The 144179-nt window shown below is 35.6% G+C and overlaps 4 protein-coding genes across 6 annotated transcripts; 1 reads left to right on the top strand and 3 right to left on the bottom strand.

Annotated features, from left to right (window-relative positions):
- Nucleotides 1–33648: 33648 nt before the first annotated feature.
- LOC126969656 (uncharacterized) lies at nt 33649–34547 on the bottom strand. The gene is made up of 2 exons (XM_050815225.1): nt 34454–34547; nt 33649–34101 (listed from the first exon to the last, which is right to left on the bottom strand). The coding sequence occupies exons 1-2, from the start codon at nt 34545–34547 to the stop codon at nt 33971–33973; spliced, it is 225 nt and encodes a 74-aa protein (XP_050671182.1). The 3' UTR covers nt 33649–33970.
- A 7087-nt stretch (nt 34548–41634) lies between these two features.
- LOC126969647 (inositol monophosphatase 1) lies at nt 41635–43134 on the bottom strand. The gene has a single exon (XM_050815215.1). It carries the CDS (start codon nt 42933–42935, stop codon nt 42114–42116), a length of 822 nt encoding a protein of 273 aa, XP_050671172.1. The 5' UTR covers nt 42936–43134; the 3' UTR covers nt 41635–42113.
- A 7004-nt stretch (nt 43135–50138) lies between these two features.
- LOC126969618 (myosin heavy chain, non-muscle) lies at nt 50139–122873 on the bottom strand. 2 transcript variants are annotated; one of them, XM_050815165.1, is made up of 29 exons: nt 122111–122873; nt 80806–80962; nt 75946–76067; nt 73952–73975; nt 72898–72990; nt 72392–72821; nt 70958–72297; nt 70687–70857; nt 70213–70380; nt 69872–70018; nt 68711–68839; nt 67828–67948; nt 67068–67301; nt 66546–66716; nt 63457–63619; nt 62476–62614; nt 61174–61305; nt 60736–60901; nt 60442–60545; nt 60190–60318; nt 59855–60103; nt 59273–59443; nt 57449–57703; nt 56738–56857; nt 56415–56564; nt 56145–56327; nt 55885–56048; nt 54887–54938; nt 52199–52385 (listed from the first exon to the last, which is right to left on the bottom strand). In XM_050815165.1, exons 1-28 carry the CDS (start codon nt 122453–122455, stop codon nt 54911–54913), a joined length of 5805 nt encoding a protein of 1934 aa, XP_050671122.1. In that variant the 5' UTR covers nt 122456–122873; the 3' UTR covers nt 52199–52385; nt 54887–54910. The 2 variants fall into 2 exon arrangements, with proteins under 2 accessions (XP_050671121.1, XP_050671122.1); XM_050815164.1 differs by lacking the exon at nt 54887–54938 and having other exon boundaries at nt 50139–52385.
- Nucleotides 122874–123807: 934 nt separating this feature from the next.
- LOC126969639 (uncharacterized) lies at nt 123808–137654 on the top strand. Of its 2 annotated transcripts, XM_050815203.1 has the most exons (8): nt 123808–123857; nt 123968–124612; nt 125267–125341; nt 127362–127528; nt 128353–128573; nt 132187–132323; nt 133134–133282; nt 134579–137654. In XM_050815203.1, exons 2-8 carry the CDS (start codon nt 124408–124410, stop codon nt 134750–134752), a joined length of 1128 nt encoding a protein of 375 aa, XP_050671160.1. In that variant the 5' UTR covers nt 123808–123857; nt 123968–124407; the 3' UTR covers nt 134753–137654. The 2 variants fall into 2 exon arrangements, with proteins under 2 accessions (XP_050671160.1, XP_050671159.1); XM_050815202.1 differs by having other exon boundaries at nt 123845–124612.
- Nucleotides 137655–144179: the final 6525 nt, after the last annotated feature.

The raw sequence follows: 144179 nt of genomic DNA, 5'->3' as shown, positions 1-144179 counted from the left end.
TATAATTAAGTAGTAATGTAAATCTTTAAAAAGGCTTTTATGAATTTTTAGTTAGCCGTGGGGCCACTCAGAATTTTTGGATTTTTCAAGAATCTTTAGCGGCAATGCATCGTAATGGGTAGGGCGTATCAATCACCTTCAGCTGATCGTCCTGCTCGTCTTGTCACTTATTGTCATAAAAAAAACTGTCAAACTGTTGTCTTTCGAAGCTATTTGAATGAAATAATTTTGACTATTATCTTGTTATTAGTCAGGTCAGTGTAATAATGTAAAGGACAAAACAGTAACCGCAAGTGATAACAAAATAAAACAAAGGAGCTTCCCAGCAACGACATTGACATCGGCGGCCGTGTGTTGAGTTTTAATTCAGTTAGTTTCATTGCCGATTACGAAACATGACATTGTGGTAAACAAACTTAATACCCATCATTGTACTGTGTTGCATGTAAATATACACACTTAAGTAGGTAATTATTATTAATATCGCATCACATTATCTCATACGCACCATGATGAATCAATGAAAACCCACATCACGGAAGATTGATACTCTGTGACTATTTAGGCAAAATTAGGTTATTCTAAAATCTAGCATCAACAGAGGGTAAATACACAGAGACGCGATATGCATTCCCACTGAAGTAATAATATGTAAGGAAATAAATTGAAGTAGGCGTTACTTTGCGGAAATCCATAATTATCCAAATGATTTGAGTTTTCTTTAGTGTTAATTCCGCCAATATTTGTCTTTAAACAATTCGACACGTGTTTCGTGCCAAAATCAGGCACGAGACAACACGTCCTGAGGATGCCTCGAGTAGAGGCGAAACACGTGTCGAATTGTTTAAATACAAATATTGGCGGAATTAACACTAAAGAAAACTCAAATCATTTGTGTAATAATATGTTGAAAATATGAAGAAGACTATGTTTATCTCCTTGGGACCAAGACCATTCACCAATGATTCATCGACAAAATTTGTCCTGTGTAAAGAAAAAATAGATAAAAGTACCACAATTACACCGATAATTAGGGTTCAATAGCGGCCTAGGGTTCTGCCGATCTTGACCAGATCATCGGTACATAAAAATAAACTAAAAACAGCATTTGTCACAAAACTTTTGAGTATTTTAATTACTTTGTATGAAGCCTTATTTTGAAGCCTTCGCCTAGCGCTTTCATTTATTAAATACTGAAATCCTAACTTGCATAATATTTGTCAGCTAATAAAATTTAACTTTGATCAAACAACCTCGAAAACTTCGTGTAATATTGGAAACATTGATGCATAAAGGATATAGACGGAGTGTCATTTAAAAACATATATTATAAATATAATACAATAAATATAAGCTCTTTTGAATCGTCAATTAATCTTCTGTGATAATGATTTAAACATAATTAACAATAAATATATTATATTATGGATTCTTGTTTTACAGATTTGTCTTCACTTATTTCCCTCTAAGTTTTATCAGATAAATCTCTTCTTTGTATAACCATACCTCCATTTGCAGCATGAATCAATTTATTTCTATTGTCTAATATTTGTAAATACACTAATCGAATATTAAGGCGACACTAAATGCCAGCGACCTTGAGCGATATGAGTTCACGGCTGCCGGCCCGCCATCTATGTAACAAAGCCAATATTTTCAAAATTCTTGGGTGGAAAACAGTTTATATGCTTACAATCCTCGTAATTCACTACTAATCTGAATAAATGGACCTACACAAAAAATTACAAGCTATAAGAATAACTTTTCTGAGAGAAGTACCAAAAATATGCGTCACGCCATGCCAAAAAACTTGTTTAACTTCAAAGAAAAGTGGTAGTTCAAAAAGGCTCGGCAGTGTTAACTATAACCAACAGCAAGCATTAGCAACCTACAAATAAGACTTAAAGGTATAGGTAACAGGATTAAGTAGTGTTCATAGCTTGAAATGCTATACTTTCTCCATAAAACTTGTCTAAAAACACCATGTTTGCGTGTTTTTTGCTTACTGTTCGCCTTAAATAGAAATATCACTCTTGTGTTGTCACCAGAACAAAGTCTAGGGTACCAGTCGACTTGCAAGGCGACAAATATACTATAACTCTACTTTTACTATTAATCTGTTTTTACTACTAAATAGTTTAACTCGAATTTATAGTACTGTATTTCGTATTCAATCTTTTTCGTATCAGTTAGGTAGTCATTTAATCATTAAGAGGACATCAACTAGGTTTTAACGAAAGCAGGACTAAATAAATAATAGCCAGAGTTATAATAATAACTATACAGAAAGATAATCAATGAACGCATCAATTATTTCACAGTTACATAGCGCTGCATGACGTCACGACCTTTAGTACCTAATGCACCGCCGCATATACTACCCAACCAAGCAACCAAGCAACTCGTCACAATAGATTAAAAAATTAAAGGATCAATCAATAACAACCTCAATAAAAAACAATAAATACTACTAAATAATACGGCAGCAATAAGTTTTCAACAATTATGCTTAAACATTTATGCTCATATTTAAAAAAAACCTAGAAAATACGACTATTTTGGTAATTGTATAATTGAGTAAAGAATTGTATTTTATATAAAAAGAATATCATAATACAAGCAATCCTATAAAACTTGACATGTAAAGTTTTAACAACAAAACATAATAGGTAAAAATTTATGAATTTCATCAGGCTCCGTCTGTTGCATATAATGCATTTGATCTTTGCATTCAGTTTTGCTTCTACTTTCACGAGGGAAAGCTTTCACGCAACGGAAGGAAACAATATATAATTGAAGACACGGCGCAGACACCGTGATGTGATATTACACGAGCCACTTGATTCTATTGTCTATGATTAAATACTACCTGCAATCCTTGTCTGACGGTCTGAGTTTAATATGTTACCCATTTCCTGCTTTAGGTTTTTCATTTTGTTACCAAACTCTGTAACTTCATTTTTCAATACATCTATGCATGACTTTTTGGTATTTCTATTAATGTGAAAATAATCATTTTGGTCGTTTTTGCATTGAAAATTAAGATTTATATTAAATAAAAATACAGATTCACTATCGCTATCGATTTACGGATGACATATAATCTGGATACTAAATAAAAGATCATCAAATGTGTAAAGCACCTCTAGCAAACATAGAAGCCTCAAATTTAGAATAGAATTAGTGTTTAGTCTATAAATAGTTCAAGGGAAAACTAAAATGTTTGCAATTTCGTTCCAGTTTTCTAGATATCTTACTGCACAAATAAGCTCGAAAATATATTATATATGAGATTACAACGCTTACATCAATGAATCTATTTGGCTGATTGTTTTTTTTTATGATAGTGAGGGACAAGACGAGCAGGAGATTTAGCTGATGGTATGATGATACGCCCTGTCCCTAACAATGCAATGCCGCTCAGGATTCTTGAAAAACCCAAAAATTCTGAGCGGTTCTACAATTGCGCTCGTCACCTGGACACATAAGTTGCTAAGTCTCATTTGCCCAGTAATTTCACTAGCTACGGCGCCCTTCAGATCGAAACACAGTAATGCTTAAACATTACTGCTTTACGGCGGAAATAGGCGCCGTTGTGGTACCCATAATCTAGCCGGCATCCTGTGAAAAGGAGCCTCCCACTGGTAAAATTTATAACCCTAAATACACATTCAGTTAAATATGAAGATGGAAACAGAAGTAAAAGTTTTCTTGCACATTATTGGAATTTGACTTTTTTGTTAAAATCACCGATATCTAGTATTGCATTTAAATAACCCAAAGCGAAACGGTTAAAGTCGTGTCCCCCCTGTGGGGTATGGGCCCTACGTTGGGAAACACTGAATTTTAAAGTATTTTACAAATGGGACTTAACATCTTATGTCTCAAGGTGACGAGCACAGTTTGTAGTGCCGGTCAGAATTTTTGGGGTTTTTCAAGAATCCTGAGCGGCGCTGCATTGTAATGGGCAGGACGTATCAATTACCATGAGCTGAACGTCCTGCTCGTCTCATCCCTTATTTTCATTAACAAAAATAATTAACTGGTAATAAAATTGACTCGATATAACACAAGTGGAGACTTGAGATTAAAACCAAGAAAATTGGAACCTAATACAAAATATCTGTGCTGCAAGGATCAAGCGCATAGATCGCAGTAAATGAGTTGAATTTCAGTTTTTCTTTATATGTTTTGAAATTTTACTTACGATATTTGATAACAATTTTATAGTGATTAATCTTCCTAAAACTATTTTTAAAGGTTAAAAATTATGTTTGGGGGGCATTAAATTTTTGTAAATGTTAAGGTAGGGTATAACCTAAAAAACATTGGGAAAAACAGCTTAAATCCTAATTTGAAGAAAAAACGTTTGGTTTACAATATTAAAAAGCAACGCATATAACTATCAAATCATTTATTGTTGTGAGTTACCTATTAGTTATTAATAGCGGACAAAGACGCAAACAAAAGCCAGTATTATATAAATGATTTGAGTTTTCTTTAGTGTTAATTCCGCCAATATTTGTCGCCAAAATCTGGCACGAGACAACACGTCCTGAGGTTGCCTCGTGTAGATGCGAAACACGTGTCGAATTGTTTAAAGACAAATATTGGCGGAATTAACACTAAATAAAACTCAAATCATTGATATAGTTATGGATTTCCGCAAAGTAACGCCAACTCAATAAATTTTCTAAAAGCCAATATTTAAATATATAGATATATAGGCAGCTAAGAAAGAGCAAAATATTATATAAAATAATAACATTTGGATGTGGCATTAATTTCCATTGTGACCCAACAGGTTGACAAAGACATCAACAAACTTGTGGAACCAGTTGGCTTCTATAGGCTTTCTATACTTTCAATTCTGCACGCTTAAGACTTTTCATAATAAACAGCTTTCTTGGAAAGTTAATCTATGTTATCTGTAGCAGGTTCTTATGATTAAAGAACCGGTCTCACTCTATGGTACAAATATGTGTAAGTATATTAAAAAAATAATAGGTACCGCTTAGATTAAGGATTGGTCTCCGCTGCTCTCCAACCGGATACCACAGGCGTAGTCGCCAAGTGCGGCAACTTTTACTACCCTCTTAAGGGCATACTCCAGCCAGTCTCGAACAATGTGTGACGTTGACGTGCCACATTTTCTGTCAGCCATTGATAACATATTATCTATAATTACTTTGTATTTTATTAATTTCAATGTAAAATAACACGATGCGTATGTTACAAAATTTGAAAGATGCCATTGAGTGTCAAGATGCCACGCTCACAAGCATCTAATAGTTGCCGCAATACGAGAAAAGAAGCTATTATTCCTAGGTGGAATTCCTATTCATCAGTGGGAGGCTCCTTTGCACAGGATGCCGGCTAGGTTATGGGTACCACAACGGCGCCTATTTCTGCCGTGAAGCAGTAATGTGTAAACATTACTGTGTTTCGGTATGAAGGGCGCCGTAGCTAGTGAAATTACTGAGCAAATGGGACTTAACATCTTACGTCTCAAGGTGACGAGCGCAATTGTTGTGCCGCTCAGAATTTTTGGGTTTTTCAAGAATCATGAGTGGTACTACATTGTAATGGGCAGGGCGTATCAATTTCCATCAGCTGAACGTTATGCTCGTCTCGTCCCTTTTTTCATTAAAAAAAAGGTAGTGTGGTATCTAGTTGTAGCGCCGCGGAGACCAAACATTAATCTAAGAGGTACTGTAACGTGTGGATCATATTACCACATTTGAGATCTTAGAAAAAAAACATAAAATCAAATTCAAATATTTTTATTCAAAATTCACACTCGGAAATTTAAGACTCGGACCTGAAAAGAAACTCAGTGAGCTGTATAATTTAAATAACCTGAGGGCGGTCGCTCCATTCCAAATCTGTGGTATCATTAAAAAAGCAATTTATGTTATAGTAACATTTACCGCATTAATGTCTTAAAAATTCTTTTGAGTTTCGTAATACATTTGTTTTGAATATTTTCTTCATACATCGCCCCTCAAAATACTTACTAACTCGAATTAACCGAATAGTAGGCATAACAAGTTTAAGTTTGTGCCTGTTGTCAACATTATGATTAGCACAATTCGCTTATGTGCGTACTTACATAAAATTATCAAGGATATATGAGAGTACAGTCAAAATGTTGATTTCTTTCAATTTTGCTCTCAATGATTCTTAAGTTGTAAATATTCTCTTAATAAGTCTTCCTTCTTCTATATATTTACTAGCTGACCCAGCAAACCTCGTTTTGCCATATAACATATTAAAACAATCAAATATTAAAATTTTGATGCAACCGATTCTGAAACCTACCAAACATATTGTACTACAACTATTGTATTCGATTGCCATCTTGCAACCCTATATCGGTTTGGTGGATGCAACAGAATAATATAAAAATCGTGATACAAAAATAGTTGTAGATCGTAGAAGTACGAAAATTTAAATTTGTATGTATTTTCCAATGCTGAATCATAATAAAAAAAAAAAAACAAAAAATTCAAAAACGAATTTGGGGTGGACTACCCTTAAAATGTAGGGGGATGAAAAACAGTTAGTAGCTGATTCTCAGACCTACTTAATATGTATATAAAATTTGGTAAAAATATATAAATATAAACTAACATTGTGACACGAGAATTTTATATATTAGATTTAAATCATTATTATATATTACTTATTCTAAATTATTTTATTAAATATTAGACTCAAAGCCGACCATTCTCGCTTCATTATCTGCCTCGATTGTTAGTTTATCGCGTCATCTAAGTTTTGAATTTTAATTAAATTATTTTCTACCCTTGCGGCCAACCGTGTAACAAAGAGGTCTTATTTGCTTATGAGAATAATATTATAGTTCATAATCTATTCAAATATCAGACGTTAAGTATTATGTGTATATATTTTTTTAATTTTCTTAGAACACATACGTTCAAGCATAAAGTGTACGTTATATAATAAAAAATCAAATGTTATATACAAAGACCTCAAGGTCATATAAAGTAGGTGGTTATATCTATTTATAGCAAGCAAGGATACACATAGGTTACTATTAGTATCTGAGATATTATCTTGTTAATAAATTCTCCTGCAGCATATTATTATTTAAAAGATTTGGTCCTGTTTCGCCCCAAGTTTTAGTCCCACATTCCTGTTTCGTCCCACGTTTATTTTTATTCCTGTTTCGGGTCACTTCATAAAATGTTATTTTTGTACAGCCGGAAAAAAATGTGAATTACAACAACATTCTAAATATGCAGGATGTCCCAAAGTTATGGGACATGAAGGGAAAGTACCTTAAATATCAAAGATAGGCTGTTTTACTGATAGAAGACTTTATGTTATTTTTAAAAGTTAGTAATTCTGCATTCGAAGATATTCTAAAAATTACTTGCCTCGTCTGGGAATCAAACCGACTTAAATGTAAAAACAACACCCCTACTCTTATGATGCCAATCGAAAGAATGGCCAAAAACTAATATCCTATCCCAGCCTATCTTCGATATTTAAGGTACTTTCCCTTCATGTCCCGTAACTTTGGGACATCCTGTATACTATATATAAACTACGTGCCTCGACCCGTCCGCGTCGGAAATAACGTGTGATGGAAACTAAAGCATAAAACAATAATAATGAGACTTATCATCTTATGTCTCAAGGAGACGAGTGCAATTATAGTCCCGCTCAGAAGTTTCGGGTTTTTCAGGATAGCGGCAAGAAGTTTCGCTTTTTTCAAGAATCCTGAGTGGCACTACATTGTAATGGGCAGGGCGTATCAATTATCATCAGTTGAACGTCCTGATTGTCTCGTTCCTTACTGTCATAATTATGTATAATGTTCATTATTACAACAAATTAAATTCAAATAGTTTTTTAAGGGTACAAAATATGATATGAACAATACTTATAAAAAACTGTTATTTTTCGATTCAGTGTCGGGTCTTCCACAATTATGGAAAGATTAAAAACTCTAGTCAATACCATCATTTCATTTAAATATACTGCTTTTAAGACTCTCTATATAAATATTAAAAGCGTTGTTTTAGCTTTTGACCCTTAGAATACTTACAGCGAAACAACTTTCGAGACGGCTTTCGGCTGCGGAGATATCAACTTGTCTTTGGTTATATTTTGATATCGTCTACGATATCAAAATAGCGATGTCCACCTGATTATAGGTGATAACTCTCGTTCATCACATCAATAATAATTCGTCACCTGTCTTATATTTTTTGATAGAAATGTAATTAAATGAAGTTCTTGGTATAAATACTTACATGTAACGGCACGAGTTTCTCAGTGTCACATGTGGATTTAACAGTAAAGTAACTATAGACGACCCATATAGTTCAGTGGTTAGTGAACCTGTTTACTAAGCTAGAGGTCCCGGGTTCGAATCCCGGTAGGTTCACAGATTTATATGATGAATATGGATGTTTGAATGGTTGATTGGTGAATCCATTTTATGTAGATGATTATCTTTTTCAAAATATATTTTCTTAAGTAGACAGAAAACTTTGTAGGCACAAAAAGTTTGGCGATATACGCATTTAAGAATTTGAAAATGTGCACAAATCAAATGTAGTTTAGTTCTAGATTTTATACAAAGCAATTTAGTTGTCAAGAATGGAAAATATAAAAATATCAACTCTTATTTAATTCCTTGAACAATTCACCAGTGGGAGGCTCTTTTGCACAGGATGCCGGCTAGATTATTGGTACCAACGGCGCCTATTTCTGCCGTGAAGCAGTAATGTGTAAGTGCTTCGGTCGGAAGGGCGCCATAGCTAGTGAAATTACTGGGCAAATGAGACGTAACATCTTATGTCTCAAGGTGACGAGCGCAGTTGTAGTACTGCTCAAAATTTTTGTGTTTTTCAATAATTCTGAGCGGCACTGCATTGTAATGGGCAGGGCGTACCAATTACCATCAGCTGTAAGTCCTGCTCGTCTCGCCCCTTATTTACATAAAAAAATGTTTAGTTTCAACGGCACGAGCCTAAATAATGTACAGAATACATATGTAGGTATATCTGAATAAAATAAATCTATATCCAAGTTAAAGTATTTGAAAAATATAAGCACTACTTAATGAACATTACCAAATCAAATCAAATCAAATCAAAATCAGTTTATTCACGTAGGTCACGGAAATGACACTTATGAATGTCAAAAAAATAAATTATTTTTCTTATTGAATCTACTGCTACTCCGTAAAGGGTTGAGCTAATGAGAAGAAGTAGCAAGAAACTCATTGCCATTCTTTTATATCAAGATTTACAGATCATTTCAATTACAATATAATATGTAAAATGATGCAACAAATGATTTCGAAATCCAACATTAAATTAAAAAATTAATATAAATTGGATTAATTATAAAAGAAACACTTCCAAGTCCGCATATATATGTACATAGCGATGGAGAATTATGAAATTGGTTTCATAGCTTTGTGGGCATTTGCTTGACTCGACATACACTTGGATAAAATAAATTTGTGATTGTAGATATTATTTATATTTAAGAAGAATTCATTTAAAAACATCTCAAATCATTATGACTAGATTTTGTATAATCTAGATGATGTAGCTGGTAACAAGGCAAACAAAACCTAAATAATTACTACAAATTATATGACAGTAGATATCCATTAAGCTTACTACATAGTGCTTTCAATAAGTATGAATATGTTAATATTACCAGACAAAGTATCATAAGTATCTTTTATCATAAGTGTCATTTCCGTGACCTACGTGAATAAACTGATTTTGATTTGATTTGATTTGGTAATGTTCATTAAGTAGTGCTTATATTTTTCAAATACTTTAACTTGGATATAGATTTATTTTATTCAGAAATACCTACATATGTATTCTGTACATTATTAGGCTTCGTTTAGATAGTACATGTTTTAAATCACAATAACGATAACGACACAATAACGATATCACTACAAAAAATAGTAATATAGATATTTTTCATGCGACTAATATCAATAAATTTAATACCGACTGCATTAAAATATTAAGATCTTAATTATGTAAGTTAAATATAAGAAGTAAATTATTGTATTGTTGTATAGTTATAAATTTTATAAATCTCTTTTTTTAAAGTAGAAATGTATTTAAGTCATTTAATATCATCATTTTTGTTTAACTCTTCATTTGTTTCATTTTGTTATGTTTAATTGTTCAACTTTTTTATTCTTTTAGCAACGTAAATGTTGTTTACACCTGTTAAGACATGTCATATTGTACTATCCCTTGTGTAGTTGCTAAAATTTTAATTGTAAAATGATTTGTTGTTGGTGTAACTATCTAAATAAATCACAAAAATATAAATAACAATAAAACACTCCCCAACAAAACACCTGATATGATGCATCAGGCGTGATGGCAATGGCCAATAGTAATGGCAAGGGGAGTATGTATGCATCACATATATCATCACACCTTGCCTAGAGATGCCCAAGTATTTCGCCAGTATGTTCTTAACAGTCACCAACGATAATTCATATCATGCTTGGGTTACGTAAGCGTTATGATGGATACGTCACCGGTGTTTGCTAGTATCGGTATCGTTAAAATGGAAAGTGTTTGGGTGCTGGTGACGGTAGGGGGGGAGGGGGAGGGTGGCGGTGAAAGCGAACCTTGCACTTGGTGGAGAAAGTGCGACTGTATCGCTTCGCTGTTCAATGATTGCGCTTCCGCTATTGTCGGGGCGATTATATTAAACACGTACACATATCACTGATATACGTATAGGCTTCGGTATAGGAATATATATTTATTTACCATAAGGTCTAACAGTGGCGCCTATTTCTGCCGTGAACCAGTAATATGTACACATTACTGTGTTTCGTTCTGAAGGGCGCTGATCCTAGCTAGTTGAATTACTGGACAAATGAAAAACATCTTATGTCTCAAGGTGATGAGCGCAATTGTGGCGCTGTTCAGAAGTTTTGGGTTTTTCAAGAATCCTGAGCGGCACTGTTATGGTAAGGGCGTATCAATTACCATCAGCTGGATGTCCTGCTAGTCTCTTCCCTTATTATTATTAAAAAAAACAATACTATAACATATAACATCAACACGTGGTAAACGTCATGAAGCTACTTCAGTAAGTAAAAGGGCTTTGAGATAGATAGCATACAACAAAGAGAGGCTCGAACCATTTACGATCAAGTCATCTCCGATCGGCTTGATTATTTGTTGCCACAGATGAGGATATTATCTTACCCAAGATCTGGATGTGTGGCAGTCCTCCACAGTGCGGTTTTTAAGAATCTTTGTTCCACGTACAACAAAGCTATGGAATGAGCTATGTATGCGCTGTTTCCGGGACGATACGAAATCACTACCTTCAAAAAAAGCGCGTACACCTTCCTCAAAGTCTGGCAATGCTCCAACAAATTTCCTAAAATGTTACACTCAACTACCAACGTTATTGAGTCGCTTGACCCTCCAATATTGTAGTATAACAAAAAACTACTTTTCTTGGATTGTAGACCTATGGTAAGTAATATTTTGGATTGCATGTGTTCACTATATAAATCTTAATAGCCGTATGGCTTTGATAATTTGAAGTTTGTTCTTTAAAGCCTTGACTGATCGAGTAATATAATAATAATAAATTCTTTATTGCCATACAAATCAAAAATGAACAATTAGGATACGCGATGAAACAAAAGGCAAAAGAAAAGGCTCAGCTTCACCTGACATGGAATCATGGATTTACGTTTCCATGCAGCGCTGTTTTTCAGGCATTCTTTCCTCCCTAATGTATTGTGGCTCCCCGATTACCTACTTAAGCTATCTTTTTTTATAAAATGTAATATTAGAAAAAAAAATGTGTTCTGATTACCCTTGCAAGTGTATGAAAGTGTGTGTGTGTATGTGTGTTTGCGTATGTGCGTGAGTGTGAGCGTGTATTTATGTCCGTATACAGAAATAATCTTTTAGAGACAGATATTTCCAGTGGAAGTCGTTCAATTTCTCCGCAGCAAGTTGCTTTTTAGTAGAGAAAAAAGGTATTTTTTTTAAATGACTCGATACTCATGTATGTTTGTTACGCTAATCTCAGAAATAACTGATTTGAATGTAGTGGGGTGTTGTGGCCAAGTTTCACAAACAAAAAACGTTACGTCAACTGAAATATTAATTAAACGCCAGCCTCGGTCTTGTTATAAGTTTTCCTAATATATAAAAAAATGTATTCAAAATACATTGTAAGGTCCCAGCGATATATCAATAAAGCTCGCATCAAAAATTAACTCTCCCCATTGTGTTCAGAACAATGCGTCTTGTAACTCATCTCCGTGTCACATACCATTCATTGTTAATCTTCTGAAATTATCTATCTTCCTATGGAGAAAATATTGCAAATTAATATAAAATGTCTATAATTAATTAAATATATTGAATACAGTGCATGCACCCTTGGACGAGTTAACTACTGCACTTATAGCCCAAACACATGGTCGGGTTTGGTTCGGCCGGACCATCGGACGGTCCGGTGGGTGCCTCGCATCATTTTGTACTCGGTACGATCTGAACGGTATAATAATTTTGTTGGATGGACAATACGACACACCATTGAGTATGGTCCGCTACCACACCGCGTGCAATGGTTTGGCCGTACCAAATCCGATCATGTGTTTTTTTTATGGAATAGAAGGACAAACGAGCGTACGGGTCACCTGGTGTTAAGTGATCACCGCCGCCCACAATCTCTTGCAACACCAGAGGAATCACAGGAGCGTTGCCGGCCTTTAAGGAAGGAGTTTGCGCTTTTTTTAAGGTACCCATGTCGTATCGTCGTGGAAACACCGCATAAGGAAGCTCATTCCACAGCTTTGTAGTACGTGGAAGAAAGCTCCTTCAAAACCGCACTGTGGAGGACCGCCACACATCCAGATGGTGGGGATGATATCCTAACTTGTCGCTATTATAAGAGGTCCATATTCGCCTTTACCCCTCTAGCCACTTACTGAGCCTAATAGTCTCAGTAAGGGCGTTGTCAGTGTGATACCGGATCTCGAAGTGAAACAACATTATAACAATATACAGACTTTCGAAGTTATGGAGAGCTAACATGCACATATTATATGGTACAAGGAACTTAAAAACCACGTTTCTCAGTGCACAGTTTCCTCACACTGATCTGACAATATGTCACACAATGAATTAGACAAAAACCGTACAACCCGGTTATTGTGCGTGATTACATTACAATGGTGAGAGATTGAAATCGCAATGAACAGACAGAAAGTGTTCACATTATTATGTAGATACACTTTTTATTCGGTTAGTTGGAATCGAGGAATAGTTTCTTAGAAAGGGACACAATGAACGGATCATCTTCCGTAAAAGATGTTTCAAATTTAAGTGCATCTACACAACATGAGTTCTTTCAGAAACAGGGATTCATTTGATGCTGGATGATATTCAAATTCAAATATTTTTATTCGAAATATGATTCAACACACTTATTGAACGTCAACAACTACCACCCATTCAAAATCGACTGCCTCAGACCTGATAAGTACGGGCGCAAGAAACTCAGTGGACTCATCCATATTTTTTATATAAAAATATTGATCTTCTACACACTTTCTAGCAAATTCCTCAATGTGCTTAGGAACATATAGAACATTAACAAGAGTATATTGAGAAGCGACATTCAAAATGTTTATTTCTTTAAATTTTTCTCCTCATGATTTTGTAGAACCTGGGTTACAAATAGCCCGAAAAGCCCTCTTCTGCAGCACAAAGATGGTATTAACTTGGATATTCCCAGAAATAAATGGGCTTCTATAACAATTACATATTTTCCTCTCTTCTTGATTTACACGCTTCTTAAAAATTTAAGGACTACGAGTATAAATATATAGTATAGTATATACCCTCCGATAAGGGATTTTGCTGACACAGTTTCTAAATGTAAGTAAATTTTCCATTGGTTTTTGCGTTAAGAATTACATATTTCATTGCTGTGTAAGCGGGGTCTTATTGCTTTCCGGTATGCCTAACTGGGCTTAACTTCGTGAGACCACCATCAAGTGGTCCATTTGCTTGTTATATTATTCCAACAAAACTATATTTGAAGAGTAATATTTTGTTATTGCTCCAATTTTCGTGTTCATCGGTCTTGTTATATCCATCACTCATTTTGTTCAAAATACCCAAAAGACACTTTCCTCACTGTTGTTATAATAACTTATTTATTCACAACTAAATAATGTTTTTAACTAACATATATTTAAGTGTTATTAAGTTGTTATTGTGAATTATTACTTGAAGTAAAAACTTAACTACGAGGAAGTGTACCAAGTATCACCTTTTTGCTCTTAATAGTGATTTTCATAACTATAACACTAGAAATAAGGGATTGGTTGTAACTAATTCTAGTAGGCTTCATAAGATACATAATAGCTTTAAGGGTAAATGTATACACTTCTATAATAAAGTCCCAGCCACTGTTCAGGCATTATCTATAAATAAATTTAAATGTGTTATAAAAAAATGGCTCCGTCGTAAACCCTATTACTCCACTCCTGAACATCTAAATGATCGGACATCCTGGGACTAGATTGTGATAGCGATAGAAATGACTGTACAATATTGTATATTTTTATTGAAAAGAGCGCAAAAAAAGAATGCTGGGAGAGTTTCTTGCGCCTCTTCTTCTCTCCCAGAGCGTCATTTGTTTACGAAGCGGTAGTAGTATCTAGTAGTTTTTAGAAATGACATAAAAAGAATTCTAAAGGAATCAATTTTGAGAAAATAAATGCCTTTTATGCCTGCCTTGCCTTTTAAGAATATTGGCAGCGCTTCTGTGTAGGATATCTAGGCTGGTTCATTAGCCGAAATAGCTGCCAGCGCTTGGGTTTACAGTAGCCTTATTAGGACGCGTAGTATATATTATGTTATTATTGAAGTAAATATCGAAACCCTACCTTATGTTTATTATATTATCGAATAGATTAACTTTTACCCTAATTATATCTAGTCTGCAGTAGCTACTTATCTGTGCGCGTAATCTAAGTGAAAACAGTAATCAATCATGGTGTCTTCACAGTGCGGTTATGACAGAGGTCAGATGACGTCACATGGTATTACATCATAATGAACTTACTCGTCTGTGGCGAACATTGACTGACAGAAAATGCGTTCCTCTCAGCAGGTACCTTAATTACTTATGAAAGATTTACCGCCTTATTCATAATAGTCTGCTAACTTAAGACATTTCTAATTCTTACTCAGTCTTCTTTTATTGACCTAAGTCAGAATGAGAAAAAACACTCCTTAGCGGCTGTTTTAAGTTAGCGGACCATTATGAATAAGGGGATTAGAGTTTAGTCCATAGACTTACAATATACTAGCGGATACACAAACAGAACGTGCGAGAGAGAAGAACATGTCTACAGATGATACATCAAGATAGAAAAGGAAATCGAATCTATCGTTACTGTAACTGATTTTGATTGAGAAGACGTAAACATGGTATTTTGAATATTAAATCAAAATCGGTCACGCTTTATCGTATTGTCAAGTCGTCTTTACGGCACTATAGTCTATGATTTAGAGTTTAGACTAACGACACCTATTTTTACTCTACAGGTGAGTAGAATATTTATGGTTATACCTACTTAAGTAGCTGCTATCAGCCAACAACAGACAAGATTGGCGAAAAAAAAATATGAAAATAATAATAATGGGGATATAATAATTGTGATTAGTGGTTTAAGCGTTTGGGGCGTATTCCTAGAGGCGTGGAGGGCGCCGCATCGTCCTATAATTAAGGTACATAAAGTATATATAAATATAGATATACCTATATGTATGTATATATTATATATGTACTATAGGGGTAGAAACATGTTAACACTGCTATTCTATGTGCTGTCTGTGTCTATTTTATAATATACTAGCTGACCCGGCAAACGTTGTTTTGCCATATAAAGTATAATTCACGCGATAGTTTTAAAAGTAATTAAATATTGCCTATATTATATATAGCCTGTACATCATTTTGTTCTGTTGTCAATAGGTTTTCAATTTTACACCTTGTGTTACAAAATAGCAATTTTATTACGGATCCCTAATTTTTTAAAAATGGACTACCCAACACTGAAAGAATCATTCAAATCGGACCAGTAGTACCAGAGATTAGCGCGTTCAAACAAACAAACAAACAAACAAACACTGCAGCTTTATAATATTAGTATAGATTAATACTAAATAATAATGTTGCATGCCAGAAATGGCCGATTACACTGATACTTTAAAAATTGTTTACACCCATTGTTACATAATTAATGGCAAAATAAAGGATTTATGATTTACGAAGCAGTAAAAGTGTAAAGTAAATACTAGTTAAAAAACTAAAAAACAGGTTTTTTTAGGGAAAACCAAACTAAAAATAGAAAATTTATTTTGAAATTTAAAAATAACATCAATTCCTTATAGAAGATAGATGAACATTGTAAAAAAAATATTAAATAAATAAATAATAAATAAATTCTTTATTTTGCTAGAAAACATGTAACAATGGGTGTAAATAGTTTTAATGTATCAATGTTATCGGCCATTTCTGGCATGCAAAATTATTATTAACAAAATTCTAGTTATTATTATAATTGTTTAACAAACTCTATATTTTAAGCACTTAGGTTAATTTAAATTATAATTATTATTTTTAAATGTCATTATTTAAAGACTAGAATTCATATATATTTTAAAGTCAATTTAATTTAACCTAATGTGTCAACGTTTCATTTATGGAATAAAAACATTTATCTATAAGCCATGTAAAAAGATCCTTTTTAAATCGTTGGACGGGTAATACGCGTAAGCTTGGAGGGAGTTTATTAAATATTTTTATACACATGACATAGCTACATTTTCCGTAGGATGCATTATGATATTTGTGTGCAATCACCAGTCTGTCACCGTTTCTTGTAAAGGGTGTCCAGCGGGAATTTTTCAACTTTAAATAAACTTTACTCATTTGTTAGCGGGGTTAGGGCTGCGGAGGGGGTGACGTTAGAAGCGACGTTTCTGCGGATTTGTCAGTCGCCATGAGTCATTGGTCGGGCGCGCACCGCGCGTATGCGGTGGAACAATATTTGTTGAACGGCAATTCGCCTATTCGAGCGCGTCGTGCTTTTTGTTTGCATTACAACATTCGGCGATTAAGCGATGGTCCGAGTACGCAGCTTATCAGAACGTGGGTGCAAAGATTTCGAGAAGAAGGGACAATGATCAATAGGCCGCCACCAGGACCGTCTACGTCGGCAGCAACACCAGAACGAGTGGCACAGGTGCGTCAAGAAATTCTTAGAAATCCAAGGAAATCAGTAAGAAAGATTGCCGCCTCTACAGGCATTAAGAAGTCAACTGTGCATACGATTTTGAAAAAAAAACTAAAGCTTCATCCCTATAAAATGCAAATTGTCCAAAAATTGAATGAGAACGATTATGTTTCAAGAGAAAGGTACGCCAGAACGGCTTTGCAACGATTTCGAACCCCCAGAACACTTGGAAACATATTGTTCAGCGATGAGGCACATTTTCACATCGGGGGTTACGTAAACAAGCAAAATATGCGTTACTGGAATCCCAACAACCCAAGAGAACGTCATCAGAAAAGTTTGCACTGCCCGAAAACCACAGTATGGTGCGCCATCTCAGCTCAAGGAATAATCGGACCGTATTTTTTTAATCAGGGGGAAACTGTGGATACCTCTGTATACTGCCGCATGATTGATGAGTTTTTAGTGCCGCAATTGCAAGTTTTTCCAGGACGCAACAATAGGACACATTTCCAGCAAGATGGGGCAACCCCGCACACTTCCAGGGTGTCCATGTCGAAGTTAAGGGACATTTTCCCTGGAAAATTAATAAGCAAGTACGGAGACATAGCCTGGCCACCACGATCGCCTGACTTGACGCCCTGTGATTTTTTCTTGTGGGGATACCTCAAGTCCAAAGTTTACTGTAATAATCCCCGCACCATATCTGCCCTACAAGAAAATATCCGGCGTGAAATTGATGCAATCCCCCAAGCACTGTGTTCGCGCGTATTCGCCAATATGAGGGTTCGCTTACAAGAGTGTGTTACGCGAAATGGACGTCACTTGGAGGACATTATTTTTAAAAAATAAAATCCGCAGAAACGTGCTTTGTTTTAAAAATATAATAAATATTTTGAGTTTAATAATATGTTTTTTATTTAAGTTTAAAAAACAAAATTTTCCGCTGGACACCCTTTATTTCTCGGATAAATATCTCTTGCTTTTGTAAATAAAAAATATTATGTAAATTGAATGTTGTATTGTCATCGGTCCTCGATAAATCTACGAAGTCTGAACGAAATCTGGCCGTTTAAAGTGGGTCAAAATGGCGCCCAAATGAGTTGGTTACAAACAATTATACATACAGGTGAAGCCAATAAAAAGCGTGTAAAAAGTGACATCAAGAAGTATTATCTCTGTATACAAGCCCTGGACTTGGACCACTTGGTGCCCTGTTCAGTATGATCCCGATTTCACCCCGTTTTGACCTTTCTCTAGCCATTATTTGGGAAATAAATTGTAGAAACCTTCTTTAACAGAGTGATACACAAAATACAAACAAGCCTTAAATTCCAGATCTTTGGTAGATTATTTCAATAAGTGATACAATATTCAGTTTGGTAAGGATTTATTTAAGTATCTTAAACTCCAGTTTCAGTTTTCCAAAACAAATTGTCTTTAAAACCCCTTATAAATAGTCTTTAATGAATAGTGAAAGGAGACGCAAATCTAGACGAAATAAAAAGTACTAAGTAGAAAGTTACGACGAGAATCTTAAGTTTAGTTTTCGCTTCGTTAAGAGCCTAATCACATAATATGTGTTCTTCAGATTTATATGTATTTTAGTTTAGACATATCATTGCATTCAGTGGCCACTGTCCACACCCACGCAACAGGTTTTCTCGTGGGATGTGATTTATGTATTAGAAAGCAATCTTGGTTTTGTATTAAAGCCTTTTTCTTTTAGAGGAGTGCAGAGACCAGTCTTGTTCAGTATGGTAAATCGACAGGGAGCAGCCCTTATAGTTAGAATTCCCAACCTTCATTTCAGTATTTTCTGATTTTTATATGGAAGAGGGCGAACGAACATACGCACTGGGTAACTATTGCTCTATCGAGTGTCGACGCTGTTTTGGTTTCTGCATATTAGATTAAAGAAAATTTATCCATTCACATGGAATCTAAGACCATAAAACCAAGCCAGACATAGTAAAGTACGTTTTCAACAGGGAAAGGAGCTTCTTCCAAGGGCTGACTAAGTGTATATCACAGCGGGGCCTTTATCTATGTTGTTGTGAATTTACTGGACTTATAAAACATTTAAATAAAGAAGTTTTTTAAGGATTCAAATTCGTGTAAAAACAGCGCCTATTTTAGCCGTGAAGCAGTAATGTATTAGCATTGCTGTGTTTCGGTCTGAAGGGCGCCGTACCTAGTGAAATTATTGGGCAAATGAGACTTGACATCTTATGTCTCAAGGTGACGAGCGCAATTATAGTGCCACTCAGAATTTTTGGGTTTTTCTAGAATCCTGAGCGGCACCACCTGAACCTAATGCTCGTCTCGTCCCTTATCGTCATAAAAAAATTGTAACTGCACCTTTTACATAAGGTATTTACGTAAAAGTTTTTTTCAATATATTTTGTTTAATTAACTCGATGTTTCGTGACCTTTGACGTGCTCCTGGCAATTTTTCAGGGGGACTGCGGTTGATAGGAGTCAAGATGAGTCTTATACGATTTAACATCTTATGTATCCAAATGACGGGCGAAAATTACCATGCCGTTCTGAATTTTGGGTTTTTTACCATCGTGTGAAGTCTTACTCATCCCGTCACTTTTACTCATATCCAACATCCACGACCTTAAATTATTTATTTTAACTGTATTGGATTTTGTTTTAAATTTCTTTATTGAAGCCTCTCATTAAATAAGAAGTAAATTTCTTTTCATGAGGAGAAAATGAAGGTTATGTGTGGCCGTATGTTAAGGTCAGTAAACTTTGTACATGCGTGCATCGTGCGTTCACATGTTCTTCAGTGACGTAGACAATCGAAAGTTGGGGCTAACTGCCGTGAAATATATGGTAATTGTGGATAAATATATGGTAATTGTGGATAAATATATGGTAATTGTTGATCATATTATGATTGTTGTGGCTGTTTTTATCTTATAAAAATTTACATATAATTTACTTCTACTATTTGAGTTCGTGACAGTCTTTGTTATTCTGCATCCAAATGATGACCAACCAAATAAAGATCATACCATTAGGAGGCTCCTTTGCACAGGATGCCGGCTATTTATGGGTACCACAACGGTGCCTATTTCTGCCGTGAAGCAGTATTGTATAAACATTTCTGTGTTTCTCTCTGAAGGGCGCCGTAGCTAGTGAAATTACTGGGCAAATGAGACTTAACATCTTATGTCTCAAGGTGACAAGCGCAAATGTAGTGCCGCTCAGAATTTTTGAGTTTTTTAAGAATCGTGAGCGGCACAGCATTGTAATGGGCAGGGCGTATCAATTAACATCAGCTGAACGTCCTGCTTGTCTTGTACCTTATTATCATATTAAAAAAAAAAGATCCCCATGAGTCTTTGAATTACTACTAAATGAAGTTCATCTTAAGATCCTTATGATCAATGCGAAAGAGAAAGCAATGCTCTCTCATGATTAAGAACACAATCTAGTTTGTGTGACCACTCTTTTTTGGCTCCCGAAATAGAGAGATGCATGACCATGTTATTTTATTAATTATTTATTTAGCAAGTAATAATTCTTAATGACAATAAATTAAATTATATATATATATATATGATCAAGATTATCTGCGGCACAATTTCAGCATCAAAAATTCAAAATGGTTGCCGTAACTGTCTTCCTCTAATTCAATTCTTACTATATTCCTAGTCTGTGTTTTCACACTCTTTTACTTTTTGCGGATTGTTGCAGATTATATAATATTTGAACAATTTTGCCTTAAGCCTGGATTTTTGAACAACACCTGAGACAACTCAATAGAATTTTTGTACATTTCATTTTTCGGTCAATATGAATGACATTTATGTGACAATGGCTGAATGTACGAGTATTATATACACACACAAGTATACTTTGAAGTTGAGCATTAGTTTTTAATATTTTTTAACATTCTTCAACAGCTTAGAAATGTTGAATATCCAAAATTCATATCATAACCGCCGATAATATGTTCACATCCTTTCTGACTGTTTGGTAGCAGATAGAGCTTCTGTGGTACCCAACTAGCTAACACCTCAGCAATTTATATTCCCGTTGGAGAATGAAAATAAGATTATACTTATTATATTTATACCATTAGTTTTCCTCTTCTTTTCATAATCAGTTAGTTTTTAGGTCGTCGTTTTCAGAATATTGCAGATTTTTTTTATGAAAATAAGGGACGAGACGAGCAGGTCGTTCATCTAATTGTAATTGATACGCCTTGCCCTTGCCTTACAATGCAGTGCCGCTCAGGATTCTTGAAAAACTCAAAAATTCTGAGCGGCACTTCAATTGCGCTCGACACCTTGAGACATAAGATGTTAAGTCTCAATTTCCCAGTAATTTCACTAGCTACGGCTCCCTTCAGACCGAAACACAGTAATGTTAACACATTACTTTTAGTTAGTGGTAGAAATATTTTTATAAGTAGTTCGTAACTTCGCCCTCTAACAAAACTATCGGGCTTAGACTCTACAATCGACCCTCCTTAAGTACATATCTAATATTTAACTTTACAAAACTTTATCAATCTTAACCTCTGTTCTGTGTCTTCTCATCTTCGGTAAACTTGAGTTTTACTTTGGCTTTGGTATCGAGTACATAATTATTTCAAACACATATAAACGTTATATTATGGGATAAACAAAACATTAAATTATAACTAATTAATTGGCCAGTAAAGTACCAGAATATTCTTTCTCTATCTTCAATAAAATTATTAAAGTTAGTTCTGATATAACTATAACTTGGATTTATTTGTGGTTATGTCTGTTGGCATGACAATAGAAAACAATAAACAAATTTCATAATATTCGTCATCCACTGCAAATATTACCAGTAAGTATTACGTCTGTCGCTCCTGTAGTGTTGCCAACCAATTACGTTTACGTAAATCAATATAAATTGAACTTTATGGAAAACAGTTGTGTCATTGGTTCATTTTGTAGATGATGATTTGGATACCGGATACTGCGCTTAACTACCGTTGAATATTAACTTTACAACAAGTCATGAATAGAACAAGGAATTTTGTATTTTTTTTTATTCATAAACAAACCCTTAAACTTTATGCCTTTACGATAATTATTTATGTTTTGGTCGTTTTCATTTAGTTGATAATATTAATATAGATATAAGTATTACTTTGTTTTTGTATATTGGATGCAACGTCGTATGAACAACGAACCGCCTTTCTCAAATCTACAGAATGAAATGCATACTACTTTTTTTTATGTAACTTGGCGGCAGGAATCAGGTCAAACGGCTCTTCGAATCACTCCCCATGATAGTTGCGGTAGACACACAATGAAGCAACGCCAAGTACTCCAGCCGTTCACAGAGCACTGGATCCCCGACAATTCGAGCTGCGCTGCGTCCTTCAATTTTTCAATTGATTAAGCAACTTTGTAACTCAAGCAAAGACAATTGCCAATGAAACCATTCTAATATTGTAATAATGTTAATAATTTCGTAAATTCCGTGACCACTCGAGCGTCTTTCAACTTCTTGTTTTGTTTGCTTTGCCAATCCTGAGAGGCTTTGAGCATCTGACAATCATAACAATTATTGCGTCCTCTGTTTCTATTAAATGATTTAAACAATTCTTGAAATAGGGCTATAAGGCTATTCCATAATCGTTCAATAAATTAATTTCAAAAACCATATTGAACACAAAATTTGTTTTAAAGCAACCATTTTTTAATTAATTTAATGCTGTGTTTCCTCTGGTGTTGCAAGAAAATGTGGGCGGCGGTGATCACTTAACATCAGATGACCCGAACGATCCAATGTCCTCCTCTTACATAAAAAAAAACATGCTGATGGGAGGAAGCTGGTTACGTGGGTACCACAGCAGAGCTTTTTACTGTCATGAAACAGAAATGGTCAATCATTACCGTGTTTCACTCTGGAAGGCGCTGTAGCTTAAGTTACTGGGCTAATGACACTTAACGTCTTTTCTCAAAGTGACGAGCGCAATAGCGATATACCACTCAGATATTGAGTTCAATAAATAATCATGAGCGGCGTTGTAATTGGCAGATTGTATCACCTACCATCAAGTGAACCTCTTGCTAGTATCGTAATTATTACTCATAAAAAAGCCTCAATATTATTTAAACTGTAAACTTTAGCGAATAAACAGAAGCAAAATTAAACACTACTGAAGTAAATTGACCATACGAAAATAATTAGAAACGGAAATTATAAATTACAAAATTACAATTATCCTCGGATGGATTTAGAACAAAAAACAATCAATGAAATATCAAGGGAGCATCTATTCATTGAAAATTAATTGGTTCCACGAGCTGCAAATCTCGTTATTTGTCAACGCTTACGAAAGAGGCAGAGGAAGTGGCACTATATGAACGCAATAGTGGTTTCCCGCGCTCGCAGTACTGCGCGCCTGTCATGGCGGTGTCACGTGCGAAAGCGCGGGAAATTCTGCGCTATCTAGTCAAATCCGAGACTGAACTATGACTGACTTTACGGTCAACTATGACTGTTTGACTTTGATGCGTTTATGACAAACATTTACTGTGACTGTGATAAATTACGTATTACTTTGACACAACTTTGACTTGACTTTTATTGGATTTTAACCGACAGTATTTTAAGATGGAGCGTGGATTATGGTAAGAATTTATTAATTTTAATATTAAATTAAGCTAAGTCGTTAAAATCTTTTAGAAAATTGCTAAAGAGGATTTTTGTAAACACAAATAAGTAATTTAATTCTATAGTTTCATAAAATATACAAGATATTTTAATCTCTCAGCAGGTAGTCGAAATAAAATTAATGTAGTATTTTTGTTCTTTTAGAACATTTTCCTCACATAAACACTTAAGTTTCATGAGGATGACTTAAATTGTTTAGTAGTTTGTTTCTTGAATATTTTGAACAAAAAAAAAAGAATTATTAATTGTTAGTAAATTCGTCAATATTAGTCGAGAATGCGTGGAAAAAATCCAAATTATATCGCCAAACATCTTTGAAATTATTTACACACATAAATTTTAACTTACTAATGTTTTCGAAGTGAAAACTTCTTTTGCGGCGTTGAGTACTTTTCTTCCGACGGGTATAAAATGTTAGTCTTGCGTCAGGACACGTGGCCTGATCGAAAATTCGTAAGACAATCGTTGAAATTATAGATAAAAGTTGATTTTTCTGAGAGATAAACTTTTTAATGTAAAATAATTGTAATAGTTCTGAAGGGTTTAATTTTGTATGTAATATAAAATGTAAATTTTTGTGCGATAGCGCATAAAATTACCTGTTGTAAGTTGTATTTTTGTTACTCGCATCAAAGGTTAATTAAAAAAACACCGACACATACAATACTGCTTTTAATCCTAAAACATGAATTAATATAGTAAATATATAATAATAATTTTCTGCTTTATAAGGCGTGTCTTTTAAACTATTACTTTTTTCCTTTATGAAGACGCAACAGCACGCAGTTGGCGCCGCGAGTCGGTGTAATCTGCCGGCGAAAGTAATTTCACTTTCAGAACGGGTCAAGCACACGGTTGCACATTGTTTTTCTGTATTCTGTGGTTTTACATTATGAACATATTACTAATAGTTTGATTTGAATGAACCTAATGTCATATTAACACTCAATAGTTTTATTATTTCCTGATTTCTCGAAGTTACGGAAAACAATTTGAAGATATTTGTTCCAATTCATCATTTTGTTGGAAGAGCGGAATGTATGTGTAGATTTCGGTGAAAACAAACTGAACAGAAATTGAATTTATCAATTTCATGATTTGTTTTGTGTAACTAACTTAAAAGTGACACACAAGTAGGTTAAAAATTAATAAAAAAATATACACAACTTAAGTACCTAGTGTAAATGCACTATTTTACAATGCTATCTATACTAAATTATTACTAAGAAGTACACTAATAATGGAGTATACATAGCTTTGTCTGGCCATAAATACTGTTACAATTAAAAATAAACAAAATATTACATTTGAATTTGGAATCTGTCATTTTTATATGATTGTTCGTTGAGTTTTCTCTTTTTGGCGCCAATACATTGTACAATCCCCACTCCATTTTAATATCGGAAATGTATCAATCTGTTGATACCGAATCGCTGTGATTGCATTACACAAAGTAGGTATGGAGCCAAATGCAATTTTTAAAACTCTCCATATGCCTGGAATTAGTAAAATGTTTATTAATAGGTACAATGAGACCTCCTCTGTTTGTGACAGAAAAAGATCTGGCCGTCCACATAGTGTTAGTACGCATAAGTCATTTCTTAACTGATAATTTAAAAAAAATAGAGTTGTAAAATCGAAACAACTACTGAAGCGGTACGCGAAGGGAGGTCAAAGAAAAAATTGTGTACGGATGAGAAAATTTATGCAATTGTTCAACAGTTTAACAAACGAAATAACCGTATTTATGCTCAAAGCTCTAAGAAAGCTTCCAAATTAGTTGACAGAGTGCAACGTGGGCACTATCCGACTTCAGTGATGGTTTGGTTGGGTATTAGCTATGTAGGAGTGACTGAGAAATTCTTTTGTGAAAAAGGTATCAAAACATCGGCACAAGTGTATCAAGATACCATTCTTGAGAAGGTAGTGAAGCCCATTAACAACACCATGTTGAATAGCCAAGAATGGTCCTACTCTTGGTTGGAAACGAGTGTTTCGGAGAGCTGAGACTGGCCGTCGTCTAGTCCCCATCTTAATCTGCTGGAATATGATTTATGGTCAGTTTTAGAGAGTACGGCTTGCTCGAACGCCATGATAATTTGGAGTCACTAAAACAATCGGTACGATAGGCAGTGAAGAATTTTCCCATGGAAATCTATTGATAACTGGCCTCAACGTTTAAAGGACTGTATGCAATACAGTCCAATGGAGACCACTTCGAATAATATTTTTATATTTTAAATTGTTTTATAATAATTTATTAAAATTGTCAAAGTAATAATTAATGTTATTTGCAATACAACTTTTTTTTCTTTCATTTTATATAGCTAGACTAGGTTTTTGTGTGTGTTGTCAAAATGACAGCTTTTTATTAAATGCATAATAAGAATGGTCATAATATATACTTGAAAATCAATGTTTATTCATATGTTTGTTCTGATTAATCTTGGCGTAATGGTTGGGCGGATTTTGACAGGGATTTTCACGGTCATCTATAAGGACGCAACGTAAGTACGTTTTAGAGAGTACGGCTTGCTCGAACGCCATGATAATTTGGAGTCACTAAAACAATCGGTACGATAGGCAGTGAAGAATTTTCCCATGGAAATCTATTGATAACTGGCCTCAACGTTTAAAGGACTGTATTGCACACAGTCCTTTAAACGTTGAGGCCAATGGAGACCACTTCGAATAATATTTTTATATTTTAAATTGTTTTATAATAATGTATTAAAATTGTCAAAGTAATAATTAATGTTATTTGCAATACAACTTTTTTTTCTTTCATTTTATATAGCTAGACTAGGTTTTTGTGTGTGTTGTCAAAATGACAGCTTTTTATTAAATGCATAATAAGAATGGTCATAATATATACTTGAAAATCAATGTTTATTCATATGTTTGTTCTGATTAATCTTGGCGTAATGGTTGGGCGGATTTTGACAGGGATTTTCACTGTCATCTATAAGGACGCAACGTAAAAAAAGGTTCTAATAATAGTATTAAAACACCAATTATAATATAATTTTCTACTTTATAATAATATATTCTCTTTCTTTAACGATAAACGCTATTCAAATGAAGTTATTTTTGAAACAGACATTCAAAACTTACTTTAAAGCGTTTATGAATGACAAAATAATGTTATTTTTATTAGTTTGTAAAGACATGTTTACTATCCATTTACCTACAGAAGGAAAGTTAGATCGAATGTGGCGCCCAAATATGGAAAGTGACGCAATCTGCTTACTCTGTGCAAGTGTCGTAATTAGCAAATATAACACCCAACTATGATGTGTTACATAACACAGAAAGTCGACAAAAGTCATATATTGATGGTAATTTGTTTATCTAAATTCTAATGTAATAATTATATCTAATTACGTCAATATTTAGAATTAATTAGATTGTTTCGCTTCGTACAATTTCGTATTAATATACATTATATAATTAAAACGACATGAATAAATTTAATAGTGAGTTTGTCTCGCATCTTGTTATATCAATGTATGATAATTAAATTTTGCGAATTTACTAGAGTCAAATATGTAGAGTCAGTCATCTATTGAAATGCGAATTTTAATACGATTTCATTAGGTTTTTACTAATTACGATTTATTAATTCATTAGAAGAGAGAATTTTAAAAAATGTATTTATTGACTGCAGACATTTTCATCTGTGCAATAAGGACGGCCGCCGCTCCGTCTAAAAATCATGAGTTAAACTCAATCAGAATTTCGTTTTCGGCAATTTTCTCCTCCAAAACTTAAGAAATCGTTAAGTTTAGTAAAATTAACGAAATTGTGGAAACTGAATGAGAAGAGTTCTATTTTTTTTTTAATGAAAATAAGGGACGAGACCAGCTCAGTTTCAGCTTTTTAGCATGTAGCCTGATAACATTTCCAGAATTGATAGTTATAAATATCAATGATTTGTTGGCCGTCTCCAATATACATTGCTATGCTGATGACATTACTGAAGTACTAGAGATGCCGTATACACTGGCCATGCAGGTCTCTCTCGAAAAATCGTTGACCAGTTCCGGAAGAAACTTGGGTCTTACTATCGAGACCTCTCTTGAAAAGCGATGGTAAATGGGTAAAATGAACATTATCCAGTTTAACCCCCATTAGACTCAATTTTGCGCGTTTACCATAAAAAATACAAGTGTCGTATCACCGCTCTTCGGCAACATAACAGCCGGAATACTAGGTCTCGAAATCTCGAGCGACTGCCAATTCCGCGGTCATCTGGATAGCAAAGCCCAAATTGGCTTCGAAGAAACTGGGTGCTTGAAGTATTGTCGTGCTATATTTATATAGAGCACGGCAATACTTCAAGCCGGCTCACATTCTAGCGCTGCACTGTACAAAGCACAGGTCCGGCCACACATGGAGTATTGCTGTCATTTCTGGTCTGGCGCACGCAGTACCTACTGCTCGAATTGTCGGGGACCTAGTGCTCCACTAAAAAATGTGTTCCAAAGCTACCGCATATATACAATACCATAATATACAATACCGCATATATATATATAAGGTTCAAAAGATAAAATCACAGCCACCAGAGCCACATATCTGGTACTAACGTAACTATGTTTGTCGCAGTGGTCATAGTGTGACAGTTTCATTTCAATTGGGCTAACGGTTGTTGAGTTTTAGGTGAACATACACACTACATATTAGGTATAGTTAAATTATATATTGGAGTTACATTTCTAGTTCTATTTTTAGGCGAATCGTCACATTAACTATATATGTACACGGGTTTTCTGAACCTAGTTTAATACTTCTGGTTGTGTAGTGTGAGTATTGAAACTACATTCATTGTTCCAGAATCAGCGATGTGTTGGAGAGTAGAGTGGAACAGGAGAAGCGAACAGCCAGCGCGTTGCGCCAGTCTCCGCTGCTGGAGCAGTGTCCGCTGCGTGGACCACCCAAGTGTCCACCTGCTTCCAAAAGGTATTATAAGCTTCGCCAGGCTCGCTTACATTCCATTGCTTGTGGCAGCGTCGTGTGGCGGGTCCTTCCCTAATATATGGTCGAGGGAGGCGGTCATGCTCGTGACCGGGCGCTACTCGTGGTTGGTGGATGTTCGTCTTGATGGAAACTCTATGATATGTTATGCTTCATATTAAAGTTTAAGTTACTAATCTAATATATTAAATTCTCGTGTCATGGTGTAAAACTTTGAACTCCTCCGAAACGGCTTGACCGATTCTCATGAAATTTTGAGTACATATTGGGTAGGTCTGAGAATCGGACAACATCTATTTTTCATCCCCCTAAATGTTAAGGGATTTTTTTTTTTAATTTTTTTGAAATTTTTTTTTAATTTGTTTGAGTATGAGTCAGCATTAAAAAATACATGCAACTTCAAATTTTCATCCATTTACTATCAACAGTTACGTTTATCGTAGAGGATTTGTATCGCGATTTTAATATGGGCAATACAACGTTTGCTGGGTCAGCTAGTATATTTATAAATTACTAGATGACCCAGCAAACGTTGTATTGCTATATAAAGTAATAAAAAAAATTTTGGGGTGTAAAAAGTAGATGCAACCGATTCTCAGACCTACCAAATTTATCGTACTACAATTATTGTAAGAATTGGTTCATTGCCGTCTTGCAACCCTATAGCGGATTTGTGGATGGAACAGAATAATATAAAAATAATGATACAAAAATAGGGGTTGATCGTAGAGGGTTGAAAATTTAGGGTTGTAGGTATTTTTAATGCTGTATCATAAAAAAATTACGTCCAAAAAATGGTGGTATACTTTACCACCAGTTCTTATTTTATTGAATAAAAATAAGGGCCAAGACGAGCAGGACGTTCAGCTGATGGTAATTGATACGCCCTACCCATTACAATGCAGTGTTAGTACCCAAAAGTTCTGAGCGGCACTACAATTGCGCTCGTCACCTTGAGACATAAGATGTAAAGTCTAATTTGCCCAGTAATTTCACTAGCTACGGCGCCCTTCAGACCGAAACACAGTAATGTTTACACATTACTACTTCAAGGCAGAAATAGGCGCCGTTGTGGTACCCATAATCTAGCCGGCTTCCTGTAAAAAGGGGCCTCCCACTGGTAATTGCTCCCCTTTTTTCTCACCCTCCTTAATGTTGTTAGTTTGGTCAATACCTTCACTAAATAAAGAGAAATCACAAATATGTCAATTTTTTCCAGATACCGAACTCATGATGGTACGTGCAATAACCTAAACCGACCCAAATGGGGCTCCACCATGACGCCGGTGCAACGGTTCCAGCCTCCCTTCTACTCCGACGGCATCCAAGCCCCACGACGGTCTGTCTTTGGATCCCTGCTTCCATCGGCTAGAGAAGTAAGCGCTCTGGTGCACGAGGATCAAAACCTGGAGAACCCTGGGATTACTCATTTGCTAATGCAGTGGGGCCAGTTTGTGGATCACGATATTGTTTCATCTTCGCAGTCCAGAGGGTTCAACGGATCTGTGCCTAGATGCTGCAAGGACGGTGGAAGGGATTTCATACCTCCGGAGTTTTTGGTAAGCTTTCTATACACATTTGAGTAGATACTTTTTACTTTGGAACTTAAAGTAATTCTCTATAAAATATAAAAAAAATCTTCACAGAAGCAAAACTATATAACGACAAAGGTTTGTGTATAACATAATATGTTTCATATGCTTTATTTTTATTTCATACCCTGCATACTGAGCTAGAAGTCCCGGGTTCGGATCCCGGTAGGTGCAATCATTTATATGATGAATTTGAATATATCGTTATCTTGCACCCATTTTACAGGCTATGCCCAGTTTGGGGCAAGATAATTTGTGTAAGACTGTGTCAATATTATATTATTATATTTGCGATGTAAACAAAAAGTTTATATTAATCAAATACTTTTATTAGCTGTCCACACCCAAATATTTTTATTAGCTGTCCATTCCCCACAGCATCCAGAATGCCTGCCTATCGCTGTGCCCATCAATGATCCGTTCTATGGACCGCGCGGCGTGCGGTGCCTGGATTTCATCAGGTCATCTCCGGCGCCGCAGGAAGACTGCAGGATCGGGTGGCGAGAGCAGATCAACCAGGTTTCCGCGTACATCGACGCTTCGCCTTTGTATGCTAGCTCGGCCAGGCAGTCTGATAAACTGAGGCTGTTCAGGAATGGTACGAAATTAGATACTTTTGAGTAGGTACATGATTTTTAACTAAAACCAAAAATTATTTCTGGGTCGTATAGTCATCATCCTTCCTCGAGCTCGTAAGAGAGCCAACGCGGTCGAAGGTCACTTAACATTAACTGTCCTCGTCTTATTATTCCCACTTGACTCTCATACTCGTATGCTTTCCATAGGCATGTTACAGTACGGGCGCGTCCAACAGCGCCGCCCTCTTCTCCCGACCGACCAGAAAGACGAGCTCTGCAGAGGCGGCGCCGTCTCCACCGACTGCTTCAAGTCTGGAGACGGCAGAGTCAACGAGCATCCCGGACTGGTTGCGGCGCATATCATATGGCTGAGGCAACATAACAGGTAAACAACGGCAGATCACCTACAATGTATAGGAAACGGAGATGAATATAATCTAAATCTAAAAGGGAAGATTTCTTTTAAATATATTAATAACACTTTGCATGCGAAACTTACTCATTTAATACATAATAATTACGTTAAGTCGATCATGTAACTACTTCATGTATTTTATTAAAATTTAAAAGTAGTAAGGCCTCTCCTAAATCTTTCCAAACATTTCTTTCCCGTGCCGTCCGTATACAACGGGATCCACGTTGAAGATGTTACTCCATCTATGTTCGTCTCCCTTTTATGTTAGAAAATTTATGAGATTATGATTAAAATTTATAAATATCACTGCACTTTTGATAACCTTAGCGACACAAACATATCGCTATTTGAATTATAAACAGATGTTGTTTGTTGAATGATATTATACAGTTGATATACCTGCTATTTAACTCGACATTCTTACAATGTTAATGCGGTTCGGCGTAACGTGCAAGAAACTCAACATAGATCATCTTATAACTACAAATCGCATTAGGTTTATTTCATTTGTTTTCCGCAGGATGGCGACAGAACTGTCCCACTTGAACCCGCACTGGAGTGACGAGAAGATCTACCAGGAGACACGCAAGATCGTGGGCGCCATGATACAGCACATCACTTACAAAGAGTTCCTGCCGATTGTGCTGGGTGAGAGATTGACTAATTTACTGATCGTTTTGCGAACAAGAAAACAGAGAACTACGGCAATTGTAGTCAGCTTGCTATTACAATTTTACAGCCTACTATGTAAAAAAAAATAAAACTGTATTCATCTATATTCGCGCGTTTAACGGTGATGTATTAATACTTCATTTATTTATTTGGATATTTTAAAAAGCAAGTACCTAATTTTGTTACACATTCTCTATCAGTAGATACGAGTTGAACTCTAAAGCCATTATTTAGGTTTACTATAACATTAGTTAGATAAACTTTCTTAGTTATTCTTGTTTTAATATATTAGACTACTTAAGCCAGAATATATGATAAAAATTTACTGTATATATTATTATTTATTATAATATGTTTACTTCCCTCAGGTTCAGAAGTAATGCGTCTATTCGAGCTGGAGCCACAGACGAAAGGCTACTACCGCGGGTACAACCCCAAGACAAATCCGAGCCCTGCCAGCAGCTTCGGTGCCGCGGCCTTCCGCTTTGGTCACAGCTTGGTGCAGTCTTCCATGCTTCGCTTCGACCACTTCCATAGGCCCATGGCAAATAGTAAGTTCTTACAGAGCTTGACAAAAAGGCTTGGCTTTAGATCCACAAACAGAGCATAGTGTAACTTACTAACTAAAAATGATTATTATTGAACACCATGCCCGACGAATTAAGTTTTGTCCAAACAGAAACATTTGATGATGTCATAAATTTGTTGTAAAGTTGAAATGTACCAACCAAGGCATTAAGAAAGTAAAATACCTCGTTAATCAGACAAAATTGCAAACAACGATATAAATTCCAATAGGTAATGCATCAGTATTACATAAACAGAAACAATACTTATAAGATTAAATATAAATAAAATTACAAGCAATATAGTAAACTTCATAAGAAATGCATATATAATGCCAAAACTAATAGTAGCGAACGTATTAATCAAATTAGAATAAAATAAAGCCAGGGTACCTCAGGGCAGTGTACTTGGACCATTATTATTATTACTACATATCGACGACCTACCAAATATTACAGAAAATAAGTGTGTATTATATGCTGATGACATTAGAATAATTATCGCTGACACAAATTCAAGAAGACCATACGTTTCGGTCATAAATTATGAAATCATTATAGTCGGCGAATGGTTAGAAAGTAATAATTTAAATATTATTATAATAAAATAAAACTTATACAATTTAATAATTATAGTACCATTTACCCAGCACTTACAAACATAACATACAATGATATTAAAATGGATTAGGTTGAAAATACCAAATTCTTAGGCATAATAATTGTAATTGGAAAACTCACGTTTAATCATTATGCAAACGCCTTAATATATTTGTTTTTGCAATAAGAAGAATAAAGAAAACTACACTTACGTGGAATCTATAATTAAGTATGGTATCATAATATCGGGTAACTCAACAGTAATAAATAGTGGTTTAATAGCTCAAAAAAAAAAAATAGTGGAAAAGGGCCCCTTGAAAGCTGACGTACATATATAACATAGATTACGTTCATTCATTTATTTTTCCATCAGATGTATCGCTCCACGCTGAATTGACAAATCCCTCTAATATCTGGAGCATGGGTGCCGTGGATCGTCTCCTGTTGGGGATGGTGAACCAGCCCATACAGAATCGTGACGAATTTATCACAGAAGAACTAACGAATCATTTGTTCCAAACTCCCCATTTTGATTTCGGGATGGATCTCGCAGCTATTAACATTCAGAGGGGAAGGGACCACGGCGTACCTCCGTACACATCCTGGAGGGAACCATGTGGGCTGTCTGCTATAAAGGAGTTTGATGACTTGATGAGGGTTATGCCAGCCAGAGTTGCTCGGAAGTTAAAGGCTGTTTACAGGTTCGTTCTGGAGTTTTCCTTTATTTAATATTCTTACTGAGGTGTATATTCACAAATGTTTGCGGTAGATATGGTAGTCTATAAAAACTGCTACTGTACTGTTGAGAATCAACTTGAGATACCAGACGATTGCTGCTTTCGTTATAGATAATTATTGTAAATGCTTCTTTGAAAATAGGCACGTACTGTTGAACAGAACGAATTGTCGTTGGCCACTTATAAGATAGACTCCGTGTGCCATTTTTTATGCATATAGATGCATAAAAAATGGCACATAATTTATCTCTGAATAGTCAGAGATAAATTTTTAATGCAAGCCATTGCGTCAGTAAATATTATTCTGATATTGTAGACACGTGGACGACATCGATCTGTTCACGGGCGGAATATCGGAGCGGCCCGTAGTGGGTGGACTTGTCGGCCCAACATTTGCTTGCATCATAGCACAGCAGTTCTCCAATTTAAGAAAAGGAGATCGATTTTGGTAATTATAACATATTATCTGCATATTTTATATTTAATTTCCTATTGAATATTATTCGCTTAAAGTTACATTTAAATATTTGCAAATAAATTTCATAATTAATCAATGATGACAGCTGTGAAGATTTTACATTTGCTAAAATAATACAATTGTTTTATAAAATTTTATAATTTAAAATGTAGAAATAATATTTTTATTCTGTAAAATTAGTTACTAGGTTTTATATAGGTAATTAGCAATTCCTTTGCATGCTTTGGGTTAAATTTTACAATAAATAACCCAAAACTGATACTGATTGTTAATAAATAAATTTAAATCATTTAGATAATAGACGTACGCATGTCGAAGGCTTATTACTAATAATCTATTTAAATTTATGTCAATAAAGTATTTTTACTTTTTCTACAGGTACGAAAATGGAGGATTAGATTCGTCGTTCACACCTGCGCAATTACAACAAATTCGCCGCATATCGCTAGCACAAGTTCTTTGTCGAACCTTGGATTCTATAGACAGCGTTCAACCTTTTGTTTTCCTCTCTCCTAGAAATCCTGACAATGAACGAGCTTCCTGCCTCAATAGCATCTTAAATAACTTTGACCTGTCACCCTGGATTGAAATAAAATCCAGTGGTAACAATGCTGTCAAAAAATCTAATGAAGACAATATTATGCCTAAAAGAACGAAACCATCTACGGCGAAACCTATAAGTTCCACAGAACACGATCAAGTTAATTTGACGCAAAAGAGACCGAATTTCTTAATGAACATGACAAAACTTGCAGCACTTACTAACAATTCAAACTTAACTGAGACTGACACTATTGACTTAAATTTAAAACTTGATGACAAGCTCGACTTCAAGAACAAAACCAGACGTTATGCAGATGAAGACGTGAAGACAAGACGTAATCCGCCTCAAGGACATAACGATTATGATGACGTACAAAGCGTGCAATCTGTAGTTATCAACAATGTACCTTACAATAGACCTCCCAGCAGACCTTATATATCTGTTACAGAAAACATTGATAAATATACCTACCTCATAAACTATGTTCCTAGGCCAACACAATCCTGGCGGCAAACAACAAAGAGAAATTATGACAGAGACGTAGTAAAAGTGACTTATCAGTCTTATGACGATACCTACAAACGACCAAGCAGGCCCTATTACAATCGAGATGACTTAAGTAATAATTTTGAATCGCGACAAAGTGAAACACTGGATGAACTTCAGGCTTCGGCCAGATCCAATGACGATACCGTAGAAACAAAACTAGTTACTGAAAGACCTAACTTAGACAAAGTGACAGACGAGAAATACTCTAAAGTTGACGTAACGACTGACCAATATAAACTTTTGACATTTGGCTATGTAGGAACTTTTAAAGGTGACTTATCTGACCGAAATACAAGAAAAGAACCTGAAACTGGTGGCATAAGTAAAGATTTCGCGACTTTAGACTCTAAGAAACCAGTGACGCCTAAAGATAACGTAGATTTAACAAATAAAGAGAAAATTTCAACTTTCTTTCATTATGATATATCTACAAAACCATATAAGTCTCAACGTCCAATGCCACATAATGAGGAGACGACTAAGCCCACCGCCACTAAGTATTACTATATCGACAATGTCCTTAAAAAATATCCCGAAAAAAGCAATAAAACTGTTGATAATAAAGATAAATCGAATACAAGTATGGAAATATTAGAAACAGAAAGACTTGGTATTGAAGAACGTTCTGTTGCTCACAAACTGTCTGCTTTAGAAGATAAAACAGAAAGAATAAAAGTAAAACCCTCGAGTACAGCTAGGACTCCATCAGTCAGTTTCCAGATAATTCCTAGTGAAAACAGGTAACATTGTAAATGCATCTTACTTTAAAAGAACTGTTTTTATAAATCAATCAAAAAAGAACCCAACGAAATGCAGAGCTTGATTCTTATATGCGCCGATGCAGCTTCAGCGTCATGTACCTACAGACAAAAATCTTAACAGTTTCAGCATGTGTAATACAAGGGTTCTCAAAAATCTCTATAAGATGTTGGCCCACAGCCTTTTACAGCACAGGTGATAAGCATATTTAAAGCAACTTACAAACTAATTTGTTTTGTATATTACAGCAATAGTTAAATACTCTATTTGATTCAAAAGAGTGGCTGTTGAGTTTCTAGTATGTTCTTCTCACGAGCTCAATTTTTTCCGAACGTATGGTAAATTCAGTAATTTAAAATAATTATAAATATTTATAGTGACTATTCAAAAGCGCTTTGATTAAGCCTTATTGAATAAAGTAAAAAAGTTTTTATTTGATTTATTACGAGTACCAAATTCACAATGGAACGAATCGGTACCACAGTAGGCACGTTGCTCTGTCTAGTGACCGAGCTCACCCGCTATTTGTATTTATTACACATATTCAGTTTAACTTTGTGGATTTCCCCGTTGCTCAAAGCTACAATAACCTGAATGCACGTAATATAGTAAATGGGCAGAAATGATCACCTTCCATAAACTGGACCTTATTCTCATTATTTGATGTCTAACATATAAAAGTACTTACCTATAATTGTTATGAGCAACCATATTTATGTTTTCATCGTTGATTTATTTGTATTTTAATTGTAAAATTTGTTTATATTTCAGTCCTGCACACTGGGCAGTTTACGAGGAAAAAGAAGATATAATAGATTCTTTACTATATAAAATGCCAGCCCTTACGACGGATCCTATGGCTCTGAGAGAGGTCCCACGACCCATCAAGTTCGCAAGAAAACGGCCAGGACGACAGTAAAAAACAGACTACACGCAAATATCAACACGACACCTCAAAAAATCAGATATCCTCCAGCCCACTGTCACCGTTCTCGCCCTCTACAAAATTATTAAGTTCTGCATCAGCAGTTAGTACCTATTTGTATAACGCCATCATAGCGATTTGTCTAGTCTGCGATTCGTAGAATTTTCACAAAGTTCTTGTCTATATTAACAACCGGACTGTTTATGATTCATACACTTTCATGCTTCATAAATTCTGTACTGCTAAAGTGGATAACATGACTTAAAAATTATACTAATATGGACTCTGTGTTCGCTCAGGACGGTAATAATAATAATTTCCACAACCACAATTCACAAATCAAACTGATATACTACAGTGACAATTTTACTACTAATGACCTACTTACTTGACAGTTGACTTGTATTATCTTACAATTTACATTGTACATACACACACATAAAACCACAAAGATAACGCATAAAAATACTTTGTACCTACTCGCTGACGTATTTCCTGCAGCGTAGTAAAAGAGCATGAACCAGTGAAGTATTTTTATACTTATGTCGACTTTAGACTGTAACTACTTACACAAAATAGTAATTTTATTTTTTTTTTCTACAAGATTAATAGAAGAATGGTTCCTTCGTTAGTGATCTATATTAAGACCAGTTCATTAAAGACATCAGGGTGAAACCTGACGATGAGCTGACGAATGTTTGTGAAAACCTTAATTGAACGAGGCCTTCGAGGCCGAGGAGTTTGATGACTATTTACTTGAACTTTTGTCTGACTTTGCTATTGCCGAGTGACTGGACTAGACAGTTAAGCCAACTGTTCAATAGTATTAAATTACTTGTGTAATTATATCTTTAGAACACTGATCAGAAGGCTGATACAATAACAAGTACCGACATGAATTAACTTAAATGATAACCAAAAGGAACAGATTTTAATAGACTAATGACGAAAGTAAACGACTTTATACTGACTTTTGACCGCAAATTTTATAATATTGCGTAGTTTACCGAACACTGGTGTAATAAAAATAAACTAAAGATATTATTTGACTGATGACGAAAGTAAACAACTTATCTGACTGTTGACCTAAAATTTTATAATGTTGCATATTTTACCGAATACTGGGTGTAGCCATTGACTAAGTACCACTATACCATATTAACGACCTGACTCGTGACTGCAATTAATGTCATTAAACAGACAAATTTAGTGTTTCTAGCGATCAACTTTATTGAAACTGGTTAAACCATTAAATCTAATTCGCCTATGGCACTCGGGGCCTATCTCCTATCCGCACTAGCTGACCCTTAGAAAAATTACTGCCGACCTTATTACGGATTTTAATTGACTGATGACGAAAGGAAACGACTAATTTGACTGTTGACCGCAAATTTTACCGAATACTGGAGTAGCCATTGAATAAGTACCACCATACCATATTTACGACCTGACTCGTGACGGCAATTAACGACATTAAACTGACAAATCTAGTGTTTCTTGGGATCAACTTTATTGAAACTGGTTAAACCATTAAAACTAATTCCTCCATTTGGCACTCGTCCCCACTAGCTGACCCTTAGAAAAATTAGTGCCGACCTTATTACAGATTTTAATTGACTGATGATGAAAGTAAACGACTAATCTGACTCTGTTGACCGCAAATTTTATAATGTTGCATATTTTACCGAATACTGGTGTGGTTGTTGACTATGCACCACCATACCATATTAAATTATAACCTGACTTGTGAAAGCAATTAACGACATTAAACTGACAAATATAGTGTTTCTAGCGATCAGACATATTGAAACTGGTTAAATCAGAATTCCAATATAAGAAAATAAAATAATTAAGAAAAATTACAGTAACCTTATTATAGATTTTAATTGACTGATGACGAGTTAAATTGTTAATGACTTTAACCTGACTGCTGATCAATGATCATAACTTTGTATACATATATAGGTATTTGTTATATCTAAAACATGACTGGACTAGGCTGTTTAATAATTATATGAGTTTATGAGACCTACTCAATACTGATGAGGAAGATCACATAGCGATTGATAAAATACTATTACTAACGAAATTACTATTAGGTATTACTACTGATGACTAACTACAGTACATGAACTAACGACATTTTAAACTAGAGATTTTAATTGACTGATAACAACAGACACGTTGGTGTCTCTAATGACTAATCTGACAGACTATATTTAAAGGTTTTGTAATTATTTGTTATCTTTTTGATAAGTGCAAAACAGGACTGGACTTTGTTTAGATTTAAAAAAAATGCATATTTTAGGTCTCTACCGAATACCCACATGTGGAAATATAAGAATGTATGTAAGAAGCTACCTTAAGAAGATTTAAATACAAAATATATTTAATTACCACAGCTATGACATTAATGACCTGACGAATGACTACGACCAACACCAAATTTCCGAGTGTGACTGACAAAATATTATGACCTGTTGATAAAATATAATAAATAAATATTAGACCTAGATAAATACTATATATAAATATGTACCTTCTAATGAGGAGAGCTAAAGACTGTGACCACTAAGGAAAGATTGATAGACTATAAACTTGTTACCTAGTGTTTTATTGATCTTATTGACTTATGTGAATGATCACATCTCAGAAGTAACAAATTTAGTCTGACTGTTGACCTCAACCTCTCTGCAATTGAAAAAAAAAAACATTTATATCCCTGACTTATTATTTATTAAATACGACTCTGCATTCTTATTCTACAATCATCCTAATGTGAGAATATCTATTACTTATTAGGTCGATTATTGTACTGATAGGACATGACACTACATTTCAATTTTCATCTGACTACTGAGTCCTGACAACCATTACTTACAGATTTTGATTATTTGACTTGATGAGTTTGTTGGAAACTGCTGAAGTTACTGATTAAAGATTAAAATTATTGAAAGTAACTCTCATAGCCTCAATTTTTAAAAACAGATGATGAAATTGTAGGAATTTAGGTAATGACCGAATTGAAAAAATCCAATTTCAATAAACAAAACCTTCAACTGACTTACAGGGGTCATAAGATCATAGATTAATTGTGAGTATTAATAATTAATAATGACTCCTTGATAACCATATCGATGTTTTTTGGTGCCCTGGTTTTTAACTTATTACTTGATGCTGACAATATTTAAAAAAAAGCTAAATAAAATAGCTTCGTTAAATTGTTAATTTTAGTGAGATAAACATCAGTTTCATATACATTATAACAATTATTACCACCTTATGACCCAGACATAAAAGACTGACTCCTGGACTAGATGAGAACATAATAATTATACATATTATATTGCTTTTCATAATATGAAAAACACTAACTCATGACGTTTAAAAACCACTTCTTCGGAAAACTTCTATAATAACTGACTGATCAAAAAGTTGAGACAGACAAAGAAGTATAAAAGAGACAGACTGAATGTTGAAACCTTTGACTGACTTATTTAGTAATATGAGTAAATAAAATTAGGTATCATTATTTGACTGACTAGGTTAAAGTTATAAAATTTATGAGATATATATCAACTATTGCACCTTGAATACATAGAAAATGCAAACATAGCTTGGCATACTCTTTTGTTGGTGTTAAGGTTAACATTAGTTTCCAGTAGGGCACCACAGCTGATAAAATAACTGGGCTTAAATGATACTTACTTTGTCTTATGTCCTAAAGTGACAAGCATGATGATTGTGGTGCCACTCAGAATATTGGGTTCTATTTAGAATCTGAAGCAGTACTGGTATGTAATGTGCAGTCCATATAACTTACCATCAATTGAATGTCTTGCTTGCCTTTGTCATATAAAAAAAGAGAATTTTGATTCTAAAAGCAACAAGCTTGAATATGGTCCAAGTAAAAATATTTGAAACTGTATCATAATTATATACATATCTGATTAAAATTTCGAACATGAAACATTCTCAAGATGGCTGATAACAGTTGCCACAAAATACAGTAATGACAGTAAACCAGCACAGAGTACATGTAATTTAAATAATGATAACAGGACTGATATAATTAAATTATTATAAGCAACTATCATATTAAGAGTTTATGAATTGTAATGTTGTGTTGTTAAATACTTTAACTATGGTGATGGTTGATATGACAACATTGGATAAGAATTTAAAATAACACACAGGATTATAAACAAAAATAAGTAGGATATAAATTAAATGAATTTCAATTTTTAAAATGTATATTTGACGACAATGTTTTTAACATTTACATTTAAGTATTTATGTATAAGGAAATATAGATTTAATGGGATTTCTTGTTTTATTTATCTTTGGTAAATAGTAACATTAAGTACACATATTTTATATATAGGAAGATTTACAAAATATATTTTATTTTGAACAAAATACATGATAGTCGAAATATAATAAAATACTGATATTTCTACAGCAGTTAATACTATACAAATTACAAATGTAATACTAGAAACAAGTACAATGTTAATTAATATGTTAAGTAGGTATCTAAGATGTCATAGGAATGTGACAAACAGTATATATTTCTATGGTAAATCAATAAAATACTAAGGGTACATTAAGTAAAATAAAATCATATAATCTATCATAAATTGAGTAACAAACAAAATAGCTTATTTAAACATATTTCAGATCACTTTAATTTTAAGGAGACATATCAGATAATCTAATCTCTTTCAGGGTAAAACTGGTTCAATGTTGTAGCCAATTCCTGTGCTAGTTCAGCTGAAGATGCACACAGAACCCTACGAGATAGAATATCAAATGGGCCTCCTGAAGGATCAATGCATACTCCTCCAGCTTCCCGCACTATGATATCTCCTGCAGCAATATCCCAAGCATGGATCCCAAATTCAAAATATGCATCACTTCCACCGAGGGCTACATTAGCCATATTCATTGCAGCAGAACCTACAGTTCTTACTCCATGACATTTTTCAACTAAAAGCTTAAAATTCTCAAACATCACTCTTTTCCGCTCCTCATCCCGGGAGGTACCAGCTTCAAATGATATCAATGCTTTATCTAATGCTTTAGTCTTTGAAACAGTTATTTGCTTACTATTCAAAAAAGCTCCTTGGCCCTTTTTCGCAGTATATAAAAGATTTAAAATGGGATTGTATATAATACCAAGAACAGCTTCTTTATTAATGGTTAAGCCTACAGAAATACAACTTTGAGGATATCCGTGTATAAAATTTAACGTACCATCAACAGGGTCTATAATCCAGGTAGGGTCATCCGTAAGAATACATTTAGCACCATCAGCTACCGATTCTTCACCAATAAACTTATGCGTCGCAAACTTTTTCGATAGCCCATCAATTAAAGTTTTTTCCACATTTTTGTCAACTTCAGTGACTAAATCAATGTCAGAAGATTTTTGTTCGAAATGACTGCAACCGTTCCTGAACTCTATAATAAGGTTTCCTGCCGTTTTCACTAATTCAAGAGCAAAATCAAAATATACATTAATTTCTTCCGACATTTTGGGTCAGAAGAACTCTTTCTCGTTAGGTTATAAATTATAATATGAATGAGCTAGTATATATATTAAGCTCAAGTTGCGATAAGGTATTAGAGAACGATTATTGGAATGTAGAAATATAATAATTAATAATATTATACTAATTGTGTTAAGTCCGTCGACCGTCAAGTGTCAACTTAAGTCACAGCGGCAACTGGCTCGACTGACAACTTGACAAGTGACAGTTCTAGGAAGTAAGCCATAGCGTCAAGCAAGAAAAACTCAACTCAAGATCATCTACTGACCATAAAATCACAAATAGATGCAGAGCCAGGTTGGAGCTCTTGAAAAAAAGTTTTAGGCCGATATCTCGAAAAGTATGTACATTAGGGCAAAAGTTGTTTAGACCAGTTGTGGAAAGTAAAATTTCAAATCTTTTATTTCCTGTCAACTTTTTTATAAAATAGTTTACGATTTGTTATCATTTATTGAACCGATTTTTCTATCTCGGCCGATAACTCTTAAAATATTGGATTGAACAAAAAATGTATCTATCCATTTTTGCGGATCAGTTTATTCTCTACAACTTTTATTTGAAACTTTTTGGACATTAAAAAAAGTTGCCGAACATATAAAGCGTTAAATAACGTTATTTTGTCATTCAACTGCAGTTTTATCTAGCGAAGAGCAGTCGGAATCTTCTCTTTGGCAATTTAAATCGTTCTTCAATTATTTTCTTTCTACGGGTGTCATCCAGAGGTTTAAGATCTTATGTTAAAAAAAATATTTAAATAGTTTTGAGTAATTATTAATTTATACCAATAGCATGTTTCTTTAATTCTTATATTTACATTTATTTAATTTTTTTCTTTGGCCATATTATTTTGTTGACATTATAGTGGCAAGCACTACCTTACTATTTAAAAAAATTGCCAGTTGTAGAGATTGCCGATGGAAGTGAATCTTAGGAGTTTTAGTATTAACCCATAAAGAGTTATAACTGCGAGCAATCCCAATAAAATTTATTCAATAATTAGCAGAACCAAATCTTGTTAATGTTACTTACTTGTCGTTCTCTAACTTTTTGACTCATATTTTTAGTTTCACAACTCTCTCTAAAACAATAATCAGCGTTTGAATAAAAAAATGCCAACATTTAAAAGTATAGATAGGCATACCTATACTAAATTCGATGTTTAAAAATGATTCACTTACGTACACAACATTTAATATTTCAATAGCACACTACATTACGATTATATCTGAAAGAAGCATAGCATGATACAATTATCGCAAGCGAGAAAGAGATAAATCCAACTTGCTGATTGCGTCTTCGTTTAAATTGATACAACATAAAGTAATTCATCAGATATGACTTTTACCCGTACAGAATGGTTAATGGTAAAAGAAGTTTTCACTTCAAATACAGACAGAATAAAATAAAACCGGAATTTATTTACAATAAGAGTTCCATTTTTACAATTTTATTAACGACTGATCCCAAAAAGTTTTAAGTGTGTAATTATTTTTGTACATTGTAATATTATTTATGAATATCTTTTTGTTGAGGGTTTATTACAATAAGATAATGGTAGAATAAGAAAATTATCCATTGATTCTTCTGCACTTAGCAAAAAATATCCCGATAGAAACAGAGTTGCTGCAAAAACTCCAAAGTAAGTTAAATAGCACGATCTACGCCCCCAACTCCCCTAAAACTTGTTTCTTTAGTTTAAGAATTCAGCTACCTAAAAGCGTACTTGTTTGGTAATAAGTATTACATTGATACGTTTCGTATAATACCTGGATCATTCCGTGACAGATAGCATCAATATTTCACTTGGCACTTCTGTATGGCACTCGACTACACTCGGTAGTCGAGTCTCACTCGACTTATAGTCTGAGAGCCTGTCAACCCCCGACCTACGTTATTTTATAAAAGCTGAAAGTTTGTCAGCGCATGCTCCCAACGCAGGCAAGAACGATGGACCATTATGGAGTTTGGGTTACAGTGGCTTTGGCAGGTAAACGGTACTAAAGGTGTGTAAAATACCGATCTTAATATATCAATAATTTTTTTTATCGGTATTACCTTCAGAATATTATTAAAATCATATATTATTAATGTTCATGAAATTATAATTTTACTTACGTCATAGTATAAAAGCTGATTTTCATATATAATACTTGGGTAATAAGTAGATGATGTTTCCTCATTAGCCAGACACTTTTGATAGTTCCAACCCCTTAAATTCAATCAACGTCTTCGCCCGTAACTCGCAATAAATGAAGAAATTGAATGCCTCACTAAAACATTTGCATCGAATTTGCGAACGAAAACGTTGATTTGATATTATATTGAAGAAATAGGTACTACGTATAAATTAAATTTAGCAATGTAATTAATATATTATGAAGTATGAACCTAATAAAAACCTAAATTATTAATAAATGCATTAACCGATTTAACAAAACCCGTTCACGATTTAACAGTTTTTTCAACCTGTTGACCATTGACAAAAAGCAGTTAAATTAATTTAATTTAAAAACCTTCAATGACACTCCTCTAATTCTTCATGTTGAAGTTCAGAGCAAAACGAGGGATGGAATAATAGAAAAGAACCATTGATCATAAGTGTGCAGGATGATAATTCCAGTAGTAGTTCACACGAATCTATGGAAATAGAAATTTTGGAATCAACTTTTGATGAATGAATAAAGTCTGTTTATCTTCCATTGTTCTCATCTGTGTAGTGGTTTTAATTAAATATTGTTGCACTGTGGGTGCGATTGCAAGGTGTATTTGTAAACCCTTCAATCTTCTGGGTTCTGATAATATGATCCCTTTGTACGTTGAAGTAACAATTTTAAATAAATGCATTTTACTGCAAATAACTAGTGTATCAATAATATGTATATGAGAATTATGTCATAAATGACTGTATAATATTGAAAAACCATTAGCTACATAATAACCGGTAAGGAATTATCAAAAAAATTGGAAAAGTATCAAAAGTTGGTAATACCATATGAACTTTTTTTATTTGCCAACAACAATTTTGCATTGATAAATTAAAAGTAGAGCAAGAATCTAACAATATGTTGTTTAGATGATGCTAGTCATTTATTGATTCAATATTGCAACAGACACGAAACTTGTATCATGTAAATGGCCATTCACAATGTCTCTTTTGTTTGTAATCACAAAAAGTTTTGCTCGCATGGAGTCCTCTCTTCAGAAGGTCGCAGAATGGGGTAAATAGAACCTGGTCGAATTTAACCTCCAGAAGTTTTAGTTTACCACAAAAAAAACCCATTTGTTGTATCACCGCTCTTCGACAACACTTCCCTTAAAGCCTGGCCTAATATCGGAATATTGGGTCTCGAAATCTCGAGCGATTGCCAATTCCACGGTCATCCTGGTGGGAAAGCCAAATTGGCTTCGAAGAAGCTGGGTGTCAATGTAATTAATAGAGCATGGCAATACTTCAAGGGCTTCGGCCCACATTCTAGCGCTCTACAAAGTAGAGTATTGCTGTCATCTGTGCTATATATCAGCTTGGTTATAGAAAAGTCTCTCAAAGAAAAATTTAAAGAAACAAATATTATGATTGTTCATTGTCAGTACATTTATGAATATTTTATATACGTTCACAAAAATCGTCATCTTTTTGGTCTTAATAGTAATATTCATTATTATAACACTAGAAATAAAAGATTGCTTGTAACTTATTCTAGTAGGTTTCAGAAGATACTGTTCAGGCATTATCTATAAATAAATTTAAATGTTTTATAAAAAAAAATGGCTGTGTTCTAAATCCTATTACTCCACAGCAATGATATTATAGTATTAAAAGTGGTACCATACGTAAGTATATCAAAGAACGTCGCATTTGTATTTTATCACGATTTTCTTTCTTATTTACAAAAAAATCTCGTGGTGGTTTGAGCGAGATAGAGAATATGATGTCAACTGCAGCGCGACAAGGACAAATAGCATGTGTCATAGATTAATCAACCAGAATTGAAATCGTAGGCAAAATACATAGCGTTAGTAATCGCTTGATTGCGGAACTTGAGTTTTCATGTTAGTTAGTGAGCGTCTTTCAATAATAATATTAGATGATTATAATAAGTTCTGGCTTTCAAAGTCTTATAATAAAGGTTATATAGAATGAGATTAGTAATAGCAGGCTATTTGATATTTTATTAGTAATCATGCTTGGAATGTATGTAACGTATACTCGCAAAATCGACGACACATTCGGAACGATACGATAATACTCCGAATATATCGCAACTACCCTGTCTGCTGCGGGATGATCGAGGTAGTATATTTTAGGACAATTTAGGAAATGATGTAAAAAAGGCCTTGTTGCAGTGAATTTAATACGAGATATTTTTTAATAAACAAGTGCGTATATACGTAGCTGAACTATCAAACTACAAAACCAAGTTTTGGGGTAGGTAGTGGATGTAGACAGTAAGTGCTATTTGCTTACGAAGGAGTTTTTTCGGTAACACTGCTCGTTCGCTATATCCCTTACTAACAGCAGAAGAATCAATGGATCATTTTCTTTTTCTCCCATTATCTTATTGTAATAAACCCTCAACAAAAAGACAGTCATAAATAATATAATAAACAAGAAATAATAATTGTAAACTTAAAACTTTTTGGGAGCCGTCTTTAGTAAAATTGTAAAAATGGAACCCTTATTGTTAATACATTTCGATTTTGTTTTGATATGTCTGTGTGTTTTTTTATTATTTTATGAACAAGTAATTTACATTACATCATCAATATGACTATATATTATAATATTTTTTTTTTTTCAAAATTAATAACACTTTATTAACCTAATTTCAATGTAGTTTTACTACTTTATAACTTTTACTACATGAAATCATGAATGAATCGTATTTTAGGCATAAATCACCGTGTACGGTAAAAAATGATATCTGTTGATTTATTATGTGTTTTTGTTAAGTACTCAAATATGAAGCAATTAGCAAATTAGACTTATCTCTTTTTTGCATTTACTATCCTTCTTTGACGTGTAATCGTAATGTAGTATGCTATTGCAATGTTAAATTATTCATGTGTGCGTTTGTGTATCATTTACAATATATCATTTACATAATATTTTTTAGTAAACAAGTACGTATATATGTAGCTGAACAATCAAACTACTAAAACAAGTTTTAGGGTAGGTAGCGGATGTAGACTATGCTATTTGTACGTTTTACGTAGGAGTTTTTTCAGTAACACTGTCCCTTTCAGTATATCCCTTGCGAACTGCAGAAGAATCAATGGATCATTTGCTTCTTCTCCCATTACCTTATTGTAATAAACCCTCAACAAAAAGACATTCATAAATAAAATAAGATACAAAAAATAATAATTGTAATCTTAAAACTTTTTGGGAGCCGTCGTAAGTAAAATTGTAAAAATGGGACCCTTACTGTAGATAGAGACCTTTCGGTTTTGTTTTGGTGTCTGTATGTTTTTTATTATTTTATGTATAAATAATTGATATCATCAATGTGGCTATATATTATAATAAATATTAAATATTTTTTTTATAAAATCAATGACACATTATCTACCTGATTTCAATGCAGTTTTAATACTTTATAGCTTTTACTACATGATCACATGAATGAATCGTAATAAAAAATCATATCTGATGAATTAAATGTATTTTTTCTATACAAATACGAAGCAATTAGCAAATAAGAGTTATCTCTTTTTCGCTTGCGATAATTGCATTTACTATCCTTCTTTGACGTGTAATCGTAATGTAGTGTGCTATTGCAATGTTAAATTATTTATGTATGCGTTAGTGTATCATTTTCAAACACCGAATGTTGTCTATGTACAGCCGAATATCTAAGTGATCGGACAGCCTGGGATGAGATTATAATTATTTTATAGCAATAGCAATGACAGTGCAATATTGTATATTTTTATTAAAAAGAGCGCAAAAAAAGAATGCTGGGAGAGTTTCTTGCGCCGCTTTTTCTCTCTCAGAGCGCAATTTGTTTCCGAAGCGGTAGTAGTATCAGTATATTAGAAATGACATCAAAAAGAATTCTAAAGGAATCGATTTTGAGAAAATAAATGCCTTTTCATCTCTGGTGTGGTGCACCCCAGCATCAGCTCGATCCATTAGACCGCGTGCAAACGTAGAGTAGCACGAATTGTCGATGACCCAGTACTCTGTGAACGGCTGGATCACTTGGCGTTGCGTAGAGACGTCGCTTCATTGTGTCTTCTATCGCATTTATCACGGGGAGTGTTCCGAAGAGCTGTTTTACCTGATTCCTGCCGCCGAATTCCACCTTCACACGACACACCACAAGTAAGTGCGGCGGTCCTCCACAGTGCGGTTTTCAAGGAGTTTTCTTCCCCGTACTACAAAGCTGTGGAATGAGCTTCCTTGTGCGGTGTTTCCAGGACGATACAACATGGATACCTTTAAAAAAAGCGCATACACATTCCTTAAAGGCCAGCAACGCTGCTGCGATTCCTCTGGTGTTGCATGAGAATTTGAGCGGCGGTGATCTCTTAACACCAGGTGACCCGTACGCTCGTTTGTCCTCCTTTTTCCATAAAAAACACTGAGATTTTTGTGGCTACTTACGTAGCATTCGTTGGTAAATTTGGCCTGACGTGATTCAAAGGGATTAATTACATTGATCCTATTGAATAAAATAATTTTGAATTACGTCGAGGTCAAAGGTCGACCGGGCTTCACAGGCTGTGGTTAACTCGCAATAAGGTGATGCTGAGTGTATCATGGGACGGGAACGGTATTTTACAGCTTTTATCGCCGAGCAGATATTGAGAGTTGCAAGAACTGATCAATAAAAAGGTCGAAAGATCAATGAAAGTTAACACTTTCATCATGATAATGCTAGACCGCACACATCTTTATCCACTCAACAAAAATGAACATAGTTTGACTGAGAGGTGTTAATATGCATCCACCATAAAGACCTTGCACGTTCAGATTTCCACCTGTTTCATTCTCTTCAGAATTCTTTAGGCATTGTCCAGTGTTTCAAGAGAGGACGGCCAAAACTGCAGCATTAATTATATCTTTAATTTTAAATTATTATCAGATTTTCTCATTCCATGAGCACAGCTATCTCTATATCGATCTATTTATATGTTTCCATTCTGAGTAACCAGTGGTAGATAAGAATTAAATAAAACAAGTATTTTAAAAATCATGAAAAATTGTTTAATTGGCATACCAACCGATAACTTGTTACAACCTAGAGCCAATTTTACAATTATCAATATCGTTAATAATTAAATATTATATATACCTATGTATAATAATTTTATGCTTCAATGGTTTACTTACATTTAATTTTTTATATAATTCAGAAAAAATATTATAAAAAAGGGGAGGCCATTAAAATTAAAGACTGTTTAAATAACGCATAAAATGCAATACAAAGAGTTACAAATATAAAATAGTGGTCTTGTCCGTCTGTGACGGTCTAGTGGCGTCCACATCGAGAACCTAAGCCCACGTAAGCCATATCTTACATAAGTAAGTGTACATCGCCCGCGTGTCCTAGCGCATGCAGCAACCGCAATCTGTGACCGCGTGACAAGCATTTTACGACACAAAACATATAAATCCCCAATGACGTGTCATAAATGCGCGGGACAATCTAAAGAAAACAATAATCGCTTCGTTGGGGAATCATCGATCAAGCGTCACGGGTTATTAGAGGGCGCGACAATAACCGCGAAAAATTATTTACATCGCGATAACAATAATATTTGCCAAACGATAATAGTTCAGAGCCATCAGCCAAGATAACTATGTTCATGTGAACACAAAGGCCATTTATTTTTCAAATAGACTCAGCAGTATTTGAATAGACAGATTTTGGAAAGAATAACTACTTTCAACTGTCATACAGTTGAAAGAAACTTCTGTTGTTTGTTTTTTTTTAAATCGGCCACAGACGATACACTGTAGACTTGGCCGTGGTCTAAAAAAGACGCAGAGTTAACATCTAGTAAGTACAAAAACAACGCCGAGCGTGAGCGCGTCTAAATATCGGCTCCTTACAACTAGGCTATTTTTATGGCAACTAAGCGCTCAGTGAATACCACTGATATTTATTTACATGAAAAGCAGTCGCTTTGATTAAACCTTCGCTTTACCATCAATAGCAAACGAGGAAACTTCGGGTGGTTTGAAAGATTTTAGATAAAAAAATATTGTCGCAACACCAGTCTTGTAAGCGCAACGGATGGGCGCTCCGAAAAACTACTTTTGTCGTAATTAATACTTCTCGAAATAACTATGATTACACTTTATATCACACATCAACCAATAGGGCCCGGGCAGTTTACACCACTCGAGCCAACTTGATACTTTAGGGAATGTCTCATTTTTAATACTGGCTTGGGCTAGTCCAATCACCTGAAAATAATTCTACCAAAATATGGCAACACTGATTGTCATGTTGTAAATCGGCTTGTGTCTATTATAAAACCTTCAAAATTGAGCACCAGTGGACGATGTCAAATACATTTCATGAGCATAAAAAATTTCATTATAATAATTTTCGTTACAAATAATATTATAACCTAATTATGTATATACAATTGCTATTGCTTTATGAATATTATAATATTTATAATATTCTTATTAGTTATAAAAAAAAATTCGCTGTAAATATTAATTTATCGACTGCCTTGTGAGCGTTTCTGTCTATTGAACATGGGTAGTGCCATATTATAAGACCTTGAATTAATTTTACAATATATAGGTGGTATCCATAGCAACACGCCTATGCGATCAGCGGTGACACATTATATAGAGATGGCAATACCAATAGTAGATACTTAGACGATATAACTTACATTAATCTGACGTGCAATAATAACCATAATTACATAATATTTCACAGTAGCCAACTTCCTCTGATCTAGCGAACTACATACTTTCAAGTTCTTTTTAAATTAAGTTAAAATGGGTGAGATTTTTTACAATTTTTTAGATGGCAATGATTCCGCCACATAATTTTGGAATAGCGTTTACAATCTGCATGCTGAGTTCTTAAGTATCGTCAATACACAGTGGAAAATTAAAAACAATTAACAATAACAATTATTTTGTCTATGGAATATGTTTTCAATAGACAAAAGAAACTTAATTAGCCAAATTCACTCATGACCATGTCATACCTTCAACAAAGCAATAATTGTCGGTAGTTGTAAATTTGCAGTATTTATATTTGAAACAGAGCACGTAGGTAGTTGGTAATAATGGTTATTATTATATTAATGTCAGTAGTCGTCACTCGAGCGAGTTGGCGGTGTCGTTGACGTCGTCCAAGGACTCGTCTCCGGAGGCGTGGCCGGGCGCCAGCGACGATCGCTTCACTCGCGACGAACACGACGAGGCGCCCGACAGCCCCATGGGGCCGCCCTGCCGCCTGCGAACGACACACTCGATCTCAGTACGGACCCCGGTAACACTCAGTGCAGGGACATCAAATATATGTATCTAAATGCTACTACGTAATAATAAGTATTCATTAAAAGTCTCGACTATGTTGAACAATAACGGGATTGTCAAAAGTTCTGCCAAACAAAGAAATACAATTTTATTTTAATTATATTTTTAATCGTATTAGCAGATGTAATCTAATCACCTCATTTACAATAATCTACCAGTAACTAGCAAGAGAAATATTAAGAGTTTATAATAATTTGAATTACTCGTTGGGTAGATTAATTAAATAAATAGATTCAATAGTTTAAAATCATTAAATAGACATCCTATTCTATTATATATTGTATAGTTAGTTATTTGGTCCCCGCACTAGTATCAACGAGATCTCGTTGATCCGTTGTGACGTCCCAGAAGCCTGAGCGCCAACAATTACCTTAACACATAGCAAAAATTGTTATTGCATGAATTAAATTTGCTGAGTAATAATTAACACAGTTTAGCATGTTAAAATTAATAATGGTTACAACAGATATTCAGCAACATATTTTATTTAATGAGATATGAAACACTTAAGCAATAAATTGATGTGATAGTGTAGTGGACATGACAATCGTTATTTTCTAAAATTGCTGAAGAAATATAGAAAAAATTACCAGAGTAATTACATTTCTTTTCTAGCTTAAAAAATATTGTAAGAAAAAAGATCAAAGTACGCGTTTTTGTCGACTTTACATCATAACGTACTCCGCAATCGGTTTTTTTTATTATACAACTTATAATACATATTCAAATGCAATTAAGTCTCGTCCATTTGTTATAATTCACTAGACATATTAGTTACAAGAGGCTTATGGTGCTTAAGTATGACACAAATGGTCTATTCGAACAATTAACGTCAGCGTTACGAATTTACGCGCCAATTATGATTTATTTATTTTATTTGATCAAAACGGTTACAACACCAATTTCATTAATCAGGTACATTATACTATTGCGAGACGCTATTATGCGAGGACCCACAAAGTAGGAGCAGCAACTGCACCAACACCTCAAGTCTATTAGTAAATAGATCACAATCATTGCGTGATACCGACCGACACGCGGGTACCGCCAGCAGACGGTGATTTCTACTACGAATATAATTGTCAGGTGTATACAATCGAATCATCTCATTATGAATATCAGGTGCAAAAATAAAGCCCCGGCTAACTTTAAGCAAGGTAGTTGCCTGGTCGAGAGCCCGTCTGGTTTCTAGAGTGTTGTATCCGAGGCAACAGACGAGATACACCGGGTACAAGTACGGGTAGTAACCCAGTTTTTGTTTATACAGGTAACGCAAAAATACTTTTTGTAGTTTCTCCAGCATATTAGGTTATTTGTTGATGAATTATGATTGTAGACATACAACATAATGTTATATTAATACAAGCTTCAGTCATTCCATAGGACGAAAACAGACCTTTTTCACTGTTGCAGATGAAGAGGCGTGACCTTCATTCTCATTGATATTTTATAATTATTAATACGATAGTTAATAGTTCCTCGTATTCACAAGATACAGCAGTGTCAATATTGGTCAGATTCGATTGAAAATAAAAGAATAGAAATAGCATGTAATATTATAATTATTATTAACGAGAACCAACGGTTGATGACGTAAGCGGAGGCGGCGACAATATGCTTATTTAAATCATTTTAATATTGACACTACAGTATGCCCTAACGAGTCTGCCTCTTACACTGTACGTTTTATACTTCAACCGTGCCCTGGATGTATTTTGCATGAAACATGACTCTGTAATATTCTTACTATAGTAAAACTGTTCACGATAATGATAAACAATTTCTATGGCGGTGGTCACATATATTGAGTTATGAGAATTTATTATTTTAAGCAATACAGATAATATTGCTAGATAAGTCACTAGTACAGTCGTGGTGTAATGGGCAGACTTAATGGCACCGTCATGGATCTGGAGTAGTGAGCTAAACTAATGCGTATATTAAGCGTCCATCCTAACCCTCTGCGGCACTAAGTTAATTTTTTTTAATGAAAATAAGGGACGAGACGAGCAGGACGTTCAGCTGATGGTAATTGAAATGCCCTACCCATAACAATGCAGTGCCGCTCAGGATTCTTGAAAAACCCATAAATTCTGAGCGGCACTACAATTGCGCTCGTCACCTTGAGACATAAGATGTTAAGTCTCATTTTCCCAGTAATTTCGCTAGCTACGACGCCCTTCAGACTGAAACACAGCAATGTTTAAACATTACTGCTTCACGGCAGAAATAGGCGCCGTTGTGGTACCCATATGCCGGTTTCCTGTGCAAAGGAGCCTCCCACTGGTTTGACTTCTGCGTACTCAGAGTAACTGCTAAAGATCCATGGCGGTTCCTATAACGTGGGAAACTATTTGCGAATACGACTCGAGTTAGCACAAGTTGGCAGCAAGATGCGAATGTGAGTCGGAGCGTTACCTCGCCGGGGGAGGGTCGCCGGGACTACTCACTATCCTCCGATATGGTTGGCCTACACACATACACACTCATATATACACACAATTTCAACACAATGATATGCAATACACAGACCACACATGTTGGAAATAAAGGAGTAGAGCTACAAGGGAAGATTATTAGAGAACGAGACATAACATGTGCTGTGATGAACATGGCCCCTTGTTACTGTGACACATCACAAAGCGGCCTTCACAGCCAGGGAGTGTTTCCAAGAGTTGCTCAGCATTCAGTATCTGCTGGAAGTATGTCATGCAAATACCAACCATCAAGTATTAACAAGTGATCTTAATGAAGCCCCATAATATAATATGACCTAATGAAGAACAAACATGTCCACTGAGGTCCTGGGTTTGAACCCGGTAGGTGCAAACATTTATATGATGAATATGAATTTATAGGATGTTTATTTCTCAATATTATTATTATATAAATAAGCGGTATCTATAACAATTTAGACAGTTTTGAACTATCATAAATAAATGTTTATAAACCAAGTTAACAAGAGTCTGTAGATGTTAGAAGCTAAGACAGTAATGAGTGTACTCAACTAACACTGTATTACAACCACATACAGCCAACAAAAAAATTAACAAAACATATTCGCAGGCTTCAAAACCAAAAAAAAATAACTGTATAATATATAAAGTTTGCCATATGAACCGAGTGTAGGGTTCAACCTTTTGGTGTGGTTCAAAAAGGTAAAAGTATTGCAAGCTATCTAGAAAGTTATTTGATAAGATAATATGAATCTGATGGCTAAACATATGATATAATGCTGACAACATTTGACAGTGTTTTCAGGAATAATATTTTCTATAAATTATTTTTATTTGTTTCTATAAGTATCTTTTTGAAGACCTGAAATCAGCTCTGTGTTTAAGCAGACCTTTAGTGTAGAGTCTTTAAATTCATTCATACTATCTATTACAACATTAAAGTTATTTCAAATGGCTGACCGCAGCTTGTTCCGCATGTTGGTGCACTCCCGCGCCAGACTCTCGTGTGTCTCCAGCAGGTCCTCGAGCTCGCGCTGCGCCTTCCGCTTGCCCACCTTCTCGCGCTGCACCTCCTCCTCCGACTCGTCCAGCTGACGCTTCAACGCCTTCACGCGGTTGTTCATCTACAAATTGACAGCAACACCATATTGTATACTCTATAAGAGCAAGTGCTGGTCCAAATAAAAGTAAATACACACTATCGTTAGATGTGTATATACCTTTTCGATCTGCTCCTTGTACTGGTCGGCGTGCCTCCTCTCCTCGTCCAGCTGCAGCGCCAGCTCCTTCATCTTTTTGTCCAGCTTCCGCGACGCCTTCTGCTGCGCCAGACGCTCGCGGCTCTCTGCCTCCAGCTGCTCCTCCAGGTTCGACACCTTCAGCTCCAGCGACGTGATCACACCCTGACACACAAATAACATTCTCTTAGTGTGTTTTTCTTTTGCGACTTAATGTTTAATTGAATCATAATTGTATGACAGGGACGTTACCTTAGTCTTGGCGCGTCCGGCAGTCTCCAACTCGGCCAGTTTGCCCTTCAGCTCCTTGTTCTGTCGCTCCAGCACCAACTTGCTGGTCTCCAGTTTCTGTGTCGTACTCTTCTCGGTGCTCAGCTCTATTGTCAGTTGTTCTATTTGGTTCTGTCAAACGTAGTGAAATATTATACTATTATACACCAGATTTTTAGCGCAGTCGGCCGAATAAGTAAAACAGAGATAATATACATCTAAGATAATATTTCTTTTAAATCAATAATAACTTAACAAATACGTTAACATTAATTCTTTATGAACATATATAAACATAAAGCTACCTGTGATTTTCTGAGCCTGTCGTTGAGTATTTCGTTGTTGGATTGTTCCTCGTCGAGATCTTCCTCAAGCGCGGCTATTCTCGCCTCTAGACGTTTCTTCTCGTCAACTAGCAGTGTAACCTGTGAAAAACGTAGTTGTATCACTACATAGTACAATATTAGACGTTCTTAAATAAAATATTTAAAAAAAATCTTTACATTGGGTTGAACTAGTATTATTTGCTTATTGCATACGTTGAGTTACCATCATAATTTTTTTATGTGGTTGTATTATTATATTGAAGACGAAGGTTTTCAACCAGTGTGTGTTGCTAGTGATGAGTTACGTTACGCAGACGTGGTCGCTAACTATGGGCCTTATGAGAAATCTCATGGTCGCTCAAAGGGCAACGGAGAGGGCTATGCTCGGAGTTTTCCTGCGAGTCAGAAATGAGGAGATCCGTAGGAGACTGAAGTGGCAGTGGGCGGGGCAAATAGTTCGACGGACAGAAGTCCGTTGCGGCAGTAAAGTCCTCGTCGACATGACGACCACGAAACGGAAGACGCAATATTTGTATGCCCCCCACAAGATGGACCGACGATCTGGTCAAGATCGCCGAAATACGTTGGATGAGGGCGGCGCAGGAGCGATCGTCATGGAAATGTTTGGAGGAGGCCTGATGATGATGTATTTCCGATTATTCAAGTTGACTACGTCTGTGGTAGCGGCACCTTGGCAGCAGCCGCGGTGAGCTCGTCGTCGCGGTCGTCCCGCTCGCACTCGGCGTGTCTCCGCGCGCGCTCGCCGGCCGCCAGCTCCTCGGCGTGCTGCAGCGCCTCGGCCTCCAGCGCCTTGACGCGGCGCTCGGCGTCCCGCGCCGCGCTGGCGCTCTCCTCGCGCCCGGCGCGCGCCTCCTCGGCCTCCCGCAGCGCCTCCTTCAGCTGGGCGCCCAGTTTCTTCGCTTGCTTCACTGCATCTTCTTTCACCTGAACGAGACAGATCATTTTCAGAACAAAATGTTTAAAAAAAAAACAAACTGTCTCACAAAGTCATTATGCTACATAGTATAACAGAGACCTAAAAGCCTAAAGTATATTTAATTAACGACAAGTCTGATGGCGAACAAAATGATAACATACACATATTTAATTTAATAAATCCATAAATTTTGAATAAATTGTTTTTCATTGAGTAAAACGCTTTTATTTGTCTTTTTTCTTACTTCACTACACTGGAACAGGAAGCTTTGTTAAGACATTGTTATTGAGGATAAATATCTAAAATAAATAAAAATCTGTTTGACGAACAACAATCTACGCGACGAAAAACCTTCGTACCTATTTAGAATCCACGTTTTTTATAGAAAAGGAGGATGGACACCTGATACTAAGTCATATCCCCGCCAACAATTTTCCTGCAACTCTCTGAAGAAAGACAGGAGCGTTGCCGCTTTCATGAGCACTCTTAATAATAATAATATATTATTATTGTTGTTGAATAGCATATGTGAAATAAATACCTCTGCCTCGACAACGAAAAACAAGCACACGCATATGATTAACTGTTTTATGGAGCTTTATTTACAGCATCAATATAGAGCCCTCGTTGTTTAAGATTATTCAATGTTAAACCTACTTGCTGATATGACTCTTAATGTATATAATAAGATATCATTATAGTATAATACAAATAAAGCCCTTTGTTAATTTATTTTGACCTTTCAATTTGATTAACATGAATTTTTTAAAACGGGTTTACAATATTAAGATTATAATTCCAATAAATAGCAGGTCATATCCACGTGTTCTATTATTTCTTCATGTTAAACCTAATCTATTCCAAAAAAAAAGGAATCTTAAGCAGCTTGAAATAAAACATCAAAAATCATTGAGCCCTAATTTGTCCTTCAAACGCATAATATTTGCATAATGGCTCTAAAACTGTGTAGGTAATTATAAGTCACTGACAGGTGAAACACAGTTCATACCAGTTTGCCTTGCTGCCAGTATAGTTTTGAAATAATTAAAAATATAAATTAGAAAGATAAAAAAACAAAACAATACATACTAAATTGCATTTACATCTCTGGTAATATGAATAACTATTCTGATCTTCGTTTTTTTTTTTTATGGAATAGGAGGACAAACGAGCGTACGGGTCACCTGGTGTTAAGTGATCACAGCCGCCCACACTCTCCTGCAACACCAGAGGAATCACAAGAGCGTTGCCGGCCTTTAAGGAAGGTGTACGCGCTTTTCTTGAAGGTACCCATGTCGTATCGTCCCGGAAACACCGCACAAGGAAGCTCATTCCACAGCTTCGTGGTACGTGGAAGAAAGCTCCTTGAAAACCGCACTGTGGAGGACCGCCACACATCCAGATGGTGGGGATGATATCGTAACTTGTGGCGTGTCGTGCGAAGGTGAAATTCGGCGGCAGGAATCAGGTTGAACAGCTCTTCGGAACACTCCCCGTGATAAATGCGGTAGAAGACACACAATGAAGCGACATCTCTACGCAACGCCAAGTGATAATGTCGGAATTATATCAAGTACCTTGTTGGCTAGATGCAAGGCTTGCTCGGCGTCCTTCAGGTCCGCCTCCAACTTCTTCCTCAGCGTGAGGCCGGCGGCGCGCTGCTTACGTTCTTCCTCCAGCTCCGCCTCCAGGTCCCGCAGTTGCTTCACGATACCGCGACGTTTCTCCTCGCCCTGCTCTTCTTTAGCCTACAAAACCACAAACATATCAACTTTAATAATATAATAATGGCAAAATTATTACCTCTACATAATATGTAAGCTTAATTTTTAGTCAAAAAAGAATAAGGGACATTAGAATAAGAGTAGTAGCATATTAATTCGTAATAAAGAATTCCACAACATTGAAATAATAAGTAAAAATGTTAATTATTGTCACCATAGTCTGTATTCAAGCAAGTCAGTAGTAAGTAGTAAATCAAATTATCATTTTAGGAATAAAAAGTCAAGCTTGTCCACCACGTTCTGCTGCTTTTTAATTTGTATAGCTTATTACATAGGAGGATTGTTTGTCCCTTTCGCATGTATGGGGATGGCAAACCCATGATACTTCACCCTAGGCCATACGCACATATTGTTCCTACTATGAAGTGCCACTACCTGCAGGTCCCGCTCGAACTGCGCGCGCATGGCCTGCATGTTCACTTCGAGCCGCAGCTTGGCGTCCTCAGTGAGCTGCAGGTCGTCCTCGATCTCCTCGTTCTGCGCCTTCAGCTCGGCCAGCTGCGACTCGAGCGCCCGCTTGGCCTTCTCCAGCTCGTGCACGTTCTTGTCGGCCGTGCCCTGCGTATTGGCCAGCTCGTCCAACTCCGACTGCAGTACGCGCTTGGAGCGCTCCAGCTCCTCGATCTGCTCCCAAACAAATTACAAAAATAATTATACCCATTCAACATTCATTAAACAATCACAATTTAATAAGTTCTCTATTACAGCACCTTCTCAGCCGCCTCATCTAGTTCGCGAGTGAGACTCAAGACGCGACTCTCCTTATCCCTCGCGTCTCTCTCTGCAGCATCTCTCTCAGCCGCATTTCGTTCGGCCACTGCCCGTTCTTCAGCAACAACCTGACACAAGAACAAATAATTCATGGTGATAATTTTGCATTGGAATAGTAAATTGAAACAGTTATCTACTTTAGTTGGAGCTTTGGTTTGGTAATCCCTTTTTAAATTGAAATAAAACATTACCTTGTCAAAACTCTTTTGTTTCTTCTCTAGCTCCATCACTTTAGCACGCTGTGTCTCAAGTTCAATATTTGTATCTTCTAGCTCAGCTTGAATCTTCTTTTTACCTGTAATAATTAATTGAATCACTTTTAACTAGATTAAAAAATTAATAATTAAATTTTAAAAAGGTTTACTCTTTTGTGACATCAACAATTTGAATTTGTAATGATAAATTGCACCATTAGTGCAGGTTTCGTCAACATTTCTGTAACACTTTATGTAACATAATTAACAATACAATGTCAGACGACTCACTCTTGTCGAGCTTGTCGTTCGCCTGCCGCAGCTCGTCAATGTGTCTGTGCAGTGACTCGATGTCCTTGGCGAGCTTCTTGCGCTGCTCGTCGAGCGCCGCCACCGCCTCCGCTTCCTCTTCCGCCTTCTTCTTCGCCTCCGCCACTTGCTGCGTCATCAGAACCACCTGGTACATACAATACCGTGCTTTATCTTCAATCTTTTAATTTATGTATTACAAACCTTCCAGCACAATATATTTATCATAAAATTCGAAGGAAACTTCGAATTAGTTAGTACACATAATATCAAGAAGTTTTAATCAATCATCAAATAATAGAAGAACAAATTTTCATTCTATTCATTGTAAGTTTCATAAGTGAGTAGTAACTAATTGTCAAATAAACTGGCTACTAAATTGTGTCAATAGCAGCTTTGTTTGTTATCTCGATGGCTCACCTGTTTCTCTAAGTTCCTCTTGGCCTCCTCCTCTTCTTCCAGCGAGTCTCTAGCCTGCTCTAGTTGTTGCTCAACATTCCTCAGCTTAGTCTGCAGAGCCAACTTCTGTTTCGTTTCTTCTTCTAGAAGAGCCTGGAAAAAAATGGAGTCAATTAATTCCCTTTATGATCAATCTTTATAGGAGTCTGCATTGGAATCCAGAATAGGCGGGTACCACAGCGGAGCCTTCTTCTCCCGTTCAATAGTAATGTGCAAGCATTATTGTTTCGTTTACTAGGCTAATGAGACTAAACATCTAATGTCGCAAGGTGATGAGAGAGCGCAATTGTGGTGATACTCAGAATATTGAGTTCAATCAAGAAACCTAAGCGGTACTGATTTGGAATGAGCAGGACAGGGCAAGCAATAATTATCATCAGGTGAATCTCATCTCCACACATTGTGGTCCACATTAGTGTTAAATAAAATCGATTTGGAAATACTGCGGAAGAAAGTTTGTTACATAGTAATAAATGCAACAGTGTTCTTTGAGAACCATACTGTCAAGAAGGTTGTGTTGGCTACACCCTAACATTTTATCTTAAATAATTATTATATTTAGTGTAGTAACAACCCGGTGAAATTTAAACACGCAGCTTAAATTTCAATACTTTATCTTATTTCTGAACATACCTAGTGATACACTCAGGATTTTGGAAAAAACAAAAATTGAAATTGTAACTTGAGACGAGATGTTAAGTCTCCGAACCCAACTGCAAATAGTGCTTGAAATTCTACTATTTGCCATTAGAAAAAGAAGTTGTTAGTAGTGCCCAACTAGCTTGAGCCAAAGAGCTTTATTTAGTTAATATTATATTACATTACATAACATGGTGTACGCAGGCATGGTCGCTAAGTATGGTCTTGATGAGAAAGCTCATGTTCGCTTAGAGTTTCACTGGGAGATAGAATCAGAAATGAGGAGATTTGTAGGAGAACTAAAGTCAAACATATAGCCCAAATGATTCCGAAACTGAAGTGGCAGTGGGCAGGGCATATAGTTCAACGGACAGATGGTCGGTGGGGCAGTAAAGTTCTTGAATGTCGACCACCTGCCGGAAGACGAAGTGTTGGTAGCCCCTTTTCCCAAGATGGACCGACCATCTGGTTAAGATCGCCGGAATACATTGGATGAAGGCAGCGCAGGAGCGATCGACGTGGAGATCTTTGGGGGAGGCCTTTATCCAGCAGTGGACGTCTTCTGGCTGATGAAGGTGACATGGAGTTCTAGCAGTCCGAGTGGCCAGCAATGTTGTGGGGTACCTGTGCCTCGGCGTGGTGCGCGGTGGCAGTGGCGGCCAGCTTGGCAGCGGCGGACGCCTTCAGCTCGGCCTGCTCCAGTTGCTGCATGGCCTGCTCCGCCTCGCTCTGCAGCCGGACGCACTTCTCCGACACTTCCACCCTGCACACAGCGACACAAATAAGATGTTTACATAATTAATAACTATCAAATCAAATTCTATGTGTAAGAGACATTAAATGAAACAAGTACAGACTTTCTTCATCGATTCTTAACTATTTCGAAATAAAATAAAAATCTATTAGTTGTGCTATAATTCATAAAACGGGTTGAACCTAATTGTATGTTGAAATCTGTTTGGTATGACGATGTAGTAAACAACATGAAATTCAAATAAGTATTTTATATAAAATGTTGTAGTACAGAAAAATATTAACAAAAAAATATTGTTATGAAGTTAAATATGTCTTTGTGATTGACTAATAATGCGAAAACTATCAATGGTAAATAGATGTATACTTTTTTAACCTATTTATGTCATGTAATACTGATTGTTTTCCTATTAAAAAAAAAATTGTGGATAGAAGTTTTATAATGGAAAAGTCAATGGTTAAAGAACCTCATAAAGAAAGCAACAGGAAAGTCAGACATGATAATTATTTGATGATAGCTCAAAAAAGTGTTACGACAGATGGACAGACACACAACTCGCAATTATTTTAGAAAGACGGACCTCTAAAATTTAAAACTTCTTCAACATATACGTAAAATGTAAATAAGTAAGCAACGCAATAAAAATTATTATCAATTTAAATAAATTTAAGTCATTGATTTGGCTGACTGTATAGAAACTATTGGCCTGCTATTTCATTGCTTTGTTTTTTCACAATTAAAAAAAAAGTCTTAATTGTCATTTGCATTCGTTCCCATTTCGTTGAACGATAGTGGTGACATATTCGTAGCATGATCATGGTATGGTTTCCTTTAAGCTAGTCATGCAGTACCTGGCCCGCTCCACCTCCTGCAGCTTGACGCTGGTGTCCTGCAGCTGCGCCTCCAGCTGCTTGCGGCGCCGCTCGCCGTCGGCGCGCGCCGCACTCGCACTCTTCAGCTCCGTGGCCAGGTCCGCGTTCTCCGCCTCCAGCGTCTGCTTCGCCTTCTCCAGCGCTACAACAACATTGCACATAATATAATAAAGCCTTTATTAATGATTTTCCATTTGATTTTCTACATTTTACTGTTAGTATGTTAATACGGTTAGTCGACATACATGATTATTTTATTACTAACTTTTATGTTAGTAAGTAATAATGCATGCACTATGTTAGTTTTCTTCATAATTCTCAAATGGATCCCAGTTGGGTAAAGGCCTCCTCCATTCCTTCTATTTTTTCCTTTTTCGAGCCAGTTAGTTCCGCCAATCTCTCTAATCTCATCGGTCCACCTTTTATGCGGTAAGCCCGGACCAATATTAATATCCTTTATATAACAATATATATACATATAACAATATAATATTAATACCTGAACAATATTCATGTAATATATACATGCAAGTCTCTCCTTCAGCTTTAAAAAAAACCATTATTAAAGTCGAGTTTGTAAATCTTTTGTTGGACGATGTAAAATTTATTGGGGTTGGACTTAGTATCCCGTAGCACGAATTAGGAGGTAAAAAATATTGTAGTTGATATAGCTTTAGTCCACGATTATAACGATACCGTAATGCACCGTTCAAGAGAAAAAACGTTTTATTACCTAACCTGAACTTATGACATTTTTAAGGTTTGGGTCATTTTTATGTGGAGAAAAGAAAGGGAAACGCCTACAATTCGTTTATTAATTTTAATTGTATCGAAATTCAATTAAAGAAGTCCGGAGTTTCTTGCGGCTGTTCTTTTCTGGTCTGAGGCATAAATGTGTGGTAGTTTTTTGACTTTCAGTAAGTCATTTCATATCCTATTTTGAATAAACATATTTAAATGTCATGCTCTCGCAAATTACTATAGTAAGGACTAAGGATACACAAGATACACCAACACTTGCAGTGGGCGGCCATGTCGCCGGTCTCGGGCGGGTCCTCGCACATGAGGCGCCAGTATTGCCGCGCGGAACTGAACGCGCTACCTTCATAGTGCTGGCGGTCACTGCCCTCGTAACTATCGTCCTTCGACACACCGAACTTCACGTTCTTAAGCCTCCGCTCCTTGGTAGCCATTTGATATCAAAAATAAATATTACATTCAAAATTTATAATAAACTTTTACAAAATGTTCTGTATGCGACTGACATAAAACTCTGATTTTGATTTATTACATTCTGACGTTTTGACTGACTGCTGAGTTTGAAATGGGAAATGTCGCATTCCAGCCAGTATTGATGAGGATTAGAGGTTTTATACATATATAAAATATACGCCTAGTCTTGCCATAAGTATTGTTACAAGGAAAATATATTTTTGAATTGAAAACTTCTTCAGGCGTGCTGAGTACTTTATCTTGTGGTCACTGAATTGGACTGTGCCACAAACGGGAGCACGATCAGTCAGATCAATTTATACACATTTATGAGTTACAATTATATTTTACATTTATTACTTTAAATTAAAAAATAAAAAATAAAATAGTTTGTATTTCATATTATCAATCTCTCCTTGATGTTTTCACTTCTTAAGCACTCATAATAGTTCTAAGGCCTAAAATGTACTTTAATGTAGTGTTCGTTAGAACATACGATATCTTATAGCATTAAAAATATGAAGATCTTGTTATCATTGAGGCCAGTTTTCAATTGAAACACACACTTTTCCAATACCAATCTTGTGGAATGTTTTAGGGACTCTAAACTATCATAGCCTTCTGAGTATGTCATACTCACTGTCTGAAACTGAACATAAATCATAACCCTACGGATTAAGATTAGGGCTAGATGACAGCCAGTCTTTTGCTCTGAAGAATTCATGTCAGCCACATTTGTATATATCAAGCTTAACGCTGGGGTCATATGTCTTGCTAAAATAACTATTCTTGGTTATGAAATACTGTGTTGTTAAGAGGTTTCACAAATTTCTCACTAATCCTGATGTTTTGACACCATTTACCACCCACAAATTATGACCCAGTCATAATACCCATGTGGTACTGTAGTGACAAACTGAGAAGCTTCTATAGACACTGTAATAAGCTCGGTGGCTGTTAAAATGTTGCTCAATAATAAAAGTTTTCTCATCAGTAAATAAAATAATCTGCGACCTCCTGTGTGAACCACTTAATAAATTATTTAGATTTTACCACCATCTTCATATCAAATCATCGGTAAAATAATAATCAGAGTGTCTCTTCTAAGCTAAAAGTCCTAAGCCATTTCTTAAAATAACATGATTCTGGGTGTTCATTTGCATGTATAAATTCTTTTGCTTTCGGACAGGATTTCTTAGAATTTTCTTCCCTGCTTTGAGGCCCTTTTCATTACAAAAACTATGTGAAGGTCAATGTCTTTTAGTTTTAAACAAAGGTTTCATCTACCTATCAATATCCAGTATCCGGTACACAAACATTAGATTAACACTAACAAGATGAAGAGTTAAAAAGTTGCATTGGTCTCCAACTTACTTTGTGTCATGCTAAACTCCGTCTGAACCACATTGCTCTATTCTAATATGGCCATATTGTTTAATACAGATCGGCGCGAAAATGAAAAATCACAATGAATATTCTCTAATAAGAATGGCGGATTCTAAATTCAAATGTTACATCATTGTTTTTTAATTGTATCTACCTGTGTCTATGGCCAGAGTTAGTAAAGCCGTTTAGATGTTTAATAACCTTTCGTCTAGTAAAATTAACTACATAAGATGTTAATGCGTGTCATATGACTAAATAAATGCAGCATTTGAAATAAATATATAGTTCGTTCACTAAAATTAGAATAAATACAAAATATTGGTAATATAATATTTTGTTAACTTTGAAATATTTAATTCTAAAGTGTTGCATTGGCTGTAGAAAAACACCAATATAAAAATAAATAAATAAAACATCTCGGGTTATACTGTGAGTCCTTACAGTAGGCAGAAAGCAGTTTATTGACTCACCGGCTTTGCTCTTCTTGAGCTGCTCGTGTTGCTCGTTGATCAGCTGCAGCTCCTGCGAGTGCTTGTGCCGCTGCTCGGCGATGGTGGCCTCGTGCGACACCGACTCCTCCTCCAGGCTGCGCTTCAGCACGGCCACCTCCTGCTCCCGCTTCGACCGCAACTCCTGCTGAGCTGAAACACCAAAGCGCTCGTTAATCATCAAACGTAAACAAACCAATGTTGCCGGTCATCGCGACTGGATTAACTACTTCTGATCGACGCAGACTTTCCGCGTTCCCCCTGGTTTCCAATGTGGGTGGTCTCAAGTATAACACCTCGCCATGGCAAGAATTATTAGTAACCAACACATCGAGTCCAACAGATCGCTCATCAGCGCTTCTATTTTCTCGATAATGTTCTATTCATGGGTATTCCGATCACTTTCCACGTTACCCATATACAATGTGTCGCTCTCTCGTCAGTCGTTCACTCTTGACAGAGTGGTCGACAAGACGCGGTAAGGCCAGGTGACGGGCCACTGACCGGCGGTGGTGTCGAGCGAGTCCAGCAGCTCGCTCTTGAGCGCCTCCAGCTCCTCGTTGAGGTCGCGACGCAACTTCTCGGCCTTGGTGCGCGCGGCCCGCTCGGCGTCCAGGTCGTCGCCGGCCTCGGCCAGCGCCGCCTCGGCCTCGCGCGCCGCCTTCTGCGCCAGCGCCCGCAGCGCGCCCTCCTCGTCGGCGCGGCTGATGGCGGCCGCCAGCTCCTCCTCGCGTTTGGCTGGACGGAGACGATTCATTATTACATCAAATATTTTCAAACCGGTTCTCGAAAACCGCACTGAAAGAAAATTTCAACAACTAAAATTACAACAATTTTAGCTGTTGACATTTTAGACATACAAGTTTAGTTTTTATGAATATAAGGGACGAGACGAGCGGGACGTTCGGCTAATGGTAATTGATACGCCCTGCCCGTTACAATACAGTGCCGCTCAGGATTCCTGGAAAACCCAAAAATTCTGAGTAGCACTGCAATTCCGCTCGTCATCTTGATACATAATATGCTAAGTCTCATTTGCCCAGTTATTTAACTAGGAACGACGTCCTTCAGACCGAAACACAGACACTAATGTTTACACGTTAACTGCTTCACCCATACTAAATACCCATAATAAAGTTGGAGATTCTCCCATTAATAGAAGTCACACAATTAAATGAAATCTCTACACAATTATCACGATACAACTATAGTCTATCATGAAAACATATGTCCATCAGTTAGTATCAGTGCTGGTGTGTCTCACCTAGCACGACGTGTAGCTCCTCTATCTGCGCCTTCTTCTCCGCCAGCTGCTCGCGCGCGTCCTGCAGCTCCGTCTCGATCTTCCGCTTGGCTCGCTCCACCTCCTGCCTCTGCTGGTGGTCCTACACACACAATGTCACATCCAACAATAATGTCGCCAATCTCCTTCCAAGTAAATATGCAAACACTCATTCCATTCACAAATGTACTTCTTCAATGCATGCTTCACGCAAAAAACTAAAGCAGTTTCCTGCTACACATGTCATGAACAGTCAAAACATTCCTATTAAATGAATGTATTTTTATTAATTATTATGTATATGTGATAAGAAAATTTGTTAAAGAAGACGTTACTTTGCGGAAATCTATAATTATCCAAATGTTTTGAATTTGAGTTTTTCTCCTCGTCAGTCTCGTGCCACAGTTTGGCGAGTCAACATGTCCTGAGGATACCTCGTGTAGAGACGAAACACGGGTCGAATTATTTAAAGACAAATATTAGCGGAAATTAACACTAAGGAAAAGTCAAAACATTTGGATATAACTGATAAATTTAGTTAGTAGTAGTCAGTTAGAAAAAAACACAAACTGTATATTAACAAATACTATTATACTAATAATAAACAAAATTGATGAGGAGAATAACTCAATTAATACATTAAAAGGAATAATGCTCCAAATAAGATAATTAAACTACTGAGTACTTAGATTTTTCTCAAATTCAAATAAATAAAATAATGAAACCTAAACAAAAATCAGTAAAAGCGATAAATTGTTTGATGTGAAAAGTCAATGTCACTCATTTTACCTATTATTGAAAATAATATTGGCATGAAACACAGAGCAAAACACCATCATTATGAAGCGTGAAAACGAGAACTGACCTTGAGCAATTTCTCCTCAAGTTCGGCAATGGCGGACTCCTGCTTGCTCTTCAGCTTGCCCAAGTGTTTTGCCTTCTCCTCTTCCTCCGCGAGAGCTTGCGACAGATCGTTAGCGCGCTCCTCCAACAACTATAAAATATCAATAGTTATAATAAAACAGTTAAAAAATAGTTTTGTTCTTCAGAAGTTCTTTGTCAGTCTGTCAAAACTGTAGTAATCTGGTACAAGCTAGGGCCAACCGATTAACAATTGTAACATTTCCAGGTTAAATGGATGAACGTATACTCAATGTACACATTGAGTACAGAGTGATTGAATGTTATATTATTGTATAGACTTGCAGATTTAAAATCAAATCCTATTAGACATGTCCATCATGAAGTTAAGCAGATAACAAGATCTTGTCACAATATAGGATAAAAAAAATGTTGTTTTGTTATTGTGAGTAGTTGAATAAATAATTTGAAGAATAAAATAAGTGTTCATAGCGCAATAGGTTGAACCATTGACTCTCACCACAGAGCCCCAAGTTCGATTCTCGCTCATACCAACGTGTATTCGGTTCAAATACATAATATGTACGCTTTATTTGATGATCTACAAGGTGGGCAACACTCTTGTGTTCCTCTGGTGTAAGTGGGGATTGCGGTGATAACATAATATCATGTGACTTCATAAAAAAGTAAATCATTTACTTAATCTATATATATATAAATGAATTTCTGTTCGTTAGTCTCGCTAAAACTCGAGAACCACTGGACCGATTTGGCTAATTTTGAATTTTTTGTGGAAGTCCAGGGAAGGTTTAAAAGGCGAATAAATATGAAAATGCTCAGAATTAAATAAAAACAATAATTTTGTTTTTATTTAATTTAAAAAACTATCCTATCTCTCAAGTTGGCCCAAACTGCACTCCATGAAGTAATCCCCATTAAAATCTGTTCATTAGTTTAGGAGTCCATCGAGGACAAACAACGTGTCACGTAATTTATATATATTATAAGACTATTTTTTGTGTAATTTTATCAAGTTTTTTAAATAATACATGGTTTAATTTTATGTCGTTTTGTTGTTCCATCAGCCCTTGGGGCAGATTTAATTTTCCTGCAAACACCAGGTAGACATAATTTGTGAGATCTACTGATACCAGGGGTCTCGTACCTTCTTCTCCTTGCTGAGTTTCTGGTTGGTGTCGTCGGTGAGTGCCAAGACTTCCTCCAGCTTCTTGATTTTGGCGTCGCACTGCACACGCTCCAACTGCAGCTTCTGTCGAGCCCCCTCCTCCTCCTCGAGTTGCTCCTCCAGGTCCTGGATAACCAGATATAATCATGTCAATACAAAATAAACAACTAAAAAAGGCTCATACTAAACAAGCATTGATTATATCAAATTAAAAAAATATATTAGGTAAGCACTTCTTTTTGTTCCAATTACCAATAATTCCTAAGTCCTTTCTAATAAAACAAAAAACACAATGTAATTCTTTTATAACCACAAAATACCTGTAAGTGGAGCTGCAGCCTCTTCTTCTCCTGCTGCAACTGGTTGGAGCGCTCCTCCTCCTCCTCGATCCTGCCTTCCAGATCATGCAGCAGTTCCTCCAGCTCCTGCTTTCGTGAGGCGGCGCGAGCCCGAGACTCCTCCGCCTCCGCGCAAAGTTCAATCTCTGCCTGAAATTTAAGAAACATTATTTTTCAACAACACATCGGCATATTAAAAAAACATATCTGCTATCATTGGGAAAGATGTAATTTCATTCATGAATTAAGTAGACGCTAATGTTTATGAACATGAACATCTATGAACACACCAATAGAAGTAGTATGCAGAAGTAAGTAAATTTCAAACTATAGCACTATAGCATTTGATATTATATGGGATAAGTACTTATCTTATGTCAAATATTTTTTCTGAAAACTACATTTTTTAAATGAACAAAACAGTCATCTCTATAATTATGATAAAAATGTATTTACCTGCAACTGCTCACTGAGCTGTGTCTTCTCGGCGTTGACCATCTGGTACATCGCTTCATACTCTGAGCAGCGCTTGAGTTGAGTCTCTAGTTTTTCGCGTATATGGCGCAGCTCGTCCTCCTTCTGCGTTAACTTCTCCTCTTGTTTTGTCACTTCAAGAAGAGGTTTCACCTGAAATAGTGTTATTTTATCCATATCAGAAACACATAACAATACACAGAACCGTTTACTTGAGAAGTCTAGCGAATCAGTCTGGCTTAGAAGCACTAACCTTAATATACAACCTCCACCATTGCCAGTTCCGCAACTTGAGGTATGCAGCACAATTTCTCTGGATAATGCGAATAGCGTTCAGCTGCTGCAGTCTCTTTTGGTAATTCCTCCTAGCTAGGTAGCCTCTGCAGAATGCTTGGAAGTTTACTATCAAGTCTGTGATCTTGTAATCTCTCTCTTCTTCAAGATGAGCCAAGACCCCAGCTCGGAAGAATATCTTAGATTGACCGACTCTATACAGATTATGGTCTAACTCAAGAGCTTCAATCATTCGTTCGCAAGCTTTCTTACCATCCATAAAGCCTTTCGGTATAATATTCGGAGTGAGCAATTCATATCTCTGTCTAAATTCTTGAAATGGTATTCTGTTGGGGAAGCCCTGTCTGCAAATTCTTATTCCCTCGAGCACACCATTGCACCGTAGTTGGTCCAGAACTAAGGGGGCCTCGATCTTACCTGCTTTCTTCTCATGGTTCGGAATAATACATCTGACGAAGTTGGGGTTTGTGTTTCGCAATGTTGCCATCAATTTTGTAAGCTGTTCCTTGTACAGTTGCGAGACAGTTCTAAACATGCCCTTTCTTGTTCTAGCACCAAATTGAGTGTCCGTCATCGCCTGTTGTGCCATACCGACAATCTCCGCGTCCTTCCATATGTGACAAACGAAAGGATCCTGCGAGGACTGTAGAAGGGATACAACATTTTCGTTCAAAGGGTCCATGTTCTTCATCAACCACTGTGACGCTGAGTAGTCAACTTTACCCGCGTAATGGATGATAGCAAAGTCAGCAACACCTCGGAAATCGGTCTTCATGAATTTGGGGTGCACCGAATGGGCGGATACCAATTTTTCCACAAATGTTTTATCAGTCGCCTTCGGGAACCAACACTCTTCGTCCAATAAGGCCATGATACCCATGGGTTTGTCAATGAGGTCTATGGTTGGTTGTAAATCAAGACCAAAGTCAATAAATTTCCATTCGATTCCCTCCCTCTGATACTCTTCCTGCTCCAATATAAACATGGTGTGGTTAAAGAGTTGCTGTAACTTTTCGTTTGTGTAGTTAATACATAGTTGTTCAAATGAGTTCAATTCAAATATTTCAAAACCAGCCATATCGAGTATACCAATGAATGATGCACCCTGTCGCTTTGTTCTGTCGAGTGACCTATTAATTCTATTAACTAGCCATCTGAAGAGTCGTTCGTAGCACGCCTTACTGATTGCTTCTACTGAGAATTCTACTTGTTCTTTCGTTTGCGCTTTTGTTACGAAGTCACGACCCACTTTTATTCTCGGTTTTAGGAATGCTTTAGTCATATCGGTTACAGAAAGACCTGTAAGGAAAGACAACATTATTGTTAACTGTCCAATGTGTTATCGACGTTAGAGTAAATATATACATAAGATATAAAATAAAACAGTATTTACCAAGTAAATGCGCAATCTTCTGCGCGACTGTGTTATCGGGGAGTGTCGCCTGGTCTGAATTCCTCTCCTGTTTAAACTGCATCGAACCAAACAACATGACCGATGAGGCTATCCGGAATATGGAGTTGAAATCCTCCTGGTTCATGCCCATAATGTTCATCGACTTGATCGTCGCTTGGAACTCCACGTTATCATCGATTCCTGGTACGGGCAGGTTGCCATTTGTCAGGAAGGGATAACTCTTTGGGTCTTCGATTATGTATTCCGCCCTTTGCTCTGGAGTGGCTCCAGCAAGAAGTTGATAGAAAATGTGGAAGGTTCGTTCATCCTTCGCTTGTCTAATTGCTCTTGATTTTTCTAGTAAATATGTCTCTATATTTGCACCAGCAATATAACCTGACGCGTCAAAGTTTATTCTAATAAATTTTCCCTGAAACACAAAAGAACGGTTTAAATTTACGAAACTATGTTTCATTTTAAAGACATTACAAAATAAAATAACTTACGAAACGTGAGGAGTTATCATTTTTAACTGTCTTTGCATTTCCAAATGCTTCAAGAATTGGATTTGCTTGCAACAACTGTTGTTCTAATTCACCCTAAAACAAACACGTTTCAAATTAGTATATATAAAATAATATACACCGGTGAAATTGTAGAAACTTTCGACACGTAAATTTCATTAATGCAAAAATATAGCTCAGATTTCGTACTATTGTATTTATAAGGACCTATAGTGATATACTTGCAAATATCTACAGAAATACTAGGTTATTGCATAAACAATTAAAATTAATTGGGATTATGTATTAACAACAAAACAATTAAATAAAACGGAAATAAAAAACAAAGAATCAATAAAACATAACAAAGCGCATTCCCAACGAATTAATTAGTTGAAACTGTGACCATAAATAAGTTTTCCATCACATAATCAGCTGCCACAGCTCCGAAGCTAAACTTTAAAGTTAATAATTCGTACCAAATTTTACCTCAAAAGTAGGTCCGTTGCTCTAAGCAGCGTGAAATTAATGGAAGAACAATAAATGTTAGATGATATTTAATGAAAAATAGCGTACATACGCAAAGCTATCAATATTCAATACCATTAAAACAATATACCATTATTAGTACAATGTGGCAAGGAATGAACTACAATATAGCAATACTTAAATTACATAAATACATTAATGTTAAATGGCGTTATAAAAGGATAGTTCATCATGATATTCTTAATATAGGTTTAGTTTTAATGTAAGTGGAGACGGAGCAAATAGAAAATAGTTCATTGTTATGTAGTGGTTATTTTAATTGTGATTATTGATCTACATATTGTATGCCGATAATAATATGAACTTGACCGATTAACAGCAGACCGTAACAATCATGCAATTAACAATCATTATAAATTATCACAACTACGATTTGTACATTACAAAAAGCATGTCAAACACGATAAGCATGAAGTGCAGGAACAGAGAAAAAGCACAGCGAAATCAAATCCCCCACATTAGTATTTTGACTAAAACATTGTTGACAAATGATGCCTTGTTTACTTACTATGATCAGTTGCGGCGTTGGGCCCTGTAGATCCGATGCCAGTCCACGAAGAGGGTGAAAAAGAAAAGTATATTACATAGGTGCGCTTGTGTGCATTTATTCTTTAAAATGTTGTAAATATCTATCAAGTGCAACAACATTACAGAGTAGAAACAAAAAGGATAAGTAAGTCAATGTACACCACATCTGTTTGTTTTATACAATATTTATAATATTTTCAAGAAAGAGTGATCTAATCTGTTTATTTAAAATTAAGTGCACCATAAATCCAACCTCCGTCTCATGCACGTGTGCATAATTTGCCACCATAATAAAAATGATTATCCATTTTCGTACAAGATTAAATGTAATCATTTCCCAAAAACAAATCAATTATATGACTAATGTGCCTCTCGGCGAGTCTACTCAGCCAGTAGCGAGAAAATAGATTACTTAACAGTTAAATCAATCTAAGCATTACACGGATATTCTACTCGGAACTAATTTAGATCGATAGCAATTTATATTTAGGCACTACCATTAATATCGCCAGTAACCAACCGATATACTTCAAATAAAGCTCTTTTATACTTCAACTCCTGGGAAAGTTTAATGAAACAATCAGGCCCGAAAGAACTTCGAATATGCGGGCGAAAATATTTATGAAAATCCTTTACTAACCGCATTTAAGTGGGCAGATAACGTTTTTTCTTTCTAAAAACAAATAATTTGTAGTGTTTGACTTCGACACTGGTTAGTAACAATTAAGTATTGACAGCCAATGACAGCGATACTCTTTTTAAAAAAAAATCTCTTAAATACTATATACGTCCTTGCGTTCAATTCTTATTTAGTTTTTCAAACTGATACTAGCACTTTATCTACCAAAATATTAATAATTTTCGTTTTTATCTCCCCTGGTAGGTGTAGTATAAAAAACTATCCATATCTCGGGTGTATCGAGGCCCTCGACTTTGTCTCGTGCCAACAAATTCCACCGTCTTTCATTTTATACTTTCACCCATAGATGAGCAATATACTGCTTATACTGCTAATTCAAAACAAGTCAAATATATAAAAGGCGTTGATTGAATAGCGATCGACCAAAGGTTTGTAGCCTTGGGGAGTACCTACTTGGTGAGCCAACCACAACGGAACTAGCACACTAGCCTACATAATACTGATCAATGTTATTGTTATCTATCATTATTAGCGTGAAGGCGATTCAGTGTTTGTATCTCTCACCCGCATTCGACAATCGAACCAGTTACCATGTACACGCTTTAAGAACAACAAAACATTAACATTTTCATAATAAGAAACTTAAAACAAAAAATTATAAAATTTTATGATAATAAGGGACGAGACAAGCAGGACGCTCAGCTGATGGGGTAATTGATATGCCCTACCCATTACAATGCAGTGCTGCTCAGGATTATTGAAAAACCCAAAAATTCTGAGCGGTACTACAATTGCGCTCGTCACCTTGAGACATAAGATGTTAAGTCTCATTTGCCCAGTAATTTCACTGGCTACGGCGCCTTTCAGACCGAAACACAGTAATGTTTACACATTAGGTACTGCTTTACGGCAGAAATAGGCACCATTGTGGTACCCATAATCTAGCCGCCATCCTGTGCAAAGGAGCCTCCCACTGGTAAATGTATATGATATTCAAATTCAAATATTTTTATTCAAAATAGGATGTGACTTCACTTATTGAAAGTCAAAAAACTACCACCCATTCCAAAATGAATGCCTCAGACCTGAGAAGAATGGGCGCAACAAACTCGGCGGGCTTTTTTTTTCATCGAATAAATATGTTTACAAAGTAATATTGTACAATTAAACTTATTATTTAATAGCCTGAGGGCGGTCACTCCATTCTCAATCTGTGCTATCATTAAGAAAGTCATTTATGTTAGAGTAACCTTTACCACACAAACGTTTTTTTTTAAATTCTTTTGATATTTTAGAGATCCAGACGAGATCAAAATGCATAGTTTATAACTTACCGCTCCCGATCCCTTTGGTTTGGAGGCCGCCACGTAGGCGAGGTACTGTATCACTTTCTTAGTGTTCTCGGTCTTACCGGCACCTGACTCTCCTGTGCACAGAATTGACTGATCCTCGCGATCTGCAACCAGATATACTAGTATTAAGTACCTATCGAGTTTATCTTTCGAAACAATTATATTTTTCAATTTATGACAGGCGTTCCTAACATTACATAAAGCCACTTTGAAGAAACTTTAATTGGTGGGTCCAGCCCAAGATAAACAATCATGAGTATCAAATTCAAAAACACTTTATTCATGTAGGTCACAAAAATGACACTTATGAATGTCAAAAAAAATATATAAATATTGTTTCTTATTGAATTTACCGCTACTTCGTAAAGGGTTGAGCTAATGAGAAGAAGTAGCAAGAAACTCATTGCCACTCTTTTTAGTCAAGATTTACATTTTAGTTGTTTTACAAATCATTTCAATTACAATATATGCAAAGTGACGCAACAAAAATACTCAAAAGTCAAAAACTGAAAGGCTTACATGAGTAAGTCAAAAAAAGAAAAAAAAAGTAAATTAATACTTATAAACACAAGAGTTATTGAGTATAGTAGATGCATCAATCTACACATACCGTAAATAAATAGAGGCATTATGTGAGCATTTCATAAAATAAAATATATAATAACTTTAACTTTAAAGGAAATAATAATAATAAAAAAACACATCAAGCAGACCTCCCGGTTACAAGATCATCCAGCCCCCACGTTAATCCACGTTATCAATGTTAAATAGTCGAAATATATCGATATAGTGAGTTTTATCTACGCAACGGAAGAACGGTGGCCTAAATATGGGAGGATGAAAATTATGATATCATCCATATCATCCATACGAAAATCATCCATATACGAAAGACAAGGGACAAAGTATTGCAACTTAAGGGAGGTATTCGCCAAAGGGCAAACTGGCTTAATACTATTTACCAGTAATATAGACTTTATTTAAGGGGCAGAAGATAATTGAAATAGGAAGTCATTATGATAGTATTTTCTTTGATTAACGCGAGTGTTACACATTTAAATAAAACACTTTTAAAGGATTAAAACGCGTGTAATTGTAACGGTTTTACAATTGATGTTTGCGTAAAGGTTACATTTTTATTTGAGTTAACCAGACGTTTCAAGACCTTTCCAGATCTCGTTTTCAGGGAGACTACAGATGAATTTAGTCAAGAACATCTAATGTAAAACCGTTACAATTACACGCGTTTTAATACTTTAAAAGTGTTTTATTTAAATTAAGTCATTATGATGATAAAATCGAATGTATGAATTGTAAAGTCGTAAGAGATCTTGTCCCAGACATCGGATTTCAGGAAAATAGGTCAAGTGCAAGTGTCACAATATCGATATATGAACTGTTGAGCGAATGATGGAGGTCAATTACTAAAAGAAAGGACTTATGACAGGACAGTTTTGTTAAACTGTCCTCAACCTTTAAAGGACTGTCCATTATTTGTCTGCAGTCTCCATTGGAGATAGAGCTTTTTATATTTTAAATTGATTTATATTTATGTGTTAAACTAACACAATAAAAATTTCTTTTCATTGTTACAGTATTATTATACATATTTTTTTTCTTCTTCTTATTCTTCAATACTGTCATCTTGCCCATTTATATTGTTTAAATATAATCACTGCAAATTCGTCTGTGTGGCGATTATATCGCGCGCTCCCTAGGAACTAATGTTTTGGGTTACCATGTATACAATATTGATTAAAAAATTTGCAAAACGATTGTTTATCTCAAACAGAGTTGGTTACTTTACTTTTGTAATGGAGTGTTTTAATAAATGACATTAAAGAGGTTTCAACTGTGCGAGCTACTGGGTAGCTGATTACAATTATGTTTTGTATCTTCGACAATTGGCCCTTATTAAAATAAGAAATGATTACGACATATTCATTTATACAAATATAATGATATAGGTTTACAATATGATAGGTTTACATCACGGAAAAACTGTTGGATAGATTTCATTTAAATCTTAAGTTTTATTCATCAGGCACTTGGCCCTTTTTCCAAATTATTCCGTTATCTTCATTTCATATAAAGTTATAAAGTGTTAAGACACAAAGATTTGTATAAGCACTACACTCAGTCAGAAGAAGTCGCGGGCATAGGCTGTTTTGACTTAAAATTTTAAATTTTCCATTTGTCAAGTATTTTCGCTACCGTTTCAACATTAAAATGAAACACGATGTTATCATTGGATTGTATTAAGGTTAATACCGTACACGGTATTGTGTGAACGATGAATCACATTTGACACAATTACATGATATTTATACATTACTTGGCGTATCAATATCATTTATTGGTATATATTCAATATGATCCTGACAGAGTAAACACTTTGTTGTTTTTTTTAAAGTGATTACCCTCACTTTTGGGATTAATTAAACAAATTAAATTTATAAATAAAATTGATGAATGATGCGGGCCTGGACCAACAGTTCAAGTTTTGAACGGTTGGCTCAGTGGATGTCGCGGAACTGTGGAGTCCCGCATCGTTCATGATTTTTTTTTTCAAATTTAATTTGTGTAAACACTGTACATTAAATATTTTTTTAAATAATACGTGCTCTGTGTTCTACAAGAATAATACCGAAGACAAAAAAATACGTAGTTAATAGAAATTTTGTCTGTTTGAACAACAAATTAAGACAACATAATATTATTATCATCACGCGGCCATTTTTTTAACCTTAGCTCAAAATTATGTTCAAATAAGACCAATATCATCATTATCTGTGTCTCTTTGTTCCGCTTTTATGATATTGTTATTGTTCCAAAGACTATATAACATCAAAAATGCTTATAAAGACTTAACCTTTAAAAGCCTTAGATCATATTTTATACGTCTAGATAGACTATGGCAGCTGTGAAAACGTCGAAAAAATGTAGTTTAGAACTAACCTCTATTTTGAGCAATTCACGCACACTAACACACTAACAGAGTGTCATACAAATCGCGAGTGTAAGACGGTGCTTGTCACGCACACTAAACTAATATTGGTGGCTTATTTTTATCGGTTGTCTCAGCAAGAGACTCTTTCTAGACTTATAAATTATCTAAGCGATAAGCTAAAAAATTACAACAGTCCGACACAGAACATTTCCTTCTCATTCAGTTTCTAAAATTTCGTCACGATTTGGAGGAAAAAATGCCAAGAAGATTTTGTGTTTTATTTTTTCACGATTTTATTCGGAGATGCAGTTGTGCTTATCGCACTGATGATTGTCTCGTCCGCGTTAGATATACGGTATATTGTTTTACTATTGATAAATTAAAATTTATTGAAGTAGGCGTTACTTTGCGGAAATCCATAATTATACAAATGATTTGAGTTTTCTTTAGTGTTAATTCCGCCAATATTTGTCTTTAAACAATTCTTGATAAATGTGAAAAAGATCTCAGCTAATGTTCCGTGTTAAGGTTGGTCGTGTTGGTCAGTCTGGCGCGGGTGTCGGACGCCATTACAATAATAATACAAATGGGTGCGCGCGGCCCCGCCTGTCTGCCCGGCTTATCTAACTTACGACTGAAGTTAATGGATTGCTCTTCAAACACTCCTCGTTACTAATTGTAGCCTTCGTCAGTTTCGAGAATTTTTTGAATCCCAACTCGTTTTGACTGAAAATCTCAATAGATGCTCTAAACGTATTTCTTTATTATTTCGAAAGATTAATAATAAGACAAAACTAGAATAAAGGCGTAACGTAGAGGTAACCCGAATATTTGGAATGTTTAATTTAAATAAAATACATTTTAATTAGTAATAGTCCAACTGTAGACGTGTTCCTGCAAAGGTCACGAAAAGTGGGGTTAAATTTATAATATTATAAATATACGTTTACTGAAAAACCTAATGAAAAATACAGTTACAATTACATGGGTTTTAATCCTTATATATTTCATTTAAATGTGAAACACTTTCCTTAATCAAATAAAATACTATAAGTACTTATTTCGAATGAGTCGTGCCTCTTAAAAGACAACACGACAACAAAAATTGAATTGTAATGAATCGTCCCAATAGAAAAGTTTAAAATAAAGGCCACAACAACATACACCTAGCAACGATCAGAGGTTGTATTATCATAAAATTGTAATTTCAAGTTGGCAACATTACGAACATAAACAATTGTATCACCATACACAATAATTAGCGCGTCAAGGCCAAGCCTCAGCTATCTTATTACCATAAAAGGCATTCGGTAACCGTCGTGTTCGTTTGATATTGGATCCGCGACTCGAGCGAGGAAACAAACAACATTAATTCCAACTGCACAGGAACATGAATATTGATATCGCGGTGTGTTGCACTCGCTAGCCATACACATGACACGGCACCGACCGGAGAGCCAGACTGAGACTGCGTGTTCCTTACAAGATAATATTCAATGGGGTTTTTTTTATGGAAAAAGGAGGACAAACGAGCGTACGGGTCACCTGATTTTAAGTGATCAGCGCCGCCCACATTCTCTTGCAACACCAGAGGAATCACAGAAGCGTTGCCAGCCTTTAAGGAAGGTGTACGCGCTTTTTTTCAAGGTACTTATGTCGTATCGTCCCGGAAACACCGCATAAGGAAGCTCATTCCACAGCTTTGTAGTACGTGGAAGAAAGTTCCTTAAAAACCGCACAATGTAGGACCGCCACACATCCAGATGGTGAGGATGATATAATTAAAGTCAAGTTTGATGCGCACGGTTAAAGAGAATACCAGGAGGCCTTGTTCTGAGAAGAACCGGCAAGAAACTCAGCAAGTTATATCCTGAAGAAGTCGGAGTGATTACCTTGCAGCATGGAGCGGTAGGCGGTGTCTGTGATGGCGAACACGTGTGGCGGCACCTCGTGTCTCTTGATGCCCTTGTATCTCTCCATGATCTTCTCCGTGTAGATCGGCAGCTTCTTGTACGGGTTCACCACCACGCAGAAGAGCCCCGAATATGTCTGTAACAAGTCATTACACAGAATAAGCATTTGACAACTTGATATGGTTCTGTTTGTGGGTCGGTTTAAAGAACTTTATTTCTCATTAAGACAGAACCTAAAATCAGTGAATGTGAGGCGATTTGCTCATTGCTGCATTCCGTTTTTAATTATATATATGTCATCCGTTCCTTATGTATATTTTAAATAGTCAGCTTAAAAAACTTAATCAAATGACTCGAATTGCTTAGCTTCGAAACTTTAGCAGATGAACGTTAGACGATTGTTTTAAAAATAGAAAACCATATTTACATACATAATATAATACCAGTCCTAGGCCTGCACGGAGGATTACCAGTAGAGGCTTCTTATTAGCCCATGTGGTCGGCTAGGGGGTACCACAATGGCGCCATTTACTGCCGGCAAGTAGTAATGTCCAATCATTATTGTGTTTCCGTAGCTAGTGAAATGACTGGGCTAATGACACTTTACCTACTATGCCTCCAGATGACGAGCACAAATTCGAAGCCGCTCAGAATTAGGGTTTTCATGAACCGTGCGCGGACGTGCATTTTAATGAGCAGGGTGTAGCACATACCCTCGGCTGAACGTCTTGCTCGTGTCATCTCTACTTCTAAGCTAAATATCTCATGGAAATTTCCTTTTATTTATATTTTACAATAGTATAATATGACCACCGCCGACCCCAGTCTTTTTAAACGGCCGTAATAATCGACTCGATGAATTTGAGCAACATTTAATCAATGGATGATTTAATGTACAGTTTCAATGAAATTCGTTCTGGCACCATCGTCAATATAAGAAGCATCTGTCACTGTCGCTCGTAACTCTCCACTCGTCACGTTCATTGAGTGCTTCGAAAGGTCATTGGAACTCATTTTCAAACATTGAGTTGACTGTGTACAAGACAATAATACACAGGTATTCTCCCTGTTTAAAGGCTCGCCAATAAATAAACATCTATTTATTGAGTTTTAATATTATACGTCTACTAGGATTTGTTCATACCAAACATTCTTACTAATAGAAGAAAATATATTATATGATACTAGCTGACCCAGCAAACATTGTATTTTCGATATTAAAATCGCGATACAAAAGTAACTGTTGATCGTAGATGGGTGAAAGTTTGAAGTTGTATGTATTTTTTAATGCTGCCCCATAATCAAACAAATTTAAAATAAAATGTCAAAAAAAAATAAAAAAAATTGGCGTGGACCACCTTTAATTTAGGGGGATGAAAAATAGATGTTGTCCGATTCTCAGACCTACCCAATATGCACTCAAAATTTCATGAGAATCGGTCAACCCGTTTCGAAGGAGTTAACTACAAACACCGCGACATGAGAATTTTATATATTAGATTATACTTCGATCCGAAACATTTGTCGATTTACATCTTAACATTAAACGCAACAATTGCTGTGGACACACATGCATATAACATAACGATAACAATCAAACAATATTTATTTTAACACTTAGAAGTACTTAAGTGAAAATATTACAATAATGAACATACAGCTCATATAATATTATGTAAATATTGTATTAAATTGACATAATCTAGCTCAGTATGTCTAATAGTTTGTTATTAAAATTTAATTAACCAGCCATTAACTATACGCGTTATTATAAACTAATTGGTTTTGTCATAAAGCCTTTCTGTGACCCTCGAGAGCTCGCTTCGATAAATAATAATAATATTATTACTGTTATTAAATCAATCTTTGAAATCTAATCTCTCTCATGTAAAGTATTTTTTGAAGTACTGCGATATCTTGGTATTTTCTTCAAACAATATCAATTCGTATCAAAGAGTCATATATAAAATAGCTCTCTGTAAATCTGAGGAATGCTCATGATGTATATTGTTATAATATTATTGTAAAATCCCAATATTGTAAATTTTACAACTCTAGCAAGTACCACTTAGGCTTAGCACCGGATGCCGGCTAGATTATGGGAACCAAAACGGCACCTATTTCTGCCGTGAAGCAGTACTTTGTAAGCATTACTGTGTTTCGGTCTGAAGGGCGCCGTAGCTAGTGAAATTACTGGGCAAATGAGACTTGACAACTTAAGTCTCAAAGTGACGAGCGCACTTGTAGGGCCGCTCAGAATCTTTGTATTTTTCAAGAATCCTAACCGGCACTGCATTGTAATGGGCAGGGCGTATCATTTACCATCAGCTGAACGTCCCGCTCGTCTCGTCCCTTATTTTCATAAAAAAAGACAAGAGAGAGTGTCAAGTAGCGCGGGCGCGGCATTTCAAAGTAAATGTCAACAGATAACAGAAGTATAGCAGTTAGATAAGAGCAGCGACGGTCAGTTTGAATCAATTGGCGACATGATCCGCGGCCAGAGGTCGATCGTGTGATGTCATATCCTTAGATAATTTATCTAAGTCTAGATAGAGTCTCTTGCTATTAGACAACCGATAAAAACAGTACACGAATATTACTTTAGTGTGCGTGACAAGCTACGTCTTACACTCGCGATTTATATCGCACTGTGTGTTAGTGTGCGTGAATTGCTCAAAAAAAATCCCCACATAACCTACCGGGATTCGATACCGGGACCCGGGTCATCAAAGTTCATTATAACGTTTTCCAATAATCGGAAATTTAAAGTGTAATCTGTTGACAGCATTGTTAATCAACTTACTGTATTGTTAGCATAAGGTTACCTACGTTTATAGACAAATTTAGAATGCCATCTTTTAAAAGTTTTGTTAGATTGTTTGAGTGTGACCATTTACTGTATGCAAATTATGCACGCGGATAATAATATCCAAAACGTTTTGCTAAATTAACAGGACACGTGGTTCATGATGTTCTAATTTAATTGTAACCGGCATTCCCATGGCGACTTTGTTAAAGCAAGCATTAATATGGGTAAGCATTGTAGTGGTAAGCAGCTCTGGAGATGTGTGGGAGCTTTTATTTGTAGAAAATAATAATAAGGAATTTTCTTCCACACTCGAAAAGTGTGGGACTAAAATACAAAGTGTTGTGTCACAACAGAGTATGGCTGATCACAAACTATCAGTTCACATATTAAAGGGCGCTGTAGCTAGTGAAATTACTAGGCAAACGACTTAACTTAACATCTTATGTCTCAAGGTGACGAGCGCAATTGTAGTGCCGCTCAGAATCTTTGGTATTTCAAGAATCCTGAGAGGCACTGCATTGTACCCATTACAATGCAGTGCCTCTCAGTTTCATAAAAAAAAAAACAGTACAAGCTCGTTTGTCCTCATATTCCACAAACAGTACCACTTTTTTATCGACTCTTACTGTGAGATTCATGAAGAAATATAAGTGAACATGATAACGCAACAGCTTCGCTATTCACCAGAGTTGCCTCGACACAGTTTCCATGTGACAAACTCCAAAATAGGCTCGCGCCATGTAGGCACCGTCATAACGCTACTTCCAATTAATCATTTATCTTGTATATTGATTGATTTAAAACTTCTAACCGCACTGTAGCATATGGATAGCAAATTTATAGAGATACTAGCTGACCCAGCAAACGTTGTATTGCCGATATTAAAATCGCGATACAAAAGTAACTGTTGATCGAAGATGGGTGAAAATTTTGTTGTATGTATTTTTTAATGCTGACTCATAAAAACAAATTTAAAAAAAATGTCAAAAAAAATAAAAAATAAAATCGTGTGTAAACCACCCTTAACATTTAGGGGGATGAAAAATAGATTTTGTCCGATTCTCAGACCTACCCATGCACTCAAAATTTCATGAGAATCGGTCAAGCCGTTTCGGAGGAGTTCAATGTTTAACACCATGACACGAGAATTTTATATATTAGATATGTGTGTGTGTATGTTCACAATATAAAGTCTATTGCGTTGTCCTTATTACCTAAGACGTAAGAAGGTTTATTTGAAGGCAGCAAAAACATTAAAAACCTAAAAAGCAGGCCTGGAAATAAGTTTTTACCATCCAACCATCGATCCATTGTTATACCCATAGACATTACTCAGACAGATAAAATTTTTACATAAAGTTTTTTTATATAAAGTTTTTTTAATTCAAAATATTTGAAGATTTGTAACGTACCTACGCATCTGCGTTACATTAAAATATCACTTTATTTTTAAAGCCTTAAATACGACCTTCCAACGGTCATAGCTCACGCGACGAGTAAGTCATTACACGTATTACATCGACAATTATTACGTGTCCAATAATCGCTTGTATGTTGTTACAACGAAGGACTAAAGTCGAATAAAATAATTCCGATAGTATAATCAGTTGAACAAAATTTAACCAGTGAAGAAAAGTATGGCTCGACTCGTGTGAGTCATCGGGCAAAAATGCCGTCCGACAAAAATTGTAACGTATGTTTTATGATACGAGTATGTTGAAAATACATTAGGTACCCCTGCCGGTGGTAACATACAATCGAAGGGATCAATACAGCTTTCACAAATGAAAATTGTGCGCTTGTGATTCATAAACTTTTGGACAGCGACTGTTGAAACATAAATTTTAAAAGCAGTGCAAACATAGAAGAAACAGATGTTCTTAGAACACTAAGGATGTAAGATTCAGGTGAGGATGAACTCGTCATTGGGATTGCAAATAATTAAAACATCTTCCACATTGTTACGCTCTTATTAATATATAGAAAGATGAATAGTATTTATAGGAACTTGTAATAATTCAAATTGAAGACAGCAACCTGCATATATCATAAGTTTTGCAAAGTCAGTCTTAAAGACCCTACAATACACATTTACAATATTAAATGAAATGCTCAGAGATAATGTAGTAAAAATAATCACAACAAAATAAAATTTTATTGGTAAAAATAGTATTGGTGCCAGTTCGTTTGATCATATTCGTTTATTGAGTAAAAACAATATTTTTTTAATAGTGTTAGTAATTTAAATTTAAATCTATTCAACACTGTCTCCTCTCTTATTTCTTTTGGTAATTTATTACAGTTGCAGTTTGGGCATTCAGTTTTTAGTTATCTACATTTCCAACTATGTTGGACCATATTAAAATACTACTTGCTTATATTATTACTAAACAACATGAAGTCGTTGTTCTAATGTCTATAAACAAAGCTGCAAAATCGTCAACCCTGACCAATAAGCATCGTAAAGACGTTTTGAAATAAATTCATACGAACCAAAAATTCTAATGGAGCATATGACGTAGCTTCTGTTTGGATAACATTAGGAAAATATCGATGAGTCAAAGTATTCAGCTAGTAAGTCTTAGTGCCAACCGGACGGGACCGTGCTGACGTATTCGCTAGCCACACGGCGCTTGTAACAGTCGGGGCCTTGACATACTCGAACATAGATACTGATTACTGACTATTATGGGTATTTCTAGAATCGATTATCTAGACGTTAATGGAAGGTACTCGCAGCAAGACGCAGTCAAATGTTTAAGCATCCAGACATTACTGCACGACAACCAACAATAGAAGAGACTGGTGCTGGATCGATGGGAGATGATATGATATACGCCGTTGTGGTACCCATAATCTAGCCGGCTTCCTGTGCAAAGGAGCCTCACACTGGTGGGTTAAAGAAATAATAACATTCAATATTTACTTCTGTCACGCCAAGATTTAACCAGAAAAATTTGGAAGGTCACAAAACCTGTACTGCCTGACTGTATCAAGTTGAAGCGCAGCAAAATAATGTACATGTTAACTCAGTAGCAAGGTGTCTTGCAAAACATATCTAATACCATACGAAATACGTTCAGTTGGTATTTATGGTCCATCAAGAACGAGAGCATTATGTAGTAGACTCCTGGGGTAGAGGAGTGTGGTCGGTAAGTGGTCGTAACGTAAGTTAACTTACAATCAACTGTATTGCCACAATACGTGATCAAATACGCCTCGTTACAACAATAACATCACCGCGAGATCGTGATCGTTCTGTGCGTATTGTCAACATACTAGATACCTATCTATCATTTTTATTATTTAACGAATAGCACGTTTCGGTGTATTGTACTGATAGTATGTCATAAGTGCTGTCTTTTTAGAAAACCAGCTAAATAAAGGGGTTTCGTTCAGCGCCAAAACGGACTTGGGAGCAAGTGAGTGGTCGGTAAAAATAAGATGCATAATAGTTCATCAATTACTTCAGGCATAACCAACCCATAAACAATACAAATGAAATAAAATTATAATTACATTAAACTACAAATGTATAATATTATGCTTATGCTAACCAATTGTAAAATCATGTTGACGAAATATAAATTCTCCATCAGAAGACTATTTACCAAAAAAATCTAACTACTCTCTGGTATATAGAATACTAAAGCTCCTTTGGAATTTAAAATTGTAAAGTGATTTTTTGTAGTATATTATGCGGGTAATATATAACAAATAAAAAGCTAGTCAGCACTTTAATTAACAATTTAATTTACTGGTGGAATTTATAAGACCCAGATTTTACGACTAGAACGTTGAAATGAGACATGAAATTATCGTTTTTTTTTTTAATATTGTGCGACCTGGAATTCCTCTCAGAAACGGTTTCAATATCAGACTGTATATCTCAATTTTATATTGCGTGACGAAGACAATGTAACCACCCAGTGCCTAGCGGCCGCATCACGCGCGCCGAAGCGGTCCATATTCGCTGGTGATAAGGTCGAAATCACACAGCAATGAGTCATTAACGTTTATGGGTATAAATGGCGTGCCGTACGTGCTCCGAATGTGTCCATATTCGGATATTAACGTGCCTTGCTTTAAATATAACTAATTAATGTTGTAATGCTGTTCGTGTGGATGACTATGAATATAAATACTATATACACACTTAGTCTTAAACAACATTCCAAAAACAGCCAAATAGTTGTAATCCTAGATTATGTTGAAGCAATCCAAAACAAATAAAAAAAGGCACTTTGCAGGAATAAGGGAATTAACAACCCCCATAATCACAACTCATAAAAAATTAAAATAAATTTAAGAATAAATAATGCTGAATAGTTTATGAGCCTGTTGGTTGATAATATATTGCATGAGCATTACAACCAAGTCATTCAACTAGACATTCACAGATAAACTATTTATATAAGTAATATAAACTCAGAACTATTTAAGCACATTCCCAGTTAATAATACTCGAACTAAGAATAGGTGCTTCAGTTTAATCAATATGATTAACAACAAAGTAACCAAAATGATAAACGACTTAATAACACTATAAGCAAACTATCACCAACATTATACATATATTTTAAACTAAATAATTTCATTTGCAGTCTTCTGAATACTTACGTAGATCTGGCTAAGTTAAGACAAGGTAATTATAATTAAAACCAAATCGGCTTCGACCAAATTGGATTAGGCTATGTTGGATATACTTCGCCCACACATTCCCAAATTGGCTCAGCCAACAATATGTCTGCACCGATTCGTACATGTACCTAGTTGTTAGATTACCGATAGCCCTAACGCGGCCCATAATAGCCTTGTTGGTATTGCCATAACGGAGGACACACAATGGAACACAGCGTTGCCAAAGGTGAACACACCTAAGGCATCTCTTATAATACCTACTTATATTACTTCAATTATAACATTCTGTGTATGGAAATCTACACGAAAGATTGAACTTATCACTTTGATTGAATTATTTAACAAGTTGTCGAATATTATAGCCAAAAAATCATTTGTAAGATCTAAGAGTTTTTTTTATGGAAGAGGCGGCCATGCCATAGTTTGATTATTCGTGAAAGAAAGTTCCGGAAAATTCGGTATTCTTCTTCCGAGTTAACGAGGATAACTTGAAAGTGTAATAAAAACATAAACGTCATGATGAAGAAGATAAGTGCGAAATGATAAATTAATCTGGAGAAGCAGGTTCTAATCCCGCGTGGTGCATTTTGACCCAAATAAAAAATGTAATATATTTCGAAAAGTAGGGGAAATCATTATTAACAAAATTAGAACTATCTGATAGAAATAAACACTCCACGTTAGCGCTGATAAAAAGCATTGCAAGATTGCCGTAGTGACACACCAGAGAGCAGGCCGCAGGCCCGCTCAATGAATATATAATAGTACAATTATTACGGAAGTCTCACTCCGCAAAATCAATTAAATAAATAGGGACTCTTACGGTCATATATTGTATGACCTTACAGGTGGTCATTCAATTCAGATCACACAGCGCTACTAACCTACATCTCTATTCACCTACAAGTTGCCTCTCTTTCTATCGCGTGACTCTCACCTCTTCTGGTGACATTAGGGTTGACTTCTTTACCTAAAACTGTACATACCTAGTATAAGGTAATCTTATAAAAAAGCTTGTTTTTTTATAATACAAATAGCTGTGTAATCAAAAATTTAATTCATTATTCTTTCGTTGTCAAACCTACATTAGTTGCAGATAGCGTAATAATGTATGCGTTGTAAGACCACGACATAGTCAAACCTACTTGATATATATATATATATATATATATATATATATATATATATATATATATATATATATAGGAAATAAACAGGTAGGTAGATATCATGAATGGTAATTTCATTATAATAAATTTATTGTTTCAGCGTCTTTAGGAAGGAAGAAGGAATGACTTTCAATATGATTTGCTTTATTAATGTTTCTCCATTTTTAAAATATCAGTCGGATCGTAGAAGTAGGCGACAACAAAGCTCGCGCGGTTTGAGTTCGACTGATGAGGTTTCCTAGAAGTGTGATGTCAATATAATACGAATTACCTCGCCGAGGCCTCATACTCGGAGCGATAACGTCTTGTATATATAACTGAAGCTACTTGAAATCATGCACGACTTCGTCTATACCTAAAACTACTTATTGGGCTTTAAGTAATATTTTTTCGGTTCTGAGTTACCGTTTAACTAAATTTTAGGTTTAAGTTCTGTTACTGTATGTTTAGTGTCCTCAATTGCTAATTATAATTTACAATGCTCTTAGAAATTTAAACTGTAAAATCTAAAATTCTACCTAAAGCTCTAAAACTCTCAATGGATCATTTAGAAGTTTTACCACCAATCATTTGATAATTTTAGATTCACCACAAAATCAAGGTAAAAGTCGAACATATCATAAATTTTAAGAAAAGTGACTCGTCTTATTGTCTCTGCCATACAAAAACGGAAATATTTCGATGAAATAACAAAATCTCAACCGCTTTGCATCTACAAAGCGATGGCATAGCTGGCAGGAGCACGATCAGTATCTACAAGACACGAATCAAGAGTAACAGTTCAGGACCACGTCCCCAATTAGCCGGGACAGGGCTGACTCTGGGAGCACGTATCGCTGCGGGTCGTTCAACCAGAACGTTGACAGGATACTTAGATACACGTTTGTATCCGCTGATAGTCAGAAGTGCAACATTACTCTGATAAGCAACGTAACCTATTTTTTTATTTATACGAACTAGGTCGTTAGCCTCGAGCAAAATCGGAACCTTATATCAACTCAAATAAAATAAAATCAAAATTGTTTCAAATATTGAAGCTCAAATAATGTCACTTAATTTTAATAAATAAAGATTTATAAATTTGGAAAATTATCACCACTTCGGAAATAAGGTGTAAATGAGCTTTGATTAGAATTATTACTTATAACTGAACGACCTACACCACGACGCGGCCACAAGCAATGATATTTTAGATGCTGATTGCCGATTATCTCACTTAATCAGCAATTTAGTCAAAATTTAAGTTTATTACCGAGATCATGATAGGCAATCGTATTTGTTACAAGCGATTGATTAGTGGAGGCTATGCTAATATTATTATTAACAGTACGACGCTTCAAAGAATATTAATAAATAAAACTTTCAGTGCCAAAAGCTTATGTATTTGAAAGCAACTCTTGAACTGTACCCCAAACTCCGTTAGAAAAGTATTTAAAAACTTCAAGTCTGAAGGGCCCACCACATTGAAAGTGGCACACTTGGCGCACCTGCCTGCGTATCGTGACCACCTGTCGGAGGGAGCGACCATTAACTTGGGGAGGAGTACGCAAATACGGTTCTTATGTTTAAATGTAGCGAAGCCAGTGATTATAACGATCAATAGGAACGTATTACGAAACTAGGATGTAGGAAAATATTTGCTGGGTATGATTAATCGCGACTCAAAGCAATACAAATAATTTTCCAATAATGTAACAGATTTACAGGTTTTCCTTCGACACATATTGACGTATGACAAACATTATTATGGTTAGGTGATTATTTGCCAATGATTAGGAAAAATATGATAATTCAGAATTTTTGCAGGTACTCCTAGAACGATCTATTTACATTTGATTTCGTAGTTATAGATAATTATTATGATACCTTCCAATATATTATTGCTAATTGAATTGAATTTTTAGAAACTGTGATAATCAAACTAGTTATATACTCTGTTATCTCGAATTAATCTTTTGTTACGAAATTCAAAATAAATTATTAAGAAATATTTATGAAGCAAGGGCTACTGTTACCTTGCACTCGTTCTTCTCAGATTTTGACGAACAATTGTGATTGGAATCAATCATACTTCGAGTAAAAAATATAATACTTAAGCACAGTTATTATGACCCACGGATATGGCGAGGATGATATCTATGACAATAAAAGAATAAGATAGAACGATCTGGTTAATGTATGCGGCAAAAACGCTGCATTGTCCACACCTTAGTGCAGATTGTCGGGTATCGAACGGTCTAGGTTCGTAGCGAGTGTTAGCGATGTTTACACTTAGTCACACGTCGTGTGATAGGTGTCCATTAGTTGCAACCGTATACGTCGTGCTACAAAAACCATTGTGCACCAAGTCATATGGCGAATAGCTCAATGCTGAGTTCTCTACATCTACCGTATCTATCCCGACTTTTTACTGTGATTTAAATTCTAAGCTAGAAAAAAAAAATAAGCGTTTATAGCACCCATTTTCCAAGAATTGGCTTGATAAAATGATAGGTACCTACTAAATAATAAGAACTAACAGTACTAAGTAAAATTGTTACTAATATATTATCAAAAACGACAAACTATCTACGGACTTCTTGTCTGAAATAAATGACTCATTATTATTACTATAACGATACTTTGCAACCCTCAAAAGTAGATTTGGTAGGTTGAAGATTAAGACAAGATGCCATAGTTCAATTTAGTTTTAAATCGCTATATATAACAGTAAGAACTATACATATTATTTTTTGCTATTGAACCAAATTTTAGTATCTATACTAATATTATAAATAGGTAAAGTTTGTGAGGTTGTACGGTACTTATGAATCAGGATCTACTGAACCGACTTTGAAATTCTATTACCAGGCTACATTAACGCGTGAGATTGTTTTATATATACACGCATGTGGCAGTATTGGAACACTAACTATGTACTATGGTTAATGCGGACGAAGTCGCGAGTAACAGCTAGCTAATTACTTAGTTTAATTGATTCTGTGAGATAATGGAAGATAACGCAAAATAGCACCTTCTTAAAAGTGCTAATATAATATAAACAATATTTAGCACATATGGTACGTAACAAATTTCTCTTCAGTTTGAGTCACTCCGGTATTCAGGGTGACACCGCTGGTCGTCGTCCCTGACTCACGCGCATACCTCAAAAGCCTTAATTTCCACATTTCAAATGCGTCATAATATTTAATAACGGCGGCTCCAAACCGGAACTCAATCATTTAAGAAATTATAACTCAGAAGAAATACTATTATTATTCAAATAAAATTTGAACGCCGGAGGTCATGGGTTCGAGTCCCGCATCGTTCATAAAATTTTGTTTTTGAAATTTTATTTGTGTATTAATCCTAGAAGTGAGGGTTATCACTTTAAAAATATAACATATTGTTTACTATTATTATGTTGTCTTTGACGCCATTATGTGTCCATCTCCATTTCAAAGAGCGCCAATGTAAAGTGAGGACATTGTGTTTTAGGTGCTACTTTCTATAGCAACGATGCTACTAGAACATATTTTATAATGAAAATATATTAAGAATAGCATGGTTCTTGTGTTATATTTTTTAATGTCTACACGTAATTGGGATTTGTTTGACATTTGAATGTATAAAAAAAGCTTGAATTATTTAACGCTACTGAAATAAGAATGGATGAAAAGGCTCTAGCAGTATATAGCACCAGTGGGAGGCTCCTTAGCACAGGATGCCAGCTAGATTATAGCTGCTATTTCTGCCGTGAAGCAGTAATGTGTAAATATTACTGTGTTTCGCTCTGCAGGGCGCCGTAACTAGTGAAATTACTAAGCAAATCAGACTTAACATCTTGTCTCAAGGTGACGAGCGCAATTATTGTAGTGCTGCTCAAAATTTTTGGTTTTTCAAGAGTCCTGAGCGGCACTGCATTGTAATGGGCAGGGCATATCAATTACCATCAGCTGAACGTCCTGCTCGTCTCGTCCCTTATTTCCAAAGAAAAAAAATGTCTTTACATTAATATAATATAAGTATAATAACTGACTGAAACTATTAAACAGGTTAACATAATAAATGAATCACCTCATTTAAGAGAAATGAACGTCCATTCGCGATCTCTCGCGTATGATTCACATTCTGGAAACTCCTTACGTGGCGCGCTGGCCGCTGCATCAACACCACGCTGTGAATAATTATGAGTTGGACAGGAAAGGTTACTGGAGAACGTTTGATTTTTGAAGGGCTGCTTACAATTAATCACGCAGTGCCTTATAAAGTTACCATGGCGTCAGGTCACTCATTAACATCAACGTTGTTTTTTTATGACAATAAGGGACAAGACGACCAGGACGTTCGGCTGATAGTATTTGATACTCCCTGCCATTCCATTCCAAATTCTGAACGGTACTACAACTGCGCTCGTCACCTTGAGACGTAAGATGTTAAGTCTCATTTGCCCAGTAATTTCACTAGCTACGGAGACGAAACAATACTGCTTACACATTACTGTTCCACGGCAGAAAAAAAATAAAAATAAATTTATGATTGTTGTATATAATATATTTGTAACCATTTACTAATATATTCTTAAAGATATTTCCGGTACTAACAGTGTCGGTGATACTTATCTAAAATAAACTTTTTATTTCCTTGTTGAGAAAAAAAATAATGCAACTAACGTTGTCATTTGCACGAGTGATTGCCAGGTGGGTCATTTGTCAGAGCACAGTTATAATTTTAGTGATATTTACTTATTACTTGTTTAATCGCATGAAACAGTCTACCTTTTATCGGTAGGTACGCTCGTTTTATATCGACACTTGCGAAATTAACCAGTTGATAAGCGTTATAAAGCAATTTAACTTCCTACATTTACATTCCAGACGAAATAATAGACAGTTCCAATCCAAATATAGGCTCATATAGGTAATAATGACAAACACGTTTTTAGAACCAAAACTGAAAAATAATTACTAATAAAATGTTTGTACTCCAAAGTAATATTTTATAAACAGTAATATAAAAGAGATCATCATGTTAACTCGGAACAAAGTCCAACAAAACCGTTGACGGTACAATATATCGGGCACGCAGACTTGCGCTGACCACGAAATATTTATCGGCAGGCGATGCACGGCGTCCGCGTCGCATACGAAGAAATGACGTCACCGACAATGTTATTATATAACTGATATGACATATTGTATTCATAGAACAACCGAAAGACTCCTCATATTTTTACTAGAGTGAACTGAATCGGCTTTGTTCAGTCCGGCCGGCTCATCAGTGGCAGACATATTTGGGTATATGTTTGAATTTAATAAAGTATCTCATTAGTTACTACTGCCATACAGAATCCCTTTACATAACATGATATCATTTCCCAACATTTTTTTAATGGCCCGTAAGTTTAGTTTTTACTAAAAGGGCAACACACACGTTTAGACGTCTATATTAATTCTAAGTACCACGTAAATGGCGGCAAGATCTTCCTCACGAATAAAACCAATACTAATTTGCACGACCTGGAGGTTCCACAAGTACTTATTAAAACGGGTCTCTTTGTCGTAAAGCCTTTCTTTGGCACTGTAATGAAAATACCTTGCGGAAGTTACGTATTACTACATCATATCCGACAAATTGTTTCGAACATTGTCTATGTCCCTAGTACAAAGGCTTTCCCCATCTCCTTTAACCTTGCTAGAGCCCTTGGACCACAGCCAACACATTGTCTAAGTCTTGCATAGATATAACAATGAGTTTGTTATTTACAATTTACTTTTGTTTTTCATTACTTAAATACTTTTAATCAGTAAAAATGGAACAGTATGGAAGATTTAATAAATTCACATATAAAAGCAATTTTCGATCAAATATCGGGATAAAGGAAGAACCAAGAACTAGCTCACGTATGAAATGAAATTCGTTATAATCACACCTACGCAATATAATTCAGTATTTAATTTTAAATTTAAACCTGACTAAGATATGCAAGAAGAAGTTGAGCTCGAGATAGAGATAAGTGGAAGAAACTGGGGGAGGCCTATGTCGAAAGACAACCTGACCAATAAAGTGGTTGCTGAACATAAATATAATTTTATTTAATTTTACTTATAGATTTAAGAAAACATGTTTTATAAGTAGTATATAAGTTAAAATGTATTGTCGGTGAATAAAGGTTTTTATTGTAATTATTATTATAAGATATGCAAGATTTTTTAGATTAGCTTGTGCATTAAAATAAGTACCATAGAGTATTACAACTGACTTTTATTTGTGACTTAGTACGGAGAGGCCTATTCAAAAAAGGGTATCGACTTTAGGCGCCAGTTTCATCCATACCTTGCAATTTTAGTCAGTTAGCCCTCAAAACGAGAACAATAACCATTTTCAATGGAAATTATTAACAAAACGCGAGATCAACGAACTCCGCGAATGGCAATGCATTGTGTTCAATTTTGGAAAAATGTGATACGTTGAGGTTGTATCACATTTTTGTGCAATAAATATTATGATTTAAATTTGCATGCAATGGTTTTCAAGCAAGGAAGTAACTGTGGATTTAACTAGTCGTAGTTAAGCTTTGGAATATGTAAAGATTACTACTTACCTTAGGTATTTAGTATCTAACGTAAGGAAAAATTGTATGAGTCGATGTCCAATAGAAGTTTGGTTTTAAAATAACGGAACCAAATTAAACTAAATTAACTTTAACACTAGTGCTAGGTTCATAACGGCACTGCCTAATTGCCTATATGATATGCACGCCCCTGCTCTCACGTCTCTAACTATAAGTTTTATCCCCCTATTACATCACTATCTCGTATACGCGTAATATTCATAATCTTGGGTTCTATATTAAACAATTACACAAAACAAGTGCAAATAGTGAATTGAAACGGAGTGTTACCAGATGAGTAAATTTTAATTACTCATGTGGTGGTACAATAAAAACTATGACTCTTAAAAGATATCCACCGAGAAAAATGTACTACGTCGTACGATGGGACATGAATAGATCAATGTATGGGATTACCCTGCGAGATTCACATACATACATTCTTGATAATGTAATGTATGTTCATAGGCACATAAGTATATTTGCCAGAAACTGTCATAACCATAATGTTAACACCAGGAACAGACATAAACTTATGATGCCTACTACTCGGCTAAGTCGAGTTAGTAAGTCTTTTGTGGGGCGATGTATATGCTTTTACAACAAGATCCCAGAAAATGTTCAAAACAAAAGTAAAACGTTATTCAAAAGAATTGTTAAAAAACGTTTGTGTGGTAAAGGTTACTATAGCATAAATGACTTTCTTAATGATACCACAGATTGGGAATGGAGTGACCGCCCTCAGGCTATTAAATAAGAAGTTAAATTGTACAATATTACTTTGTAAACATATTTATTCGATGAAAAAAAAATCCCGCTGAGTTTGTTGCGCCCATTCTTCTCAGGTCTGAGGCATTCATTTTGGAATGGGTGGTAGGTTTTGACTTTCAATAAGTGATGTCACATCCTATTTTGAATAAAAATATTTGAATTTGAATTTAGACTCAAAACGATTGGATTCTAAATGAAACCCGCAGTGAAGAAGAAGTAGTGGATGGGAGTGCGAGCAAATAGCGAGAGAAGTCGCTCCACAAGCTTAGTTCTTGGATGAATACCAAAAGAGAATTGTGGAGGTAGAGACAGACCACCGCTGGGTGAACAACATCAGACACTATGGAGGGCTGGGAAAGGAGAGAGTGTAACTAGAGAGAAGGGGCTAATACATTAAACAAAACACTGAGCATCCAGCATGCTTACGGGCGTACGGGTCAAATGGTGTTAAGTGATCACCGCCGCCTACATTATCTTGCAACACCAGAGGAAACACAGGAGCGATGCCTTTTAGAAGATACATTTTTTTGGCTTCTTCTTCTTTTCTGCATAAGTACAAACTTCCGATATTTTCAATAATATTAATATGCGAGAGGAATTCGAATTGTTTCAATTGAACTAAAGATGATTTTGCCGCAGATGAGGAAAATACTGTAACCCAAATATAGTATTACTCACACTAATAATTCCATGAATTCAAACTTAAACAATTATCGCAGCTATAAATATTAAGACATGAAATTATGAATCATTAGAAGTGATTAACGATTACAAATAACTCACTCAAAACTTTAATCACGATTAAAACATTATGTTATTTTCCAAGCATTGTTGTTTCAACTTTCTTCACCAAGGTAGTAAAATTAGCGATTCCTACGAGGGTGTAATTTGCAGATTCACCAGTGGGAGGCTCCTTTTCACAGGAAGCCGGCTAAATTATGGGTACCACAACGGCGCCTATTTCTACCGTGAAGCAGTAATGTCTGAGCATTACTGTGTTTCGGTCTGAAGGGCGCCATAGCTATTGAAATTACTGGGGCAAATGAGACTTGACATCTTATGTCTTAAGGTGACGAGCGCAATTGTAGTGCCGCTCAGAATTATTGGGTTTTTCAATCATACTGAGCCGCACTGCATTGTGATGGGCAGGGCGTATCAACCACCATCAGCTGAACGTCCTGCTCGTCTCGTTCCTTATTTTAATAAAAAAAAGTGTTTGACAGACAAAAATATTTCAAAATATTAACTGGCCAGAGTCATCGTCAGTCAAAATATTGAATAGCCAAACAAAGAAGAAACAAACAGACTGTTTACGACTTTTCGATTAAGATCGGTAACAGTAACAAAAGATTAACTTACCTTTTCTATCTTTTATATTTATGTATGGTTGCAAATATGCTAATATGTTGCAACTCTATAAATGAGCAGGAGGCTAATGACTTTAGACTCAGAAATCTTTAACAAATCCGACAGACTCAAAAAACGGAGCAGATGCTTTCACGACTGATTGCTACTTGGATAAACCTATGCAATTTGAATATATCCATATAATGCAACAAATTCTTTCAAAATAATTGATTTAAACTCTAATTCATTATACAAATGATTTAAGTTTTCTTTAATGTTAATTCCGCCAATATTTGTTTTTAAAACAATTCGACACGTGTTTCGCCTCTACACGAGACATCCTCAGGACGTGTTGTCTCGCCAAAATCTGGCACGCTCGTGCCAGATTGTTTTAAAAACAAATATTGGCGGAATTAACACTAAAGAAAACTCAAATCATTTGTATAATTATGGATTTCCGCAAAGTAACGCCTAATTCAATAAATTCTCTAATTCATTGTTTAGTGCAATGCAGTATTATCCATTAACACTTTGGATTAATACGTATTGCACCCTGACCGGGTGTTTACATTGTAGTGTCCATCAGCAGAGCCCTGTGCGAATATGATGGCAGGCCGTTGACCCCGACGCGAATGTTGCTGCTAATTTACACTAAACATTGCGGACTCCTCATTACTCATCAAACCCTGTTTCGCAAACAATTTCAGCTTATAAACCAAATATACTATATACTTCGTGAGCAAAATATTGAATTATTTTATTGCTTCGCTTTGCGCAAGAACTTTCAAAAAACGGGAAAAACTAAAATAAATTACATACACATGACATAGATTGATAATCGTCTCTTAGTAAAACACATAACCCAGTCCGCGACCTTATCAAGAGAGCTCTTTATAGAAGATTGATCGAGGATTCCATGCAAGCTGGAGATTGATATGAAGGAGAAACAGTGTAGGCCGTAGCACCCAGCCTTGGGAAACTCCTGCCTTCATGGGCACAACAACAACACTTTCATAAACTTTCCAAATGTGAACAGAGGTAATAGAGAATATAATCTAAAATGGGTTGGCTTATCATTATTATTTATTTACCCTCACACCGTATCGCTTAAATATGTATATACTACTTACATCCGCGGGCAATACTGCGTGCAAGAAAAATCACTTCAAAATTAATGACAAAGAATCTATAGGCCAATCGAAAGGCAAAACCGGGAAACTCGTAACTTTTGTGCTAATTTTACTGCTGGATCCGCAAGTGGAAGCCGCCATTTTCTGTTCTCTACTAACAGTCATTAATGTCCGCTTATCTCTCAATATTTACAAGTAAAAACCGGGCATCTGTGAGATAATCAGTTTGTACATATTATATTGAATTCTTGGCGCTCAAGTTGCCCGGTCACGCACACGCCCTTGCCACACAAAAAACGCGCAGAATCGCAGATCGACCGTTACTATGAGTCATTCATAATAATGAACGACTATATCACCGACCAATGTGCCATTCTAGTTTAAGCTCCATACTTTACATATGATTAAAGAGAGGATGTGGTGCCTTGGATTGAGAATGGAATGCGACAGACGATCTCAAAAACTACCACCACTATTACTTCTTCTACAAAAGAGCATGTTAATTGTGCTGTTTGCGTTCTGCCTTGAATTTCGAGTTGTGGTCTGTGCATTGAGGTCTTATAACACGGTTCGCTACGCTATAAATCAATTTGTGATGCGTCGCAACTCAGACCATATTGTAATATTTCCTATAACCAGAGTATAGTATTGTAAAAATTTGATTATTATTCAATTTGAAGATATAGGGGGAGTAAGAGACGCAGAGAGGAAAACTGTAAATGACACCAAACTATAACAGTTTTAGAGACTGCAAATCATGTACTGTTTAAATGGTACAAAATCCAATATGATATGCTATATCAAAGAATTATATAAATAATAAAAAGGCGCATTTACTATAACATTAATTTCAAAATTTGTCAACGGCTGAACTGAATATTAAGATTGAAAGTCAAACGTAAGTCGCAAAGCTATCTCCTTGGCTATAAAATACGATGCGAATTGTATATTATTACTAAAATTTAAGAATTCGGTTTCACTGAACCAAAGTTATATAATATAAGGTATAGAACGTAGAGTTAAGTATTTGAGAAAATTTTTAATATGTACTTTGACTTCAAGTAAGAGTAATAATTAAGAGATACAGAGACATTGTTGCAGACAATATAAACAGATGTTAGGCATTATTAGTACTGCAATCGATTCAAAACTGTATTACAAATTAATGAAATATTCAATAAAGGACGGTTAAATAATATCCGTAAAGAGCAATATCGCTTGAGCCAACGGCTAGGCGTCACCGAATATCCCGTTACAAGTAATTAGGCAGAAAACAGATGTGTTATTCAATTAACAAGAGATAAGAGATCGTTGACCTTTGGTCGGCCTGGGTCCCGTCTGATAATGATTTGGTTGTTGGCGAATGTAGACTGCATAGTGCATTATGCGCTTATGAATGCTACCAGTCAGTGTCTCGAACATGTACGTAGAAACATTTACAAAGTTTTTATTATCAAGAAAACTGTGGTGGGACTGATGACATAAAAGGAATGATGTAAATATAATATAATATAGAAATTTTGGACTCATGCTGAGAAATATGAAATTTTTAAAGGAAAAAGTGAACGATGTAGAACTGATAGTATGTGATACGCCCTACACATTAAAATGCAGTGTCGCCTAGGGGTCGTGATTGAACCCAATATTATGATTGGTACCAAACAAAATAAAAACTATACATATATTTGTTTTAAAAAATACTTTATATGTGCTCTACAAACAATACCACCACCATGGCCACATCCTTAAGCAATAATACCAGTTTATGTCAAACGATATGAAATAAATGTAAGTTAATAACAGTAAAATTCAACGTCACATCGAGTTGTTGATCAAGTGGTTTGATTTCATAGAAAATACTCCGGAGAATGTATCGTGGCAAACTGATAAAAACTTGGCGCCATTGAACCATCGTCCCGTTCATTAGATTTGTACATGGCACAGATCTTCAGCGTTTATATTGAATACGAAGAAGTCAACAAGAAGGGCCTGCCAACAAATAATATGGACAATATAATAATAATTATACAGACACACTTTTTAAACAAATTATCTTGCCCCAAATAAGGCTTTATATAGCCCGTGTTACGGGTTGCAAGACAACGATATATTTAATACAATATACTTACTTAAACATACATAAATACATTCATATAAACATCCATAAAACGGAACATGACTCGGAAACAAACATCCATATTCATCATATAAGTGCTTTCACCTACCGGGATTCGAACCCGGGACCTCTAGCTTAGTAGGTAGGATCGCTAACCAGTCGGCTATACAGGTCGTCATTCGATATGCATCGATTACTCACTCACCGCTGAAGATGCTAGATTTATGGAAAAGGACGACAAACGAACGTACAGGTCACCAGGTGGGAAGTGGTCACCGCCGCCCACACTCTCTTGCAACACCAGGGAGATCAAAGGCACCCTTGCCGGCCTGAACGCAGGTGTACACGCTTTTATTGAACGCTACTCATCCAAAAGCTGAGCTGAGGACGATGGTAAAGTTGGTGGCGTGTGGCGCGAAGGTGGAACTGGCGGCAGGGATCGTGTCAAACAGCTATTTGGAATACTGCTCTTGATAAATGCAGTAAAAGACTATGCAGCGCCAAGTGACCTAACCGATCACAGAGTACTGTATCCTCGACTATTCGAGAAGCTCTGCGTTGCTCGCGGTCATATAGTTCGCTGATATTGTGGACTAGAGATGCGATCAAATCTCCATGTGTGGTCAGACCTGTGCCTAATACAGCGCTAGAACGTGGGCCGGCTTGAATAAGTGTCTCTCTCTATGGGTGACTTGCAGTTTCTTCGAAGCCATTTGGCTTTGCTTTTCAGGTGACCGCGGAATTGGCTGTTTAATATTAAGCCAGCCGTTACATTGAATTTTCATATTATTCCCACAAAGCTGACAAGTAAAACATCATCAAGGTGTATAAGTTCATGAATTAGTCTCAATATCAACCCTCTTATCCTTTTACACAGACGGAAAATACGTGACTTAGTGACTTGATAACATAACAATCTAAACTTACTTATATTGAAACTAGAATCGTGAGTGGGGGAAACCAGGAGCCGCAAGTCGAGCCGAAAAACCGGTCAACAACGAGACTCGGCACACGAAATTTATACTGACATATTATATGTACATATGTTGGGTCCTAAGGCAGTTCCTTGTACAATGCTCAAAAACCGGCTTACCATTGAAAACTTAAAGTTATCATGATCGCCTGGTACTCTGATACATCTTCCAGGAAAACGCTTTTAAACATCAGCCACATACGCAGAAAAGACTCATATTCTTATAAAGATTCGAACATTAGAAAAATGCACGGTCTAAAATACCAATCGAATTGATAACCTCCTCCTTTTTGGAGTTGGTTAATAATGGTGTCTTTACATATTCAGTGAACGACGAACTTGAAGTCGTACCGCTTTTCTTTTCTGTCGTAAAGTGAGGGATAAGGGTTGTGAGAACAGATGCAGTATGGTAGGTGGTAGTATAGTAGGCAGGGTGGGAGCAGTATTCACACATGATGGGACTTTTATATAAAAAAGAAGCCACATAAAAAAAATAGAATCAAAGTTTTTTATACACAATCATAATTGTACTAATGTAAATTATTAAGTAATAAACTTAATAATAAGTAGATGTATTTTGTGTTTTCAAGCTCGCTAAAGCTTGATAAAGTGATCATAATATGTTGTCTGTGGTGTTACGCCGCTTTCTTATGTAAAACAATCATATAAATTAAATATAAAGTTCTGTTTTTTTATGAAAATAAGGGACGTCCTGATCGTCTATCAGGACGTTCAACTGATGGTAATTGATACGCCCAGCCGAAAATTCTGAGCAGCACTACAATTGCGCTCGTCTTCTTGAGACATAAGATGTCAAGTCCCATTAGCCCAGTAATTTCACTAGCTACGGTGCCATTCAGCCCACTACTTCACGGCAGAAATAGGCGCCGTTGTGGTACCCATAATCTAGCCGGCATCCCGTGCAAAGGAGCCTCCCACTGGTAAACTGTCTTTATCTCCATCGCGTGGATGTAATACCAATAATTTGAAACAAAATAGTTCTATTAATTTTATTATACCTAGAACATACAAACTACAATATTGCTTCAACTTGGGACACAGATAATTACAATTTGTCCTCATTTTTAATTACTATTTACAGCACTTTATCTTAATAATTAGTTGTAAACTCAACTTATAGTCTTTAATAGCACTATTAAAGAGATATTATGTTAATAGGTAATAGTTTTATCGAAATAATAATAATATAGCAATTAGCGATTGTTAACGTATCATTAACATGAGTAAAAAAGTTCCAGAGTCCATGATCAGCTAGTGAAGTACCTACAAGGCGAGCCCGCGTACAAAGGTTCAGTACATAACAAAATAATAAAATATGCAATACTTCCCGATATAACCGAACACCTACACACTAAACTCCCAAATTAATTACTCTTCCAAAAACCAAACCAATATCACTTTATTCATTGAGATCAAAGAAATGACACTTACGAATAAATATCAAAAGTATAATACATTTTTCCATTTAATACCACCGCTTCATTAAAGTTGAGCTTGACTGGGAAGAAGTGTCAAGAAACTCGTTACCAATATTTTTATTCAACATTAACAGCTTCGTCGACGAGTAAGTATAATTATTTTTTTTTTTATTATGATTTAGCAACAAAAAATTCATATAACTTCAAATTTTTACTCTTCTACGATCAACACCAATTTTTGTATCGCGGTTTTAATATTATTCCATTCCATCCACAGATGCGTAATAGGGTTGCAATATGGCAATCGAATATAATAATTATTGTAGTACGATAAATTTTATGTACGATCTATTTGGTAGGTCTGAGAATCGGTCTTTTTTTTATACCCCATAAATTTTATTTATTGATTTTTTTAATTACTTTGTATGGCAATACAACGTAGGCTGGGTCAGCTAGTTACTTATAAATATTATTGTAGGAACTTGTACGACAGTAATAATTCCTCTCAGATACATTCGGTTGCCTCAAAGACCAGAGACAATACAATAAATAATTCTAAACGTGGTTCAAGCGACCTTCAAATGTTCATGAAGCCTTGGCCACACTGCTTGCATGATTAATACAGCCCTAATGTTAATATGGACCACACATTGATCAAATACGGTTATTACTCAGGCACTTGAAGGATGTCGTACCATATTTATATAGCATATTGTCATCACGGGCTATATTGAATTTATAATATTAATTTAAATTTCCGCAACTTAAGTTGTTGTATTTTCAAAGTCAAATAAAAACATCCATGTAGTAAAAGGTTCTATAACAATATGTGTTTTTAAAATGGTTTTGTAAAACGAATTTTTTTTATGAAAGTAACAGGACGTTCAGCTAATGGTAATTGATACACCCTGCCCAATACAAAGCAGTCCCGCTAAGGATTCTTAAAAACCCAAAAATTTTGAGCGGCACTACAACTGCGCTCGTCACCTTGAGACATAAGATGTTATGTCTCATTTGGCCAGTCATTTCACTAGCTACGGCGCTCTTCTGACCGATACACAGTAATATTTACACATTACTGCTTCACGGCAGATATAGACGCCGTTCTTATACATAAATAAATATTTTTAAGTATTTTGATAGCTTATTAATAGTCGAACATTACCAAGGGTGGTTAACTGTTTACGACTTGTCAATCTAAATCGGTTACAGTAACAATACATTCGCTTTCCTTTTCTATCTTGCTGGAACTTGAGATTTTCTTCTCTCTTGCAGCTTTCAGCAGCAGCAGCAGCGTCAGTAGATAACAAGTCTGATTCCTGCCGCCGAATTTCACCTTCGCACGACACGCCACAAGTTACGATATCATCCCCACCATCTGGATGTGTAGCGGTCCTCCACAGTGCGGTTTTCAAGGAGCTTTCTTCCTCGCACTTCGAAGCTGTGGAATGGAATGTGGAACTTCCTTGTGCGGTGTTTCCGGGACGATACGACATGGGTACCTTCAAGAAAAGCGCGTACACCTTCCTTAAAGGCCGGCAACGGTCCTGTGATTCCTCTGGTGTTGCAGGAGAGTGTGGGCGGCGGTGATCACTTAACACCAGGTGACCCGTACGCTCGTTTGTCCTCATATTCCATAAAAAAAGTCTATGGTTATTACACACTCTGTCTGACAGTTTAACGTTGGTAGCCCTTCAGGTGTATAAGGTGATTTTGGAGACAATTCCAATCGATCGAATTTCGAGAGAATCCTATCTGAGATAGTCGACGAGCTGAGCTGGCAAAGGACCTTCGATGGACAATCAGTGCAACTACTAACAATAAACAATCTAGTCAAACAAGAGACTATGATTCAATCGATGTGACACGAGCCGATCTATCACAATAGCATTCCAGCAGCCAGCTGCCTGTGCGCTGCTTATGCAATTATTGTTATCGCGTGACATCACCGCGCCTCGTCACTCTAATCTAGTTCCCATCATTGTCACACCTCACCAACTGCCATCTCTACCTACTCACACGCAAAACATTCACAATCGCACCCCGCGCTAAATCGATATCCAATACGAGTGTTGTTTACTTCACACGATAGTCACCAGTGGGAAGCACCTTTGCACAGGATGCCGGCTAGATGATGGGTACCACAACGGCGCCTATTTCTGCCGTCAAGCAGTAATGTGTTTCGATCTGAAGGACGCCGTAGCTGATGAAATTACTGGGCAAATCCTGAGCGGAACTGCATTGTAATCGGTAGGGCGTATCAATTACCATCAGCTGAACGTCCTGCTCGCCTCGTCCCTTATTGTCATAAAAAAGTCTGGTGTATGTATAATAAAACTACAAATCTAGTTACAACCTTGTCCGTTTCAGTTATTTAAAAAGCTGAGTGACAAACATTGTGAAAACTCGAAAAAATGGGTTTCCCAAAAATGAGACGATTCGCTCGATCGTAAAGTACCGAAAGTGAATTCCATACAAATCGTTAGAGTCAATTCCGACATAGGTACACACTACACAAAAATACAAGAAGAAGTAAGAAGAATTTCTTACTTCAATGTGAGATATACAAGCTAATGCTGATGCAAATAAAGAATCGATAATACTGTTGCCATTTTTGCAGCGGGGAAGGCGGCCATTACTCATTTGCCTGTCCCGACCTACTTGGCTGGCTACCTCCAGGTGCTTCAATCCTATCAAACAAGTTATCAAATCTTGGACCTTCACACTTCTCACCACAATACCGACTTGGACGTGGAAGTACGCCGTTGTCAACCTTTCCCATTACTTCCATCCACAATAGCTGTACAAAGTGCTCTCACGTCCATTGTCTACATGACCCAACTATCGCAAAAAAAACAGTTTAATACACCTGATAATCAATGGAGCTCTGCTAGGTTATTCATTATAATTAAATATCACTACTATTATTTGTTAAATAACGTAATGTTCCATAAATAACAAATATAAAATAGGAGAGAACCCCATCGTTAATTATTTATCTTTTACTCTTGACAGATATTTTTCAGGGGATTCACTGGCAACATATCTATCAGAGAATACTTGCTGTATGTTCTATAAACCATACCAAAGCCAAAAATAGTTAGGTAGGTAGGTAGTTTTTAGAATTTTTGACTATAGGTATGTATGTCCGCGCATAACGCAAAACCGCTGCATAAAATGACATATATGCTACATGTTGTCACAGTAGGTGTTTTGGTCGATCTTTGACTATAGTCTGACTAATTACGATCAGCACAATTACAGTAAAAAATCAAGTGCCAATTAAGAATGAGTATTATATTTAATGACACAATTATTATAAACAAGATGACTTTTTATTTCAAGCACATCATAACTCCGCGTAGTTTCGACATATTCTGGTGAAACCAGAACGCCACATACTTTCCAACACGCCCAAATATAGCTATAGGTGGCATTTTATAAAATCAACTACGAAGTTTATAACCATAAAATGCATTCGCAGTGTTAAGAACGCGGCTCGCCTGTACTGTATAATTACTTTAGGTACATCAAAAGACGATGATGAGGCTGACTGTATATTATATAGCCCCCGCCACATAAGAAATCCGTCGCCAGAACGGAATTAATAGATTAAATATGACTTGGCCAAAGCAAGTACTTCTTAACAAAAAAATACAATGAAAAAGACTTGACATAAAAGACAGCATAAGTCAGTTGAGTAGATGTCGAGAAACTAAACATTGCAACAAATACACTATCCTTATATATCTACTAAGGATTTCCTCAGTAAAATACCCAGTTCCACTTTGCACAGCTGTCGAGCTAATCCTCCAGCACCGTTATGTGGATGAAGCTTAAATTGTAATATTTCAATTGGAACTATTTCTGGAATATACTCCAAGAACAACGCGGGGTTCGAGCCTGTAACTGTGAAAGCCATTCGGCCAATAGGCTCGTGATGTTTTTTTATCGAATTAGAAGACAACACACCGCACGCCACAACTTGATAATCAGACCAAATAGGTCATGGACCAACTCGTAACTACTCGCACGAAAGACTCCGTAATATGTGGCCGGAGTCCGGACCGTCGTTCTTATTAGACCGTCTGATAAATATTACATCCCTAAATTTATTGAAAACAGTTTTAAATGTAATAGAACGTCTTATATGACAACTAGCTGTGTACGCGTCTCATATTTATTTTATTTTCTCCGTGCACCGATTTGATATCGGCCGCCTGTGTTGCTCAAAGCTACGCTGAAGGCATTCGTGAAAGTCCGTCCAGTAATTCTAGAGATTGGCGTGTACCAAAAACGGACAGACGGATTGAAACGGACTACAATCCGTTTATCACCAACAATCGGTTTTTAGAAGAAATATACAATGTTCACGTCGACTCATCAGTTTTATTATCTTAGTACCTATATAAAGGTAGATAATATTATTAAGTTTGAAACCACGGAACGGTGGCTGAAATATCATTAAATGAATCTTATCATAACAACGTCAGTCAAGCCATGACAGTCTCAACATTCTCATTTGCTACACTGCGGTCACTAACAGCTAAGGTAGGTGATGATACAGATAAGACTGTAGGTTTAAAGCCCAGAATATAGGTCACATTGTCAAACAAAAACTTTTCCACGATACTAAATACAAACCAACAAAAGGATTATTATACCGCATAATTTTGTTAATTTAGTCCTAAGTATGATACATTGGCCTAGTTGATGAACCAACGTGAGGGTGTCGAATTTGGGTGTCGGTGTTAGCGCGCATCATTAAAATTCATTCTGATAATGTTTCCCTTACACGCCAAAAGAAGTATTTGTTCAAAAATGTGTTTGACTACAGTACGAAGTTACTTCGTATTGATTCTCAAAACTGACAGAGACAGCGCGCTGTTCTAGCAGTTAAAATCATTCGAATAGTCCATTACATTACAATATGAGCCTAGTGCATGATTAACAGTCAGCCGTATGGAGTGTTAATTATGAAATAATTACGGTTTTTCACACTGCATCGTGCCCAAGTACAGTTACATCAGAACATGTCCTGGCCGACCAGATGGCATTTAAGAGCGACCCACTTCGCGAAGGTCCCTCCGCCGTGACCATTTAAGGCACTTCGGTTACGCAAGCCGCTGCAGTCGAGAGAATTATCGTAAATCAGGACAATAATGTCGCCGCAACAAAAATTTTATGTTCAATAAACAAGCATGTGTATTGCCCTCTTGCCAATTGTCCTTTACGCTTTATAAATTAGTGAGCACTTCGCGAACATTGGTTGTTTCAAAACAAAAATGAGGGCGGAGATGGAGGACGGCTATTCTATATTTAACATTAATTTACCAAATAAACAAGCAAAAAACATGTTGGATAATACTGTAGCTGACAGAACTACGAGAAAGAGGCGTGATATACTTGTGTGTGTGTATGCGATCAATGTAAATATATTATAGTTCCAACAATGCAGTTACATCACATTTCATGTGATTAATATGTCAAAGTAATGCAAGCTAAAAGAAAACAATGCAGTTCAGCTTTAAAAACAACTATAAAATCAATGCGGTTTATCGTCAGTTGCGACACAGATCGTGCGCAAGGAAAATCTTAAAAGCGTCAACAATTTAGCTCAGAAAGAAGGTCAGCGGCTGAATTTTTAAGCAACAAACAAGTTTCGAGCTGTACGACCAAAAACGTAAAAGCCTGAATGTGCGCTGATTACGGCCTAAGGCCGTTTACAGTTAATCAATTCTGCTCCATCTGTAATACTTCACAACGCTTAGCCAACGCCTCATGCGGACAACCTGAAATAGTTTGCAAAAGATACAGCTATTTAATACCACTACGAAAGTGCTATTATCGCTTGAACGATTTCGCAAATCTAAACCTGTTGTTTTGTCCTACGTACTAGCAATTGAACATATGGCTGCTAAAACGTTACCATCTACGGAAGAACATATGCGTTCGCGTCGTGCTTACATTGAAGTATTGTGCCATAGACGGCATAACGACGACTTTTTATACGGGACAATAGTGTTATATCTCGACGCCATACTAAAATAATAATGAAACACAGCACAACAAACGTGAAAAGCGTTAGGAATTTTGATTTTTTTTCTAAGTTTGCCTTAGAAAAAATATCACATACAGAATAATTGCATGCACAGTCTCCAAAGCTCCAATTTATTAAGAGAGCTATATTATATAAAAAACAAACGAAAAAAACAATTATAATACCAATTGATTCGGGAAGGTCCAAAGCTAAAGCAATTTAACATTACATCCTTCCTTTTTCTTTTGGCACTATGGTAATGTCATAATTGCAATGCATATTATATGACTTACGTGAATTTTATTTTATTATACAGAGTGTCCCAAAGTTATGGGACATGAAGGGAAAGTACCTTAAATATCGAAGATAGGCTATTTTACTGAAAGAAGACTTTATGTTATTTTTAAAAGTTAGTAATTCTGCATTCAAGGATTTTCTAAAAATTACTTGCCTCGTCTGGGAACCGAACTGACTGAAATGTAAAAAAAAAAACACCTCTACTTTTATAATGCCAATCGAAAGAATGGCCAAAAACTAAATTAGAGTAGTGGTGTTTTTTTTTACATTTAATTTGGTTCGCTAACTTTTAAAAATAACATAAAGTCTTCTTTCAGTAAAATATCCTATCTTCGATATTTAAGGTACTTTCCCTTCACGTCCCATAACTTTGGGACACCCTGTATATACATGCATACATATATATTTCGGGGACGATAAATCGATCTAGCTAGGTTTCAATTAAAAAAATGTAGTTTTATCCGTGTTTTAATGAGAAACAGCTACAATAACATTAGAATGCAAAGGTAAATTTCGCCACTATATACAAGACTATAATAGCTCAGATGGGACATTGGGTGATCCGGAAAAGTGAAGACCACGGTTCGAATCCAGATTATTACTTTTTCAGTCCTATTAGCTTTTTATTTTTGTTCAATTATTTTTTTCTTAAAAATCCGAGCAAGGCTCGGTCATCCGGATATTTTCATTGATACGAGAAACACAAAAAAGCAGTTGGTCTTTGACTACATTGACTTTTATACACAACAAGTTAAAATTAGGTCGAACGAAACTAAATCCCATGATACCATCCTAGAAGTCTTTGTAGGTCTATATGTTCTCTGTCTATATTTTTATCGGTTTATATTTCCAGCAAGCCCTAATTATCCTCGCCGTAGTAGTCGTTATCCGCGTATATGTTAACAATTATATAACACCATCTAGAGTGGTTTGGTCCTAATGTTGTGTCAATATACAACATTATGGCCAATCAAAAATCAATATTAACATATTTTAAAATTAACAGTATAATGAAACCAAACTAATTTAACGTAGGTACTGCTGAGTCCCCTATTACTTTATTGCATGCAATAATATGCAACTTTAAACAATCTTCGGATTCTCGCTTTTCGGCGCATCGAATCTCGCAGCAGATTGGGCATTTTTCACGTTAAAGGTAAACAACTTTGCAAATATCCCCGAGCAATGTTCCAAATTCAAATAACCAACACACGAACACTACAATAAAGTCTCTCATTAACGGCACGTCGGATTCGTTCAATTTATCAACCACAAGCCTTATGTCTCTTTTGTTACGAGTGCAATAAAACGTTTAATTAGACAATAAGAAATGTCAAAGAACGAGTTATGGTTGCCCGTTAATTTGCAAGCGAATTTGGACCCTCGAGGTATTAGATAGGTATTTAAATTTAATGCAAATTGCTCACAATGATGAGGTCAAGAGACGGTTGAGTATGTGCTTTGTTCTCATAATCATCGTCTTTATGATGTTCAATATTTTCAAACACTGGTGATGTTACTTTAAGATTTATGTTCAAGTCCATTGTTTGTATCCTGCTGCTATCAAAGTCTGTGGTAGTTTCTTTCTTCTTTCTTTATATATTCAGGTAGGATACCTCTTACAATTCCAGTGTAAACAAAATCGTAACAAAAATAGAATTTATACATCGTAAGATAACTTCAATATATAATCCACGGTCCGCTGATTTGTTTTCTCTGACGATGTTGATATACCTACAACCAAATTATCAAGAATCGTTATCAATCATAATATTCGTGTTATCGTCGGTAACTACGCCCTCTGTGGCAGATTTAGCTGGCCACTAAGTTGATTTGAATTGATGCGAAATGTGTTAAGGCCGTGAAGGATTTTATTGAAATGAAACAAAGGAACGCCTTTAACATATCATAACTACTACATTTGTACATTGTATAACTAACTGAACAGTCACGTGATTAACATTCGTATATTATGTATTGAAATCACATTCAAATTGCAGTGTTTAGAAGTTCATTTCCATCATATTTTCACACTCTTACCTTTAGGTAGGTCTGTGAATGGCATTAAATTAATATTTTCGTCCTACTTTCATATTATGTTGCACCTAGCCCCCTTATTCATAATGGTCCACTAACTTAAAACAGCCGCTAAAGAGTGTTTTTTCTCATTCTGACTTAGGTCCAATAGAAGAAGACAGAGTGAGAATTAGCAATGCTTTAAGTTAGCAGACTATTATGAATAAGGGGTTAAATGTTTAGCAGATTTCACAGTGTACAGCATAACCAATAATATTACTCTTTTATTTATGGAATATGATTACAGACAAGTCCCCGGATCTGATCATTGACGACCCCAGGCGGCTGACCAGTGGTACGGCGCTTCTTCCTTGAGAAACATAGTTCTTGAGAAGTGTGTTCCACAGTTTGCTTTGTGAAATTTCTTCTTTAAGAATCGTGCTGTGATGATGACAGATTAATAGCAGCTAGATCGTTATGAAATAATAATATCGAATCCTATCGGGGTAGAGGAAAGACAAAAATAAAAATCGCGATCTTCAACGGAATCTTACAAATTACAAACTGGCGGATGAAACTCAAAGATTTCCGCAGTAATCTCCCAAACAACAATCCAATCAATGTAAAACTGAATTACATCACTGCTCCCAAAATATATATCTGGACTGATTCGTGTACAGTGTACACAGCGCACTCGTTACATTCAACAAAAATATATCGAAGGTGATGTAATGTTTAAAAATATTCAAACAAGTCGATTAATAACAAATTATCATTATATTCTGTGTTTTACTGCCTCTATGCTACTTGTGAGTCATGTACCAACCAACGATTACATATTTTAACGTATAATGTTAACGTTTGTTTACGTATGCAAGAATGATATTGATAAGTGTTAACTTTCAAATATGTACACTATCTATTTCTAAAAAAAATCCATTGGAAATAAATTTACATTTAAATTAAACATAAAATGTACTACATACTATACTTAAATATAATATAGTACATACTTAATGTAATAGAAAATGTACTTTTCAATTTTTAATAACCTTGTTCTAAAGCAAAAAAAAAATTAGTAATTGTTACGTGGAACAATGAAAAGAGTATGTTCGTCTCATAACAAATCTAATAAGCCGAAGACCTGTAGGGAACATGGTTATATTGAGGAGTGCCGATGCCCACCTTCCGGCTTCATCACCAGAACCGTTAAACGGTACCTTCGGTTAGTTGCTTTAGACAGTCTCGTTGCTTAACAGTCTCATCACCATTCGTGAAATACTTGACTTTAAAAAGTTGCGATGGTCATTATTAGTCTTCAGATCCAACTTCACCAAGTGATAATTACTGTACTCAGCTATACTTATAAATGCTCGTTTTGTTATTTAAAAAAACCCAAAACGTTTAAAGTATGGCAAAAAAAATTGAGGAAATTTTCTATGTTAACCAATTTCATTCGGGAATGTTTTATGGAACGTTGCATATTTATATAAAATGTAAATGAAACTCAACCTTAAATTTAATAAGTCAAAATACATAATATGTGTAAAGAACAAAATGCAGTAAGATTACGCTCAAACTTATGTATTATAAAATCACAACAGATTCCCCCCTCCAATAGGAATACACCACATCCCACAATAGCAAATACACAAATACCCTCTAAAACAATTGCAAGCACATCTCAGAGAAATCCTTCATTTCCCCCTCTCACATACATCTTGTTAGACTTAGTCGGAGCACGCTGCCAACAATTTATCCGCGTCTGAAACTTTCATTTGACCCCGTCTACGCCCTGTCTACCCCCGGCTTGGCGGTCTCGACCCCCACCCGCCCGCCGAGGGAGCACCCACCACTGCAGGGATCTGACGCACCAGCAACTCCGTTAGATTTAAATGACGGCAATTCTAAACGCCAAAGACAAACGTGTTAAGTCAACCTTGTAGTAATAGTTTTTTTTTTCATTATAAGAAGAAATTCTTTATAAGTTTTATTACGAGTAAAGCAATAATACGAAGTAAATAAAAATGTATTCATGACATACACACGATACATAAAAAATAGACAATTCTGGATATCTAGGGGATATCTTTACCACGACGACGACACATGGACAGCAGCCGTGAACAGCAAAATACCATTGGTATAAGAATAAATTGACCGATGGTGTTGCCGATGTCCAGGAGCGCTTGCCTCACAATCGTTCTATTACGTTGCCTCCTCTTAGAAAAAAAAACAATTGAAGACTACTAGAAAAATTACTGGAAGAATGAAAATCATTTGTCTTGTCAGATGAGAGCAATAGGGATGCCGCTCGTAATTTTATGTTCAATCAAGAATTTTGCGCGGTACTGAATTATAATGTAGTGTCAGTGATGAAATCATGGTTACTCGCCAGAGATATTGTGATAATAGTCAGTAATACTAGACATATAAAGTAATCCATTACACAGATAAGGTGGGAGCGTGACGTTGTTTGGAAAACGTACGTGATGTTACCCGATCTAAGAATTCGATAGGCGCGTTATCATCGAATCAGCAATACGGCTATCGCGAGTACTTCTCGACACCTTTGACAGAGTCACGCGTAGACAGCGCGCTCTTACCACGAAATAGTTTAATACCTACTATCACTGATTGTGTACAATTACAGGAATGTGATATGGCGGTAGTTTTCTCTTATATCGTTTCGTTTTCTTCTTCTCAAATGACCCTAAGAACTTCATCCCCAAGGGGTAGGCAGGACGCCCATAGTTCACCGGCGGCTATATTTCTGGGTCTGATGAAATCTGTTGTTGTAATTGTTACTATACATTTGCTCAGAGTCGTATGTTCGATTTCAACATGGTTGATAGCATAGACTGACAATATACTAGCATACAAACGAACAGAGCGTGCAAGAGAGAATGACATATCTAACGGAGTTACAAAATGAGTTACAACAAGATATAATGGGAAAACGAATGAATTGTTGCTGTAACCAAATTTGATTGACATGTCGTAAACAGTACGCCATGCTTGGCACTATTAGTATTTGAGATATAAGCCGCTTATTATCAGCACACATGGATAGATCAAAATTGGTCACACATAATTATTGGGTTGTCAGGTCGTCTAGTTCTTGATAGCACCTAATAATTTATTAAATCGCGGGCATGGCATTAACTTAATTTTGAAGTTATGAATGATGGTGGAATTAAGTTGGGTGATGAAGGGAGAAGCAGCGATGATCACCAATCAAATAAGACTCCCAGTGTGGAATTTGCTCAATCTAAAGCTTTGCTAAATCTATGTACGGATACCACATAATCCTACGGAGACTGTAGTACCTATCTATGTATCACTAGAGGCTGCCACTTGGTACAGAGATAGGCATTCTATTTTAATCGACCCACGCGAACCACTTAGCCACCGATTAACTAGCAGGAATTTGCGATTATACTATCTCAATATAATACAGAGATAAGGTTTCCATAATGATAGAAAGACGTAGTATTTTGACAAGAGAACGATAGTCTACATTCTGACTGTTTGTGGGTGTCACATTTAACAAACTGTGGATGACAGCTTATTAACTATTTGATGGACAGCCAAGCCATTAACGAGTAATAATTATCTATATATACAAATAAAAATATTAGTTAGGAAACGATTTTTTTAAATATCGATTTAGCGATTAATAGTTGAAGGTTAAACCCTGACTATTGAGCTAGAGGTCTCGGGTTCGAATCCCGGTGTGCTGTCTCAGGTAGACTAGTCTCGTGCCAGAGTTTGCCGAGTTAACATGTCCTGAGGATGCCTCTTGAGAGAGGCGAAACACCTGTCGAGTTGATTAAAGACAAAACATAGCGGAATTTACACTCAATAAAAACACAACATTTGTATAGGTAATTATGAATTTCCGCAAAATGACGTCTTTATTAGTTATATCTATATGTATACAGGATGTCTCAAAGTTATGGGACATGAAGGGAAAGTACCTTAAATATAAGATAGGCTATTTTACTGAAAGAAGACTTTATGTTATTTTTAAAAGTTAATACATACTTCTGCATTCAAAGATTTAGAAGTTTTAGTAAAATAGCCTATCTTCGATATTTAAGGTACTTTCCCTTCATGTCCCATAACTTTGGGACATCCTGTATATAAAAATTAATTGCTGTTCGTTAGTCTCGCTAAAACTCGAGAACGGCTGGACCGATTTGGCTAATTTTGGTCTTGAATTATTTGTGGAAGTCCAGAGAAGGTTAAAAAAGGTGAATAAATAGGAAAATGCTGCTAAATTAAATAAAAACAACAAGTTTGTTTTTCCTTTGATGTGTCCATACATAATTTCTATTAGAGAATTTAATGACGCACGGTTTGACAGTTCTGCTGTGAAACAATTTCATTACAACAGCAGGGTGCATATTTTACGAAGTAATTTTTGATGTTATGATATATTATTGACAAATTCATATAAAAACAATTACTTTTTTTATTATATAAAGAACAACATCTGTCGGGTCAGCTAGTAATTAATAAATATTTGAGAATCCTGTCAAATGAAATGGATAATCGCCTTTTACTTCACGAGCTACAACATAATTGTACCAGGCAAATAGAAACGCTTGAAGATCAAGAAGTTTCATTGAGATCTTTCCGTACTTATTGCTTACGTGCTGGCGTCACACAGAACCTTGAGAAATTAAAACATCCTACTGCGATGTGTTGTAACTCCGATGTGATTAAAGGCGATATAAACGCTACATTTACGAGCGCGGATACAAGTCGCATTACGGGCGCATTTACGAGCAAATGATAGACTACTGTAGCCAAGTTGCATAATTTTCAGCTCATTCAAGCTTCTGATATGTAGCGGACCAATAATGATGCTCTCAAAATGAGTACAGTAAATATTGCAAGGTCGTAAGTATATGAATATTTATTTAATTTATGAGAAGAAGAGACAAGAAGAGCAAGACAATTACAATACATTGCCGCTCAGCATTCTTGAGTGAACCCAAAATTTTGAGCAGCATCACAATTGCGACTTTTCGAGATGTTATGTCTCATTATTCCAAGGGATTTTATTAGATACTGTTTAACTGTCAAACAGAAACACAATATTATTTGCACATTGATATTACTAAGGCGCCGTCGAGATACCCAACTAGCCATGCAAAGAAACCTCTTATTGGTAAATATATTATTGCCTCAAATTTATTGATGCAAATGACACAATAGTGAAACAAGTTTGGGTCCAGAGACAGAAGGTGATTTCCGCCGCTCTTCCTGCAGCAACAGACGGTATATTTACTTTCTGCCGGAATTAAGGAAGTTGTACATACTATGCTATTATTATATGTAAATCATTATTACAAATAGTTACATATATTACATATAGTTAATATCGTACCGCGATGAGGTGATATTTCAACAGTTTTTTATATTAAAGAAATTACAGCCAACAGCAACATTATTGCAAAAATTGCAGATAAAAGCAAAGAGATCCCAAGTGAAACCGTACGCAAGTACTAGGGCACCAGAACATGAGTGGAGACTGGAGGTTGATCGCGACGCATACATCTGCGTGGGCCGCGCTCTCCCCCGGCCGCGGCGTCGGCGTGAGGGTCGACGACCGCCGCGGCGGCCCGATCCGACCGACCGGCGCGCCTCACCTTGACATTCATCTCGAGCACGCTTTGACCAATGCTCAACTCGAAACAGACCGAATAAATCAAAACTCACATCTTTAACCATACTCCATTACACAAAATAATACAATAAATCATGGTTTATGGTGTTTCAATGTAGCAAACACTTTCAAATGACTTTACCAATCTGTACTTCAAAGGTTTTGAGAAATGTAAAAAAACAATATTGAATACTCCCAAATGTACCTACTTAGAGTCCTTTATCCTATAAATATATAAATAATACTTTTTCAGTAATTTTTTATATAATTATAATTATTGAAAACAAATTGGATCAGTGAAATGTCGTGGTTCTACAATGGAGGGAGAACCTACCATCCATGATTAGTGGTAGCTTGATATAGTTAAGCATAATTATGTTGTTGCTTAGAATCTAGAGTTTTCTCAATAAATTTGAGAGGCAATAAATACATTTTAAAATGTATCACTTACTTATCAGGTAAACATCTTGCGCTTTTCATCATAAAAAAGTGGGCCCACCAGTGTTTACTACTGTGAAAAATTACAACCAAGCTAAATACTACAAATATTCTCAAGTATGTTCACCTATGCTTCACAATTTCTTAATTGCATGGTGACGGTATAATTTAGTAATTTTTTTCTAATAATTTTATCTGGGATTGGTTTTTTGAGGAGTTAATATTAATATATAACATTCCAATTATATTATGTCATTATAACATTGATCATTCTTTGATATCAAGGTGTAATATGTCTGCTCCTGTAATATGTTTTATCTAATTTTCCTAATTAACAAGTAAGTTCTAATGCAATCCACATAACCATTGTCGGCATTATTGTGCCATTCTCACTCTCTCAGTGATTCACTATCATGAAGCTTTGATTGGAATAACAAGCCATTAGGAAAACTATACCTTATTACAGTTTCTGGCTTTCCAACCAGCTTTTATAGTCTTTTTATTACATAATTAATTGAGAAGCCTTATTATTATATATAGTAAATTATTGATAATTACATAATAAATTATTATCTATATAATATATAAAAATGAATTGCTTTTTGTTAGTCTCGCTAAAACTCGAGAACGGCTGGACCGATTTGGCTAATTTTGGTCTTGAATTATTTGTGGAAGTCCAGAGAAGGTTTAAAAGGTGAATAAATATGAAAATATTCGGAATTTTAAAAAAAAACAACAATTTTGTTTTTCCTTTTGTGTCCCCTTCGTTCAGAAATCAAATTGAAACAATAGTTTAAAACGAATAACTAATTAGAATCTTTGTATCTGTCTAACTTTCTCAGGAGATACTAAAAAAACTTAATTTTAGCTACCCATAGTTGATAGATTAACTACAGTTGCTGATGATACTATGATGGCAATACAGAATTTGCTGGGTCAGCTAGATATTAATTTTTTTTTCGTTGGAACAAATAATTAATTTTTATTGGGAAATGGCAATATAAAATTCATGAAGGGATTACCAAGTTGTTGTAGAAGATATTAATGTAGCCAGCTCTTTATATTAGTGGGGTTGACCCCACATGTCATTGTCATGTTGACATGACAAGCGGCTCACCAGGTAGAAAGTGAAAACTATCCACAGCATGTCTCTAAGTACCTTAGATGTATCGTTTGGGGGAGCTGGAAGATGGTTGTATAATGTGGTAAAACAAACATTTCTTTATGTTGGTTGTTAACAAATGGTTGTGGAATATAAGACTTGATGCAGGCAAGTTTTAGGTCATATTTAAATGTTAGATCAAATTCTGTATTTAACAGAAACTAATATATTTCTTTTACACACAGGTGTAAAATTTATATTTGCTTTGTAAATTCAGACTGAAAGTGGCTCAAATGATCATTGAATATTATGTACTTAATATTAAAAGTAATATGATAACAATCATAGTAAACATTTTAAATATTGAGATTATTTAAACATAAAATAATAACTATATTACATAAAATCATGTTTTAAGGAGAAACTAACAAAAGACAATGGATGCCATACCAGTGACTAAGCAACTGATAAGACTGTGTTACTTCTACATATGGCTGTAAACAGACATAACTATTGTGTGATATTAGCATTTTAGCATTAAATATAAATTATTCAATACTTAGTACAAAACATGTAATTAAAACAGTATGTAGTAATTACTCAAGGTAAAAATATCCATAAAAAAAGACACTAGCAACGTACATCAAATATTTGTATACAGTGGGAATCACTTTAAAACTTTTTTAACTTATGTAAGTTTAACATTGAGTATTTTTGTTGCATCACTTCACATATTATATTGTAATAAAAATTTCTAAATATTGTAAGCATAATTTTTTGACTTAATTAAATAATCCTGATTTGATTTAACTTATTTGTGTTGTTTTTATAATACTATTAGGGCTATATTTCACAGGACATGTGTGACCTACCAAACTAGACACCACATATAGTCATGACGAGTCCAAGCTGGTCAGACCACCAACTTGGTTGAAGAACCAAACAGTCACCAGGTGAGTGTACTACTCTTTATAGAGCTGTACACATTTTGTTGAAAGCATTGGTTGGGTGCGCCACTGTGGTGATCCAGTGAAATATTGCCCTTAGATAATATTGTTGACTTAATGAGTACAGAACTTGTCATAGACAAACATATGAAAGTTATATTCCAAACTTAAATTTTGTATTATTACCCACAATAAAGTCTTCAGCAAGTGTGGTGCTTCACCAACAACCTAAATTTTGTCATATAGGTATAGGCATGTAAAAGGCTTAAACTTATAATAATCAAATGGTAATATATGTAAAGCAATCAATTTCAATAAATTTATTTTAATTATAGTGAGATGAACCTGTTTGTATCCCTCATATCACAGTGCTAGTGCTGGCTGGATCCGTCATGTGGCATAGCAAGCAACACAAATAAATTATGAAAAAATAACATAATAAAATGATTTTTCAATAAGTACTAATTATGGCTAATTAGTTGGGATAGTCAGCGTCATTACCAGCTATCCCAAATGTTCCTATTAAATTACTAAATTCTGTGAAATTGATTAAGAGACTAATGTCCAAACATTCACCGGTAATGCCCATGTTAAGCACACCTCTCATAGTTCTGTACAAGTTATCTAGGAAAGATGTGTGCTTACATTAACAGTAATATCTACCAACCAGTCATAGTAATATTATCCACACAATATGAAACATAAGTATACAGTATTTTACATATAATAGGCAGTTAAGCCAAGTAGAGTTAAGCAATGTATGATGACCTCACTGAAATGATTCATACCTAAAACACTTGGAGACCAAGTAACTATTTGGAAACAGTAAACACTCATTAGTAGTTATGTACACACCCATTTAAAAATGTCATTTGCATGTTTTTAAATGGATGTAGTTAAGCAGAAAGGACACAAAATACACATAGGCACTTTTGCGTAATAGGTATTTGAAGTTTCAGCAGTTCAGTGTACATTTTTAAGAATAGGGTTTTGATATGACAGATTCAACATTCAAGACTGTGATGACATACTTAACTCTATTTTGACCAAAGTGTGATTTGGGTCCCATCTGCTTAACTATGTCCTAATAATGGAATAGGTACTTAGTGAAGTAAGTGATTCAGAACAATAAAGTTATACTGAGTTATGCAACACTAAAATATAATGATAATTAGCTCAAAGACACACCATCTCTTAATACATCATAAGGGAAGTTTTCCTGATACCTAAATTATTTGTTCTCCAGGCTCCACAAAGCTTTGATATCCAACAGTCAAATAACAACATACAAAGGACATGTGACAGCCACTACATTAGTTCACAAATATCATATATTACTCTAATTATTCTGGATACCAATTAGTAAAAGATTATTATACATATTAAATAAGAATTTGTTTTTGTGGTATTGCAGCTTAGTTACTGATAATTTTCAGATGATTCTTGAATTTAAATTTATATTCATAAAAATAGGTTTAAGTAACAAAACTCACTCAAGAGATTGTGTTATGAATTGTGATGAATGTATTTAAAACTTAACAAATTCCATTGTGAATCATCATGATGCAGTATCTTATAGTTGTAATGACTGCCTTATTATATTGAAAATTATTAGAAAATATAACAGTAGCTCAAATAATGTGTCTGTAATGGTAATATCTTTTAAAAAATTCCTTTGAATTTTAATATTATTCACCCTAGTAAAATGTAGAATGTAGATAAGATTAATTATGTACATTTAACATACAATTGATATCGATTACAAAAATATTGTACTTACATAAATTAGCCCGGAGTAGTATCTGTCCTTGATGTTATGGAGCACGGAAGCCTCGTTCAGACAGGTCAGCTCCGCCATATCCTCCACCTTATCGAACTTGGGCGGGTTCATCTTCTGGATATCATCGATGGGCACCAGAATCCGCTTTCCGGATTCGGCAATCTCCACTTCCACCTCATCTCCTCGCTCGCCTTTGATCCCGGCGGCGACAAAACCTTGGGTCTCATGAGGCACCCACACCAATCGCTTCTGCGTCCACTCCGCCTGCGTTGCCGGGTCATTGAAGCTGTTCCGATCTACCGATAGATACCGGAGCTCCGGGTCGTTTCTGTCCATATCCACCATCGCGCCGAATCACGCCGCGCGACCCTTACGATAATGTAACACCGACACTAGATACCACATTAAACGGTCGCAAAGACCGGCACTACACACAACACGTTGGAGAAACCCGCGGTCGTTACTCGTAAGTCGTGTATCTCAAAAGCACGACACGTATAAAATGACGACTGCCAGTGCCGTCTGCAAATGACACGAGTGACGGCGACGGCATGAACGGTTGACGGGGAGGGATGAACCGGTCGACGCCCGAATTTGTAACAAATAACAATATTATTAATTTTTATCCCAAATCTAGACGGGACAAGTAATTGCGTAATGAGAAGTTTAAAGTAAAGTGACTACATTAATTGGCATGCAGTAGAAATTAGATTATATTCTCTAGAATAAGTTATGAAACGCATAGTCCTAACTGTAACAGATATCAGTTATGTTTTAGAACAAATTTTAAGAAACACAGTTTTGACTTTTGACCCATGCCGCCATGCGTCAAATTTGATTGATTGTTTTTTTTTAAATGGAAACCACAGATTACAGAATATATAAATAAATTTTGTAAGAAAAGTGAAAATCAACGTTCTTAGCTTAGATTGTGAATCTTATAGACAATTTACAATCAAAGCCGCGATACAATAATAATATCGTTGAATATAGTATAATCCGGCTAAGTTGAAAGCACTAAGTTGAAAGCAAACAGTTAACGTAAACGTAGTGGAATTCCGCTATCTCCGTTTTTTTTGTCAATAACTTCACGGTGCATACAATCGAGTAAATCACTTTTCTCTTAGGCTGGTATTTAGTTACAGATTCAGTGGCTCTATTGTCCCAATAACGAAATTCTTAGTCCTTACTAACTCTGTTCGAAATAACTTTGCAGTATATCCTATAGACAACTATACTGCATGCACATCAGTATCTATCCAGTTTTTGACATCCTCTTGGTCCAATTATATTGGCAAACTTTTCCGGAAGTTCAATAATTGGTAGCTTGGAATTTTTCACAAGATATAAGTCAATTGATATAGTTATATTGATAATAATGATATGATGAAAAATCTCGGAAAAAATCCGTTTAAGAGTAAGTGATTGGATTTCGAAGAGTCTTAGATTGCATGCATCTATATCGCTTCCGATGGAATTATTTTATAAGAGGGTATTACTGGATGTTATAATTGCGCCCAAATATAAATACCCCTGATTATAAATATCAGCGCATTACTACAGTGATACAGCCCATTTGTTTCAACCATTCATTGTTCAGACATATTGACAGTTGAGCTCCCGTTCGAGTATAGTCATTAGTCAGTGTTCCGCGGTTGACATTAATGATTCAAGTTTCCCCGATACATAAATTACTCTTTGATTCAAGTTAACTGTTAAAGCGCTAAAATTTCAAGTAAAAAATATGGTACATACTTTGTGCGCTAAAAGTAGAAAAGTTTCGAAATTAGAACTGTTTTTATTTTATGTTGCTTCGATTTTGTTGAACTTTGTTTAATATTGTTCTTTGGTTCACAGGGTTTAAAACGCAAGCGAATTAGAAAATTTGAAGTTGATCAACTAAAGTCGCTCCGTTTGATCTTTGAACGCCTTGGTTCTAAATTTTTGAAGTCTCTTTTATATTTAGGAGGCGAAGAGCCTGATTCCAAACCTGCCTATAACACTAAACTAAAAGTTATAAATTATATCTATTATTTATTAGCAGTAGCACCGTCTGACCTTGGTATGCCGGCCTTAGTGCCTAGCTTTGCGACTTGCGAGTGTGAAATGTCAAACTGATAAAATGAATCAGGATTGTTTTTATTAGATAAAAGGTGTCATTTAATAGAATACGTATATTGCTATATAATATTTCAACTATTCACTAGGCAGTTGATTAATTATTAATAGGTAGCTTACCCACGATATAATATTATTATATGTACTTACATTATTTAACAACATCTTGACAAAAAGAAATGGCTTATATAGTTGATATGAGATCAGACACGGTAACTAAACCAACCAAAGCTATGAAGCATGCTATGGTCAATTCAGCTCTGGGGGATGATGTATATGGTGAAGACCCTACAGTAATTACTTTGCAGAAGAAAGTAGCCACACTCCTTGGAAAACAAGCTAGTCTGTTTGTTCCTAGTGGAACTATGTCAAATCTTATTGCTGGTATGTAAATATTTTTAATTTTAGAGTAAGGATTAAATGTATTTTTTTTTGAAGTGAGTCAAGCACTTTCATTTTGTGGATATTGAGGTAGTAAGAGTAAGTTCAATTTGGATTTGTAATAATTGTTTTGATAAAGATTTATCAGGTTGACTCTGAGTTGAAGTTGTAATTTATCAACATAAAACAAAGAAAAATAGTTAAATTTCTTCTGAAAACAACAATAACAGGGTTAAATGTTTCATTATATGTGTACTTATATTTCTCAAAGAGGGATAATGTGTGTCATACCCATAAATAATCATAAAAGTTTATCTAACATCATACCTCTTAATATCCAATAATGAATAAGTGTCACAATATTTAAAACTCCAATAAGTCATGAATAAGACCATAATATAGTAATCTAAAATATAAAGTCTCCGTTATAAATTATAAAAAATATAAACAGTAACTCTCATGTAAATACTAATGATTAGTACAATTATTGTACTCATAATTGTGACCCCTATTTCGTGCCCTCAAAATTCTACGGAATAAGGTACACTGGCAAAAAGTATGTTTATTTTGTATTAAAAATAAGTGTATTCTTTTATTTAATAAAAATAATGTAAGTGTAGCTACTTTGGCAGTGTATAATTCATTTTTATGTTCCAGTTATGGTGCACTGCAACAAACGTGGATCAGAGGTCATATTAGGAAATTTATCACACATTTACAAATATGAGCAAGGTAGTAAAATATGATTGTTTGAGTCATTATTACTAAATATTAAGAAAGTATAAGATTGTTATGTGTCAGGACTACAGAGTTTGAAATATACCAGTATGAATCCACAAATTATTTATTACATATTGCCACACTCAGTAATATCTAATATATAAAATTCTCATGTCGCGGTGTTTGTAGTTAAACTCCTTCGAAACGGCTTGACCGATTCTCATGAAATTTTGACTGCATATTGGGTAGGTCTGAGAGTCGGACAGCATCTATTTTTCATCCCCCTAAATGTTAAGGGTGGTCCACACCAATTATTTTTTTTGACATTTTTTTTAAATTTGTTTGATTATGAGTCAGCATTAAAAAATATATACAACTTCAAATTTTCACCCATCTATGATCAACAGTTATTTTTGTATCGCGATTTTAATATCGGCAATACAATGTGTGCTGGGTCAGCTAGTACTAATATAAGTAACAGACAGAAAACATGTTTTTGTAAACAACTTTTTCCAATGCAACATGCTATGTAAAGTTGTCCTTTGTGCTGGTACATGCCTATAGAATGCTTTAACTCTCTTGAACATTTGGTGTGACCTTTTTTAAATTATTTAAAAAATCGTTTAAAAATGTTGTTTATCAAAATTATATTTATATAAAAATATTATAAATGTCAAGCTTTTTAAAAAAAAAATAGTAAACAACTTATCATTTATACCATACTTTTTATATTGCTATACTCTATTATTTAACATGGATCACAATTAATGTGAAATACCTATTCATATTAGTTGAGTATCAAAGTATCATTTTAAAATAATCAAAAAGGATTCAAACGGGTAATTCACATACTTTTGAATAAGACTTATAACTCAACCTCTTATATAATTATTTTATGTATACAATTTTAGGAAAACTTACAGCTAACAAATATTACAAATTACTTTATTAAATTTTGGAGGCCTATTACAAGTTTCCATATTTACAGTTCAAAAGAAGATAATAGAATTAAAAGGATAAATTAAAAAATGAAATAGAAAATAGCACACACACATACTATTCTAAACATAACCAAATGGTGAAATATATATAAAGATGAATGGTGGCTTGTCTCGAACTCAAATTATCTAAATTGTTGGCTTTATCACAAATCTACAATTATTTCATTCCCTAATATATATACACTTTTATAATAAGGTCCAATATTGTATATTTCATTAAAAAGAGCGCAAAAAAAAAGAAGGCTGGGATATTTTCTTGCGCCACTCCGAAGCGGTTATCACTTTAAAAACATAACATATTGCTTAAATTTACAAGAGCGACATCTCAAGTCAATTTCCTAATATGCAAAAATTGGTGTTGAGCAGCTTATCAACTGTTAAGTAGATCCTTTAGATGAAGCCACAACCTGAGAGTTGAACAAAGCAAACAGAATTTTATAACGAGGCGATATTCGAACGGTTAGCTCAGTTGGTTAGAGCACCCGCACGGAACGCCAGAGGTTGTGGGTTCGAATCAAACACCATTAATAAAATATTGTTTTTCAAATTTTATTTGTGTTATAATAATTTTCCTAATTTGAGTTGATGATGTTAAAAGATCTCTGGTCTCAAAAACTTATCTCTGAAATAATAAATTGTTTAAATTTCTACTTGAACAAACCATAAAAGAGTTCTGCCTGCAATTGGTAGATTCATAATGCACATGTAATAGTACATGTAGTTTCTTAGTGACACTAAAATTGTTCTGAGTCTCAATTATTACTGTAGCTTCAGGACAGTCTACCATGCCATTTGCTATATTTAAGTAAGTAACATGTATCTCTCCGTTCTTTATGAGGATGAAAGTGAAGCCTATGCCGTATATATTTAAGGAGTATCCATTAATTATTATTTCTGCTACATATTTCAAGCATTTCAGATACAAATCTAATCTAGAACTGGCATCTTTTCTATATATCTCCATATAGTATCCTATGCCTACCAGGTCCATCTTAATTTTTAACATATGTTAAAGATATATAATATTTTAGGTGGCGCAGCCCATGTCGCTGGTGTCCAGCTAACAGCAGTACCCAACAACCCTGACGGTACATTTGACTTAAGGGATGTAGAGAAAAGGATCCGTGGTAGTGACATACATGAGCCAATCACCTCACTCATTGCTATTGAGAACACACATAATGTTTGTGGAGGCAAGGTATGTTATACATTCATGAAGTACCTTCATTAGAGGCACACTGAGCACTTAATATTTTGGGTATCAATACCTACACAGTAGTATTCATTCAAATGTAGCTGAGCTCACAGGCATGTATATGTAAACTGTAAATATTATTCAAGTAACATAATCATAGAAGGAAGCTTAATCAGTCAGATCATACTTTAGCAGTTATAAACAATAAATAATAATAATTATAAATTTCGTAAAATAATAATTAAAATAGAAAAAATCAGTTATAATTCATATTAATTACATGAACTAATAATTGATAAATATGTTCATGCCAACTTGTTCACAACATTTTTTTAAAAATAGTGATGTTACAGATGACCTGAAAATAAATAGCAACATCTGCTCATAAAAGTGACAATATGATCAAAGTCATAATGCAATATAATTTAAACATTTGGAAAAAACAACACAATATGAAATTGTAGTGTACCCATCACCATAGGACTTAAATATAGAATGTAGCATAATAATCCACACCCCATGCCTTTCAAAACTGAACATAGTACAATTATTTTGTTAAAAGATGAATATATTTAGTAATTTAAATATCAAGAGTATTTTATAAGTGGAATATGGAGGGGCCAAATGAACCTATTGAAATCTGAAGTATGGCTAAAAGGATTTGCGCAATGTCTGCAGACTTCATCCTGTATGCTGCATCCTGGGAGGATGCTGGTCGTCCACTTGTATATCTGAATGTAAAGTTAGATTAGATATTAAATAACTTTTTTTAAAGAGTATATTAATTCACGGTTATACTAATTCTATCAAATCTATTCCTATCGTAGGTAATCCCATTAGATTGGTTGGATTCTGTATCCGAGCTATGTAAGAAACATTCTCTGCCACTCCATCTGGATGGAGCAAGGTTGCTGAATGCCAGCACCCACCTTCAGTTGCCTCCGGAGCGGCTAGTGCGAGGATGTGACAGCATCTCCCTCTGCTTTAGCAAGGGTCTATCTGCACCTGTTGGTTCGGTGCTCGTTGGGTCTTATCACTTTATAGAACAGTAAGTTGTATACTTATACCACAAATCTTTGAATCCCTTACTACATACACTAAATATTCTAATGAAATTTTTAGTACCATATAGGATCTGCTAGAAGCATTGTACAGTTTTTAGTTAAAATAGTTGTTGTGCCAGTGATAAAATTGATGTTATACAATATAATTGAAATGTTTAGAGAAAATATAGCATAGCTTTACTGCAATTTTAGAAAAACTGGAATTTTTATTGCATAAAAAACATAAAGTAATAACCTCATAAATTCAAAAGTAATAATATATTTTATATGTGGCTGGTTTATATGTGGGATTCTTAAGGCTCCTATAAGGGTATTAATTAGATTCAAAATCACACTTGTGGCTGCATGAGGTCATGATTATGGCCACCACCTTCTTGAGGGTAGCTACTGGAAATCAGTGTTGGGTTACACTCAACTAATATAGTGGCAAACCTTTTTGGGACAAAACATTGTACCCTGCTGATTCTAGAATAAGCCTTACTACAGTTTTTTTTTGTTTTATTTCTTGATTTATATCAGGTATCTATGATAAGTATTTTAGTTTATATATTATATTCATTTAGTATATTGTTCATACTTATTTTTTTTAAATACAAACATATTTTAAGACCACCTCACTATATTTAAAAAAAATATTATGACTTTTTCATTTCTTGGTTCATTGTCAGTAAATTAATGAAAATTTAATATACGTTCACAAAAATCGTCACCTTTTTGTTATATTGATGGATCTCGTCATTTCTGGAAAACCATGGGGCACTTGTGATGGTAGGCAGGATGTTGTTTTGCACTCGTTGAATGAGCATGATGTTGCTTTTACTGGCAGAGCCCCACAGTGGATTTCCGTAGGTCCAGATGGGCTACATAGCATTGTAGATTAGGAGCTTATTGTCAGTAGACAGGACAGAGTTTCTACCCATGAGCCAGTGAAGGTTTCGGAACCTATGATTAATTTCATCCCGTTTCTTCTATATCTGAGAAATCCAGGTGAGTCTTCTGTCTAAGTTAAAGCCTAAGTATTTCACTTTCTCAGAATCCGATAGAACATCAGAGCCAAGTTTGTCAGGAGGGCCATTTCCCCTTCTTAAAGTGAACGTGATGTGGTACGATTTTTGAGCATTTGCCCGGATGCGCCATTTATTCATCCATGCATGGGTCTTGTCTGAAAGGTGTTGGAGCTTATTACTAGCCTGTGCTGGGTCTTCATCGCTTGCAAGGTAGGCTACATCATCGGCATATGTTGCTACGGTGACGTCTTCATATACCGGTAAGTCTGAAGTAAATATGTTATACATTACGGGACCAAGTACTGAACCCTGTGGAACGCCGGTTTCAATACTTTCCAGATTATGGGAAAATATGAAGTTCTCAGGGTAGCATTAAAGAGTAAGGCAAGAAATGTTATGCATTTCCTAGGAAGATTTTTAAGAATTGTGGGAGTAATTAAATCAAATCCAGGCACCTTGTTGATATTCAGTCGCTTAATCTCATACGCGAATTCGTTTGGAGTTGTGGGTCGGAGTGCGTACTTTATCAATGTCAGATTCATCGCCACTATCATTCGCCTTGAATATTTTTAAGATAATCTGAGGTGACAATCTTTCGAGAGTATTTTGGAATAAAGTATTTGCCTGTTACTGCAATAGCTTCTTTAGCTGTATTGCTGCTCAGTTGAAGGCGGTTTTATCTGCAGGATGGCGAGATAGATGCCAGATTCTTCTTAGTCGTCGTTTCTCTTTAAGGCTTTCTATAATATCTGCTAATTGTAGGGACATCTTTGGAAGGCAAGTGGAGACGGTCGAGTTTTTCCATGCCGATACTTGGATCAGGGTACAAGCAAGCATTGTCAGTATCCTCTGGAGTTTTAACAGGGACTGAATATATTCGTCCAAGGAGTAACGAAAGCCCTGCCAGTCAGTTTTTCCATTAGATAAGGAGTTAGATTTTTTGACTACTCTCTTTTCTTGAAGGACAGGATCTATCCATCATCTGGCTGCGTGTAGACTGCGATGACCAACCGCGAATCTACGCATGCCTCTATAGGTCCCATACCGGTAACGCAGAAACTGACCGGCTCCTCGAACACATCCAAATGGCTACAGATTCCGTGTTGGAGTAGATCCCCACTGCAGAGATCGTGTTTCTTGGCGATTTTAACGCCCACCACGCTGAATGGCTAGGCTCACGTACCACCGATCATGCAGGGAGATCTGTTCACGACATCGTCTTAGCATATTGTCTGACGCAACTGGTTATTGCGCCAACGCGAATCCCAGATGTGCAAATTCATACACCTTCACTGTTGGTCCTTCTGTTGACCTCACATCCGGACGGCTACCTAGTTTCCGTTGACCCTCCTCTAGGATCGTCGGACCACTGCCTGATCCGGAGCACCGTGCCGATCACGCGCCTAACACGGCCCCGCTTCTTAGGCTGTCGCCGCGTGTGGCACTATAGGTCAGCAGAGTGGGACGAGATGCGGTGCTTTTTTGCATCCTACCCGTGGAGGCAGATCTGTTTTTCGCTGGGAGATCCAGATGCCGCTGATGACGCTGTTGCTGATGTGGTACTGCAAGGAATGGAACTCTTCATTCCATCCTCCTCTGTGCCTATCAGTGGCAGGTACCAACCATGTTTTGACCGCTCCTGCAAAATGGCCTCTCACCGAAAGCAGGGGTGCTATGAGGCTTGCGTCAATGCGGTGGTATCTAAGGATGTGAATTCCAGCGAACTTAAAAAAACACTACAATCCAGCCTCCAGGTCCTTCAAAAGAGTTATTGCTGACGCGAAGTCGAAGCACATTGGCAGAATTGGCGAGAGACTTGCACGCCTTCCCTCGGGAACTCGTGCGGTCTGGCCGCTCACCAAAGATGTCCTAACTTCTGCCAGCCAGCCAATTAGCCACTCCACAGGGACGATGACTCGCTGGCACATGACGCGAACGAGAAAGCTGATCTCCTGGGCTCCCTCTTCGCGTCCAACTCGACTCTGGATGACCAAGGATCACCATTGCCGCATATTCCGCGGTGCGGTGGTCAAATCTGCCTCCATGGATGCGATCGATGCCTTGCATAGGATGCAAAAAAATACCGCATCTCGTCCCACTCTGCTGACCTATAGTGCCACACGCGGCGACGGCCTAAGAAGCGAGGCCGTGTCAGGCACGTTATCGGCAGGGTGCTCCGGATCAGGTAGTGGTCCGACGACCCCAGAGGAAACTAAGTAGCCGTCCGGATGTGAGGTCAACAGAAGGTCCAACAGTGAAGGTGTATGCTCTTTCACATCTGGTATTCGCGTTGGCGCAATAACCAGTTGCGTCATTCTACTAATTTAATAAATAATAAATTTATTAAGTTTTATGTGTAATATAAAAAGTGTGTTTTATTTCCCTGCATTCTTTTGAGAAAAGCATTACATATGCCTCGGCGGGAAATGGCAATTGCCTGTCCCATATTTAGTGAAGTCCTCGCCTACGGCTCGGCCTGATCATACTCGACCTGCAATTGCCTATTTCCCGGCCTTTGCAATAACACAAACAGCGGCCGTCCACTATGTAGTGTCCGATATCAATGATGAGTTGTGTGTGCCACGTGCAGGGCGCGGCGCGTGCGCAAGATGCTGGGCGGTGGCATGCGACAGGCCGGCGTGCTAGCGGCGCCCGCGCTCGTGGCACTGGACGAGGTGGCGCCCGCGCTGGCCCTGGACCACAAGCGAGCGCAGGTCCTGGCCAAGGGTGAGCACTTATGGGTCAAATAATAATAACATTCAATATTTACTTCTGTCACGTCAAGATCTATCCAGAAATCAAAATGATAGCTAAAATATTAAAAAAAAATGTGTGTGTACTTTTTATGCACGCAAGAGGTTATACTTTTTTGGCCTAACGAAGCAAAAATCATTAAAATGATTTATTCCTCGTGCTGTTCTACGTTGTAGAAATCTTGCAAAGATGGCTTTGACAATTAATTATTAAATTATGAATACGGCTGTATGAGCTTCAACCCCTTGCCTGTCCTAATAATGAATGAAGAAACCAAAACAAAAATAACAAATGACTCTAACGTCAGAAAATTTATGGAACCAACTCCAACCTGTTAATTTTGTGTTACAGTCATGCGCGCGCATCTTAAAATTTCACTCTCATAATTTTTTCATAACGTGCCTAAAGAAGTATAACTTAAAAAATGTTCAGTGTATCGATATTATTTGTTTCAGACATTATAAGAAAATAAAACCTTGTTTAATCTTAGCACCGAACATTACCGTTAAACTTAGGAAACATAGTCTACTTTAACGTGGTTTAGAGACTGAGCGTTTTGAGATTGAATAAAACAACTGCTTGAGTGAAAGTTGAAGAATATATCTTTTAATTCATTTACACGATATATATACATAATCCTTAAAACTAAAATCTTTACGAGTTAGCAGGGATTAGTAAATATACTTAATATTATCCCTTATGTGTAAAGTTGGTTTCTTCTCAGTTTCAAAGGCAGGATCTTACCTGTGCCGCAAAATGTAATCTGAATTCACCTGTCTCCAGTCATCGAAGGAATGTTCCTGAAGAACTTCACGGTGGACGTGGCGGGTGTCCACACCAACCTAGTGATGGTGCGGATACCGGAGAGCAGCTCGCTGACTACACAGCTGGTGGAGCAGAGGCTGGGACAAGTTTGTTTGGCAGAGACACAGGTGTGACACACAGAGGACCGTCAATGTCATAGTTTATTTTCACCAGTGTATGAGATGTCCACATCAATGCACGCAGGAACTGCAATCTTATATCTTTATACGAGCAATTCTTGTATATATATGTATATAATATATAATCTGAATCTCATTTTCATAAAATTTAGTTTACAAGGGATTTCGGGGGCGATAAATCTAAGCTAGGTTTTAATTTACAAAAAAAAGTAGTTTTATCCGTCTTTCATTAACATTAGAATACAAAGGTAAATTTCGGCACTATATACAAGACTGTAATAGCTCAGATGGGACATTGGGTGATCCAGAAAGCAGAAGACCCCGGTTAGAATCCAGATGTCCTATTAGTTTTTTTTTGTTCAAGTTTTCTACATTCTTTAAAATCCGACCAAGGCTCGGTAGTCCGGATATTATTATTTTCGATGAGGTATATTTGAATTTTTACAATATTTCTATATTAATAAAAACCTAATTATTTCCAATGTAGGTACGGTAGTTAAAATTGACCAAATACACAATCATATAAAATTTCATAAAAATCGATCAAGCTGTTTCGGAGCATCTGGCAACTAACATTGTGACACGAGAATTTTATATATTGTGTATAGATATATCAAATTTATTTTCATTAGTATTAATCAGTGTCGTACACACGTCTTCTTGGGTACAGGTCTCCTGCAGCTTGTTCCAGGCCTCACTGTCCATTGCTATCTTTTTCCATAAGTTTCCTGCTGTCGCTTTTATATCTTTTCACGTTGTTGCTTCCCACATAGTTTTTTATGGAAGAGGAGGACTAACAAGCGTACGGGTCACCTGGTGTTATAAGTGATTACCGCCGCCCACTTTCTCCCAGCTTCTTCAAAGCCAATTTCGCTTTGCCCTCCAGATGACTGCGAAAGTGACAATCAATCGAGATTTCGAGACCCAGTTTTCCGATACTAGACAAAGCTTAAAAGAAGTGTTGTCTAAGAGCGGTGATTCGAAAATGGGGTTTTTTAATGGTAAATGCGCATCGTACGAACAACTCCCATTATATTTGCCCTAGAAGTTCATGAGCATAATGTAAGGCATCAGTAGTAATTATTATCGTATCCGTTCCTTTTTTACTTTTTGTTTTCTTTTTATTGTTACAACGCGACTTTTCATTGCTTTCCGCTATGCGTTATGCTAAATTTTATGACAAATATCACGTGATGGTACGTGAACCCCGCTCACAACAACCATGACACGCTGCTGACGTCGATTATTGAGGCTACTCTCAAACAATAATGTATGTTGTGTCAGGGCGACTGTAAGACTCCCAATGACGAGGGAGTCATTGTGAAGGTGTGCTGCTTCAGCGACAAGTTGCTCCGACTGACGCTGCACCACGACATCTGCGACGAGGATCTGTGGCTGGCCATCATGAAGCTCACCTACGTGTTCCGCGAGCTGGAAGCAGCTCACCCACTGCACTAGATCAGACACTATGCTCAAATTATTTACAGTTTTATCTTGTGCAAATTTTTATATAGTTGACACTAGATATTAAGTTTACACAAATTATGTATATAATACTTAAAAATAGATATATTATATTCTTCTCGAATTATATTTTTTTAATGTGTTTGCTAAATAATGCATTGCAAGAAATTTAACAAAAGGATGTGATCTGATCACTGATAATAGTCAACAGGGATTTCTATAGAAATGTCCATGAAAATACAACTTCAGATTTATAATTTCAATTATTTTGATTTCTATAATGATATTTTATTTTTGCATACGGAAAAACAACACATGAAAATACCTAAATCGATGAATCGACGACAGCTGAGCGCGTGAGTTAACACTATTTTGACTGTCAAAGGTTATAATTACTTTGTAAATAATGATGATATAAAAAGTATATTATACTTATATATTTATTTGAATTTATCAATAAATTAATGATCTTAATCAAACCTTAGCTTGTAATTATGTATACATCAAAAAATTGTTGTTGTTCTTGCCACATTTTCCATGCTAATTGTCTATTTGAGACAAGTTTTATGATTTTTTTCATTTGTTTTGACCACTGCAAACAAAATACAAATTAAAATAAGTAAAATCGTTTTTGAATTAAGGGACACTAACGAATGGTACTTACTTGATTTTATATACCTAGTCTTGCCATAAATACTGAAACAATGAAAAAAAGATTTCTATTGCATTATTACTTTTACAGTGTGTTAGTATAATTAATAAATATAAAACGATTTAAATTATAAAAAGCTTATTCGAAGTGGTCTCCATTGGCTGCAATACAGTCCTTTAAATGTTGAGCCCAGTTATCAATAGAACACTATTTCCATGGAAAAATTCTCTAAATCTCTTTCTAATGCACTGCCAATCGTACGGATTTGTTTAAGGGACTTCAAATTATGATGTCGTTTAGAGCAAGCCGTACCTACTCTCTAAAACTGAATATAAATCATTATCCACCGGATTAAGATCGGGACTGGACGACAGCCAGTCTTCAGCTGTGATGAAGTCCGAAACGTTCTTTCTAACCATGACTGCGTAGTCCGAGCTTTATGACGTGGCTCCCAGTCTTGCTGGAAGGACCATTCTTGGTTATTGAACATGGCGTTGTTAAATGGCTTCACTACCTTCTCAAGAATGATATGTTGATACACGTGTGCCGTTGTTTTGATACCTTTTTCACAAAAGTATGGCACAGTTACTCCTTCATAGCTAAATACTCCACCAAACCATCACTGAAGTCGGATAGTGCCCACGTTGCACTCTGTCGACTAATTGGGAAGCTTCCTTAGAGCTTTGAGCAATAATTTCTGTCATTTTATTTGTTAAAATGTTGCTCAATTGTAAATTTTTTCTCATCTCTTTGACCACCTTTTTCGTACGAACACTAGGAGGTCTCATTGTACCTATTAATAGCCCGGTACACAAACATTATACTAATGCCAAGCGTATGGAGAGTTTTAAAAATTGCAGTTGGCTCCATACCTACTTTGTGTAATGCAATCACAGCGATTTGGTTCTCTATATCACCCCACTCCACTTTAACATTGCAAAATATTGTACAATGCATTGGCGCCAAAATGAGAAAACTCAATGAACAAACATATAATAATGAAAGATTCCAAATTCAAATGTAATATTTTTTTTTTTTTTACTGTAACAGTATTTATGGCAAGACTAAGTATAGTAAGATTTCTTGTAAATTTTGTAATTGATTTATGAGATTAAATATATATATATATATATTATACTATTGATAATATTTACACTGGTTATGTTTGTAATAAAATACAATTGTTGATTATTTTATGTTTTTATTTTTGTACATACAAAAACGGTGAAATGATAAAAAATATATAAAAGAGGATGTATGTTTGTTGTTCCCTAATAACTCCTAAACTATTCGACCGATTTCAATGAAATCTTTTGTATTAGATTCGTTAAAGCTCAAGCAAGGTTTACATATATAATTTATATGGCAAAACAACGTTTGCCAGGTCAGCTAGTTTTGAATAAAAATAAGTATAAAGTGCCATAAAGAGTATCGAAGAGGGGATCGTGCCGTCCGCCATTTTGTGGATTTTAAGTCACTATGGAGCCGTACCCAGGAACGCATCGCGCTTTTTGCGTACGCGTATAGCGTATTATCGCAATGGTGATTCAATTGTGGCGTCTCAACGTTTGTATCGTGCGGAATACCGTACCCGCCATGCACCGAGTGACGTTAGCATTAGAAAATGGATCCGCATGTTCGAGAATACAGGTGCGATGGTAAAAATTCAACACTCTGGCCGCCTTCAGGCCAACATCAGTACGCGACGAAGAAACGACTCGAGAAGTAGACGCGTCAGTTCGCCAAATTCCATTTTTATCCATCCGAAAGCGAGGCCAATCATTAAACATAAAATTTTCCTTCATAACATAGTATAGTAATAACATGGTAGGATTGACAGTACAGAGCTAACTGAACTATTCATACAATTACAAGTGCCGTCAGTTCGCACTGGACACACGTCTCTATTCCAAGTCCCGCTGAGTCACACTAATTATTATGAAAATTCGATAATCCGTCGCACTCTATGCAGCTATAATAAGCAATTCAACAGTACTGAACTTTTTAATAACAGTAAAGGCTGCTTTAAAAGGAGTGTTAATAAAACTCTAAAGAAAGGTTAAATTTAGAGTAATTCACAAACACACACACGCACTCTAACCAAACCACACACGCACAAATATCATGTCTTATTATAAATATTGTAAATCCGTTATTAGATGTAAGTCCTACAAAATAGTATTATTATAACCTTATTTAAGTTCTGTGGATTTTGTGATGTTTTAAATAAATAAATAAAAAATCGTCCTTGCATTTGATTTTAAAGATTTGCATTTAAAAGCCTACAAAATTCAATTGGTTCAACAATTGAAGGATACGGACTATGCTAATCGATTGAATTTTGCCAACGAAATGTTACGGTGGTTCAACAATTTTGATAACATACTCTTCAGTGATGAAGCAAACTTTCATCTGAATAGTCATGTAAATTTAAACAAAATTGATCAGTACGGTCAGATGAACGACCCCTGCACAGCCCAAAGGTCGTTGTTTGGGCCGCCATGTCTGCTTAGGCATTTTTGGAGGAAAATTGCATTAGAGGCATAATTGGTCCTTATTTTAATGAAGATCGACGAGGCTGAGCACTCACTGTGAATATTTATTTATTTATTATATATAAGAAGATTCAACAGCTTTCATAACATTACAAAACAATCTTAATAGTCATAGCTAGCCATTTACAGAATCCCACGTGTATATAATTGGATAGTTACATATGTGTGCGATACACCAGCCTATAATCCAACATACCTACAGCCAATATTACACATAAACTAGATACATTATAATACAATTAGCACAATATATGTGAACATAATATGCATATCAATTACAACTCCTATAATATTACAATAAATTATCAACTAACTTGTATAACATTATCCAATACTACCTAATCAAAAAAATCCCTGTTCAGTAGCCGTCTCGCCGTTGCCAAACTTGTGTTGAATAGATCAATGTTTATGTGCTTAGAGGTTTCATTGAACTTATTGCCTGCCCTTACTAAAAATGCATTTTGCCTATAGTTTGTTCTCACTTGCGGTATATTTATTAGAGGATTAAACCTAATAGGTTTGGGTACATTTAGATTTTCTAATAGTTCAGGACAGTCCACCCTATTGGAAGCTATTTGCAATAAATATGTAATGTCCGCGATATCCCGTCTAGCAGAGAGTGGAAGTATGTGCATGCGCTTGCATAAGTTGTGGTACTCTTCAGAACTACAAGGAATGCGCAAACGGAAACATAAGTATTTTATGAATTTCATCTGGATTTTTTCAATTCTATCAATATTGATATTATAATGCGAATTCCAGACTTATGATGCGTATTCCAATATACTGCGGACAAAAGAACAGTAAAGCAACTTATAAGTTTTGGCATGCTTAAACCCTAATGACTTCGAAGCCTTTGACACAATGTTATCTATGTGATGATAGCTTATAATCATGTATTACACCTAGATCCTTTATAGTTAAACATTTATTTAAACACTGATTCTTCAGGTAGTAGTCCACAGATATTTGTTTTGGTTTCCTAGAAAAAGAAACAACAAAACATTTGTCTGGATTTAGGTCAAGTTTATTGATAAGACAGTAACTGTCTAGGCGTGCTAAGTCAGATTGAAGTTTTAATGCATCGTTGGCACTTCTAATGCATGTAAAAATCTTCATGTCATCAGCGAAGCAAAGCAAGCGAGAGTAAAGGACACAGGACGCTATATCGTTGACAAAAATTGCAAAAAGCAACGGACCAAGAAGAGATCCTTGGGGAACCCCACTAGGAACAAGAATCCAACTGGATGTGTAATTACAAATAACTACAGCCTGTGACCTTCACTCAATGTACGACGAAAACCATCGGTGCAAGTCTCCCCTTATTCCTATGTTGTACAAGTTTGTTAATAGAATCGTATGATCAATTTTATCTAAGGCTTTCGTGTAGTCCATATAAATAACGTCTACTTGGCCCCCCGAATTCATAGATTCCGAGATGAATTCATTTAGTAGCAGTAAATTGGACACAGTAGATCGACCACGCAGAAAGCCATGCTGGGTGTAATGAAATGAGTTCCTAAGAGCGGTATATACTTGATTATATATCACTCTTTCAAATATTTTCGCGATAATGCATAATTTAGAGATAGGTCGATAATTATTGACCTCCATCCTTGATCCTTTTTTATGCACTGGCGTGATAAATGCCGATTTCCAAATTGGCGGCATTATGGCACTACTAAGTGATTTTTTGAATAATAGTGCAATAGGTATGGCTAGAGTTTCGGCACAATTAATTAAATATATAGGGCTAATATGGTCAGGACTAGCTGCTTTCGTAGGATCTAACTTCTTTAAAAGATTTTTAATGGCACTAACATCAATGTTAATCTCGGATATATGAGATAAATCTGAGGAGGCGGACTGAAAAGTGTTAGCTTGTAAAGATCCGTTGGGAGGACTAGTAGAAAGAAATGTAGAATAAAAATAATTAGAAAAAGCCTCACATATGTCATCTCCGGTGTTATATATATTATCAAGATATTTAATATTGTTAGGTATACAACTCGAATTTTTACGTGATTTTATAAAAGACCAGAACGTTTTAGGATTTTTAACCAATGATTTTTCAACTCTTTCTATATACTCGTAATAGCATTTTCTTTCTAGTAATTTAGCCCTATATCTTAACGTAATATAGCAAAGGTCATCTGACGCATTGTTCTAAGTTTTATATTTACGCAAAGCTTTATATTTCTCTTTTAGTACTTTCTTTAACGATGACGAATACCATTTCGGAAATGTTCCACTTGTGATAGTTTTGTAAGGTATGTACTTCTTTTTTAGATTGTTTAGTGTTGAATAGAAGAAGTTAACAGCTTCCGATAAGCTACGCGAGTTAAATTCATATTGCCAATTTACTTCTTGAATATTATTATTTATAATTGCATAATTTCCTTTATTGTATACGATTGTTGTACGATTGCGGCTTTAGGGGAACAATATCGATGTAACTAACCATTATTAAAAATGCTTTATGATATGGGTCTATAGGTACCAGTGGATCATCACAGGCTAAAACTTTGACATTATCATTCGATAAAACTAAGTCAAGAATCCTGTCAAAATTGTTACGAATTCCATTATATTGGCAAAGATCATGAAAGCTCATTTCTTCTAATAAAATCTGTTCATCAGAACCGCTATTACAGTACAATATATTATATTTATTACTATAGTGACCGTTATTGCTATATGCCCAGAAGCCCCAACCTTAGTCCACTCGACTATTTTGCATGGGGATACCTAAAAAGTAAGGTCTATGAGAATAAACCTGGCTCAGTTAAAGCAAAACATCAGGTTACAGGTTGGCAGCAATATTGAGAGCTATGTGTAATCGCCAATGTTCGTTCCCGATTAGAAGAGTGCCAGCAGTGTAACGGTCACCATTTAGATAACATCATCTTTTCCAAATAATTTTTCACTTTATATTGTAATCATTAACAATAGATTTCTTGGTTAGTTATAAGTAGTTTTTGTTTTATCGAACTAACAAATACTCGCTCTTTTTGGACACCTTGTATTTGAATTTAAACCTGAAAGAAAAAGTCAATCGGCGAAATGGGTCTTTCTTTTGATGATTTGTTTACGAAAAATAAGAAAAGAGGAAGGGTGGAATAAATTTGTTGCATCTTTTAATATAAAATTAAATAATATGTATCTACTTATTACGTTACGCATTATTTTTTGAAGTACACCTACACGAGTTTCACACTGAAAGTTTTTAGAACTGGCCACTTGTAAACAATAAAATAAAAAATAAGCCTAAATTTTCAAAGTGGAACGCCGCCAATATAGTCCAGTCATTATAGTAAGTTCACCTCGGAATTCGAGATACCCAGCTGTAAGTTTGTAAATACATGTATATTGACACCCTAAAAGTTGTCACAAAACCTACATTTATGGTAGGATGTACGCAACCGTTAAATTTCAAGGTCAAAGGTCACAAAAATATTTCCTATGGGTTTTTTGCTATTTGTATTTATTATCAATATTGTAGAATACAAAATTCTGTTTAAAAATTTTTTTTTATACGGTGAACCGTTTTCGAGAAAGAGGGCGGAGAGAGCGCGGTCACTGCGCGAATTTCGGGGTCAAAGGTTCCATCTTCGTTAATGTCGCTCTGATATAGTAGAGCATTGAGACAAGCTTGCCCATTACATTGGTCACAAGCTAAAGGGGCAAGTTACTATCAAATTATAAAAAGAATTCTTATTGATACTCATTGCTCTAATACTTCTATTATTGTTATGATTGGGAGAAGAGGGAATTTAAATAAAAATGTTCTACAAAAATTATACAATGAGTTAAATAGTTTAAAAAAAGAAAATCTTATAATTTTCACACTGCCATTCATACAGGCTTTGCCACAGGAAAACAAAGCAAGAGACAATTTGAATAATATGTTAACCCTATTGTCTCATTCAAATTATGTGACCTATAATGGTAATTTATTATGTAGTAACATACACATAATTTATATTAATAATATAATTAATCATAAATGTAAAATGTTGACATTTGATAGGTTACACCTATCTAATTTTTATAAAAGACAGATAGCTAAATCGTTATCTTTTTATTTATTTTATACACCAGCCAATTATTTGGCAACCCGGTCCCCTGCTTCTATTGAGCAGGTTAGTAAGTTGATTAGCACTGCTTCTATTGAGCAGTGTAATAGCTTGTTGGACTTGGCTCCTATTGAGCAAAGTAATTATTTGATTAACACTGCTTCTATTGAGCAGTCTTATAGTTTAGTTTCTGGCTTGGAATATGTTCCAAATTATTTAAATTATTCAATAAGACAATAGGGGACTCCTTTAGCAATATAAATACACAATGTACAAGTACTAAGAAACATAGTAATTGTAAAGTCATAAACCTGATGCACCATAATATGCAAGGGTTGTTAGGTAAAGAAGTGGAAATGGAGTTACTAATGAACCATGAAAATATTGATATCTTATGTCTTACTGAACACTGGCTTAGTAAATATGAGCTCATTTTTAACTCCAGTGGTCATCGGGTGGCAAGTGTGTTTAGCAGAGAAAAGGCAACACGTGGCGGCTCTCTTATACTTATAAGTAAATCATTTAAATTCAAAGGCCATAAAGATATTGTGGGCCTCTCTGTTAAACGTACCATTGAAATAGCCTGTGCAATTCTGAGTGTGCCATTATTGTAAGTATGTATATACAGACCCCCCGATGCATTATCTCTGGTACTACTGGTCCGATTTGAATGATTCTTTCAGTGTTGGGTAGTCCATTTATCGAGGAAGGCTATAGGCTATGTTTTTTTTTTTTCAAAATTAGGGATCCGTAATAAAATTGCTATTTTGTAACACAAGGTGTAAAATCGAAAACCTATTTTTGCGTGCGCTGCAAAAACTATTGACAATAGAACAAAATGATGTACAGGCTATAATATAGGCAATATTTTATTACTTATAAAACTATCGCGTGATTTATACTTTATATGGCAAAACAACGTTTGCCGGGTCAGCTAGTATGAAATATTTGAGATTGTATACGAGGAGGTTCTATCAAAATTATCAGAATCTAAGAAATATATTATGATTTGTGGTGACTTTAATGTTACTTATTAGAAAAATCCTCCACAAGTATTAGATTCAAATCTTTGTTTAAATCATATAATTTATCAAATATTTTCTTAGAACCTACTAGAGTAACCAGCACCTCTAAAAGCTGTATTGATAATATTTTTAGTAATTATAAACCTATTTCTCAGTTAATAATTAGTAAACTGAGTTCAGACCACTTTGGTCAATTAGCCTCTTTTAATATTGAAGTAAACAAATATACTTCAACTAAAAAGTTCATGTTTGTTCCGGTAAACAATAGGCGAATGGAGAAATATATAGAGGCAATGTTTCGGAAAAACTCTCAAACTTTTATTTGAATTATAACAGTACTCCAAATGAGATGTATGGTATGTTATTTAAAATAATTAAAACAGAGTTTGCCTCTATATTTACTTCAAAGACAGTCAACTCGGGTGGTCTCTTGTTATTTAACAACTGGGCAACAGCTGGTATTCATAGGAGCAGACAACGGTTATATGATCTATATAGTGAGAGATCATGTAATCATGATGTATCTTTTCTTCTATATTTAAAAAAATATTCAAAATTATTTAAGAAAGTATATACTATTGCTAAGTCAATGCATATTAGAGAATTAATAAAAAATGCTTCAAATAAAATAAAAATGACTTGGAAAGTTCAGTTGAAAGAATAAAAATATTTGAATTTGAATTTGAATTTGAAAAGATGAAGATTTGAAAGCAAGCCCGATTTCCTGCATCGCGAACCACAACCACTCTTGCAGTTGCAGAAAATTGTATTTAGCAAATCTTCTGGAGCAGGTGGTAAAATTGTCATGATAGGCTCCAGGAAATCGTTTCGCATTGCCCAACCCCATACCTGGAGTTCCAAATCATGCCCTAACCAAGTTTGAACTTGATAATATACACGTTTGAAAGGTTGATGTTATGTTTGACGGTTATCAGTATTATTGAATAGATATAGATTTAATGCATGAAGAAAATGATAATATATATAATAGTTAATAAAAATTGGCAAATATTTATAATTATTGATTTATCTAGTTTTCGACCGGAGGCACCGGTTGACCCGAAGTGATGCTGTGACCGCGCGCTCTTCGCCCTCTTTCTCGAAAACGGTTCA

Source organism: Leptidea sinapis, chromosome 18 (genome assembly GCF_905404315.1).
Source record: "Leptidea sinapis chromosome 18, ilLepSina1.1, whole genome shotgun sequence".
Lineage (NCBI taxonomy): Eukaryota > Metazoa > Arthropoda > Insecta > Lepidoptera > Pieridae > Leptidea > Leptidea sinapis.
This window is presented reverse-complemented; position numbering and strand designations above follow the sequence as displayed.

Coding starts and splice junctions, on each gene's coding strand:
- LOC126969656 (XM_050815225.1), bottom strand. CDS start 34,547: ATGCAAGCAAATGTTGGGCCGACAAGTCCACCCACTACGGGCCGCTCC. Junction 34,102..34,453: donor GTCGTCCACGTGTCTACAAT/ATCAGAATAATA, acceptor CGAACCTGTAAA/CAGCCTTTAACTTCCGAGCA.
- LOC126969647 (XM_050815215.1), bottom strand. CDS start 42,935: ATGTCGGAAGAAATTAATGTATATTTTGATTTTGCTCTTGAATTAGTG.
- LOC126969618 (XM_050815164.1), bottom strand. CDS start 122,455: ATGGTGGATATGGACAGAAACGACCCGGAGCTCCGGTATCTATCGGTA. Junction 72,822..72,897: donor ATGATAACTCCTCACGTTTC/GTAAGTTATTTT, acceptor TTTGTGTTTCAG/GGAAAATTTATTAGAATAAA. Junction 56,858..57,448: donor TCACCGCGGCTGCTGCCAAG/GTGCCGCTACCA, acceptor CGTTTTTCACAG/GTTACACTGCTAGTTGACGA.
- LOC126969639 (XM_050815203.1), top strand. CDS start 124,408: ATGGCTTATATAGTTGATATGAGATCAGACACGGTAACTAAACCAACC. Junction 124,613..125,266: donor TATGTCAAATCTTATTGCTG/GTATGTAAATAT, acceptor TTTATGTTCCAG/TTATGGTGCACTGCAACAAA. Junction 133,283..134,578: donor TTTGTTTGGCAGAGACACAG/GTGTGACACACA, acceptor ATGTTGTGTCAG/GGCGACTGTAAGACTCCCAA.